This window comes from Gracilinanus agilis, chromosome 5, assembly GCF_016433145.1.
Source record: "Gracilinanus agilis isolate LMUSP501 chromosome 5, AgileGrace, whole genome shotgun sequence".
NCBI classification, from domain to species: domain Eukaryota; kingdom Metazoa; phylum Chordata; class Mammalia; order Didelphimorphia; family Didelphidae; genus Gracilinanus; species Gracilinanus agilis.
The window spans coordinates 164,980,505-165,124,683 of record NC_058134.1 but is presented as its reverse complement, the minus strand read 5'-3'; positions in this window follow the sequence as shown (position 1 = coordinate 165,124,683).

Genomic DNA, 144,179 nt, shown 5'->3' with positions numbered 1-144,179 from the left:
AAAAATACCTTCTTCCATGGTGGGCATCTGCAGAAATTTCTGTTCATTTTGTTGTCTTCATTTAGATTATTGAAATATGTCTATTGTGTGCATACCCACACAATGGCTAATCTTTTCTTCAACTGAACCTATGATTTCATCAGGATAGGGAATTTATAGTAAGGTTAAATGATTTGCCTAGGGTTTTAGTCAATATGTATTAGAGGCAAGGCTTGAGCCCAATCTTTGTTGAATTTGAGGGGAACTTTAAGTAGTAAGCCATGCAATTTTGGTAATACTTTATTGTTGATTTTAGTCATTTTAGCTGAATCTGATCCTTTGTGACCTCATTTGGGATTTCCTTGGCAAAGATACTGGAGTGATTTGACATTTCCTTCTCCATCCCATTTTACAGATGAGAAAACTCAGATAAACAGGGTAAAGTGACTTGTCCAGGGTCACACAGATAGCATGTTTCTAAGGCTAGCCTTGAACTCAGGTCTTCCTGTCTCCAGATATATTGCTTTATCTACCTTGCCACCTAGATGCCCATTTCTACCATATTTTTCTAAAATGACATTTATCCCAGGTATCCTTGATTAGCAAGAAGAGTTCTACCACATACCAACTGCCAGATAAACAGTGGCATGGTGGGTATGATTAAGCATGTAGATGTCCGAAATTCTTATTCATTTTTTGTGTTGGTACTGATGCTAGTAGTCAATAATGCTAATTCCATCTGGCTCAAACCTCATAAAGGACAATGCTAGACTTTGAAACCACCAGGCATAGGTCCCAGGAAAAATTCTGACCCTTTAAAGTTATGAATCCTTTCATGTGGAAGGTCTGCAATTTGGATCAAGGATTATTCATTGGTAGCTGTGGCAAATTTCAGCGTAATAGTTCCCTTTTCACAGAGAAGACAGGTGGATAGAGGACGGAGAGGGGAGATGGTAATTAATCATCCTCAGGCTGTGCTACTTAATTTCATCTCAATCCTTTTAAGCATACAATGCATGCTGCTTCTTTCTCATTCTCTTTGAAAATTCAGAAACATGGTGCAATGGAGTACATAAAACATAGAGTAATAAATGGTGGAGGGGATGTGACAAAATTGGGACACTAATGCACTGTTGGTGGAGTTATAAATTGATCCAACCATTCTGGAAGGCAATTTGGAACTATGTGCAAAGAGCCCTAAAAGTCTGCTTGCCCTTTGATCCAGCCATGCCTCTACTGGATTTATACCCCAAAGAGATCATAAGAAAAAATACTTGTACAAAAATATTTATAGCTGCGCTCTTTGTGGTGGCAAAAAATTGGAAAAGGAGGGGATGCCTTTCGGTTGGGGAATGGCTGAACAAATTGTGGTATCTGATGGTGAAGTAATACTATATTGTACTCAAAGGAATAATGAACTGGAGGAATTCCATGTGAACTGGAAAGACCTCCAGGAACTGATGCAGAGTGAAAGGAGCAGAACCAGGAGAACATTGTACACAGAGACTGATACACTGAGGTAAAATCAAACTTAATAGATTTTTCTACCAGCACTAATGCAATGACCCAGGACAATTCTGAGTGACATAAGAAAGAACACTATCCACAATGAGAGAGAGAACTATGGGAGCAGAAATGCAGAAGAAAAACTTTTCTTTGAACATATGGGTTTGATGAGGATATGATTCGGGATGTAGACTCTAAATGATCACTCTATTGCATATATTAATATGGAAATAGGTCTTAATCAATGATACATGTAAAACCCATTGGAATTGCTCATTGGCTATGGAGGGGGTTTCAAGGAGAGGAGGGTAAGAACACGAATCATGTAACCATGGGAAAATATTCTTAATTAATTAAATATTTTAATAAAAAAAAGAAAAAACCCACAATGGATCTATAAAGGGGGAGACCTATCACACTTACACTCTCTATCACTCAGTACTCTCATCTGTCAAATAAGGACATTAGACTGGAACTCTCATTCCCTTCCAGGTCTAAATCTATGATCATTTTGCTAGATCTTGGGTAAAGGGCACTGTGCATTGGTGTGTTGGCATATTTAATGTTATTCTGAAGAAGCTTATTCATCATAAGTATAGGCACACCATTTGGCCTTAAGCCACCATTTTGTTTTTAATTACACGGCCAATGACCACTGATGTCTTTTCCGGATTACAGCTGAAGTTGGAATCTCTTTTCATACATATTTTCTTATATATTCCTCTAGCCTCCTTTCTGGGACTCTGACCAAAGTTGCTTACCACTTTGATTCTGGCAGCTAAGTGGCACCACAGATGGGGCACCAGGTCTGGAGTCAAGAAGACTCACTTTCTTGAGTTCTAATCTAGCCTCAGATACTTCCTAGTTGTGCAACTCTGGGAAAGTCATTGTTTACCTCAGTTTCCTCATCTGTTAAATGGGATGTGTTACTATAAAATCAGGTCTCTGTTCCTTAGATTTTAATAAAGTTTATTATAATTTCTTTGATAGGTAAAAAGAGAACTAGATAGAGATTTAGAGCCTAGTCTAGCTACCTGCAAGGCTTTTTTCAGCAGCATTACCCAGCACTCAGATTACTTAGGAGGATGCCAGAGAAAGACAGAGTAAACATTTCTGTCTTTCATGTCCAGGTCAAGTCCACACTCATGTATACAGATGATGTATGCAAACAGGTGTCACTGTCACCTGTGTGACCTAGAAAGGGTGAGGGGATAAACTTCCCTCATACAGATAGAAAAGGAAATGGAAAACCATTCCAGGATCCTTGCAAAAAAACAAAAAACTCATATGGGTTCATGAAGACATGACCAAAAGTTTGGTTTTAGGCAGAGATAAAGAGTACTCAGAGTTACACTCTGATAAGAGAGAGGCAAACACATTTAAATTGGATCTAATTTTCTCATTAATATTTACTAACGGTCCAGAGAAACATAGCAACAAGATTCTATTCTTCATATAAAGGTCTCATACAACCTGTAGGAAAGAACTGATTTTTCCCCCCCATTTCTAACCTCCTAGTCCCACCCATTAATGCATTTAATGACATTTCATTTAAAGTGATAGGAAATGGAACTGGGATGTAATTGGTTGTAGATAATTTACAAGTGAGGAAGTTTATGTAAAACTTTATGTAGCACACTCTATACAATTTATAATCAGAGAGTGACTTGACCAAGGGCATACAATAAATATTTGTTAGAAGTAGAACTTGAACTCATGTATTCTGGTTCCAAATTAGGATCCTATCTTCTATAATACATTGCATCTCTTCACTGAAAGATAATTAAATTATCCACACAAAATAAAGATCCAAAGAGAAACTTGCAAATTTCATATGCTATGATAGCAATCTGAGAAATCTCTGGTGAAATAAATAGCCAAATAAACCTGAATCTTCTACTTTGTTTTTTTGACTTTTACAAATTATTTTATTCCATATCTTCAGGTAGCATTATTTTTATTCTCATCTATTTCTACTTTGATGAATAAATTAAGTATCTAAAATTCAAAGCCTATCAAATTAGTTTATTGATAGCTAAAATTACATGCTTTATCCTTCACAAAATTTTATTAGTTTGTTTTTAATATTAGGAAAATCAACATATCAAAAGAAGACAAAAGCTTATACTCATTAACCAAAGACTAAATCTTTATTTTTCCTTAAATTTTTCAAATCTTGTTCAAGTGCTCCGGTGAGTAAATTAGATACACACACACACACACACACACACACACACACACACACACACGCATGCACCAAACTGATGATATTTTATTTCACTAGGAATGGTATTATAGTAAATGTTGAAACTATTTAAAGGTATGGGTATTATTTCTCTATGTGATTCCTCACCTAGATAAGGAAATGCACAAGAGACCAGGAAGCAAATATGATCTAATTTCACTATGTCCTCTCAACAATAAAATAGCAGGTCAATAACATAGGCTTACAATTACAAAATACTACAATTTCTAACAAGACCACATTTCCATAATCACAGACTAAATAAATTTTGTAATCTGATTATTTTAAATTCTTTATTGAAATATTCTTTAGCTGATCTAGCAGTTCTCAATGTTTAATCTATTCAAGGAAAGTTAAGACAGAGAACTGATTAAAGTCTCTACTAACTAATCAAGCATAGCCATAAAATGCATTGCAACATATATATGTATTAAACACAATTTTAGCAATAACTCATCACTTAAGTCATTTCCATTCATCTGAGATTCTAAAATTAGAACAAAATATATTTTTGCTGCTGTTTGTCTCTCTTTTTTCTGTTTCAGTGTCTGTGTGTACATTTCTGTCTATTTCCTCTTTGTCCCTCTCCTCTCAGTTTCTCTCTCTTTTAGATCTGTCAGTCTATGTTTGCATCACTCCATCTCTCTCTCCAACACATACACGTACTCATACTCATTCATTCTCTCTGACTGAACTATATCTGACAATTAAAAATCCTGATAGTCTGCCTTCAGGTTAAGAATATCAATTTATTGATTAGCCCAATATTAATCAATAAATGAATGGTTTATGAGCCTCTTGATAATCCAAAAATACTGAATACTCCTCATCTAAGTCCATAAATACAATTCAAAAGTTCATTATTTGATTGCTCCCCTGAACATTCCGGCACATCTCTAATCAATAAATAAACAATGGAGAAGTGGTTCATTGAAATTCTCAACCCTTCTCCACCCCTTAAAATATGATGGACAACCACCTATTCAATGTTATATCATTAGCAATAACTCCTAGTCTAAACCAGTTCTTATTTGCTGAGCAAGATGAGCTTAATTATCTTCCTTTCCATTTACCAGGCTCAGGCTTGAGGAGAAGGGGGGGGGGCACACAAGGGGAACATTCATTGGAGTTCCTAAGAACAAAGGAATGTGTACAAAGGTCAAAAAACTGATTTGAACCACTAATTCAAAATCCAGATATAGAAATAATTCAGTATATATTAAAAATAAATCCTCTTAATAACGAAAGCTAAAGTTCAAACTTGAAACATGCAGTGAATGAATGACATGGAACAATGGGAAAAAAGTACAAAAACAAAGATATAAAGAATAAGTCACTTATGTCTGAGACCTTACTTTCCTTCATTTTTAAATATTTGACCCTATGACATTTGTATATATATACGTATATACACACATATATTTATGAGTTTATATATTTCTATATATGTATACATATATGTATACACATACATACATATAGAAAAGATACACATATACCTTTACCTTCTTTCATTGAATTGATGTGTAGTACTGGTTAAAAGGCAGAACAGTAAGAGCTAGGCAATGGGGGTTAAGTGACTTGCCCAGGGACACAAAGCTAGGGAGTATCTGAAGTCAAATTTTAATCTAGGACCTTCTGTCTCTAGCCTGACTCTCAATCTACTGAGCCACCTAGATGCCCCTTATAATTATGTTTTAATAAAAAGATGGTGAATAAAATGTTAAGAGATTGTCTTCTTACTTTTATTAATGTTGTTTATTTACTTGGTATCTTCTCTTCATTTTCTTCCTCCTGCTCTTCCTTTTCTTCTCCATCCTTTTTAACCCAATTTTCTCATCTTCAGTTGTAGGGAGAACAGGGGGGGAAAGATTTTAAAATGTCCCTTTTCCAGGGCTTATTTGTTTCTTTGTTCTTAAATTTAGAATGAAGGGTACAAATTGCTTATCTTCTCTTCAGAGGCTTAATTTAGCTTTTGATACATCCTAAATTGCTTTCAAATGATTATTGATATTTTTTCATCATGAGAGTTTAGTGACATAACTAATTATTAGTCAATACTGCAATTAGTCAATATTGCTATTGCTAATATTAAACTTAAAGCTTTATTTTATTTATTTTTTATTTTTAAAGAATATTTTTCCATGGCAATATGATTCATATTCTCTCCTTCCCCTCTTTTTCTCCCCCCTCCTGAAGGTGAAAAGCATTTCCAATGGTTTATACATGTCTTATTACTCAAAACTTATTTCTGTATTATTCATATTTGTAATAATCTTTTAAAAATCACAGCCCTAAATCATATAAATATATAACCGAGTGATAAATCATATGTTTTGCTTTTGTGTTTCTACTCCCATACTTCTTTCTCTAGATGTGGATAGTATTATTTTTCATAAATTCCATGGGATTATTCTTGATCATTGCATTGCTATTAGTGGCAGAGTCTATTACATTTGATCATTCCACAATGTTTCACTTTCTGTGTACAATGTTCTCCTGGTTCTTCTCATTTCAATCCTCATCATTTCATGGAGATCTTTCCACTTCATATAGAAATTAAGCAGTTCATCATTTCTTATAGCACAATAGTATTCCATCAACACCATATACCACAATTTGTTGAGCCATTCCTCAATCAAGGGACACCTCATTTTCCAACATTTTTGCCACCGTAAAAAGCACAGCTATAAATATTTTTGTAAAAATGTTTTTTTTTAAATCTCTTTGGGGTACAAACCCAATAGTTATATAGCTGGATCAAAGGGCATGCAATCTTTTAAAGCTCTTTGGGCATAATTGCAAATTGTCTTCCAAAACAGTTGAATATATTCAAAACTCCACCAGCAATGCATTAATGTCCCAATTTTGCCACATCCCCTCCAACATTTATTTTTATTATTTTCCTTTACTGTCATATTGTTCAATCTGCTAAGTGTGAGGTGGTACCTCAGACATTAAACTTAAACCTTTAATAGTTTTTGTAAGAAAAAATACAATGTAATATCATATCATATGATAATAAGCTGTATACCATGTATTTGGGAGAAAAAGTATAAATCTATTATTCGTTAAAGCTCAATGATTTTTTTGTTTATTTGTTTGTTTGCAAATTTTTATATTTCAAATTTTAGTCATGACTTCTTCCCAACCCCCAATTCCAGTCTCCTGTTCTGCTGTTACCTACAAGGGAAAACATATATATATGTTTTCCCTTGTAGGTAACAACATAAAATTAAAAATATATATATATATTTTTTTTTCTTTCTACTGTCTCCCTCTGCTTGCCAATTTAAAAGCAATCAATACTTTCTATAATTTCATCCCCTGTGGGATAAATGTGCAAAGAAAAATAGCATTGTCAACTTTGAGTACTTTTTACTATCTTTTCTTTCCTAGACAAAGAAGAAAGTACTAACATGTTAACACTTAAAAAATGTGAGAAATATTACAATAATAAAATTTTCTAATCAATCTTATTCTGCGAAAGGGAAATATATTATTAGAATTCTTTAAACAGCTAATACTATAAAGGCATGTGTAATTAATTATTTCATGAAAAGCTATGATAGTCAATTAAAATTTTCAAGCATGTTCTTCTTCTGTTCTGAACTTTTAAAGGTTAATTATAAAGTCTGAAAATTGACCTTTCATTATTCTTATCTGAGAACAATGATACTGACTGTCAGAAGATCCTTGGTTCTTTGCCTCATTTATTTGTTGTGTTTTGGATGTAAAGCTCCTTTTTCAATTATTTATTATCTTCTTTATTAGTCTTCTTCACTAATCCCTTTCATACTTTTGTTGCCCTTTCTATCTCTTTTCTTCAAATTTTAAATGAGGTTATAAAAAGGCAGCAGTAGTCCAAGACAATTACTAATATTCCCAGTAGTGCAATTGAGAAACAACCAAAGCCAGCATTCCTTGGACAGCAACTGATGGGGGAAAATGTATTGGCATGAGTAGTTGCAATGTTTTGTTTTGTTTTGTTTTTTTTATTATCTTTTTTTTGGTGTGTGTAGTTTGTTTCTCCATTTGGTTCTGTCACCCTACTCAGTAATAGCTTCCCACTGTACTATGATGGGCTGATGTCCATTTTCAGCATTAAAATGAAAATGTCTATACCAATAATGACAGCAAGTAATTTTAAACTCCTTATGACTACTGTGTATCTGGGCAGCTATTGGGCTTATTATTATACTAAAGGTCAGTGTGACCAAATAATATTTTGACTTTCTTGACAGTTTGACTGCTGACTAAACTGTTTTTGTTTTTCAAAAATTATTATGTGTCTTTCAGAATGTTCAATCATTTTTTGAAAGTCTGATTTTTTATGAAGGGATATATGAATTTTTTAAAACCTCATCCCTCCTTTTGCCCTGCCTCTATTAATTTTATTTTATTTTAAGTCTTTATCTTCTGTCTTAGAATCAAAACTGTGTATTGGTTCTAAGACAGAAGTGTGGTAAGGGCTAGGCAGTGGGAGTTAAATGACTTGCCCAGGGTCACATAGTTAGGAAGTTTTTGAGGCTACATTGGACCCCAGGACTTCCCATCTCTGAGTCTGGTTTTCAATCCTCTGAGACACATAGGAGTCCCTGTTTCCACCTCCTTATTTTAAATACATTGATTCACAAATTGGCTTTTTGCTTAACACTGTCAAGTCTTTAGTAGTTTAAGGATATGAGCCAATGAAAACTAGGAGGAAGCCCCAGAATTCTGTTATCCAGTCTATTTTAAGATCTGAAATTGAATCACATTGTCTTTGTGGGTAAATAAAAATATAGAATGCTACAAGTTCATTCAGCCAAAATATATTTATTAAATGCTTTCTTTATTAGAACTTTAGAAATCAAAAATTTAGACAAATACGCATTTTATCATGAATTATGCTTATCTGCTTATCTGTCTATCTACAATCTCTCTATTTGTATAATAATAATAATAATATATGTTAGTTGAGGCTGTACTTTGGCCTATAAGTATAGGGAAATCTCAGTGGTGGAATAAGTCATATTGGCAAAATTGCTGTAATTTATAGGCTTAAGGAGATGTCTTGGGGAACTGAGAGTTTATGATTGCCCAGGATCACAATTCAGTATGTGTTAGAAGAATGATTTAAGGGTAGGCCTTCAGGAATTGGAGGGCAGTCTTCCATCAATTAATCCACACCTCCTCTCCTATTGAAAATAGATGACACTTAAATAACACCTTTGGATTTGCAAAGTACTTTACATGTTCTCTTTCCCTAACTGAGTATTTCCCAAAGGCTCTCTCTTAAGCTCTCCCCTCTTCACAATATTCTTTTTTTTTCTTGGCAACCTCTTCAGCTTCTGCAGATTTATGTATTACTTTTATGCAGATGACTAAGATCTTTTTATCTGAATCCCATCCATACTCTGAATGCATCATAATTTCCTATTAGACATTTTAAATTAGATATCTCAAAGATGTCTTGAATACAACATGTTTAAAATGGTATTTATCTTTTTCCTAAAGCCTTTATGCTTCCCTAGTTCATCAGATAACACCATTTGCCCCCATTTCCAAGAGACAATAAGATAAACATCATCTTCAATTCCTTACTCTCATTCATCCCACAATTCCTATCAGTTGTAAGATATGATTTTTCTATTTCTACAGAGTCTCTTGATGGCATTCCTCTATTTTCACACATTTATCACTTTAGTTCAGGTGCTTTTTGCCAGCCTTTCACCTAGATTATTTCAAAGACCCAATAAGGTGTCAAAAGTATTTTCCTTAAGTGTAAATATAATATCACTTTCTTAATAAACTCAACCCTCCGTATTACCCTCAGGATAACAGATAAACCCTTCTTTTTGACTTGAAAACAATTATGAGTTGGCTCTGCCCTATCATCTTGCCAGGCCCATGGCATATTACTTGCCATTTAGATATCACATTCTGAGATCTAAAAATACTGTCTTTTCTCTATTCCTTCTTTGTGGGACTCTATTTCTGTGCTTTTTACATTGACCCTATTTCATGCATAGAATGTACTTCTTCACTTGATTCATAGAATTTTCTTCCAAGACACAGTGAAGCACCATCTATTAAATATATTTATTTAAGTATATTTATTCTTTTTATATTTATTCTTATGTATATTTGTATATTTGCACATTCTCTCACTCATTAGGATATAATCTCTTTGAGAGAAAGGACTATTTCATCTTTGTGTTTTTATATCCTTCTCCTAGCACAGGTCCTAGAATTGATAAATTGGTAGAATACATGTAGGACTACACATAGATCACCAAAAGAACTACACTGGAGACCTGCTACCTAGAATATGAACCTTTGAGTCCAGATATCCAAATATTTCTAATTATATTACTGTCTATTTCATATCTTTCTGTTTTCCTCAAGAATACTATGAAATTAGAATATCAAGGGAAATAATGAAAAAAAATGTGAAGGAAGGGGGCCTAGCAGTACCAGATATTAAACTATACTATAAAGCAACAGTCATCAAAACAATATGGTACTGGCTAAGAGATAGAGAGGAGGATCAATGGAATAGACTGGGGATAAATGACATCAGCAAGACAGTGACCAAAGTCACATCTCCCCCTAATTCACCAATGAGTTTGAGGTTTCTTTGATTGTAGTCAATTGTTTATTCAGCAGTTAACAAAAGGAACACATAGACAGGATACTTAAGGATGAAGTATGGCAAGGAAAAAAGGTACTTCACACATATTTAAATTTGGTCTGAATTATTAGCATTTTCTTCACCACTTTCTTTTATATATATTTATTTAAAAATATTTCATTTTCCCCAATTACATGCAAAAGCAATTAAAATATTTTATTTTCCTAATTTTTTGTAATCACAATATTCAACATACATTTTCCAAAATTATAATTCAAATTACCTCCCTCCTTCCCTTCTCTCTCCTCTTTTAGTAAGCAATTTGATCTGCGTTAAAAATAAATAATCATGTAAATCATACTTCCATATTGGTCATAGTTGAAAAAGAATGTTCCTATAAAACCCAAACATCAAAATAAAATGGAAATAAACTAAAGTGAAAAATAGTTTGCTTTAATCTGCAATCCAATTCCAACAATTGGAAATTGAGCGGGTATTCATCTTGACAAACTTGAGTTTGTTGTCTATGATGACGATGTTGGAGTACTATTGTGCTATGAGAAAATATAAATAGGATTATTTTAGAAAAAGCTGGAAAGATCTACATGAACTGATGTGAAATAAGCAAAACTAAGAGATCATTTTACACAGGAACAACAATATTGTCTGATGATCAAGTGTGGGAGACTTAGCTTCTCTCAGCAATACAATGATCCAAGACAATTCCAAAGAACTTATGCTATCCACCTTCAGAGTAAAATAGTTGGAACTGGAATGTGTCAAATACTATGCTCAAAGGGCTATAAAACTATATATAGTTTATAGCCCTTTGGGTAGAGTTCCAAATTGTCCTCCAGAATGGTTGGATCAGTTCACAATTCCACTAACAATGCATTAGCATTCCTTTCTTTAGTGAGACAATCAACAAAACAATAAATCAAACCCTGTTTTGTAGTCTTGGGAAATTTCTGAGGTGAAAATACACTGAAAATTTCAAAATCAGCTTTGAGCCAATTCCAGTATACACCTGATACAGAAGCATTTTGCAGCAATAGATAAGTAGACAATTGTACACAGGTCTACTTGCCTCCTTATAGAAAAGGACATCATTAGTATAATAGTCCTATAACTCTTCAGGTCTTAAGATGTCTACCAAGGGACTATCTGAAGGGTCTTAACTTCAAGACAAAAAGAGTAACTGAGAAGGTACATTAACACGGTCAGAGGTAACCAGCAAATTGTATCAATCAGTGGGTGACTTGAGCCTTACCTGCATGGGGCCATCAAATTTCATTGAGAGTTTCATCATCTTTAAGGGGAAAAAAATTGACCTACTCTGAGTTTGGAGAAGAGGTACTCTGATGGACAGTAATCCCATAACAAACTGGTTTTGAATCTTGCTTATAAAGCTTACTACCTATGAGACCTTGGGGGGAAGTCTTAACTCTCTGTGTCTCAGTGTCCTCATAGGTGAGATTGGAATAGATGGTCTCTGATAAAGAAAGCCTCCTCACTATATCATCCTATGATGCTTTCACTGCCCACAGATATAGTTAATCTGTGGTAAGTGACTTTGATCCATTCAAGATAGCTATGAAACTTACTATCTTCTTCTTTAGAATCAATTCTCTCATAGTAGTTTTAGTTCAGACATTTTCAGGGGAAGGATCAATTTGGCAAAGAAAACAGAAGGATAGAAGAGCTGACTACCTATGCCTTCTACCTGTTTTTAATGATCATCATTCCATTAATTTTAAGCTATGTTCCTAATCCTTCTTTTTTCTCCAGTGTAAATTTAGGGAGGAAAAAATGTCTTCCTTTTCTCCCTGGCCACATTTACCTCATTTTAAGTTTTACCACTTCTGACTACATTCCTGTATTCATCTTCAGATCAGATTTGTCATGCAGCTGTGTAGCAGAGCAGATGAAGCATGATGCCTAGAACTAGGAAGTCCTGAGTTCAAATTTGACCTCAGACATTCACTAGTTGTATGACTATGAGCATGTCACTTAACATCTTTCTTTTTACTCAGTTTCTTCATCTGTAAAATGGGAATAATAATGGCACCTGCCTCCTAGGTTGTTGTGAGATAAATATTTGTAGACCATTTAGCACAGTGCTTGACACATTTATAAATGTTAGGTTATATTAACTATTATTCAATTACCTGGATGAATTTCTATATTTTGTAATCATCTTATTTAAATTCAACTAGATTGGTAAGTTCATTTTGTGGTGGCAAAGAATTGGAAACTAAAGGGATGCTCCTCATTTGGGAATGGCTGAAGAAATCGTGGTATATGATGGTTCTATAATGCTATTTTGTTGTGGGTAATGATGAACAGGATGATTTCAGAAAGATATGGAAAGATCTAAATGAACTGATGCAGAGTAAAGTTAATCAGAACCAGGAGATCATTATACATAGTAAGTGTTATATTGTGGAATGATCAAATGTGATGGACTTTGTAGCTAACAACAATGCAGTGATGCAGAACAGTTCTGTGGACTTATTAAAAGTAATGCTATCTACTTCCAAAGAAAGAACTATTGGAGTGGAAATCTATATGAAGACATATGATTTATTACTTGTTTATTTGGATATATGTTTTGGGCTTTTGGTCTTATAAGTTTAAAAATATGGAAAAGTTTTGCTTGATAATACATGTTTAAATGTGATCGAATTGCTTGTCGGTTCTGGAAGGGGAGAGGGAAGAAGGGAGGAAGACAATATGGATCATATGGCTTTGGAAATTTTATGTGGAAACTTTTTATTGAAATAATAACAATTAAAAAATAAAATTTAGTATTTAATAAAAAAAAGACAAAACTCCATTGCCCTCCTCATTGAAATTCTTTCCCTTTGTGTTTATAACTTTTTAGCATGTTAAACTCCTCTTGAACTGACTTCTTCTTTGCCATTTTAGTTCATGATATTCTGTCCATATTTCTTCTGGTTCTTTTGAAATATACTTTTCCTCAAATCTATGATACCTTCAGACTATACTAATATTTCCTCATCTTTATCACAAACTCTAGGTGGGAGTGGCAATAACAAACAAACAAATAAACAAACATCTAGTCTAGCTATCTTCAACCTGGAGGAAATACTGAATAATTGGCAGATAGGGTTGTTGAGTAACTTGCAAGCTCTGTGCCAGTGATTTTTTTTGGTTTTAATTTCCTTCAAAGAACATATTGTTATAAATATGACTCAAGAATGTTTAACAAGTGAAGCAGGGATCCCTTAGAGTCTGCATGGTTTCATCAATCACAAGTCATACAAGGCCATTTCCTTTTTTTGACAGGGTTACTAGACTGTTAAATTAGGAAAATGCCACAGCCATCATTTACCTAGATTCTATCAAAGCACAACAAAGTCTTAAATGTTATACTTGATAAGATGGACAGATGTGGGGTTGACAAAAATACAGTTGGATAGTTTTAGAACAAATTTAATAACCAGACCCAAGGAAACCAAAGTGTAGTCAATAATCAATCAGTATCTACTTGAATGAAATTCTTTAGTGTCCCATTGATTCATTCTTGGTCCTGTACTACTAAACACTTCAAAGAAGACTCAGATAAAAGATATATTTATCAAGTTTTTGGTGAAATATAGCTGGAAAAAACCCCAACCTAAAACACAGGACAATATTCAAAAATCCAAATATGCATCAAGAGCTTAAAAAGATGTGCCAAATGTAAAAGGATGAAGTGACTTGCCCAGGGTTACATAGCTAGTAAGTATCTGAAGCCATATTTGAACTTAGGAAGATGCATCTTCCTGACTCCAAACCTAGCCCTTTATCCACTGTGTCACTTTTGTTGTGCCACTGGCCCATTTATTATATATTATTATATAGGGAACACCACACCGTGCAGTGGAAAGAGTGTTGGATTTGGAGTAGGGGGGATGTGGATTAAAATTCTGCCTCTGATGCTAACTACCCATGTGACAAATAACTTAAAAACTTTGGATGAATAATTTAATTTCTCTAGCCTTTAGTATTCTCATCTATAAAATGAGAGGCTTGACACAAATGGGATCTGAAGTCTCTGCTAATGTTATGTCCATCACATGTAAAACCCAGTGGAATTGTGCATTGGCTATGAGAGGGGGTGGGAGGAGGGGAGAGAAAGAACTTGAATCATGTAACCATGTAAAAATTTTCTTAATTAATCAATTAAATAAAATTAAAAATAAAATAATAAAATAACAAAAATAAAATAATGTGATGTCCATGATCTATTTAAAATTTAAGAGTGGGGATGGAAATAGAATAAAAATTCAATGTGATTCAATATCTCAATAAAACAATGAAAGAAAAGAAAACAAAAACCTAATGAAATCCATTCTTTTTATTGTTTGTTTTCTGAAAAGGACCAATGACATCACAGCATAATATCTTGACTTATGTGTGAATTAGATTTAAATGAGGCAAAATTTCACAGTCATCAGCCTCACTCTCTCTTCTAGTCATCAAAGACCAGTGGCAAGACAAAAGTCAGGACATCTAGTAATCTGAATGACCTTGGCATCTTTAATGTCTAACTGAGCTCTGAGCACCTAGTGGCACTCACTTCTACCCTCTTCATGGCTGTTGGAACAAATTGTTCTCATCTGCCCATTCTTTCAAGGATGTCTTTACATGTTTTACATCCAACCCCATACCTCACCAATGAGTACCTTCAATCTGTTTTAGTCCGTTTACTGTGATGGACTACAACTAGAGTGTGACTACACTGGGATGTGGCTGCTTGTGCGTGTGGTAGAGCTTCTTGGAGCCATAATTACCCTAACAAAATAGTGTGCAAAATATGGAAGTTATTAGCCCTCTGTACTTCTCCCTTTTACAGACTATCTGGAATAATGAATTAAATTCTGGGTTTTACAGTTAGGAAGAATATGGGTAAGTTGGCAAGTGTCCAGAGAAAGTCAAAAGAATGAAAGCTTTGAATTTTATATTATCATCAATTGAAGAACTTGGGTATTTTCATCTAATTAAAGAGAAGATAGAATGGATATTAAAACTTTAAGTGTTTGAATGACTGCTTTGTAAAAGAGTAATTGTTCTCTCTGCTCAGTAAGCTCCAGTGGATCCCAATTCTCTAGAATAAAATGTAAACACTTATTTGGTATTTAAAGTCCTTCACAACCTTATCCCAGACTTCCCTTCTAGAATATATGTATATCTATGTATATGTATATGTATATATAATATACTCTTTGGTCCTTTTTCCTGTCAATCTTTCACCTCTGTGCCTCTGCAAAAATTATTCCTCATGCTTGCAATTCACTGCCTCCTGATATTTATTTCTTAGAATGTCTAGCATTCTCAACTTCCACTTCCTACATGAAACTTTTCCTGGTCCCATGTGCACGTACCTCATCAAAACTATCTTATATTTACCTTTTTATATTATATATATATATGTCTTGTCTTTCTTTATTTCTTTCTTTGTCCATATTCTGATTATTCAAGTTTTCCTCCCTCTTTGACATCATCCTGCCTTTCTTTGTCTCTTGGTTTAGGGGATTTGAGTTGTTAAATGTTTATTTATTTGTTTTTCTGACACAATTTCACCAGTCAGTAATATCTCTGGCATTGCCCTGCAGTAAAGGGTGGGGGGTAAGTGAGGAATGAAGAAAACTCGGATCTAGAAAAGATGGGTCAGTACTACCTCAGCTAATAACTAGCTTTACATTTGTGGACAAATTGCTTACCTAAGGTCTCAGGCTCTTGGTCTAATAGATATAATGATACTTCTACTAATTAACTTATATGTTGGGTGTATGGAAAACCTTTGTCAGCTTTAAAGTGCTTTATAAATGTGAGTTATTATCTTTAGACTAAATAGCAGCTGTCTACTAAGATAATTAATTTTAAAGTTGTTGAAAACTGTCACTGTGGTTAATAAATCATCTATAAAAATAATGTTGTACCCATAATGTACCCTAGATCATTTTAGAAAAAGTCAGGATATATCATAGAAAATAAATGAAGGGAATAGCTAAATAACTCAGTGGATAGAGAGCCAGACCTGGAGATGGGAGATTCTGGGTTTAAATTTGACTTCAAATACTTCCTAGCTGTGTGTCCCTGGGCAAGTCACTTAACATGAATTGTCTAGCTCTTACTGCTCTTCCACCTTAGAAGCTATATTAAATATAAATTCTAAGACAAAAAGTAAGGGTTGAAAAAGAAAATGAAAGAAAAAATATATAGGTCACATAATATTTCTGCAACCTACAATTAATTTAGCATGGTTTTATTACCTTTCTTCTTCCTTTTCTTCCCTTTGGTGTATATTACATACACACACACACACACACACACACACACACACACACACACACACACACACCCTAAATGTGTCTGTGTCAGGCAAATATTCTTATTCTCTTCATGTGAAGACAAGAGTAGAGAGTCTTTGAATAGAAACAGATCAAGGGAAAAAACAGGATTGAATTTTGAAAAACTCAAAGGGAAGATAAGTACTTTGATTGAAATCATAAATAGAATAATAAACCTAATGATGGAAAGAACCTAAGAGACATTCTAGCCCCAAACCTTCATTTTACAGGTGATGAAATTAAGTTCTAGAGAAATTATGTGACTTGTTGAAGGTCACAAGATAGTATTTGAGATGCAATTTAAGCCCGTATCATCTAGCTCTAAAACCAAGGCCGTCAGAATTCCACCAAATCTAATAGATTAAGGTACCTGTTTAGGAGAAATTAGGAGAAAATCTTTCTAAAAGTTTTTAGACGATAGGATTTACACACATATTCTTCCACTGAGGTGCACTCTGGTGCCACAACATAGATGGTCTAGAAATGAATCCTCGGCTCTTGACATCCATTCCAGCAGAGCACAACCTATGGAAGGAGGGAGCTAGGTTATACAGGGTTTTAACACCAAAGGATTTTATATTTAAACCTGGAGGTTTTAGGCAGCCACTGGAGTTTAATGAGTAGGAGAGTGACTGATTTGGAGGATAGAATTCAGTGAGGAGAGAGAGGCAGACACTTTGCAGACTATTGTATAGTTCAAGCATGAGGTGATAAGGACCTATATCAGAGTTCTGGCATGTCAAAGGTGAGAAGTGGGCATGTTCCAGATAAGTTGCAAAGATGAAATATGTTGCCTTGGCAACAAATTGGATATGGGAGTTGAGAAACATTGAGAAGATGAGGATGAATCTAGGCTGCAAGCCAGGGGGTCTAGGAAGATATTGATGGCCTTTATAAAAATAGAAAAGGTTGAGGAGGTGAAGAGGAGGAAAGATAATGAATTTGGTTTTGGATATGTGCAATTCATGTAATTTCTGATGTCTGGAACATGTCTGGAAAGGTGAAATTGAAAGTCAACACAAAAGTTAGGACAGAATGGATAGATTTGAGACTTGTCAACATAGAGATAGAAATTAAATCCACGGGAGCTAGGGTCCATCATGGGTATGACATTATTTTTATAATAGATGATTTATTAACCATAGTGACAGAACCAGGAAAGAGTGATGTCCCAAAAACCTACAGAGAAAAAAAAACATGAAGGAGAGGATGATCAGCGGTCTCAAAGGTTGCAAAGAAGTGGAGAAGAATCGATATTGATAAAGACCATTGAATTTGGCAGGTAAGATCACTGGTAACTTTAGAGAGAGCAGTTTCTATGGAATGATCATTTAAAAGCCAAATTCTAAAGAGTTAAGAAGAGAATGACAGGCAAGAAAGTAGAGATACCTATTACAGACAGCCTTTTCAAGGAGTTTCACCATAGGTCCTGCTCCCACCTAAATCTGACAGTCATTGTGAGAAAAAAATATTTCCTGTGTTGAAGGAGCCAGACATTCTCCATCAGCTGTCAAATATGGGATAGACAAGAGAGCCCACAAGAAGGAGCAACGCTCTGTGGGAGAGACAGAAGGCAGCATTTTCCAGGCAAGTCAAATTACCACCAGGGCTTTGACCATCGTTTTCCTTCAGAACCCTGAGGAAACAGTTTTGGATCCTAAAGTAACAACTCTTTTAGTCCAGTGCCCTCAGCTTTCATTCCAATGAAATGCGACCTAGTAACTGCTCCTACAGGTACTACAGTAACAACTACTAACTATAACAATAACTAAGTTAACAATAACTAAGACCTAGGAAAGAAAGTTATTTCCATGAAAGTTCTTGGCACTGTCAAATGGTTCAATATCATCAGTGGGAATAACTTTGCCATTCAACACTAACACATCTGACTTGTAGCTGAAAATTTCAATATATATGTTCTTTGTTAGCACGGGAGCTCTTTGCATTTACTTTTCTATTTGTATCACCAATGCTTGGCACAGTGCTTTGCACAAAGTAAGTATCTAACAAATGTTTCATTCACTTATTCATTCTTCAATAGAATAGACTGGGTCAAAACTATATATATCCAACACCTATCTTCTGAAAAATAAGGTGGTTTTGGTTTTCCAAGTATACCCTTTACAGAATGGAAACATTCAAGAAAGAAGTGGCAATGGTAATTCTAGAATCATTGAATTTAATGTTGGGGGGTGACATGGTGTAACAGAATGCTTATTGTTTCTGGAGTCAGAGGGCCTGAATTCAAATCCTGCCCCTGAAGCTCACTACTTTGGACAAGTTACTTTCCTTACCCTTGAACTTTTTCTCTGTAAAATAATGGATTTGGATTAGAAGACCTCAGAAGTTCCTTCAGGCCCTTAATCCTCTTTCCTCAGAAATCTTCTATTCCAAAACTCTTATTTTACTAAAGAGGAAACTAAAGCCCAGAGAGATTAAATAAAAAAGGCAAGCATTTATTAAGTAGTAAGTAGGTGCCAGGCACTGTGCTAAGCATTGTACCTGAACCAAGGTTACATAGATAGTAAACAGCAAACCTGTCACTAAAACAAAGTTCTTTAATGCCCAATCCAAAGTTATTTCTATTAGGCTAAACATAAGAGGAGGAAATAATTACAGAGAATAAGTGATAAGGACTAAACCTACAATTTTATTGGTATATAGCAGCAGTTCTCAAACATTTCCATCTCAATATATTTCTTTTCTTATTGTTTCAATCATGTTTGATTCTTCATGTCCCCATATGGAATTTTTTTTGACAAAGATACAGGAATGGTTTGCCATTTCCTTTTCCAGCTTATTTTCAATAAGGGGAAACAGAGACAACTAGGGTGAAGTGTTTTGCATAGGGTTACATAGCTACTAAGTGTCTGAAATCAGATTTGAACTGAATGCAGGCCAGGAACTCTACCCATTGTACCAGCTAGTTGCTCCCAACATTCCTTTATACTCTTAAAGTTGAGGATCACCCCCAACACATTTTTGCTTATATGAGTTATTTCTCTCAATTAAAGTTAAAACTATCTTAGTAAGATTATAAAAGGAGTTTTGACCGTATCAACCCCTTGAATGGTCTCAGAGAACCCCAGGGGTGACTAAAACACACTTTGAAAAATGCTGGTAGGGAAAGTATAATTGAAATAGCAACTTTTACCAATGCAAGTTAATACTTTCGCTGCAAATTTATATACAAGAGCTGGGTCCAGTGCATTGAGAGGTGAAGCAATTTGCCTGGGGAAGCACAGCCACTATGCATCATAGTAGAGAAGAGAGCCAAGCCTGTCTGATTTTGAGATCAGCTTTCTAATTTCTATATTATGCTGCCTCTAGATAGGTACAGATTTAGGTCAGATGCATTTTGGCCTTCTTATTTAGTCATTTTAAAAAGTATTTTTAAAATAATGAAAAAAACCACATTGTTAAATGGTATATCAAAATACCAGAAAATCTTCATTGACAAATAATGAATTGCATTTTATGGCATTTATAGCTTGCAGAGTACTTTCCTATCAATAACACTAAAAGTAAAGCCAATTAAAGTTTCCTTTTAAGAACTTTGTGTTCTTATAATCTCTTTGTTTTTTATTCTTCGTAAATAGGTTTTAGTATAAAAATAACTTCTTAGGTACACAGAAGAATTCTTTTTTAGCCAAGTACTTCCCCTGCCCCCCACATTAAGTAGAACCCATTCACAACCTAAAATAATAGAAAATTTCAATCTGTCTCAGCTGCTGTCATTGGTTAAGAATACGTTTGGACTCCAGGATCTGGACTATAACCTCGGGATAAGTCTCTTCGAATATCTGACTCTGCTGAGAACTTCAAATTGTACAGTAGTAACTACATCACCAAGCATGGATTATTACAAAATGAATATATGATGAGAGAAGGGGTGCAGAATATATGAGGGGAAGATGCAGAAAATCCACACTGGAGAAGAGGATTTCTTTTTTGACCCCAAGAAATGAAACACACTCACATGGACAAAAGGATGTGGATGTCTGTTTGTTTACGCATTGACCCAAGACGACAAATTCAGCCAGGAGAATCTCTGTGCTCTGTATTCCTGATGGTGCCCATGAAGTGTCCCCTACAATTTCAAAGAATTTGGCTTAATTCATTTAACCAAATTGCAAGAGAGTTACAGCATCTGGTTTGAACTCATCTATCATGCATAGTAACACGAATAAATGAAGACATTCATCACTATGCACGCAACAGAAATTGTGTTCTCCTATTGATATAATTAAATACTCATAGAAGGCTAAATACATAATAACTTCCAGACCTTTTGTTTAATGCCAAAACTCAATGGCTCCACGTCCAATGAGCTCCGTAGTCATATGTTCCTAGTCAGAGCCATTGTGAACCCTCTCCAGTTTCTAAACATTTATTGCTGGTGCTGTAATAATAAACATCTTGCATTTATAAAATGTAATGTTGCCTAGAATTTTTCATTTTTCAAGAATGCAGAGTGCACTGTCTAATGGCTCTCATATGTCCGGTGTGCCCACGAACAATTTGTCTTCTGAGTGGAGTGTTAATCTGACACCCCAAGGACAGACCTGTTTTCAGGAGGACTCAAAGAAAAGCTCGAAACTTTCATAGGCTTCAATAACTACTGAAAATCCCAGAGAACTGGTGCTGGGATTACTCAGGGCTCTGGATTGCATTACCTCTTCATGCTATATTTTGCCTAAATGAGAGTTATTAAAGATGCTAGGAGATTCTTTTTTTGGGTCTTTGGGGGCAGTTGCCAAATGCATATGTATTAAGTATATTCATTTAATATATGTGCATATATGAAAAATTTAAGGTAATGATGACATTTATAGTCCCACTGTTTTATTTCTTAACTAGGCTTAAAGATGGGTGAATATGAGGAATATACTTTCCATTTGCAAGTGATAACCCTAGAGCAGCGATGGAGGAAGTAAAGGTATCCATTGGTCATAAACACTGAACAAAACTACCTCGGCCCCTGACCCCTTCCACAAATCCAGGAGTCCTGCTCTTGGGCCAAAAGGCTTGTGGCTTATAAAACTAATCCATCCCACAAATTCAGGAATGTGTTAATTGTGAGGAGAATAGGATGTGACGGGCATGCTATCTTCCATGGGAGAAAAAAAAAAGGAAAAAGAAAAATCTTGCAACATTCAAACCACCAGCTGAATGACAGAATGAACCCTACTGTAAATATCATTTTACTGAAAACAGTTAAGGCTAGAAACAAAGACCAAACTTTCACACCTGCATAGGCTGCCTGCTTTTGTTGTCTGACATGAATGATTAATCTTGACCATTCCCAGGTGACTCTAGGGGAAGGTAAGCACTCACACCAATCTCTGGACCGGGAGCAATGCCTTCTACAGGTGGGATTCTCAAACAATGAGATTCATTTCTCTCAGCCAGGCACAGATCAATCTTATTATTTCCCGAATGTCACCTTAGTGGCATTTCGTGATATATGCCAGTTGCAGATGATGACTGTCCATCAGAATTTTCAGGATTTTTTTTCCCTTTATCAGTTCCACATCCCATATCAAAGGAAGGTGTTCACTCTGGAGTGCTCACAGCTTCTTTGAACAGTCTTTGTCTCTTTCTAAAAGTTAATAGATCAGTCTTGTTTTTGTTTCCTTAAGAGAAATATAAATAATAGTTTATAACATGGGCTAAAGACGCACACAGTCGAAAAAGATTTTTAAAGCAAGAAGTATCTGGGTGTGTGAGAGGCTGTGAAAAAGCAGTGAGGTGTAGCTATAAAAACAGCAGAATTGATTGAGGTCAAGAAAGTTATTTGTTTGAACTTAGCAAAGTAATAAGTGGAAGTTCCAGAACTCAGGTCAGGTACCACAGATCTCACCACTGTGCAAGTAGTGCATTTACAAAACAATACCCATTGCCTTTTTAAGACAAATTCAGCTGGTGGTGATCAGGAGAAAAAAGAGGAGAGAATATGGGAGGAAACTTTAGACCTTGGGAGATGAGGGTTTTTTTTAATTTTTTATTTTTTTTAACATTTAATAATATTTATTTTTTAGAAAAGTTAACATGGTTACAAGGTTCATGCTCTTACTTTCCCCTTCACCCCCTGGCTTCCCCCCACCCACCCATAGCCGATGCGCATTTCCCCTGGTTTTAACATGTGTCAGTGATCAAGACTGACTTCCAAATTGTTAGTTGCATTGGTGTGGTAGTTTCGGGTCTACATCCCCAATTATGTCTGCCTCAACCCATGTGTTCAAACAGTTGCTTTTCTTCTATGTTTCCACTCCTGAAGTTCTTCCTCTGAATGTGGGTAGGGTTCTTTTCCATAAATCCCTCAGAACTGTCCTGGGTCATTGCATTGCTGCTAGTACAGAGTCCATTACATTCAATTTTACCACAGTATATCAGTCTCTGTGTACAGTGTTCTTCTGGCTCTGCTCCTTTCGCTCTGCATCAGTTCCTGGAGGTCTTTCCAGTTCACATGGAATTCCTCCAGTTTATTATTCCTTTGAGCACAATAGTATTGCATCACCAGCATATACCACAGTTTATTCAGCCATTCCCCAAATGAAGGACATACCCTCATTTTCCAGTTTTTTTGCTACCACAAAAAGCGTAGCTATAAATATTTTCATACAAGTCTGTTTATCTATGATCTCTTTGGGGTACAAACCCAACAATGGTATGGCTGGATCAAAGGGCAGGCAGTCTTTTATAGCCCTTTGAGCATAGTTCCAAATTGCCTTCCAGAATGGTTGGATCAGTTCACAACTCCACCAGCAATGCATTAATGTCCCAATTTAGGAGATGAGGTTTTGAAGAAAGAAAAATCCTCCAATTCTAGACCCTATGAAAAGATGGAGACTCCCTTGCACCTCAGGTCTCCTGTGAAAGAGAGAAGGGAAGACAAGGAGAGCAAAGTGCCATGGAGAAGGCCAGCAACATAGCATACACTATTTTGTTAGTATCACTTACTCCATTCTTTCAATATTTTTATTTCTTTTGTGTTGCATCCTAACTCACAGCGATGAGAGTCTTTATGTTTCCTCCTTTCTCCTCCCCTCACACCATTTCTTGGCAAGAAATAGCCAAAAATTCTCATCTTCATTTCACAAATGATGAAGCAGAAGAATCCTAGAGGTTAAAATGTCCTTTAATCACACAGCCTCAAGTCACATAGCCTTTAAGTGATAAGCCAGGATTTAAAACTATCTTTTGAATCCAAAACCACTATTCTTGCCAATGCTGCCTCACTCAGTACTTCAAACAAGTTTTATCATCATAGAATCAGACAGATACAGAGCTGGAAAGAGCCCCAGAGGCTATCTTGTCTAGTCTCCTCATTTTATAAGAGGAAATGAAGGTCTCTAGACAGGAAGTGACTTATCCAAGATCATACAGGCAATGAATAGCAGAGCCAGAGTTTGAACCCAGATTTAAATCTCACTGTCTTTACACAGTATCACAATGCCTCACTACCATGCTGAAAGAGAATCTATCCTTCATTGCCTTTCAGTTAGCAGCATTTTTAATGAATAAGAATCAAGTCTCTGTATATATGATATATAGATATTAAAAGTTCATCAGTTCAAGCTAGAGCAATACTCATAATTCACTATTTGCATACCCCAGACTGGAAATGTACTCTCATCTCCACTTTTCCCCACACCGGAAAAAAGCATGTGGAACCTTGGCATATGTGTTTCAGTCCAAAGTAATGAGAACACTTAACGTGTATGAAGGAGAAAAATTTGAATGGGTTCATTACAATTTTTGACCCATAAAAGAATCTTTTTTTTTTCCAAAGCTCGATTTGAGTTTTGTGCCAAAATTGAAGGCAGACCCAAGCATAACTGCCCCCTTGTCCCCTCTTTCCTGGGCTTAATATGGAAGCTATTGTTAATGTTGTGAAACCATGACAGAAGTGTGGAATTTTTTGGTTATGTTCAGCTATTACATTCCTCATATCCATCTTTTGCAGACTTGGGAAATGCAATCTTTTCCCTAACCGAATCAACAAATCCAGGGAGAGGTGCAACAGTATATATAACTGGATGTTTATTCTGAAGGAAAAAAAAATCCCTACATAGTCTTTTCCCTGGCTCTATCATCTTATTTGTTGTTCTCTCCTTGCCAAGAAGCGCAGAGCTGAAGACAGCATTTATCTACACTGCTTGTGTTGGCGTCAGGCAGTCTTTTCCTTTAGTAAAGTGATAAAGGCTGCAACCGATGAACGAGTAGCAATGTTTTGCAAAGAATTTCTTCATTGTCAATCCTTGGCATGCCTAAATACAAACTGAAGTTCTCTGCCTTTAACCAGCTAGTATTTCCCAACCACATGCACTCACAAAGGGTGCAGAGAGCACATGCAGCTGTGACTGATATTTCACAAAGGAGGTGTTACCTATATGATTAGATAATTATAGTAGCCAGCACTCAGGAAGACTTCAAGTAGTAGCTGCAAACCATACTTAGCTACAGTCTGTGTTCAGAAACATTCCGTAGGATCTCTTGTCTTTGGCAGGGACCTGACACGTTGGTCAAGGATCTAGTCAGTCACACAGGGAGTTTTCTGAATTTTAAATGGAGTAGGGAGGATGATTTGGAATCCTGTCTACCAAAACAAAGTGCCACTTTTATTTGTGTTTATTTCCAGCTGAACTAACAATTAAATTAATTAGATCCCTTTGAACTTCAGGGCCAACTCTCCAAAATCTAGAGCTAAGAGTCTCTGATTCCAGTTTTAACACTTATTTTTGGTGTGACCTTGGGTAAGTTGGTTCTCTTTGGTTAAGTCATTTCTCCTCCCTTGGTTTCATTATTCTTCATCTGTAAAATGAAAAGATTTGAGCATATAAACTCTGAGATTCCTCTCACTTCTACACTGGTAATTTTATACATTTCTTTTCCTGTTCAATTTCTTTTTTCCAAGTATTCTATTTTCTCTTAATTATGTTTATAATAAAGTTGAATTGTTTTTCATATTTACCAAAGAATTGAAAAATTCTGTCACATAGGAACTTTCTTAAATTTGGAGACTAAGTCCATGGTGGACTTTAGTTACTATTCACTTTTCTGCTAAAAAAATAGACAAATACTGCAGTGACTTTTAGGGAATTATTTTGGGAGAGGGGGGACTTGGACAGCTGGCCCCTTTTCAAGAACATCCTCTAGCATGTGAGGCCTCTGCAAATCGAGTCAAGTCACTTAACTTCTTTTTTCTCCAAGACAACTAATAATGATGATGATGATGATGATGATGATGATGATGATATACAATAGCTAACATTTATACAGTGCTTAGCATATGTCAGGTACAGGGCTAAGCCATTTATAATTATGGATCTCATTTGTCCTCAAAAAAACCTTGGGACATAAGTGCTACTGTTGTCTATTTTTGTGATTGATGAGGAAAATGAGGCAAATGGAAATAGGTAACTTGTCCAAAGTGCCATATAACTAATAAGCGCCTGAGACCACATTTGAATTCAGATGTCTTGGACTCCAGGTTTAGCACTCTAACCACTGAGCTACCAAGTACCTCATTTAAAACTTTCCATTTCAGAGTAATTGCTGACCTGTATTGAAATGTTATGAATTCCATCTATTAAAGAATTCACAGGTCAATTTTTTAAAATGTAAAAGTACCTTTAAACTCCTATTGGGGAAGAGATCATAAGGAAAAAGATGTGTACAAAAATATTTATAGCCATGTTCTTTGTAGTGGCAAAAAACTGGAAAACAAGGGTATGCCCTTCAATTGGGCAATGGCTGAACAAATTGTGGTATATGCTAGTGATGGAATACTGTTGTGCTCAAAGGAATAAAGAACTGGAGGAATTCCATGTGAACTGGAATGACCTCCAGAAACTGATGCTGAGTGAAAGGAGCAGATCCAGAAGAACCTTGTACACAGAGACTGATACACTGTGGTATAATCGAACATAATGAACTTCTTTACTAGCAACAATGCAAGGATCCAGGACAACTATGAGGGTCCTATGAGAAAGGATGCTATTCACACCCAGAGAAAGAACTGTGGGAGTAGAAACACATTAGGAAAACAACTGCCTGATCACATGGAAGGATGGGGATAAAATTAGGGATATTGACTCAAAATGAGCACAAATATCAATAATATGGAAATAGGTCTTGATCAACGACATGTAAAACCCAGTGGAATTGTGCGTCAGCTTTCAGAGAGGGTGGGAGGAGGGAAGGGATAGAACATGAATCTTGTAACCATGGAAAAATATTCTAAATTAATTAATTAAATAAAAGATAGTATTTTTAAAACAAATCCTATTGTGGACAGGGGAAGCTAAGTGGCTCAGTGGATTGCGAGCCAAAACTAGAGATGGGAAGTCCTTGATTCAAATCTGTTCTCATGCACTTCCTAGCTATGTGACCCTACAAATCACTTAACTCCCATTACCTACCTATTCCTTACTGTTCTGTCTTGGAAACAATATACGGTATTGATCCTAAGATGGAAGGTAAAGGTTTGGGGTGGTTTATTTATTTTTATCCTTTCAGGACCACCTGGATTTATGGGTTATTCTTACGTGTTTAAAAGTTTCCTATCTGAAATCATCATTTCAAACATTTTTTGGGGAAAATTTTTGCTCTGCCCAGTTGATTTATAATATAATTAACTAAGGGGAAAAATGTTTCCTGTGCAAGGGAATAGCTACAAACAATGTGGCACAAGCCTTACTACATTTATAAGATCTCCCACTCCCCCTAAAAAGGTTATCAAGTCACTCTAAGTTCTCTTTTATTCCACTGTGGCAAAAGTTAAAAAGAAAATCAAATTTAGGATGAAAATTTGCAACACTGAAAAAAATAAACCTAAGTCATGTGAATTGCACTGACAATGCTGGGTAAGTAATATTTTATCCCCCTTCCTTAATAGGTAAAATTTACAAAGGCATGTGCAAAGCTGCCACAGAGTACAGTGATACTATCCAATCAGCTATGCCATTTCCTTGTTCCTCAGCTAGCCATCTAGACATAGAAAATGTCTGAGGACTTAACAATTCAGTGAACCATGTCCTTGTTACATGCAGTATCACTATGCACAATGCACCACATTTTTAGAGGCAGAGTGAAAAGAAGAGGTAAGAGAAGTGATGAAAACCTCCTCATTCCTGGTTCACTAGTAAGGCAGGCATTGCTTTGCCTTACTTGACTGCAAATGAGAAATTATACCCCAGAGTATAGCATTGACTGGCATTCTTAGAGAGTACCTTATTTTAGCTTGCCCTCTTTATTTTTCAATTATATGGCAAAACTGCTTAATGTAAGAGCAAAATGTTCTGAACAGTGCCGAGGGAGGGAAGCAGAATTTCCTTTAATTTGTAACAAAAGTTTTATATATACATATATATATATGTATATATATATATGTATGTATGTACGTATGTATGTATATATTACTTGAGGCACTAAAGATGTGGCCTTCAGAATACATCACAAGGTTATGTGAATGTCCCTCCTACTGGAGATTATGTCTGGGGGAAAGGAGGGAGATGGATCACCATGCAAGGAATTCTTGGCATCAGGGATTTTGGCAAATATTCTAGTTAGTTCTTTCTTGCTGCTTCAGTTTAAATTTCTGTTAATTCGATTTTACGACAACACTAGGTCTGTACTACCATTTGACTCAATAGTTTTTGTTACAAGTGAAATATTGCCAAACCCTAACACAGAAAATGACACAGCATTTTTCCATGACTTATAATACTCCTAGGGGTAATTAATTTAGCTACTACCACAGCACAGTGTGTTGACATAAAGAGAGACTACCCAAGAATCATTGTTCTTTACATATTGTTAACAAGCAGCTAAGCAGTAGTTTACAATATAAGTATGGTTCTCATTGTAATTTTTAAAACAAGTACAAAACAGATGAGGTAAGCCACTAATGAAATCAGCACTTCAGGGACAAATATACAGTATTTTTGTTTATTTTTCCAAATGTGTTGATTTGATTAGTGGTTGATGGCATTCTGGGAAAAAAAGCAACCCTGCTTCTTACATTTTCCAGGTGATGACTATTGGCATTTATTAACAGTAGGGTGGGATTACTCTTTCACTCTCTTAAAAATGGAGACAATGGAGTTAATGTGTAACTTTTGTAGGTTTAATTTTCAATAACAAAAAAATCCATAATGATGGAAGTACAAAGACAAGAGTTGCAGAGTATGGAAAGGCAAGAAGGGGTAGTGAATCTTTGTTGGGAGAGGTACCCACAGTGATGAGAAGAAGTGTATCTGATAGTCAAAAGATATAAACAAGCAGTTTTCAGATAAAGAAATCAAAGCTATCTATAGTCATAGGGAAAGATGATCTTTGATTCTAAATCACTTTTGATTAGAGAAATAAAAATTAAAACAACTCTGAGGTAACTCTTCATACCTATAAGATTGGCAAATATGACAGAAAAGGCAAATGAACAATGTTGAAAGGAAGGATGGGAAAATGTAATATTAATGCACTTTTGGTAGAGTTGTGATATGATCCAACCATTCTGGAAAGTATTTTGGAATTATAACCGAAGGGCTCTATAACTGTGCATATCCCTTTGATCCAGCAATACTCCAAAAGAGATGTTTTTAAAAGAGAAAAGGATCTATTTCTACAAAAATTATTTGCTGCATTTCACTTTGTGGTAGCAAAGATTTGGAAATTTAGGCATCATCCATAACCTGCAGAATGGCTAAACAAACCCTACTATATGATTGTGATGGAATATTATTGTGCTATAAGAAATGACAAGCAGGATGATTTTGCGAAAAATCTGGAAAGCCTTAGATAAGCTGATGCAAAGTGAAGTGAGCAGAACCAGAAGAACAGCATACACAGCGATTGCAATATTTTTTGATGAACTGTGAAAGGCTTATTTATTCTGTTGATGCAGTAATTCAGGACAATCCCAAAGACTCATAATGAAAAATGTCATCTTATGGCTGAGAAAGAACTGATGGAGACTGAAACATTTTCTGTCACTTTCTTTTTTTTTATTTGAGATCTCTTCCACAAAATGACTAATATAGAAATTATTTATATGATTGCACTTATAAAATCTCTATCAGATTCTATCTCAGGAAACAGAAAAGAAAATGAAGAAGGGGGGGTAGAAAGAAGGGAGAAAAACTGAAATTCAAAACTTAAAAAAATGGTTAAAATTGTTTTACATGTAACTAGGAAAAATAAATATTGTTTTTAAAAAGGAGTATATCCTTTACATTTGTGTATGACTTTATACATCATAAAGAATGTTCACAGGCATCATTTCATTTTATCTTCCCTACAACGTAAGTTGTAATAGAATAGTTATCTGCACTTGTTGATGAGGAAATACTTAGAATTTAAGTGATGATTTGCTCAAAGGTTATATAAATAGTGGCAAAGCCTATCCTAGAACCCACATTTTATGATACCTAATCCAATACAACCAGAATGCCTCAAAATTTTTTAAGGTAGGGCTTGAAAATAGGGACTTGTGTGATTTCACTCATATGGGAAATTCCTAGAAGGAGTAACTCTGCCCATGTAGCTCATCACCTTCTCTTCTAATTATTTTTTGAGAGAGTCGTTTAGAGCACTTAGAGCTAAGTGACTTGTCCATTATCACATAGCCAGAAGTGAGACATAAAACAAGGCATATTGGTTTTAAAACAGATTCCCTATCCAGTATTGCCATAAAACCCCTTTTCTCTCTCTCTAAAAGTATAAAAAGTTTATTTATCTTAATACACACACACACATATATGTATATATAAGTTCTCTAAAGAATTGATATCTCATTGTAGTGCATAAATAAGTATAACTCAAGCCCATCAATGAGTTCGGGGATGCCTACTCAAAGCATGAGAAGACTTCCCCAACAGTTTGTTCCAACAGCCATAAAGGTGGCTAAAGCGGCCACTGTAGAGCTTAGAGTTTGGTCAGATATCAAAGATGCCAAAGTCATTGGCTGCAGGCTGATACATCACCAGTTGTCTTGACTTTTGTCCTGCTAGTTTCAGAGACTAGAAGAGAAAATGAGGCCAAATAACTCTGTCTCACTTAAATCCAACTCACATGCAAGTCAAGATGTTATTCATGATGATTTTGCCTTCAAAAATGAAAGACAAATAACAACAGATAATTCTGGCTTCTTGATATTATGCCAACAAATCACAAGCCCTCCTACCCAATTTGAAAGGCTTTAAAAAGGTGTGGGCTTGGCGACAGATAGCATCTGTATCAGCGGTCAGGCCTATGGTTCCTAAAAAGATTCAGAGAAGACAATCACCAGATGATAAAAATATCGATAATTTGATTCCTAATTCAGCACATGAAGAACTCTCTACTAGGTTATAGAAGGATTTCCATTTGAATCACAAATGAGTATGTCCAATGAAATGAAATGACAATGAAGAAACAATATTATAACTTAAAAAGCTATGAAGGTAAATTGTCACCACCAAAAAGAAGCATTTGGTTTCTATTCAACTAATTGATAATTTACACCCTCCCCAAAGGAATTGCTCAACAATTACTCAGAAAAAACAAATATGAAATGATTTGTTTATCAAGAGTAATGTCATGGTCACCCAGATTATTAAGGTGAATTATATATAACCAAGTGAATCCAAAGGATACACAACATCAGAATTAGTTTTCATTGCTAATAATTTCCCTGCTTTCCCTTCATCTAACAGTCTACTTACTCCTCAAAGAACAATACTTTCTTGAGATTATTTGGGATGGGTGTAGTCAAGGCAAAGAATGGCTAACTTCCTATTTCCCTAAATTAATGGTGCCAGACTCAGATAGAACTAAAAGAAATGAGGCTAGAGGGACTCTGAAATACATACAAGCCTCACAGAAGACTATATATTGACTTAGCAAATCACACATTAACCTTCTATTCTCATTGTATTTTTATTGATTTTCTTAAATATTTTTAAATACATTTTATTCAGGTTTGGTTGCCCTCGGGAGTGTTACTGGCCTGAGAAAACTGGGTCAGCCACCTTTGCCCTAAACCCACAAGAGTTTCTTCAGTGTTTTCTGCTCAAGCTCCACATGGTCCTATCTGTGTAAAGCGCTTTAGGTGAGTGTGCAAGATAAATTAGTTCAATTTACATTTACTTAATCTCTTCATTATTATTTCATACTATAAGTGTGCTGTGCTATAAAAGGGGTTCCTTTTACCTCTCCTTTAATCTTTTAAGAATCTTTCTCACTAAGTGCTTTCTCTTTAGGTGTTTAATGAGAAATGACATTCTCTAGGGAATTCACTATCAAGTGATTATTGTTCTGTTTCAAGCTCAGGGCGAGAGACTAAGAAAATTATGGGAATTGTGTGTGGTATCATTTGCAGTTGCTTCCTTGTTATTCCCTTTTTGTCGAGTTGGCAGTGAAAATATCAGAGGCAGAAAGCTTTTTAATGGTGGCTGCAGTTGACATAATACACATTGCTCAGTGTCTCAGATTTATTTTTTTTGTCCTCTTCTCTGCCATAACTCTAGGCTAATCAGTCAGGAAGCATACAGTCCTGTGCAATAAAGGAAAAAGCAAAATTGTGATTTACTGTATGCAAGAATTCCCACCCTGATGGAAGAAAACACACAACAAAATCCTGATTTAATATATTTGGTGCACAGGTCTGGAGAATCAGGTGGGCTGCAGACTTAGCACACATATGCCTTTTCTCTGAGAGTCACTTTGACCTAACTATGAAAAACTTCCTACAGACAATACTCTGGTTCTGAAAATACCATATGTCAGGCCGGGGTTGTAAAATCAGTGGACACCTCTCTGTGCTTGGGCCAAAAACCTCCTGAAATAGATCCAGGAGGAAAGCAGCTTGCTGAGACACTAGTTCCAATGGGAGATTACAATGTGTTTGGACATTTTATACCGCTTGGTATGCTTGAGATGCATTTGGGTCAACACAAATCTGAACACATGTTTTAAAAAAAAACCTGTATGGTCATAGCATAAAAAGGAAGACTCTATACTTATCCAGATAAAGTGAAAACAAATGGAAAATAGAAGATAGTCCAAGGTTTCTTGGACAACTTAACATGAACTATCAGTGAAAATAAAACAAACATTCCTTTGCAATGATCAAAGATCAAGATTGTATATATTGTATATTCACAAATACTATCTATATACATGGCGACTTGGGTACATGTGTATGGTGCAGATAAAGGACTATTGAAATAGCATGCAAATAGAAAAATGTGGGCTTTTGGCTGTGCTCAGACTCTATTATCAGTGCAATGAGAAAAGTGTGTGTTGGCAGCATTATTGGATTCACATCCCAAGGGTTGAATTAAAACAACACTTGTACCATATGTAGACATACAAAACCTTATTCGTTGGATACTGCCATAAACAGTGTACTATAGACCATCCCATCTTCTTGCTTATTTTTTTTTCCTGCCACTCCCCAGGGTAGAAAACTATTTCTTAGCAAACAGATTTTCTTCTTTAAATGGGAGGGAGTACAAAAGATATACATAGAGCTGTAACAGAAGCAGATACCAGACATTGGCTATCAGAAGCAATAAAAATGTTGATGCACCGTCACCACTGAGAGGATCTTTTTAGAGAAAACCTAGGCAGTGTAGATATTTTGAAGCCGAGTACTACGATTAAAATAAATTCTGACATTCAAACAAAACAAATAAATTTGTATTTGTTCTCTACAAGGATAAACAATGTATATCCTATTTTTTTCATTGCCATTATGGAAAGGAAAAAAAATCTTTAATATGAAATTTGTGCTTTTTCAGCTTTAGATGGGATTTAAGGATATGTGGAATCATGGCAGTTCAGCTTAGCATTATGTTAACTCTGTAGATATGCATCATCTACATGATAGCATTTGGGTCATTACTAAGTCACTCCTGATACAATGATTGTTTTGGTGTTACATATGTATAGTAAATGGTTAGGCATCTTTTTTGAGGGGGAGTGAATATATTGTAATCATTATGTACTTTAGATTTTGAACTCTGAAGATGAGTAAAAGGGAATGTTGCAGGAAATTACAAAGAATTTCTTGAGTGCTCTAGATGATCTCATTGATAATATTGGCTGCTTATTTGAAATCCAGAAAATCTAGAAAATAGGTATTTTTTTTAGGCTGCATTTTTTTCATTATGGTGTTTGGAGCCAAATGGCCTCTAGCATTTCCTTAATTTCAATTATTTTTTTTAATGTAGCTTAAAGAGTCTGAAATAGAAAATGCTTATTAACACATTTCCTTTTAAAAATAATAATTATACATATTTTGATATTCATTTAAACTTTTTTGAAGTACCAATTTTCTCCCTCCTTTTCCCTCCCATTGAAAAGGAAAGCAATATGACATCAATTATACATATGAAGTCAGGCAAAAACATTTCCACAGTAAGTATGTAGCAAAAAAAAAAGTTAAATTAAGTGAAAAAAGTATCCTTCAATCTGAATTCAGAGTTCCTTTTTTTTCATATAGACAATATTTTTCTTTTAGAGTCCTTTAGAAATGTCTTAGATAGTTGTAATGATTAGAGTAGGTAACTCTTTCACAGTTGATCATCATTACAATGTTGCTGTTGTTGTAAGCAGTGTTCTGGTTCTTCTCACTTTACTTTGTGCCAATTCGTATATGTTTTCTCAGGATTTTTCTGAAACCATCCCTATCTAATACAATCAGTACTACCACGTTTTCAGCCAACTGATAGATGTTGCTTCAATTTTCAATGCTTTATCACACACAAAAAAGATATTCTATAAGTATTTTTGTATATGTAGGTCTCTATTTTCCTTTGATCTCTTTGAAATATAGATCCAGTAGTGATATTTCTGGATGAAAGGATACATACATTTTGATAACACTTTGGCTATAGTTCCCAATTGTTATCCTGAATGGGAGGACCAGTTCACTACTCAACCAACAGTACATTAGTGTATCTATTTTTCTCCATTCTCTCCAGCATTTGTCATTTTCCTTTTCTGTCATGTTAGCCAGTCTGGTAGTTATGAGGTGATATACCACAGAAAGTTAGTGTAATTTGCATGTCCCCAATCAATAGTGATTTGGAAGATTTTTTTCATGTGACCCTTCACACCTCTGATTTCTTTTTTTTAACTGCTTGTTCATATCCTTTGACCATTCACCAGTTGGGGAATGGTTCTTCTATTTATAAATTTGTCTCAACTCCCTACATAATTGAGAAATGTGGCTTTTATCAGAGAAATTTCCTATAAAAATTCCCCAATTTACTGCTTTACTTCTAATTTCCGTTCCTAAAACTTTTCTACTGTTCTCAAAATTTTCTTTCCTTCCATTTTTCTTGACTGCTTTTATACACACACTTTTTCATACAATCTGTGGTAATTAATCTAAATGGTACTTACACGGTTATCTTCTATCAAATGTTTGCTGCCTTTCATGACACTTCACAGGCAATGATAAAAAAAATATTTCAATTAAATCAAGTGTTTACCTTCCCTACCTTCTAAGATCACAAGCCCAGTGCCAGTCATTGCCTAATCCCTGGACACAGTTTTAGTCTTATGCTATTTTTATATGAATGCACTTTATCCTAAAGCCAGAATTTCAAATGTAAACATTTTTATGAACTCTTAGACAAATAGATGCAGTCCAGTTTGCAATGATGTGTCACTTTCATGATGGATAAGGGCAAAATTTGGGGCTAGGATTTTCCTGACCTTTGGCAATATACACCAATGATTTTTCTCTCAATGGGACAGATAGAGCAGTGATATATTATGCAATGCAACTGCACTTTTGGAGACTTTAAAACAGCTTGTATACATTTACATATGGAAAGTTGCAGCTACAGGGTAGTAAAATGTTACAGCAGATCACTTGAGATTTAGCAAGAGCCTTTTATAATATTAGGTAACCTCCTGGAAATGTGATTCTCCTCCACCTTCCCAGAATCTGGGATACACTGTAAAGATTCAATCTCTAGGGCTTTGATTGCTGTCATAAACAAAATGCACATAAGCTTTGTGGAACTCAGTTCTATCATCTCTCAAGGACGAGAAGAATCTACTTCATGATTGAAAAAGTCTCTTGTGCTCATGTGCAACCTGTGTCAAGAAGTAACACTTCTTTTCATTTTATTATGAATTACCTTCTTCTGGTATGGCTTGCCAGATGCATACATTAGATTACAAAGCGTTCCACCAAAATATCCTTTGTATTTGAAATTGAAGCTGTGAATTTATGAGTTTCAGCTTTAAAACAACACCTGAATCAAACAAAGATATCACATTACTACCTGAATATTATGTGGGAAAAATATCTTTTTTTTTCTACTGAAAGTTGCTGACCCTCAGAGGCAAAGTGATTGAATTGTACACATAGAAGAAAAAGGAAACTCAAGGTAAAGTATGAATTCAAAAACATATAAAAAACTAAAATGCAATGTTTTAATTTCAACATTAAAAAGTCTGGCCAAACCTAGTTGCTTATTCTAATGCCTTTTTATTTTTCTGGAATAGGATCTTTTTCTTTACTAGAAAGTTATCTTCATGTTCCCTAGAGAAAGGAGTGTGGAGGTGGTACAGAAACATAATGATGTAGAGAAAGCAAAACACATTCAGATGTAAAAATAAAATTAAGATAAAGGAGTTAGAATCTGGAGGAAGAGACTTAAAGAGGAAGAATGTAGTAGCCCGTAGTGCTCACAAAGGAATATAGAAGGAGATAGGATCTGATTTTGTCTTTAACATACACTAACTATAGAGTGACACCTTTGAGTGATTAATGGTATAGAAAGTACCTAAAATTAAAAAAAATATATATGCAAATATCAGTTAATATTATGAGAGAGAAAAAGAGGGAAGAAAAGCAGGGAAAAATTTTTAAAGGAAAAAAGAGAAGACAATCTTGCACGTACCTAAACCCATGTCAGAGTTCTGTGATATAACTACTATCCTTTCTACCCAAGACTCATCTATATTAATCCATTTATGAACTCAAGAGCTGCCATAATCCTTCCTTCCCAACAACCAGTCAATGTTTCTACCATTCACTCAACTACTATGCAATAGGACTCCCATTTTCTAGTTCTCATGATATCTCTGAACTACATCATTGCTACTTATAACCTCTTCCCCTTATCCTATTGCTCAATTATTTATACCTCTATCCTGAAGATTATCAAGTCAGGAACAAGAAAGACTATTCAAGAATGGAATGAGTTTGGGGAGCCTCCTCTTTTATAAACACTCTCGTTGAAATATAATATATTGTAAATATGAGCAATGAAATATGAGCTATATTATTAGAAACATTATCTTTGAGCAATACAGACATAAATGTTTATCAATATCAAGGATAAAGGTGAGAAAGCAAATAAACATTTCATCAAGAATATTAATAATATCTAGTACTTATATCATGTCTTTAAAAGCATGCATGTATATATGCACAAATATAAATGTATACATATAATTGTTTTCAGGTAAGCCTCACATCAACCTTGTGGGAAAGGTGCTGGAAGTGCTATTATTTTCCTTTTATAGATGAAGAAACTTAGAGAGTTTAAATTATTTGCTAGTGGTTACAAAGCTGATAAACAGGAGAAATAATATGTGAATTCAATTTTTGGAAAATTTGCCAAGGATCATATGAAATTCAAACACAGGGTAAATAAGGGCCATAGACTAGAGATTGCCTGTCACACTGATGAACCACCCTAGATAAGCACATTACTTTTAAAATTACTTAATAACCTTATCTTAATATTTAATGGTGCTCAGTGCAAGAAAGTTTAACTTATGCAAATAGTTGACATTCATAGAGTACTTTATTGTTTCCAATTAGGATGTAAATAGGTGGGTAGGAAGGTATGTGTGTGTATATATTTATTTATAAAACAGGATATACACATACATATTTTATATATTTCTACATCTCTAGCTTGTAATAGCTCATTGAATCCTCACAATCAGTCCATAACATAAGTTTTTTTCCCTCCCATTTTAGAGATAAGGAAACTAAGGGTAAGTGACATTAACCAATTTCTTCAAGGTCATTATAGTAATGATTTATGAAACTAGAACTTGAACCCAGATCTTCCAGTTTCACAAGTCATGCTCCTCCCATTACAACATGATTCATCATATTGGGCTCTAAATTAGCATTTTTCTTCGTGAGATTTAAAGTGTATATCTTGTATGAGAACTTTCATAAACAAATTATATAGCCTGTTGTTTAATCGGTCTTTGTTCTTTTCTATCTCCATATTCCTACTCTTTGAATAATTACTAACAGATTCTATATCCTTGCTTCCTTAAACGACTCAATAATCTATATAGTAAATTTCTCAACTAGGTTGAATATAATACCTGCTAGTCTGGCAGCCCCATTAGTCATCATGCCATCTAAGAAAGCCCTCAAAAGGTGTGCTAGAATATGATATGTAGTTTTCTCTAGCATTCTGCTGTGGAGCGCATCTGCTAACTTCCTTGTCTCCCTCCATAGCCTGGGATTTTGCAGTATTTTCTATTCGGCATGAAACAGAATGCAGAAAGTTCAGTACTTTCTTCCCCAAATATTTTTAGCCTGTATTTGAAGTTTTTGTTTTGCTCTGCATCTCCACCTATCATCAGCCTTTTCTTTGAATTTGTTCCTATTGAATATCTACCTTCATTTTTATTTCAAATGTCTCAGATTCATCTTGAATAAGAATCTATCTTCTGTGGGTTGCCCCCTTTTCTTGCCCCTCAGGAGACTGATTCCATCTCAGAACTTGACAAGCCTATTCTCCATTCCATTTTCCAGGTCACTGAGGAAACACTTAAGCAGTAAGGAACCAGTAGTGACCTCTTCAGAACACCACTCGTTATGTCTTCCCAGATTGACACTGAATAATAGGTAACCACACTGTAGGTATGACCTTTTAGTCAACCAAATAGCTGATGAAAATTCACAGATTAGCTTAAGATGTTCTCTTAAAATTTTTCAAGACAATATAATGTTTTATGATTCTTATTAAGTAATACTGCCAATGATGGAAATAATAATAGTATGGAAATAAGCAAAGTAAATGATTACAGTTTTCTAAAGGAACCTCTGTTTACTAAGATTAATGCTTGTCTTGTGAAATTTTCTTGAGGGAAGGAAGAACAAACGACACAACATTGTTGCTAGAAGGCATTATATAATTCAGGAGATCCCTTCACACTCATTCTTTGTTATCAGAGATCCTATCCATCTTTTTCTCCAAAACATTTTATCTCTGCCCTTATCTCCAATGTCTCAACCATCACTAAACCTTCCTCATTCTTCTACAGACACTTCTTAGCTTTCCTTCTTTATTCTTCTAGTGAAAAGCCATGAATAGACCATTACTGCCTTGAGTTAATATGCCAGAAAAAGACCCAGTTATGACTTATGTTTTCTCTTGGTACTTTCAATAGGAATCATCTTCACTCATAATTGTGGTCTTATTATTACCTTCAGCAATTTATAAACATTCATCATTCAAATAAAATAGTATCTCTTGATATTAATGTTTAACATTTTCAACCAATTAACTTTGATTTGTCAGCTCAACCTTCAACAATCTATACAGTTTATTTTTGTACATTTCCCTGGACTTTTTATTATCATATAACTTTTGTAAGTGTTTTTCTTCTCATTCAATGAAAAATTCTTTTAAATCTTATAGGTGATTTATACTCAGAAATTGCTCAATAAACATAGGTAATCAATTATAAAAGAACAGATTGAGTTAATAGAACAAGCACCTCCATTACAGTGAACCATTGATAATACATTCAAATTCATCTCTTGAGCTCTTCATGGGGCACTAAATTAAGCTGTTATTTTCTTGCCAGATCTCTTCCATCTTCTTCAACATCTCATTTTTGAACTCTTCAATAGCTTGTGACCAGCTTTCATTTTTTGGGGAAGGTTTGGATATGATTACTTGTTTGTCCTCCTCTGTTGTCCTCTGTGTAAAAGTTGTCAAATGTTCCAGAGTTTTTCTTGATAATCTTTTTCTTCCTCTGGAGTTCTTGGCTTGCCATCTTAGCCCTGCCCCTTTTCCACTTTGTCTTCACACTCAGGGTCTGCCTGCCTTTTCTAAGCTCCAGGGGCTCCGGTCTCCTTGTCCTCAGGGTCAGGCCTCCTGGTAGACCCCGTCTGCCCCTCTGCCCGAGGCTCCTTCAGCAGTCTTTGGGGCTGCTTCCACATCCGGGCTCTGGTCCAAACCGGGTCCTCACTGGAGGTCCAAGCCTGGGCTGGAGATCTTTATTCAAGCCTAGGGCACTGCCTTTGCTGGTGCAGAAGCTCTCAGGGCACTGCCTTCACCCATGTAGAAGCTAGGGAAAGTCTGTGGGCTGGAGATCTTTATTCGCACCTGAGGCGATGCCTTCAGGCACTTGGGAAAGTCAGTGTGTTAGAGATCTTTGTCCCGGCTAGAGGCGGTGCCTTCACCCTCCTGGACACTTGGGTAAAGTCCTTGTGCACCCCCCAGCCACTTGGGGTCCCTCCTCTTGCAGCACACAGGTACAAGCCCCGGGGGTGCCAGTGATTATCTGGTTGCCCCAGTCGTGTTTTCACTCTAGTGTGTTGTCCTTTTGCAAGGTGTGCAGTGGGGGGGTGGGGAAGGGACTTCTTCCTCTCGCGTTTTAGTGAGAGCTGTTTCACCCCTTTATAGGATGGAAATGCCCCGATTCTGCGTACCTTCAATGCTGCGCCCTGTTGTGGGGTCCCTTCGTTCCTCTGGACTCGTTTTTATGTCCCCTTGAGGGGTCCTGTATGCTTTGGTCAGGAGAGATTGAGCAGCTGCTCCTTACTCTGCTGCCATCTTAACCGGAAGTTATATAGATTTATTTTTAATTAAATTGTTTTCTTACATTAAATGTTGTTAATCTCACACTTAGTTTTGCATTTCCAATTTGGCATTTGTTTGGGATTTTTTAATTCATACTTTTTCTAATTTTAAAATTGTATTATTTATTCGTTATGTTCTTTCTTTGTTTTATTGATATAAGCATTGCATTTAGAGATATAAAATTTTCTCTAATTACTGCTTTTGCTGCATCCCATATATTCCGGTATATTTTCTCATTAGTATCATTTTATTTTAAAATATTGTTTTTTTCTTTGACTTGTTTCTTAACAATTCTTAAGATTAAGGTATTTAGTTTACGATTGATTTTATACTATGTTTCTATGGTACCTTATTAAATATAATTTTATTAAATTGTGATCTGAAAAGGATGCATGTACTATTTCTGCTTTTTTTTTCTGTATTTAATTATAAAGTTTTTGTGCCCTAATACATGGTCAATTTTTGTAAAGGTATCATGAAAGACTGAGAAATAGGTATTTTCTTTTCTATTCGCATATATTTTTCTCCAGATATATATCATATCTTGATTATCTGCTTTTTTAATATCTCATTGATTTATCTAGTTCTGAGAGGAGAAAATTTACCCCCCATTATTATAGTATTTTTAGCTATTTCCAGTTCTAATTCTTTCAGCCTTTTATTTAAAAAATGTGGATGCTATACTATTTGGTGCATATAGGTTTAGTATTGATAATTCTTCATAATCTTTTAATAATGTAATTTCCCTGTTTATCTCTTTTAATTAGACTTGTTTTAGCTTTAACTTTGTCAGAGATCGTTTTTGTTACCCCAGTTTTTTTTTTGTCAGCTGAAACATATTTTGTTCCATCTCTTTATATTTACTCTATGTATATCTCTCATTTTTAAGTGTCTTTCTTATAAGCATCATATTGTCTGGTTTTAGGTTTTATTCCATTTTTCTGTTTCTGTTTTACAGGTGAAATCATCCAATTCCACTGGAATTTTGATAGTTGGGAGATTAAATGCAGAAAGGAGCTGGTGATGAATGCTCAGTCAAACAATCCACCCATTATAGGTGTTATCCCAGGAAGGTTTTCCATTAAAATTTTTGAAGACACTAGGTATTGATTGGGGTCCTGTTATAATCAATCATGAGTTGCCTTACTGACATTTGTTCTCTATTTATGTCACTGGGGTACCTATTTAGTAAATCTAGATTTTAGTGTGACTAACAAAGGAACACATTCTATAAGTATAGTCAAACTTTTTGTCTTCTCTTTCCACTGTTACTATTCATGACCATTTCAAATTTCTGAGAGAGAAGACGATTTATCTCTATTATTCTTTTTTATTATAATTTTTTATTTTTTCTAAATGACATAAATACAAATTTTCTATATTAATTTTCTGATATTTTGCAATTCATGTTCTCTCTCCCTACCATCTCTTCCTCCTTCCTGAGATGGCAGGTAATATGAATTAGGTTGTACATATGTTATCATAATACATATATTTCCATGTTCATCATGTTGTGAAAGAATACAGATATCACTTACACTAGAAAATATTTAGGTAGGAAATAAAGTAAAGAATGGCATGTGTCAAGGTACATTCGGACTGTCAGTTTATTCTGTGACAGTGGATAGTCTTTTTCCTCATGAATCTCTCAAGAGTTGTTCCAGATCTTTGCATTGTGCTAGGAGTTTAAAATCTAATGGGGATATTTTGGAAAACACAACTGGAGAAAAGTAAAAGACACACAGAAATCTACAAAGATTCATTTGATGTATAGGCAGAATGATGTGTTTTAAAAGAATTTATCTTGAAGTCAAAACCATACCAAGTAAAAAAGAAAATGTCAGCTCCCACAGATGAGACATCAATAAAAACCTCAGAGGTGACTAATTTATGAATGGCAAAGAGATGTATGCTGCAATAAAGAACTTGTTCCTTTGTTATGGTCACACCAAAATCTGGATTTACTAAATAGGTTATACCTCCTTGTACTCTTCAGTGACATAAATAAAGTGACACATGTAATATGCCACTGTGAAATGTCAGATTATTGTTGAATGAGAATTTGAACAATGAAAACCAGCTTTGGTTCCTCTGAAACTTCCTGTCTGAAAGGTTTTTCATCATTTGCCTTATCTTTCCAATTGCCTTCAGCCTTCCTTAGAAAATGTCAAAATGCTTGTGGTCCAAGTGTGCTCTTCTAAACTTCCAAAAAATCATAATGACAACTTTTAAATCTTGGGGGTCAGAAAATACATAGCTTCTTTTAAAATTGAATTAGAAAAATAGTCCCAATGTCTGGCACTACTTTAACTAATCTTTGGCCATGCTTACATGGCATAAATAAAGTGAAGAGTTGATAATCTTCTAGTTAGTAAGATCACTAGAGACAAGCAACTTCTATGATTCAGGCTCCAGAGTGGATTTTATTTTGTCTACCTAAAATGTACAAACTAACTGTGACATCCACATTTCTACTTTTCTTTGAGCAGTATAAATGAACATATGCTATTTGTGATAGGACCACAATTTCCCTGACCTCGATTCTTTCTTTCCACCTACATTATGGGGAGGCTTTAACTAAATGAAGAAAAAGTACCCCCAAATCTGATTGGTCTTGGCTTTTGTGATGTACCTTCCTGGTCATATAAAGGTATAAAAAGGTCTTACCCAGTAGAGTCCAAATCTTCTATGATATTGTTGTCATAAGAAGAACCCACAAGTTTCTGTATCCTTATCTGGCCCTGATGACCAAATAAATTTCCTAAGGAGAATAGGAGAGGAGAAAGAAGTGCTATTGTATCCATGTTGCATATTTGTATTCTCTCAGGGCAAAAGTAAATGTTATTTTAACTCTTCATTGACTTGATATTGTCTCCTTTCATCCAAATTTCATCCCTGAAGAAAATGTTAGTGTTAGAGCTATACGTACAGCACCACTAGACACATAGCAGTTTCACACTGGTTGGTGAATAATCATTTTACACACAATGGTCTTTTGGATTTGATGTCTTTAATAAGCAAAATAAGAGCTACTTGATAATTATTATTGAGTTATTTTTATGGGCAGTAAAACATTAAAAAATTCAGTTTAGTGAAGCTATATAGAGACTAATGGACTTTGTGCATACAGTTATGCATATATATATATATAAATTTTCATAGTATGTATCAAAGCATATGATGTGCACATCATAGTGATTCACAAAAAATATATAGCATGTTCTCTGTAAGGATTTTTGGAATAGTAGTTCCAAGTTTCAAATTGCGAACCCACAAATTCAATTAAACATAATTGAAAAGTTTTCTCAAATAATGGATAATTCAGCAGATATGCAGTTTTACTATTTTTTACATTTTTTAAAATGAACTGCTTCAACCAATTTCTTTGCAGTCATGTACAGGTAACCTTAGATGTGGCTTATGTCTAGGATCTCTCAAAAGTCAGTAGAAAGTTATTCCATAAAAATTGTAGTATTTGGCTCTTTCTTACACCCAAATGAAATCTTAAAAATATAAGCCTGGAAAGTAGGCATTAACAAGGATTAGCAAAGGATTAGCTAGGAAGTGTCTGAGGTAAGATTTGAACCCAGGACCTCCCATCTCTAGGCCTGACTCTCATTCCATGGAGCCACCCAGCTGCCCCCAAACCATAGCTCTTACTATATATTTACTTAAAGGTCGGCATTATAAACAGTGAAACATAAAGTATTTGGGGGGACTATTGAATAGACATATGTTCCAAGTCCAAAACTGTCTAAATTGGGTCACAAGCCCCAACACCTCAAGCACCCTACAAATGAGTGCAACCTGAATCAGATTAAAACATATTTGGGAAATGTCATAAATAAAATAAATAGAAATACAACAAAATATAGATAATATTAATTTGTAGTTTTCTAAGTCAATATTAAGCTAGTAGATTCATTTCTATGTGAGTTTGACAATACTGCTCCAGGAAACTTTCTAAATTATGTTTCAGATTGAGTAAATGATCTGCTTTGGTGGAGAGAACTTCACTGCAAAAATTCTCTAAATTAATGAAATGACAAGTCTGAACAATAGATTTCTTCATATCTTTCCCCACTCTTCTTGTGGTTCATTCTTTTTGTTATCTATTCTTTAGTTTATTCAGTCAGGAAAAAATAAAATGAAAGAATTACAGCATCAGAGAAGGTCAGAGTTAGAAGGAATATTGGATGCTATAGAGCTCCACAACTTTTTTTCCCAAAGAGGAATCCTCTCTGCAACATTGATTACAAGTGGTGAATTAGCCCTTGCCTATATATTTTCAGTGAAGGGCAACTCACTACCTCTAAAAACAGACTATTCCACTTTTAAGCAGTTCTAATAAACTTTTTTTGTCTCCTTACATTGAGTTGAAATTTGCCTCTCAGTACATTCCAAACATTTCTTCTGGTTCTGCCCTCAGGACCAAACATATTTCTAATTCGCCTTCCACATGGAACTCATGAAAGTATTTGAAAAAACTACTACACTTCTCTAGAATAAACATTTATAGTACAGTTCATATAAAGTATTCTCATATCATCTTGCTATCTCCTCTCTTATCAATCTCCTCTCCTCTCACCTTTACATATCCTAATTTGTTCCCGTCTTTCCTAAAATTTGGTACCCAGAAATGAACACAATGTTAATATATGATAAAGTCAACATTTATTAATCCAATTCAATGAGTATTTTAAGCATCTCTTATGTAAATTTTAACAGATGAAGGGATTAGAAAAAAATCCTCATTTGTTTAGAAATTTAGAGTCACCTGAGGGTGACAATTGAGGAAAAGAAAACAATATATGCAATCACATGTGAATTACAAAGGATAAGTAATAATTTTATTGCTTCTATTGAAAGTAGGTTGACAGTCTTTTTGAGTCTGACCAAATAAAATCAGATCGAACTGGTCAACCACCATAATTAATTCTTTGGGAATTGAGTGCTTTATTTCATGACATTCAAATTTGATGATTATCTTCTTAATTTTGTGGATTTGAAGAACATATATTATTCCACAGAACTGTGTAAAAAGCCAGAACTCTTAGAAAGCACACTTAAAGAATTTTTAGACATTTCAGTGACTACTGGTGTCAGCCACCACAGATTTAATTATCATCTTTATGGCAATGATTCTCAGATCAACCTATCCTCCCCAATCTCGATGCTGATCTCCAGTCTTAAAATTCCTATTGCCTTTAAATCATCTCTGTTTGTCCAGTAAACATATTATATGTACGTCCAAAAAGGAATTCTATCATTAGCCTGAAACCCACTCTTACCTTCTTTATTACTATAGAGGAGAACACCATCTTCCCAGGACCTCAGTTCCATGAACGAGTATGCCTCATTATCTCTCAATCCACCCTCCCCCAAACCCTCTTCAATCTATTGTCATAGGTTATATATGTTGCCTTTGTAAGATCTTTCACCTATGTTTGCTTCTCTACTCTGACACTGTCACCATTTTAGTTCAGGCACACATTATGTTACTCTTGGAAAGATGTAACAGCATGTTGATGGGTCGGCTTGCCTTCATTCTCTTCCCACATCAACCTATCTGTTCTTCAGCTAATGAAGTGATTTTCCCAAAGCACAGGTCCAACCACTTGGTTTAAAACACAGCTCTAATCTACTCAATAATCTCCAGTGGATCTCTGTTACCTTAAAAATCAAATACAGATTTTGCTTTTTGGGATTGTCTTCCATAACCTATCCTGTTCCTACCTTTCCATTCTTCCAATATACCATACATGTACTCTTTGATCCAGAAATACTAGCTTCCTGAATGTTTTGAAAACATGACACTCCCTTTATTGGCTCTGGAAATTTCCTTTAGCTGCTCCTTTGGCCAGAAATACACTACTTTCTCCATTCATTTTAAATTATTAACCTCCCTAGAGTTCTCCAAGTTTCAACTAAAATCCTTTCTTTTACTGGAGACCTTTCTCAACCAGTTTGAATTCTAAGGCTTTCCCTCTCTCTATTACTGTATAGAAATTGCTCTCTTCAATTTCTTTGAGAGCAGGGACTGACTTTTGCCTCTTTTTGTACCTCCACAGAGTACCTGAAATATAGTAAGTCCTTAATCAATGTTTTTTCTTTGATAATGAACAATCAGGATATATACTGAGTACTTGATCTTTATATTCGATAAACTTGAGATTGTTCTAGCTCTTTATGGAAATTTTGCTCACAAATTCTTAGAATCTCAGAAATCAAAATGATCTCTGTGGTCCTTTAGTCAATTCCATATTTGAACAGCCATTCCTTTCCTTGACAGGTGGTTTAGCTAACCCCGATGTTACTACCTTAGAAAGGAAAATTCTTAGGAAAGAGGGAAGGAAATAAGCATTTATATAGCATGAATTTTTGTTCAGTCATGTGACTGACTCTTTGTAACCCATTATGGATTTTCTTGACAAAGATTCTGGAATGGTTTGCCATGTCCTTCTCTAACTCATTCTATAGATGAGGAAAGTAAGGCAAAAGGAGTTAAATGGCTTCCCCAGATTCACACAGCTAGTAAGAATCTGAGGCCAGATTTGAACTCAGGAATGAATCTTTCTGATTCCAGGTCCAGCACTCCATCTAATAATGTACCAGTTAGCTCCCTGGACCATGTGTGAGGCTATGGGCTAATTCATCTTATAAACTTCATATTATTTATTCCTCATGATACCCCTACAAGATATATGCTATTATTATCCTCATTTTACAACATAGGAAACAGGCAAATGGTAACAAGTAACTTGCCTATGGTCATGCAGTTATTAGATATCTAAGGTTGGATTTAAACTCATGTCTTCCTCACTCCAGATCCAGAGCTCTCTATAATTCCATTAGTTGCCTGGGCTACTACTCCCTAAAGCAATATGTTCAATTTTTTGGTCATCTCTGATGGTTAATGTATTATATTTTATATAGGCCCCAAACTGGCTTCTTTCTGACTTCTATCCCCTGTTCTCCATTATGCATTCTTGGGTTAGGTAGGACAAATCCATTTTCTTTTCTATATGATAGGCCTTCAAGTATTTGAAGATAAGAATCATGTCTATCCTGATGTGTCTCTTCTCAAATTCCTTCAAAACTTATCCTTATATGGCATGATCGTCAATCCCAATCCCTTCCAAAATTTTGGCACCTACATCTGAAAACAGTAGTCTGAATATAATTTGAGAACAACCAAGTGAAGATTCTTATCTCCTCTCTTCCAAATGTTCAATCCTTTAATGCGAGTATTAATTTGCCATGATGAAACTGCGGCTGGATTGAACTGCATCTTTCTCTCATAATCGTTAAAGTGTTCTTTAATCATCCTTCAATAAAAATAGAACTATGAATGACAAGAGGTGGCTCTGAAGGAGAGATGGCTCTGAAGTCAAGTAAGTCTATGTCCAAATCTCAATTGGCAGAGGGAGTTTCCTCATCCAGAGTTCCTAACATCATTATAATCACAGATGCAGACTCCTTCATACTAATCTCCTTTGTCCCATGCAAGTAACATTAGCATTCTTTAAGAAATGTAATCATGCTAGTATTTGAGCCATATTTTCCACTTATATTTTTACTTGCTTACTGCATGATTTCTTTTCAAACTGGTCAACATACCAAAGAGGAATGACATATCCAGTCATATTTTCCTATTGTATAATATTACAATCCACCCAGGATTCAGTAGGAAGAAAAGAATTTATTTTTAGAAGGCAGAGAAAGATTCTTCCATCTACTCAGAAATCTTTGGGAAATCTCCCTTCCTAGGCTTATAAAAGTTCAACTTTCAAATAATGGTGTAAAGAATCAGATGGATATTTAATTTTCTTATGAAATTAGAAATTAGAGGGCAAGAGAGCCCCATGGGTTTCCTTTAACCTCTTCCTCCTGATTAGTTTATCAGATTATCTAATTGTCACTCAGAAGACATAGAAAGCCTGCCTGCCCCTAAGGGGATAAGATATAGGACAGGTAAGTTGCAATAAAATGTTATTAAAAAAGTTCTCTTGTACTATATTTAAATTTAAAGTTTTGTTCAAGTATTAATTCTAGAAAGGTTTTTCAGTTGTATTTCCATACATGAGCAATTTTGATACTTTTGTGTCATATATAAAGCTCACAAATCATGAGTATGAAACCAATTTGAGTTATTAGGCACTTATTTTCAAAAGATATGGTAGCATTCATTCATTAAACATTTATTAAATATCTTCTGTGTTAACCAAAATTTAAAGGCTATACATTGATGAACAAATGACTCTTGTACTCTAGGTGTTTACAATCCAGTAGGAGTGATGGCATATAGTATAAGTTCAAGAAATTGTATTAAATGTCTTATTTTTGCAAAGTATTATCCTAGGGGTAAAAGATCGCATTCACTTTTCTCCTCTTACCCAGATAACACCCAATTTAAAGACCTCATTACCCACTGCCTGGACAATTTCAATAGCCTCTTATTTAGTTTTCCTTCCATGAATCTCTTCCTATTCCAATCTATCCTCTATATATACACTAAATAATTTTTCTAATGCACCTCATTGGATTATATCATTCCTACCTCCCAACTTAAATACCAGTGACCTTTTACCACCTAATGAATTTAACATAAACTCTTCTATCTGCTATTTGAAATACTTCATAATCAGTCTTTTCCACCAGCCCACTCCTGAGTATGCAGTTTTCTTCTAAATGACACAGTATTACTTTCTCCTGTTTCTTACCAAGCTGCCACTCTTTTTCATAGCTTTGCTACCTTAACAGTCATATCTCACTCCTCTCTTTTTAAAAAATTTCCATATTGGTCATGGTTGTAAGAGAACACTCATATAAAACCAAACCTCCAAAATAAAAATCCAAAGAAACTAAAGTGAAAAAAAGTTTGCTTTTTTCTGTATTTCAATGCCTATAGTTTTTTATTTAGAAGGCAGATAGTATTCTTTCTCATAACACCTTCAGAACTGTCCTGGATCACTGTATCGCTGTGAGTAGCTAATTTTTTCATGGTTGATCATGGTACAATATTACTGTTACTGTGTTGTTCTTGTTTTACTTATTTCACTCTATATCAGTCCATGTAGATATTTTCATTTTTTATGAAATTATCCTGTTCACTTTTTATAGCACAATAATATTGGATCTCTATCATATACCACATTTTGTTCATCCCCAACTGATGGACATCCCCTCAATTTCCAATTATTTGTCATCACAAAAAGAAGTTCTATAATTATTTTTGTACGTTTGGTCTTTCCTACCCTCAATGCATTTTTTTTTATCTCTTTGGGATCCAGACTAGTAATAGTTATACAGAATCAAAGAGTATGCATAGTTTTATAGCCCTTTGGACATAATTCCAAATTGCCCTTCAGAATTGTTGGATCAGTTCACAACTCCACCAATAATGAATTTGTGCCTCAATTTTCCCACATCTCCTCTAACATTTATCACTTTCCTTTACTGATATATTGGCAAATCTTATAAAGATGAGGTGTTATCTCAGAGTTGTTTTAATTTGCGTTTCTCTAAACAAAAAATGATTTATAACATTTTTTCATATGGTTATTGATAGCTTTGATATCTCCATCTGAAAAATTGCTAAATCATATCATTGACCATTTATCAATTGGGAAGTGAATTCGTTTCTTATAAATGTGACTTAGTTCTCTATATATTTGAGAAATGATTTCTTTATTAGAGAAATTTTCTGTAAAATATTTTTCTCATTTTGTTGTTTCCCTTCACATCACGGTTACATGGGTTTTATTTGTACAAAACCTTATTAATTTAATATAATCAAATTGCTTTTTTAATCTAGTAATATTCTCTATCTGTTATTGGGTCATAAAGTCTTTCCTTCTCCATAATTTACTTATAGTATCATCCTTTATGTCTAAATCATATACCTATTTTGACTTTATCTTAGTGTAGATTATGAGATATGATTCTATGACTAGTTTCTGCCATACTATTTCAGTTTTCCTAGCAGTTTTTTGTCAAATAGTGAGTTTTTATACCAAAAGCTGGGATCTTTTTAAATTTTTAGGTTGTCTAGAGTTATTTTAAATGCAATGCCTCTTTCTATCTCTTCCTGCTAGACTTTTTTGGTAAGATATAGAAATGCTGATGATTTATGTGGGTTTATCTTGTACCCTCTAACTAAACTGAAGTTGTTATTTCAATTAGTTTTTTAGCTAGTTTTCTAGGATTCTCTAAGTATACCATCATAACATCTGCAAAAGTGATGGACTATATAATTTTTAATTAATTTCTAATTTATCTTTCCATGGAACCTTATTGATGATTATTTTTGTTTCATTATGATATGAAAAGGGACTATTTACTATTTCTGCTTTTCTGTAATTGGATGTGAAGGTTTTATGCCCTTGTACATGGCAAATTTTTCTTTAAGTGTCATATACTGCTGAAAAAAGATATATATACCATTCTATCTCCATTCCATTTTCTCCAAAGATATATTAAACCTGATATTTCTAAAATTTCACTCACTTCTTTTACTTTTTTCTTGTTTATTTTTTCTCTTGATTTATCTAGTTATGATAGAGGATGGTTGGAGTCTCCCACTAGTTTAGTTTTACTGTCTATTTTCTCCTGAAGTTTAATTTTTCCTTTAAAAATGCAGAGGCTGTAAAATTTGGTACATATATGTTTAATATTGTTATTCATTTATTGTCTACGATATATTTTATCAAGATATAATTTCCTCCCTTTTCTCTTTTAAGTGTATTTTTGTTTTATCTTTTTTTGAGATCCTATTGCTACTTCTGTTTTTTTTTTTAATATATCAGCTGAAACATAATAGATTCTGCTCTAGTTCTTTATGTTTACTCTATGTAAGACTCCCTGCCTCAAATGTGTTTCTTTTAAACAACATATCATAGGATTCTGTTTTTTAATTGATTCTGCTATCTACTTCCATTTTATGGTTGAGTTCATCCCATTCACATTCACCTCTATGAATACCAACCATGTATTCCCCTCCATCTTATTTTTACCTTCTGATCATTCCCTTTCTTTCTTCTTTCATTCTGTCCCTCCTCACAAGTGTTTTGCTTTTAATAACAAACCCCTATTTCATCCTACCTCCTATCACTTTTCCCTTGTCTTATTCCATTCCTTCTTTCTATAGAGTAAGATAGAATTCTATACCCAAATGAATATATTTGTTATTCCCTCTCAGAGCCAATTCCAGTGAGAGGAAGTTTTAAGTATTGGGTGTCACCACCATCATCCTCTCCAATGTAATAATTTTTTGTGCCTAATTAGTTGAGATAATTAACTCTTTCTATCTCTCTCTTCCCTTTTTCTCAGTGCAATAAATCTTTTTTTCATAGCTTGATTTTTCTTTTGAATATCATGTCATTTTAATAAACTTATTCTTCCACCTTTTGTCTTTGTTCACTCTTTCTAACTGCTGTGATAATGACAAAAATTTCAAGAATTATAAATATCTTCTTCTAAATAAAGGAAAATAAACAGTTTGATCTTATTTATTTCTCTTTAAATTTTTTTTTTGCTTATTTTTTATGCTTCTCTTAAGTCTTGTATTTGAACACCAAAATTTCTGTTTAAATCTGGCCTTTTCATCAGTAATGCTTGGAAACCTTCTCTTTTATTATATGACCATTTTCCCCTGAAAAATATACTCAGTTTTTCTGTGTATGTGATTCTGGATTGTAAACTGAGTGGTTTTTCTTCTAGAATACAATATTCCACTCCTCCCAATCCTTTACTATGGAAGTTTTCAAGTCCTATTAAATCCTGACTTTCATTCCATGATATTCGAATTATTTATATCTGGCTATTTACAGTACTTTCTCCTTAGCCTCAGAACTATTGATTATACATATGACATTTCTGGGAGTTATCATTTGTGGATTTATTTCAGGAGGTAATTGTTATATTCTTTCAATTTCTATTTTACCTTGTTATTCAAGAATATCATGACAGTTCTTTGCTATTTTCCTACAATATGATTCTAGGGTTGGTTTTTTAAATGACTTTCAGGTAATCCATTAATTCTTGAATTAAATTAAGTTAAATTTCCTGAATCTATTTTCAAGGTTAGCTGCTTTTTTCTATGAGATATTTTATATTTTTCTTCTATTTTATAATTATTTTGATTTTGTTTTATTTTTTCTTGATATCTCATTAAGTTATTAGCTTCTACTTGGCCAATTCTAACTTTTAAAGATTTATTTTCTTCCATGATCTTCTGAATCCCTTTTTCCATTTGGCTAATCTTTCTTTTTAATGTTATTTTCTTCCTGAATCACTTTCATTTCTCTTTCTCATTCTTCTTTGCTCTTTTCTTTGATTTTTTTCAATTCTTTTTTGAGCTCTTTGAGCACCTGAGACCAATTTACATTTTTCTTTTAAGTTTTGTTTGTAGCTGCTTTCATCTCATTGTACCCTTATGAGTCTCTGCCTTGCTTTTCTTTGTCTCCATAATAAGTTTTTATGTATTTTTCTTGTTGGTATTGTTTTGCTGTTTGCTCATTTTCCTAGGCTTTTTCTTAACTTTTTCTTTTTTTCTTTTATAGGTTATCTTTGTTCTTGGGGTATAGAGGGCACTTTCTTAAACTCCAGTTTTTCCTTGTGGCTATCCTCAGCTCTAATTCTGGCTTTCTATAAGTTTCAGTTTTTCCAAAGCTACCTCCCATTGTTAATTCTGTCTCCCACAGGGACTATTGATGGCTTGAAGGACTCAGAGCACTATGGGCTATTTTTTTGAGCTGGGGCTCAGGGCCTCACCTCTGGACTGAGTAGGACTTTGGGCCTTTCTCTGAGTTTACACTAACCAAGCATGCCTCAAACTGCTTTGTGCTGTGGTGAAAGTCCTCACACTGGACCTTCCCTTGGGCTTGCACCTACTAGGTTTACAGAAGACAGCTTTGTGCTAGGTTTGGGACCTCATTGCAGGCTTAGGCAGGGACTCTAAGCATCACTTTGTGCTTATATAAGCCAGGTATACTGTGGACAGCTATGCAGTGGGTCTTGGGGTCTTGCTGTAGGTTTGTAGAGTGGTGCTTGGCCTCCCTGTAGGCATATAGATGCCAGCCACATCTCATACAGAGCTCGTGGTAGGGCTTGGAACTTGAATGGGAGGGCATGGGGTGCTGCTGCTGCCTTAGGTGCTGTCTTGGTGTCTTAAATTTAGTTCGGCCCAAATGCAGAATTTGGAACAATAGCCATGAGGTAGGGGGGCTTGTTGCTGGTTTGCACTGGTACTCCTTGCTGGCACCTTGCTCTGGGCTGTGTGGCCTTGTTGAGCATTGTGTTCCCATCTCACCCCAATGAACTCTCTGCCTATCTTCCAAGTTGTTTTCTGCAGGAAGATGCTTCACTATCTACCTTGTAGGTTCTGTCTCTCCGGTATTCATTTTGAAGTGTTATTTTAACGTTAGTTGGAGAGGATTCTCAAAGATGTTTGAGCTTTCTATGGCTCTCACTTCCATCTCTCTGTCCAGGCTCTTTATAACTTCTCTTTGTACATTCTATTCCTTTATAACTTCTCTCCATACATTCTATTCCTTAGTATTCTCATTAGCTCTCGTACTTCACTTATATTTTCAGTGGTTTCACTCATATCTGTCTCTTCATCACCCCATTTGGAGTTTACCCAGCAATTGTAACAAGCAAGCACTCAGATGTTGGCAATGTAAGGGAAAGAGGGATTTAATACTTTTCAAGTCTACATAGAGCAGCTCCAATCAGCAGTAGCAACAGCAGCAGCAGCAGCAGAAGCAGGAGGCTGGGACCACCCAGGGATTTAGCTGGAGGCAGGATCACCAGCAACAGTTGGAAGCTTGGAAGAAAGTTCCCCTGAAGTGGGGGCACCAAAAGCTGTGGCAGGAGAAACGTGGTTTCTTTTCAAACTAATCTACTCAGAGAGAATTAAGGGTATCTGAACTCCACTTCTAGTCGCCACAGATGTAAGAGTTAAATTAAAGTTGAATACTTCAAGTATTATATTTTATAAAGTTAATTATCTGACAAAATAGAACCATGTGACTAAGTTCTCTACCTGTTCAAAAATGCCATGCCCTCTCCACCAAAGCTGCCAAAATGAAGGAAAAGAGGCCTAGACATGAAACTCTGTCCAGTTTATCTCCTGTTTATGTCAGCACATGCTGAGAGGAAGTGAGTGGGGTCTTGGGAATGGTAGTTTTGCTGGGAATTATAGTTTTGCTGGGAATCATAGTTTTTAGGGTAACAGATTCCAACTACACACTATTGGTGAAGTTTGCCACTTCCTTTTCCAGCTCATTTTGCAGATGAAGAAACTGAAGCAAATAGGCTTAAGTGACTTGACCAGTCATAGAGCTAGTAAGTATCTGAGACTAGATTTCAACTCAGGGAAGATGAGTTTTCCTGACTCCAGGCCTGACACTGTCCTCTGTGCCCACCTAGCTGCCCCATATAGTCTTTTGCTTAAAATTAAATTTGACACAAATCATCACATTGGTTTTTTCGTTTTTATTTTATTTTTAAAATTTTATTAATGGAATTTATTTGCAGGTCTCTCAGCTTCTTCTACCCCTCTCCATATGATAGAAGACATCATTAGGCAAAAATACGGATGTATAGACTATATCTTTCTGATTACCATTTTTCAATTCATTCTCTTGAGTGTGAAGATTCAGTTATTTTTCAAATATTAAATCTGTAGCTATAGAATATATTCTTCTAGGTTCTACTTATTTCACTCTTCATTATCTCATGTAATAATTTCCAAGTTTTGTTTTGTTTTCAATTAACCTGCTCATTATTTCTCACAGTGGAGTAGAATTCTATCACAACCATAAGTCACAATTTGGAAGCCATTCCCCATTTGATGGATACTCCTACATTTCCAGTTTTTACAGCCACAAAGAGAGCTGCTATAAATATCTTGGAGCATATATTCTTTTCCTTTTTCCTTGATCTCAGGAAATTGCTGGATCTGAGATTAGAATATTGTTGAATGAACAAAAGGATTGCAATGTACTGCTTCTTTAAAGGATCACAATCATAAGAGTTTAGATAGATCTCAGTGGTCATCAAAACCAATCCTTATAAAAATAATCTCCAGGATAATATATTCAACTAGTAGTCATCTGGTTTTTGCTTCACAATTTTTATGGAGGGACATGCCACCCTTCCCCTCCTCAAGACAACTCATTCCCCTTTTGTAATCTCTGAGTACTAGAAACTTGAGGTTTTTGCCTTGATATCATTTCTCTGGGCTGCCTCTGGAGCCAAATAAATCTAATTCATCCTCTACATAACAGATTTTCCAATCTTTTTTTTTTTCAAGTATCATTTCTGCTTCCTTTTGTAGCTTTTAATCTTTTTTAAAACAGTAGAATGCAGTTATGAACACACCTCTACTATCCCCCCCCCTTTTCTCAAGGCTCAATTTAGCCCTTTTAGCCCATTCTTTTTTTTGTCATGGATTCAAAGCCCTACACCACCTTGACTACCCTGCTTTTGGACAATTTCCAGCATATCAGTGTCCTTCTTACACTGCAGTGCTCAGAACTGAACACAATACTCCAGATGTAGGCTGATGAAGGCAGAATACTGTGAAACTTTTCCTGATGCAATGCAGGATCATATTTGCTTTTTTGGGTGCCACATTACACTGCTGACTCCTGTGAAACTTATGGTTCACCAAAGCAGAGATGTTACACACTAGGCCAAGAGTGCCATACTATAAAGTACAGCTTAACCAGAGTAAAATGTAACTGAGAAAAATTAGCAGAGAGGATCGCATGTCTTTTGAACAACTGTTATTTACCCATTCCTCCCCTGCCTTATGCTGTTAAAGTAGGTATGTTGTAGTTAAGTGTAAAATCCTGTATTGACTCCTGACATACATTTTATTAGATTCAGGCCAGTGTTAAGAACTAGGTAACTGGGGTGAAGCTTCTTGCCCAGGCTCACACACCTAGGAAGTATCTGAGATCACATTTGAATCCAGGACCTCCTTTCTCCAACCCTGGAATTCTATTCACTGAGATGCCATCCCCCGCCCCCATATCTTTAGGAATACATTCTAAAATTCTTCTATGAATTGAAATTAAGTTCACTGACCTACATTTTATAGACTTTGTTCTCTTTAATGTTTAGAAAAATAGATCAACGCTTGCTTTCCTTCAGTTTTGGAGTTATTCTCTTGTTTTCTATAACCTTACACATATCACTGATGATAATTTAGCATTCATGTCTGTGGGTTCTTTAAGCCTCTGGCCAGCTGACATGAATTCATCGAAGTGTTCTCTAACTATTTAAATACTCTCCATCATCTCTCTCAGTTATTTATTCTATAATTCTCACTAGTATGGACAATTTCCCTTTAGACAAAAAAGAGAAACTACATAAAACTTGAACTGCTCTGCTTTCTCTGTTGTCAGTTATCATCATCCCTTCTACTAAAAGCAAATTTCCTATTCCTTTTTCTGATCCACTTTTTAAATCTACTTTTTCTTAAAAAACTTAAACAGATGTATTTTGCCCTTAATCTTTCTCAGCAGCCTCAGCACAATTCTTACCTTTCACAATTATGGCACTATTTTTTTTAACATGGCCTTGCCACACAATTAATTTTTCAACTTCTTTTATCTGGCCTTCATTCTATATTATATATATTTCTTCTTTTTTTAAAACTTAAGTTAATTGATTAGTTATCTTCTGAAGGAGAGATCATTACTACCAGGGGAAAATTATGGAAATTCTAAGGAAGAAATTGTATTTAGGTTGAGCCCTGTAGAATAGTTAAGATCTTAATAGTTTAATAGGTTGCAAGATTGGGGAAGAGGAAGAAAAAATTCTAGAAATAGAATGTTGAGATGGGAAACTCAAAGATGTACTCTAGGGCTGGCAAATAGTCTACTCTGGAGAGAAGGCAGAGTAACACAACAAAGAATAGTGTGAGAAAAAAAACCAGGAAAGTAGATGATTTAGATACTACTTTTGAAGAAAACAAATCCTAAACCACATTAAAAAAAATGTTTTCTCCCCCCTTTCATATCAGGTAACTCTATAATACATTCTGCTGACTTAAAACTAATGCAGTCAGAAAAATGTGGATTTTCTTTTCCTTAAAGTAAAATAAAATTTAATGAGGATTATACAAAACTTTTGTAGTCCATAGAAGTAGATATTTTTAATTGCCTGATAATGTCACAGCAAGTAAAATCAATAACATCTTTGCCCATTGCTAAAATAAAAGAGTCTTTGAGGGATTTGATGATAACGTTTTGCATTATTCTATTTAAGAGGAAAAAGTCTACAGTGTAGCATGGGTCCATAAATTAGATAACTTTTATCCTGAAATACTCTCTTGAGTGTATGCCTGCATGATGAGTTGTGAATAAACCTAGAAATAAATCAAAATAAAGTCTGTGTGTTTCTCCAAATCTTATACAAACTTTAGTCTCAAAGTTAGACTAGACAACTCCCAAAGACATTATTTGTTGGGAGTTTTCCAGGATGTCCCATTTTACGTCAGGATAGAAATATCACCCACTCAAAAATGTCTTTATATCATTTTGGATGAAACTATACAATTCAAAAGTATGAATTTTTTTTTTGTCATCAACATTCTAAAATCTCAAAATGTCCTTTTTGGTTTAAGTTACCAGCAGATTTCAGGTGATAACAAGGCAAACTTTAAGGGATCTACTTAATCTATATTCTTTTTAAGTGAATTAAGAGGAACTATTCTTATGTATTTTACTTCCCCTGCAGCTATGTGTTCCTGCTACAGCAAGATTTTCTTTTAGAGGATTCCCACAGCTTTCTTGTACCTTCTTTGATAGATATATATGCACTACAGATCTAAGATAACCAGAAGTTGTTTAACAAGCTTTTTCCTCATATTGCAGTTATACAAAGACAGTAGTTGGAGACTATTTAGGCCTTCTCAAGTTGCATTGGTCCCTTGGGCCAAATTTAAATCTTCATCTTTCTTTTTTCTTGTATTATTATTGTCTCCCTCTTTTGCTTTGTTTTCCTACCTGGTTGTTAATTCCCACTTTTCCCATACTCTCTCTTCCCCCACCCCCATCATCTTTTTCATACCTGTCTCATTATAATGCTTTCTATTTTAAACTTACACTTTCACACCTGATGTTTTTCAGTTGGTTGAAATGTCCAAGATGCCCTTTTATTCTCTATCCTTTTCACATATTTATAATAATCATTAGCAAAAGGGCCCAAACATATATGAGACAATGCAATCAGATAGATAGATATATACTATGAAGTTTGAGGCTTTCTAATTATTTGAGAATATTAGAATTAAATTTTTGTCCCATTGCAATTGGTAATTAATTCCTCTCACTGTGAGTTTTAATTTTGTTGTAATTTTGAAGATTATATTTTCTAAATCTATGTTTCCCTCCTGTCAATCAATATTTATTAAGCACCTTCTTTGTTCCAGGCACTATCCTAAGTGCTGGAGATACCAAAAGAAGCTTTACTCTCCTAAGTGAAGTTGTTTTGTCATCACTTTCATTTACAGGATATTACAATTTTTCTGCTGAGTTAAACTTGGGTAGAAGAAAAGAAAAATCCATTCACAATGAAATTTCAAAATAGCTAAGGGAACATAAAATGTTATGGACCAAGACATGAACTTTGTTCTAACAGATGTATATGAGGTTGTGAATCAAGATTCCCAGTTTCTATACCTTTGTTCTTCCGATGACTAATGTTGTGACCAATGGACTTTATTATAGGATTCAGTGACTTGTTGGTTTGATCAGAATTATTTTTTAAGTGTTGGGCATTTTCTTCAACTGCTTGTAAATTAGCTATGATTTATGACAAACTTTTACTTGCCTTCTTTTTTCCTTAGTTTCTATAAACTGAAAGGATTAGGCTAGCACATTGCTTTGAATCATAGAACTAAGGAACTGGAAGGGACTTTGGTCTTTAGAATATCTTTTCCAATCCCCTTGTTTGACAGATAAGAACAACTAGAACCAGAGAATTAATACGATTTCCCAATGCCTCAACAAGTGAATGTCAGAGCTGAACTCAAATCTCTCCATTGTATCAGTACAAATTTATTTCCAGTACATTACCATTTTGCTTTTTTTTTGGGGGGGGGCAGGGCTTCTTGTTCTAAAAACCTATGATTCCAACTACCTCTAACAGAGTGGTATTCCTACTACTATTTCTACCACTGAGGGTGTTGTTGCTATTGCTAACTCTACAAAAATTATTAGTTTAGATTTAATTAGTGCTTTAACATTTGCACAGCACTTGTCATTTGAGCCTCAATCTCATACCACCTCTTCACCAAATTAGTTAACCATTTCAGTGCTGCTTAATGTGATTATTAAAAAGAAATGATAAATATTTTCTTTCCTGCTTTATGAAGGACCATTTTAAGTTCTAGTGCACTATTTTTGTAAGACCAGATCCCCTACACTCCCTCATGATTGAAAGATATCAAAGAAAACAATAGCAAGTACTGACTACTGAAATCAAATCTGCCCATATTCAGAATGTTTAGAAGCTCCCTACTCTAAGTCTCAATAGAGACTTAAACCTAGTTAAGTGCTATAGAAAATGTTGTCATAGAGATTCTTAGGGTTCCAAAAGGTTAGGCCACTTCAGAGAAGATTCCAATGATAGAAAAACAAACAAAAAAAGCCCCCTAAACCCAGATTGCTTTCTGGTAAATTTGCTTCCACCCCCTCCAAAAAAAAAATACATGTCAACTTGAGTCTCTCCTTTGAAACTGAAAAGTCAAACCCGACAGTGTAAATCTCCTTAAAGCAATTTATTTCAGATTTAAAAAGATAACCCTGACTTATAGGCAGAATAAGGGGAATCTGTTTCAAATCCATCACAGTAGCACTATCAATAACTCAAGAAGACTAGTGATTGAGGAGATTTAATTAAGTTCACTAGTATGCACAAAAAAGGCTAGGGGGGTTGGGCTGGGGGGGCAACTATTTTTATCTATCATTCATTAATGGCTAAAGTATATTACAACAATCTCTACAACTCGTTCAGTTGGACCATTCATTTTTTAAAATTGATTTTATTGTTTTGCTTGCTACAGAGAAATGCCATTTGGGGAGCTTTGGGTCCCGAGAGCTTTTAATGGTACCCCACTTCCAGCGCTATAAAACAGAGGCCTGCTGTTTTAATCACGCCTCTCTCTCTCAATGTTGTTTGCGCCCTGGTACAACCCATCTGCCTTGAATCTAGTGCTCCGCTGGGGCTACGCACATCTGCCAGCCAGACTACCTTCGTACACAATTACTCAATCCACCGTAAGGCTCTTTAATAGGAAACAAGTGTGACAACGGCAAGCTCTTTTTTTTTTTTTTTCTTCCCCTCTTAAACCACAGAGTCAAATCTCTCTAATAGAGATGAAGCTTGATAGATCCGCCCAGGTGTAGGTGAAATGGTAGAGCCTCAGGGGTAATAGATGCTGCGCTCTTATGCTGAAGTTTAGCATTTTGTCCTGAAGGGTTGTCTAGCAGCAGCAAGATGGGTTGCTCATTGTACAGTTACAAAGTCAATAAGCTCCTCACAGCTTACATTGATGACTAATTCACAAAGCAACCTGGAGCCAGGTGAGAACGGCAAAGCTGTCTCCCCTCCTTTTTTTGCTTCTCCAGCGCATGGACAAAGCCCGGCACACAGTAAGTGGAAAATTCGTCTTTACTTATTTTACTTGGGAATTAATTAAGGGTGTTTACTTTGAGGCAACTCTCTAAAGGCTGCACAGAAATGAACCAGAATCCAGCCTGTGTTCATGACCCTGTGGAGTTCCCTGGGTTTCGTTTTGCACAGTGCCCTGGCACTGCCACTCAAGCTTAAATAGTCGTACTGAGCGACTTCCTTATTCAGAGGAGCTCCCGCAACTAAAATGTGGTGCTAATAATAATGCTAATTCGAGCCTGTAGCCAATCATATTAACCACGATTTCTGGGGGAAATGCAGTTTATTGCTGTCAAAAATGATGATCGCAAGTGCTTTGCCACAGTTCTGGGAGGGGGGAAAACGACACCACAAGCTTGGAAAAAGGAAGAAGGCAAAGCCCTTTTTTCTTAAGCAGTTTCAGCTTAAATGGAATAGAAGGGTATATCACAGCCTGCGCAGGAAAGCTAGGTTTTTTGTCCGATTATTTGTTTAACAAAACCATCCCTGATCTTCCCCCATTCCAAAAGGAACTAGAGATCGGAATAACCCCCCAAACAGTGAATTTATTGTATTGCTGCAGCTCCGTTGATAATGAATTTTCAAAACAAAAAGAAGGTCACTTGTCTAATAGTAAGGGAGAGAGAGAGATATTAAAACCAGATGTATGGAATCTCAACTTTGACTTTTGGTCTTTCATGCTTGGTTTAAAGCAGCCTTAAAATTGCATTTACTTTCCATTTACAACTTTGAATTCACTGTTAAACTATGTTTGAACTTAAAACTAAGATTTGATCTAAGCAAACACATATTCCTTGAGCCCCCTACCCCGATTTTTACTTGGCTATGGGGAATCTTTTTACTACCTCACCATATATCCTGAAGTGTGTTAACAAGCTCACGGCAGTGGACTTTCAGGTGGAATGTCAGCCAATGTGCAAGAATGTGTTTGTCATGAGATGTATGATGTTCTATGTAAGAAATAAACATGAGGAACATGCGCCCTGACCAAGGTCCCACCTCAATCTCCCAAAGATGATTGCATTAAGGAAGAATGCAGTAAAAACTGTCAGCACATTTATGTCCATCTTTGGGAAAACAGTTGAGCTGATTCTTTTCATTTCGGGATTTGTTTATCTTGATTGAGCAGTTACTCCAGAGTATATTGTCATCCCCAAAATCACATGCCTGAAGAACAAGTAGAAAAGCATAATTACATGAGAATGTTGTTTAGAGTTTCCCTTCGTAATGCTTTACCACCGGCTTAAATATATGTATTACGTACATATACAATGTATGATATATAAAATGAAGAATATTTATAATACTGTGCTTATCTAAAATTGTGTCTCCAGACCTCAGAGGAAGCATTTTGGAGTGACCACAATCTACCTTGAATGATGTTCCTGCAAGGGGAGCTATAATTAATTACTACGTCTTAAACTTATTTTTGCGAGAAGTGGACTTGACATTTCTGATGGTAGAACCACTCAAAAAAAAAACCCCTGTTCTTCATAAAATATCTTAAACTACAATTGTTGGCATCAAATAGCGGTCAATGCCTACCCCCTACAGGGAAAGAATCTAATTTCACTAGGCCTGTCCCAGTGCATGAATACTTTGCAGTACAGTTCACACGTATGAATGTTGTAATGATGTCTCTGGCTCCAACAAGTGCCCCTTAATGAAAAGGTCAGACTGTGATTAATAGGAAGCCATTTTCAAAGGCAGGACCCCATTTTGGCACTCTTGTTGCCAAAAATAAATAAATAAATAAAAACTGTGGGTTTTCATTTCCCTCAGGTTATTATTATTTTTTTAAATTTGATTTTCAGTATTACACAAATGAAAGTAGTCAGGGGTTTCTTTTAAGCCTGAGCTTGAGTTTGCATGGTGCCAACACATCTGGTCAATTCAATCAGGCCTGTCAAAAAAAATAATGTAATTAGGTGAAAAAAATCAGTTGAACCTGCCTGTGGGAGTGGAGGGATGATTGATTAGAACATTCACTGCTACTCAGGGAAGTTGTATCCATAATTTTGGTTTAGATTTCAGGTAATTAAATCAAACTTTAAGATGGAAAATTAAAATTTTAAATTGCACTGTGCCTAGGTATATATAGGTCTATCCAAAATATCAGGTAGATTATAGGGACAAGGAATATTTCCTAGTATAGACTGCGATTCAGTGAAGAATGTAGCAAATCAGTGCAACAAGAGGAAAAAATAAATCACAAAATCACATTTGCATACCTAATTTTGTCTATTTAAATGAGTTGAACTTTCCAAAATACTCAGTTTGGATATTTAATAGCAAAGATATTCATGGTCATCATAGTATTGACTTGAGAGTCACAAGAAATGTTCAAGTGTAGGTTGGGATCTGATTTTAGTTAGTCATTCAAACAACAAGTAATTATTAAGCTCTTACTATGTGCCAGACTATATGCTAAGCACTATTAATACAAAAAGAGGCAGAAACATCCCTGTCTTCAAGGAGCTCGCATTCAAGTGAATAACCTGTAAATTCATAAAAATATATGTATAGGCATACATATATTTATACATACATGCAGACTAAAAATGGAAGGTATATCAAAGAGATTAGAAAGAAGGCAGGGAAAAGTCTATAGAGGGTGGGATGTAAGCTGAATCTTGAAACAAACAAGGAAAGCTCAAAGATAGGTCAAGAGAGAAGGTATTATAAGCAAAGTGGGGGGCATCCATTGTAAAGGGCAATAGTTTCATGTTGGAGAATAACAGGAGCCATTGAAGTTTATTGAGTGGGTGATATGGTCAAACCTGGAATTTATCGATATCATTTTGCTACTAGAATGGATGTTGGATTGGAGTAGGGAGCCCAATTAAGAGGTTATTACAGGGGGCAGCTGGGTAGCTCAGTGGATTGAGAGCCAGGCTTAGAGACGGGAGGTCCTAGGTTCAAATCTGGCCTCAGCCACTTCCCAGCTGTGTGATCCTTGGCAAGTCACTTGACCCCCATTGCCTACCCTTACCATTCTTCTGCCTTGGAGCCAATACTCAGTATTGACTCCAAGACAGAAGGTAAGGGTTTAAAAAAAAAAGAGGTTATTACAGTAGTGAGAAGTGATAAAGAATGTTATGAGGGTACTGTCTATGTGAGTGGAGAAATAGGGATGTATCTGAGGGTTGTAAAGTTGTAGAATACCCTCTGTATGGGGTAAGTATGAGTGAAGAATCCAGGAAGCCACCAAAGCTGTTAGTCTATTTAACTGGTATGGTACTATTACCCTCAACAGTAATAGGGATGTTTTAAATAGTGAAGATATGGGAGGAAAGATGTATTCCCTTTTAGATATCCTAGTTTGAAGCTCTGCCTAAGTAATACCAAATGCCAAGATGAAAAGTTATAGAATTTATCTGCTCACATAAGCCAAAGATATCATATGAAGGAAATTGGAATGGCAGCTCTAGGGTTGAACCTAGGTAAAGTTTGCCATTCTTTGCCACCCTTCTGCTTCCTTAAACTATGCTCTTTTCCTTATTTCTCCTCCCCTCCCTCACATCTCTATCAAGAATTCTCCCCAATTCTCTTGTTTTTGACCTGTCTCTGCTTGATAATCTTCACAAGTCATATCATATCACTTAAAATGCTCCCATAATTAATTTTAAATTGCCAATGATGTGCATGATTCCTTAGCAGTACTATCTACATATTTTTAGAGGACTTATTCTGAAGGATTGGAAAGCCTGGAAGACCCCAAGAATGTTGCTTAAACAGGGAATTAAGGCAGTAAAGTTGATGTATCAGGACAGGGAGCAAAGTACTATGCCTATTTATGAGGCTGGCCGCAGGCATTTGTATGTTAGGACTGAAATGTGTAAATGTGGCAAAGGAAATACTTGTTTGCTACTTTTTCCTAACCCCTACACTTATGGCAGCCCAAGGTTCAAAGGATCAGTCCCAGGGGATTTCCCTGAGAACACCACATCAGGTGATTAGCTGGACCACCACATATTACTATGCTTCTCTGAATAGGGTTGGCTAGTCAGCAGGCAATATAGCATCTCCATTCAAGGAATGTTCCAATAACACTTTCTGCCCTCAAAAGGAGTCAATAAATGAATGACTTGCAAACTCTCAAGTTATTAACACCCATTCGGTATGGTTATAAGCATCTAGATATTTAGTCTATTTGAAGGAATTTTGATCAGGAATTTTTCTTTTTCCACATACATGATAATGACTACATTGATATGCTACCTCGAGATTACAAAGCTCTTTCTCCAATCCAAACCTGTGATTAATTGCTGTAAATATCATTCCAGCTTTTGTGGATGAAGAAACTGAATCTTAGGGAGATTACATGATTTATGCTGTAACTAAACAGAACACACCAGGAAATCAGGTATCCTGAATCCAGGCCTAGTTGTATTCCACCACACCACAATGTCTCTGGATGTTCATTGCCATGTGGAAATGACTTTAGAGTCCCATTGTTGGAGAAGGAAAGACTTGATTTCAAACAGAATTTTCAAGGACTCACTTTGTACCTTTACTATTATCAATTGGCTTTATCTACCCAAACCTTTAACCCTACCAGAAACTGACCTTCATCTAACAAGGTTGGAAGCTTCCTAATGAAGAGATTGAAAATTACATTTTTTTTTGTTGTCATTTTTTTTCAGTTGTGTCTGATTCTTTGTGACCCCATTTTGGGGTTTCCTGGCAAAGATACTGGTTTTCCATTTCGTTGTTCAGCTAATTTTACAAATGAGGGTTAATAATTTCTTCAGAGTCACACAGCTAGTAAGTGTCTGAGGCCAAATCTGAATATACAAAAATGATTCTTCTTGATTCCATGCCCAGCATTTTATCCACTTTATCACATAGTTGCCCAGAAAATTAAATTACTAAGCATAAAAAGGGTAAAGAAAGGCTGTTTGACAATTCCCTTGAACTACATGATATACCTCTAGATTTAAAAATTGTAATATTAAATTGCCCTTCAGTAATACCACTCCAAATTTTCTACCCAAGTTATCAGTTAACTTTTGGGTTATAACTAAGCTATTCATCTGAAGTGAACTTGAGCAAGTTTCTTAATTTGCTTTGAAGAGGTTCTAGGTAGATTTGATTGTGAACTTGAGAAAATTACCTATTACTTTTTTAGGAGGCTGCATAGTTTTATGAGAAGCAATCTATGAAATCAGATTATCTGTGTCCAAATCCCTGTTCCTTTGGGAAAAAGGAACATAACATAATCTTTCTAGTGTCAATTTTCTTATATGCAAAATGAGAGAAAATAGCATCTAAGTTCTTTGCTAGTCCTGTACACTTATAACATCATATCAGCAAAATGTTCAGTTTGATAATTCAAAAAACCTTTTGCTGATATAGCCAGGTGATAGAGGAAAAAGATAATTGCCTTCTGTTGCACTTTGTCTGAACTTAGAGACAGATGTATTTAATGGAAAAGCTGTTGAAAGGAAGGAGGTACTTCTACAGACTTTTAATTTAGGTAGTTCATGGGATTAGAGATGGAAAAAAATTAGAGTTGACAGGGTCCTTAGAGGTCATCTAGTTCAAAACCCTCATTTTACAGGTGAAGAAACTGAGGCCCAGAGGCCACTGAACTCTGTTACTGCAGGTTACATATTGACTTAGAAAACCACATATTAACATTATGTTCTATTGTGCTGTTCACTTGTTATTATTGGTATTTCCCAATTACATTTTAATCTGAATCAGGCCCACCTTGGGGAGTGTTATAAGGTCTATAAATTTTCTTTTTGATTCCTGTGGACTGACATGCCCAGGAGTCACAAGTAGTGAGTTGCAGTTATAGGATTCATACTAGGGCATTTTAACTCCAAATCAAGTTTTCTTCATTTTACCTAATGGCCTGTTATGAAAGAAAGGAAAATAAACATTAACATGTATGCATAAATAGTAAAAATGTATTGAATTTTACTATTGGAAATTTAAAACTAAATTCATTGTAGCTGCTATAGTCTTTTCACTCTGAATACCTCCATTATTGATGATTCAGTGGTTATGCTATACACAAAATTTCCAGGTCATCACCATTACTCCACAGAACAACAGGTTAATTCCTCAAAGTTGATTCTATATCCCTAGGTCCTTCTGGAATTACACAGGAAAGGTCAATATTTATTCTAGAAAGTAATGTTGGATGTATGTTTTCCAGGAGAATAGCTATCATTAATTAAATATCTCTTCTCAACCAAGATAATAAATCTTTTATAAAATTCCTGCTTTAATATTTGGGAAAATGTAACTTTTCTTTATATTGTTTAAAAATATCTTGTATTATTTACTTTTATATAATAATTGTTTGCACACAAAAGTTAAAAAAAATTTTATCTTCCCTCAGTCAACTGAGTGTGGTCTCAAACAATTCACTTAAACTCTCTTCTTTTCAGTTCAATTGAAAAAGTTTAACAAGCTGATTTTTCATGTCTTTTATAATTCTAAAATTGTGTATCTCCCTTGTCAGCTACCAATATCAAGAAATCATAAAATGAACTTGTCACTGTGGTGTTTAAATGCCAAATCACAATAAAAATAAGTCATTATTATCCTTATTATTTCATGAGTATCAATCACAAGTAGGCCTTTCAGTGTTAAGAAAACATCTGAAGAATCTCCAACAAGTCTACCCAACACAGGAAGTTGAGATATCTCTGTAGAGCTAGTAGAAGGGAAAGATCAAGAATATATATGTATGTATGTATGTTTATATATATATATATGTCATTTTTGTCTGGTGATACAAAGAAAGATATGACATAGATCCTAGTCTTGAAAGAGCTCAGAGTGGAATAAGGTATTGGACAAATATATTTGATATGATACAAAACAAGGACACTATGATATAAGAGAGAATTAAACAAGAACAAAGAGCTTGAGGCAAACTACAATGAAAAATATAGACAATCTGTCAAATATTTATTTTTACCTACCTCACATTAAATAACAGGCTTGACTGGATTTTTCATTAAGTTGTTTTTCTTTAGGTTATTATCTTGCTGTTGTAAACAAAGAACCATAGTGAAATGGGAAGGTAGCCAGATAATTCAGAGGAAAGAATGTCCCTTCCTCCTCTCCCCTCAGATACCTTTGAAATTTCAATTGAAAAATAATGGTTCTGAATACATTGCTTAATTTGCTCAATTCAGGGATGGGAATGTAGCTTTTTTTAAAATTCTAGTCTTGCTTAGGAATTAGAATGGCCAGAAGTATCCCATTAGAAACTATTTTTCTGTGATGAGTTTTAGGTTTGGAAGATTTGAAAGTCACCTACACTATATCAAAAAGAAACTAAGCCAAAGAATCTTTAGCCTGTTCTACTATTCACCTGATCATTGTAATAGAAAGCTGCTGAGAGTACTCTTGATGTCTTCAGTAAATATAAATCTTAGTTGAGTTCTTAGAAACTGATATTGGATTTGGAAATTAAAACTATACAGACCACAAAAAAGTAGCATCTCCAATATTCTCTCATTTTGTTGAGCTATATCAAAATTAACATGTCTGTTTCTGTAACCATTTTTAGGGGAGTGGGAAAACTCCTGTAAAATTAGCAGTATAGGCCAACCATCTTACAAGTATTGGTTAAGCTAAAAGAAAAATTCATTTGTTAAAGCTCTGGCTATGTGGTAGGATGTTTGAAAACACAAATGTTTACATTTGATCTGAAGTAGTCTTTGAAACATAAGAACAGAAAATATACAATGTAATATGATAGATGAGTTATTTCTAAGCAATTATATTAATATTCTTACCATATTTATCTTTGAGAAAATAAGAGACATATACACAGTACAAAACAATAGCACCTCATTGGAAAATACTTCCTATCTTCTTGGCTTTCATAGGACAGAAAGGCTTTAGATGTTTCTACCATGTGGAGGAATGATTTATTGTATTTTTTTAACCTCATCATTGGACCATACATTTCAAGGTGTAACCATTCATTTTAGTGTTATAGTGATATGAAAAATAGCTTGTCAACAGTAGTTTTTAGGCACCATTTAGTACTATATAGAGAGTTAATTCATAGACAACCAATTTATTGAAAGATAGGGCTTACATTTTGTATGCAGAATTGTATATTCTTCACTAATCATTAAAAAAAAAGCACTTAAATAATGCTTGCTAGAAGGCACTGTTTTATCTCTGGGAGTACAAAGATACACACAACACTGATCTTTCAGATCTTAGAGAGGCAGTAAGTACAAAGGAGACACCCAGACAACATGTTGTAAGACTTTTGAAGCAAGATGAGATTTCATAGAGTAGGTGTCACCTGAGTTGTTCCTGGAAGAGAGCACAAGGGCAGGGATCTATCCTAGGTCTGGGAGACAATACCACCAAGAAATGGTGTTGGGACAGGACAGGTTGAAAATGGAAACTTAAGAGTATTTAATTTCATTTGGAACATAGAGTATTTAAAGTTATGTATGAAATAAGCCTGGGAAGAAAGGCTGGATTTATCTTTTGGGAGATTCTGAACACTGAGATAATAAATCTTATTTTGTAGACAATGGAAACACATCAAAGGATTTAAATCATAGAACAGATATGGTCAGACTTTTCATGTAGAGTATTTTGTACCTTGTGAAAGATGAATTAAAGAAATAGGTCAAGGGTAGAGTTAACAATTAGGAAACTATTCAAACATTCATGGTGTGAGATGATACTGACTGTACCAAAAAGGAAGCAGTGGGAATAGAGAAAAATGTACAAATGAGAAGCATTTTAGAAGAAGAATAATGACTGATGTCTCCTCTCCCTTTCTCACTCTCCCTCTTTTTCTCATCATTCTTCTTCCTCTCTACATTCCTTCTCCTGTTCTCCCCTCCCCTCATTTTTCCCATTTCTTCCTCTCTCTCTCTCTCTCTCTTTCTCTTTCTCTCTCTCTCTCTCTCTCTCTCTCTCTCTCTCTCTCTCTCTTTCCCTTATACTGTCTGTCTTTAAAACAAGTTTTTTATTGATGTAATTTTGAATTTTATAATGCCATAGTCTTCTCCCAGTATCTCTTACTCTCTCCCAGAGAACCACCCCCCTAAAAATAAATAAAATTTTTATGAAAAAAGAAAAGAAAGAAAATTATCAGCACATAACCTATCAATACAATAAAAATAATGTGAAAATATGTACAATGTGCAACACTTGTTGAATTCCAACCTATATAAACAGATGGATCAGTAGCATTTTCTTATATCTCCTTTTGGTCCATGCTTATTCTTTATAATTTTGTGACACTCACTTTTGTGTGTGTGTTCTTTCCATTTACATTGTTGTCATTATATGTAGTTTTCCTGACTGCTTATCAGATCCGTCCATGTCTCTCTGCATTCCTCAGGGCTGTGAGGAAGATTATGTAGGATTAGTTACATATAGTTTATATGGACCTAGCAGGAAGGACTGGAGCATTCCAAGATGGAATGAAGGAGCAGGGAGTTGCTTGTGCTCTGAGAGAGACTCCATTAGTGGTTGGCACAAACTTTTGCTAGCCCTGGGAGATCTCAGACCTGCATCCTGATTCCCTGGGATCCTGAGTGGTGGTGGTTTCTAGCAAGTGGGCAAGACCTGCAGAGCTGCACCAAGGGGAGGAGGAGTTTGGGATCTGGTGGACAGCATCTCAAGCTCACTCTCTCTACTTGGGTACCTTGGACCACCTTGGCTTTTGGCATCCTGTGATCATCTGTGGATTACTGTGAGAACCCCAAAACTACCCTCAGACCCATTAGCTGTGCTGGTCAAACCTGGCTGGAACCAGGTTTGAAGCCTTCCCAGTGACTCCTGCACTGCTCCTTTGGGCCTTGCCTGCTTAGGTCACTAAGATTAGAGAAGTCCAGTCCTCCCCTCAACCTGTGGTTTTGCCCTTTAGGTTTTAAGTATAGAATTCCCTATCTCACCTTTGTTTAGCTGAACATAATTAAAAAAACCTTTACCTTGCCTGTTGGTTTCAAAGACTCTGGCCTAGTGGTGAGCTGGGTGACAGTTGGCCAACAGCCATTCTTGTCAGTTAGCAGCAGCTTAGCTGTGTACTCTGGTCTCCCTATCCTGGTCCTGTCTCTCCTTCAACCCAGTGTGTGTGTGTACCCACAACCATTTCGATTATTTTTTTTTAATTTTTTTTAAACCCTTAACTTCTGTGTATTGACTTATAGGTGGAAGAGTGGTAAGGGTAGGCAATGGGGGTCAAGTGACTTGCCCAGGGTCACACAGCTGGGAAGTGTCTGAGGCCGGATTTGAACCTAGGACCTCCGGTCTCTAGGCCTGGCTCTCAATCCACTGAACTACCCAGCTGCCCCCTAGATTATATTTTAACATCCCTGGTGCCCCATATCTTACATCAGGCAACTAAGTGGTACAGTGGGTAAAGTGCTGGGCTGAAGACAGGAAGGTTCATCTTTCAAGGTTCAAATCTGGCTTCAGACAGTTCCTAACTGTGTGACTGCAAGTCAGTAAAATGAGCTGGAAAAAGAAATGGCAAACCACTTCAGTATCTTTGCCAAGAAAACCCCAAATGGGTTCATGAAGAGTAGGACAAATTGAAACAACTGAGCAACAATGGTCAGATTCTTCTCCTTTTATCACATCTAATAGCATAGTAGTATTCTGCTACATTGATATACCACAATTTATTTATCCATTTCTTAACTGATGGACATTTACTTTGTCTAATTCTTTGCTATTGCCAAAAGTATTGCTATAAATATTTTGTTTTATGTGGTGATTTCTTTTTCAGTGGCCTTTTAGAAATTAAATCCCTGGTTCAAAAGTTATGGACACTTTGATAACTTTTTTTTTTGTATAGTTCCAAACTGGTGTGAGAATGGTTGTTCTGATTCATAGCTCCCCCAATATTGTACTAGTTTGCCACCACAACCTCTTTGATATTGACTCCACATCTTTCGTTACTTTTGTCAGTATGTAGGGTTTCAGGTAAAACTGTAGGGTTACTTTAAATATATCTTATTTTTAGAGGTTTGGAATGTCGTAGTGTCTTTTAACAGCTCTATGTAGAATCTTTAATCTGTTTTAAATAATTATCCAATTTTTCCTAAGTTCCCAATACCAACCCAGGTAGTTTTATGCTCTCTCTCCCTCTGCCTCTTTCCTTCTCTTTTTTTCTCTTCTCTCCTTCTCTCTTTTCTGCTATCTGCGTGACTTCTCAACTTCTTTTTCCATAATTAAAAATATGAGGTGTAGAGGGAGCCTAAGAAACAAATGAGACTCTCTGCAAGTTCCAAGATCAATATATAACTCTCTAGGGAATCAAAGAATATTGTAAGAATTCCATTCAAAACCAATGACCATCCATCTTCAACATGATGATTTCAGTGGAAATACTAAGACATCACTATTTCAGAGTAAAGAATTTAATTTTATCCAACAAGCAATGGGAAGACATTAAAGATTCCCCACCCCTTACTCTGAGGAGTGATGTGACTAGAACTATGAATTATGAATAATATTGTTGCAGCAGTGTGAAGGACTGATTAGAGAGGAGAGACATCTGATTATGGGAAACCTCTTTGGTGGCTATTCTAGTAGTTTAAATGAGAAATACTCGAATCTGCACTGAGGAGTATAGAGAAAATGGAAAGGAGGGAATAGATTTAACATTTGCAGTAGAAGGGCCACAGTTTGGCAATACATTAGGTACAGGAGTTGAATGAAAAAGTAAATTTAACAAAGATCACTCTATGATATTGCACCTTTGTGAAAGAGAAGATGGTAATGCTACAAACAATAATAAGAGAGTTAGGAATAGAAGCATGGTTTGGGGAGAAAAGATGTGAAAGAGAAGATGGTAATGCTACAAACAAGAATAAGAGAGTTAGGAATAGAGGCATGGTTTGGGGAGAAAAGATGGCGAGTTCTCTTTAAGGCATATTGAATTTGATATGTTAGCAGTATATGTGTGTGTTATCAAATAGGCACTCTGCTGGGTCTACTAGCTCAATGAGCCAGGCCTGTCTAGCTGGCCCTAGATCCTCAGGTAGTAGGAGGATCTAAGACTGAGTGATGGATAGGATTGCCTGAGTGATCACCAAGATGTACCAGGTTTTATGGGTTTTCAGTTTAGCCAAGCCGTTGCCTCTTAATCGTGCCCACGCTAAGAATCCATTGAGGGGCTCATCTAGCTCCCTGGCTTGGGGTTGGGTTTGATGATAAGGTTGGTTATGGGCTGATTGTTGGTGTGCTAAATGGACAATGCTATTCTGACTGTGATTTGATGAATCCCATCCCTGTGACTATAGATATTTACTAGCCTAGGAAGGAATGCCAATCTCCACTTGGATTAAGTTGTAACAGGGTTTATTGCTTTAACTCAAAAGGGTAAAACAGGACAATGAAAGAGGTGCTGGGAAAATGCTATACTGAGTTTATGGAACTAAGGTAGTTTGTATCTAAGAGAAGTAGGTTGATATTGGCTAGAGACTATTCTCTTCTCACAGTCCCTGGTCCGGTCCAGCTGTGACCTGAACCAAAGAAAGGGAGGGACAGTGATATTCTTCTTAGCAACTGTGTTGTTCTTGTCTCTCAGCTCAATATAGTAGCAAGGTGAATCAAGCTTCTTGTGATATTGAGATATGGATGCTGGATTAGCAGGTCTATAGCCTACCCACCCTTTTTTCACCCTCTTCCAAGGTCCCCTGCCTCAAAATGGAGTTCCTGGGTGGCTCAGACCATGTGCTTTTATAGAGGTGGTCCCAACTGTCTTTTGCCCTTGGCTTATGCCACACTAGTTAAATTCCACATTCTGTAACCGACAATCCTGTCACTCAAGCTGTTCTCCATCTTGTCCAGAAGTTTCTTAAATTTATCTGTGGGTTCACAATGGGGTGAAGGAGATAGGAATGGCAGATGGATAGGACCAAACATGGTTGGGAGACCAGGGTTTACTGCCAAGGAGGTGACTGCTGCTGAAGTGGCAGTTGGGCCCAACTGCCTCTCTACAGTATCTAGTCTAGGCCTATGGAAACCAGCAAGTAAAAGCAGGAGTTTTATAACACTTTTAATCAGGGACAGCTAAGAATAAGGGTGGGAATGGGGATTACTACACTCTACAGCCTAGGGGCAAACCCCAGGGTCAGGGAAGGGACTTATCTACACTAACTGAGACCTAATCAAGACAGGGCCCAGGGAAAAGCAGGATTGAAGTGGGTGTCCTCACAGTAGTGTCCAGCTCCACTCCAGTGGTGTTTCTGCTCCTCCCGGACCACCTGCTGTACTCTTCCAGGTGGGTAGATTCTGGGAGCTGACCCAGCCCAAGTTGGCCTGAAACTCAGGTTGGGATTAGCAGTCTCTACCATAATCTCCCACAAGTAGATGTCGGTCTTTCCACGGGATCTCTGGCAATCTGGTGTCTCCTAAAGTCAGTTGCAACTTGCCCCAACCACCATGGAGTCTCTCTCAGAGAGCAAGTGCCACTTCCTGCTTCCCCATTCCATCTTGGAATTCTCTAAGCCCTTCCTGCTAGATCTAATACTAATATTAACCTATTAACTAAATAATCTTCCTCACAACAGTATATGTATATGTGTATGTATATATACATACATACACATACATACTGAAACTGCTTTCATAACTTCCTGGAGGATCTTGCTACACTGAGGAATAGGATTCAGCTTTTTAAATATGGATGAAATTCATCCTAATGCCTCCCTCTCTTGAACTAGTGGCCTCCTTGAGGGTTTTTAATCTCTCTGTATGTGTGATAGATCCCATTAGCAATCACTGAAGGCTATGAATCCCCTTTTAGAATAATATTTTTTAATACAACTAAAATAAAAATTAACATTTTCCCCTATCCAAGTTCATAGAATTCTTTTCTCCCCCTCACCACATTCATCACGGAATACTGTAACCTTCCTGGAGGGGAAGCAGAACCAGAAGCTTGGTCACTCTTACTCTCCTCAAATAGAGGATGTACATGGCTAGAATGGAACTACTTCCTTTTGAATTGTCTTAGGAATATTATCACGATTACTTGGCATGATAAGGTATGAACATTGATGTCCTCTCTAGGTGAACTGGCAAATACTCACACTCAACTATAGAAAGTGCAACTCTGATGTACAAAATGTACAATTTCGTATGTTATTTTACAGAGAACTCAAACAAGGCAAGGTCACCCAGAAATCATAAGATGAGATTGAAGGACACTCTCAAAGTCTCTCTGAAGCATTTTAGTATTGATTGTGAGACATGGGAGACACTGGAACAGGACCACCCAGCTTTGTGTCCCTGTATCAAAGAGGTGCTGTTCTCCATGGGCAACATGGAATTGTAATAGCACAAAGAAAACATGAGATGTGTAAATCTAGATACATAACCATCTGAAATGTTTTTATGGGCTATTATGCCCTACCTGTTATAGAGCTTCCCAATCATTCTCAAATGAATCATTGATCAACTGCAGTCAGTCAAATATATTATACTCTGATATCAGTATCATGATGTCATTTTTCCTCTTCAAACATGAAGGATGAACAACAATAATCTGTCTGCTCCTTTTAGTATTATTGGCGTAGGGGATATAGTTTTCAGATTCAGTCTAAATTATTGATCACTATTCTGAAATGGGGAAAGGAAGAACTCAAACTCACCATGTAAAGCTTGACTTCCTTCCTACCAAGTACTAGTTCCACAATGAATATACACATAGCAAAACACTCATTTATCTAAATCAGTAGCAAAACACAAATTAGAAAGTTCATGTGGAGAGACACACACAGAGAGAGAAACATATATCAGACAATACAGAACAAATTATTTCTCTCAAAAAGAATGAGATAACTCAGTTCAAACAAAAGAATCTCAGATTTCATTGAAAAGGGAAATTATCCAAAGAATGTTTTAAACTGGGAATAGGGACATGTTGGAGCCTAGCACCTCTTATCATGTCATTTTCTACTCAGAGGCTTATTCTTCCATCAGCAACCCAAAGAAAGACTGATAACATCCATCTTCTCTCTTAAAGTCAGAAGTGACTAGAACCAATAATTCCAATAGACTCAAAAGTTAGCCGATAGAGAATATGCAGGTAAAAAAGAGTGAAAAGTCTATATCTCTCCTCTCCAACTCTCAGCAATTCTTCCCCTGTCCCTCATGCAGCCATGGAACTTTGATCTCCACCAATGAAGAGAAAGTCCTATTATACCAATGGGCTTTGTGGTTTGGATTACATTTATATATTTTGTTTAGACTTTGTCATCACATTTTCTCCTTCATTAGCTTGTATGCTCCTCGAGAGCAGTTACTTTGTTGTGCTTTTTTGTTCATTTGTTTTTGCCTCCTGTTGTACTCAGGGGGCTTATAGTACAGTGATTGACACATAGTAGTTATTTAAGTCACTGTTATGTTGAGTTGTCCTTAATCTCTCAATACTCTAGGCTAACCTCTAAGATTATAAATTGCAGAGAATATGTCCACCTGTATTACTAGAAAAAATTTCCTCACCCGGATTCCCTGTACCAATGAAATCAGATTGAGCACCTCTGACAAGAGGTAGGTTTAACTCGTATAAACAGAATCATGAATCTCAACAGACTTTTTAAAAAGTTTAAAATATAATTGAAATAAAATGAGCTAATATGACATAATTTAAATGAAGCATGTTGCCATTATTTCATATTTCTTCTTTTCTCCACAACTAGATTTATAGGATTTAAAACTGTGAGGGAATTTGGCAACCATTCATTGAAACTATTATAATAAAGATGAGGAAAATAAGAATTTAGAGATTACATGATCTGCTCAAAGTCCTCTGCCTGCAAATTAAATGATCTTTTGACTATAACATGTTGCTTCATTAATCATAAAACCCTTGATGGTTGGGGACTATGTTTACATGTTATATCTGTATAATGAAGTGAATGTTTTTATGTGGTTTCAGAAGTTATTCCCATCATTTTGTAGTTATGTATGCCTGTGTTCATCTTTCATTTCTGGTAAAGACCTGAATGCTTGGGAGATTTAATAAAATAATTATTAATTGCTTTTTTAACCAATTTTATATCCCTTTGCAACAATTTCAATTGACCTAGTTCTTTATGAAAAATGGAGGTTGGCATTTCAGCTGAGAATCATCCTATATATTAATTAGTTACTATTAAAAACAACTTTCTCAGGGAAAAGTTTTACTATAATATATGTTTTCCTGAGGACTGGTCTGTTGCTGGGCCCTAGAGGTCAAAAGTAACTCTACATTTGATTGCTGGTTTATCAGCCTTAATAATAAGAAATTGTTATGCATCCAGCAACAGATAGTCACCTTCATTTACATTCATAAATGGTGATCTTAGCAAACTTCATCTAATCTACATATTATTTTAGTGAATGCTATTATCCACAATTTCTGTAGCTGAAAGGGTAAGGGAAGATACAAATTACAATTTAGACCCTCCATTTACTGGCTGACTCCAGGTGAATCTGTATAGTGATAAGAATCAGATATATGAGTAGTGTTATGTATGCTTTCCATCTCTACATAACAGTAGGGATTTAGGAGATACAGGCTGTAGATAGAGGTACACAGTCCTCTGTCTATTTGATTGTTCTTGATGAATTCCCACCAGGTCTAAAAGGATAAGGGAACCACACAGGTATATTTGCATGCCTGTGAGTAATAGGCTGCTAGGCTCTCAGTACTTTGAATTCTTTTATTCCTTCTCAAATTTTCCTCACCTATGATTGTCTCCCAGTCTTGGACTACTTTCATTTAATAAATTTCAGTAAATTGATACTTACTTCTAAAGTGTTAAAGGTCATATCCACTATCATTCCCTATGAAAATCAATATTTACATTTTATTGATGGATATGACACACTCCTTTTTAAACTCCTTGAGGTCTTTTCAAACCTTGCTTTTATAATCAAGACTAGAATTGAAACACGAATATTGAGTTTGATAAAGACAGAGAAGCATGAAAAGATTTATGTGAACTGATGCATAGTGAAGAAAAATTAAATGAAGAGTATAATATACTATGACTAAAGCAATATATCAAAAAGAACTACAAAATTAATAAAGTAAATAAAGGTTGCAAAAATCCCAAAGAAGCATGGCTATAAAGAGGCAATATAGGTGGGAGTTACACTGGCATGGAACATTGTGCATATTTTGAATTTTTTCCAAGGTATTGAATGGTTTGCTAATTTTTTCTCTTTTTTTAATTTAAAATATTATTCAATAAAATGACTCCAGAGGAATAAGGAAAAAGGGAAGACACGAGTAAATTTAAACAATATCAAAACCAATGATATCAATTTTTAAAAGTACAATTATTATTAGCTTTGTTGCAAAAGTATAAATAAAAGCAATGTCATGACATATGGTTATTCTGAAACTCTTTTATGGAAATGTTACAAACTTAAATCATGATATCTCTATGGATTTTAACCCAGGAAACAGACACTTGTTTAACAAGGAATAAAAACATAATGCAGAATGTACTGAAATATCTTTCTTAACATATATAATATTTGATGCATGAAATGGATTGTTGCAAAGCTGATGAATACTCAAAAGAGTGTTAAAGGGCCTAAAGACAGCTTTCAAATCATTGTGTGAGTGGTTTGTGGTGATTTTGTAGAGTACATGGACAAAGTTTTCACAGAAGACCTCGAATGTATTGATAATTTCATATTGTGGAAAATATTCATATCAATAAGATAATTGATCAACTGGTATGTTAATCATTTTTCAGCTCTTCACTGGAGACTGTTAAGATATCAGAAGAATTTTATTGATTTTAAGAAAATTTTACTCTGTTCTTCTATTTATCCTCCCTCCCCCCCACAAGGCTAGATACTGAATTTAAAACAAAAGCTTTCTGATGCACTAACTCACTCTAGTGAGGATCACTAAATTTAGAAATTCAGCATGCATCAATGATGGCACAACCCTCTAGTTTGCTGAATAATTATACTTTGGGTAATGATGTAATTAAGTTATTATATTTCTTATATAAAGAATATTGGTCTGTGAAATAAGTAAACCTGCACTTTAAGCCTCTACCTTTCCATCTCTCTAGGTATATACATATATGTATTTATATCTATCTATTTGTGTAGGTTTAGCTAGATCAATATACACACATATAAGGGGGATATAGAGGCAGAAGTAGACAGACACAGATACAGGCAAAAATATTTTTAAGAGGCAGTTTGGGAATTAGATAGAGGGTTGGCTTTGAAATCAAGAAGACTTTAGATCTTAATTTCAGCCTTGGCTTTGAACTGGCCTGGTAGCATTGTGAGATCTTTACATACATAGAATCATTTTTTCTGATTCTTAAGCTTTTGTCTTTACCTGTCTGTATGTAATTTCATACAAGTTAAGAGATAAATATTTAACATACATGGATAATATCAACATTTATTCCCAACTTCAATGAGTTGGAAAAATTATAAATATAATGTTAAAAATTTTATAACAGATTAAATGACTTAAAGATACTAAAAATTCTGCCAGAAACAAAGTAATAAACTACTAAGCATTTAATTAAAGAGCTACAAGTTACTGGTCTTTTGAAAACTGGAGGCATTGATTCTATCAGTTAATTTGGATTGCTTTTGTTAAGTGCTTATCAAATGTTGAGAAATTAAAATGCAATGCTAGCACTTTAAATAGAAAATAATTTGCCTTTTTTGATTAAAGGTAATTTTTTATTCTGTCATACTGTAGACCCCATAATAAAATGGAGGAGCAATGTAATTAGCTGAAATGGGTGAATTTAATTTACCTTTCATTAGGTATAATAGGAGAAAGAGATAGAAAGCATTAAGAATTTCTTAAAGAATTTGGAAAAGTGTAACATGGTTATAATATATTCTCCTTGTGTAATCAAAGCTCTGAATCTTGAACATTTGTCAGAGATATATGGATACTTTTCATTAAACTTTATCTATTGTATGAAGTACTTCTTGTTTTTGATATCCCATCCTGAATTTCAAAATCAGCTTTTGTTTGCATATAAGTTCCAAAGTATTAACCTTTAAGCATTTTGGAGACATTTTCTTTCTCAGTACATTTTGCCATTAGCTTAGGAGTACCTTAAAATATAAATTGGCACTTATTTAAATTAAATATTAATGGAAAATTGATGCAAATAACAAATAACAAAAATAATTGATGATAACATTAGCAAAAACAATTACTATTTATATGCACCTGTTATGTACCAGGCACCGGAGTGTTGTGCCTTCGTTGTTCCATTTTTGTTATTATACAGTAATTTCAGTCATGTCTAAGTCTCTGTGACCTCATTTTAGAGTTTTCTTGGTGAAGATATTAGAGTGATTTGCCATTTCCTTCTTTAACTCATTTTAGAAATGAGGAACTAAGACAAAGTTGGTTAAGTGACCTGTCCAGCATCACACAGCTAGTAAATGTCTGATATCTGAGTTGAACTTGTATCCTTCTGATTCTAAGGCCTATATTTCATCCATTGTACCAGCTAGCTGCTCCCATTGATCCATAACGAATTATTAATTGGTTTGTTTAGTTATTATCTCTAGGGTGGATTTATTCATCACAAAGTAGGTCTTTACAGTAAAATGCTATTCACCTCACAGAAATATAGATACCATTAACTGTAAATTATTTGAACAAAGAACATGAATTACATTTTCTCAGACATGAATTTTTCCCTTTAGTGATACATGGTCCTTGAAAAACTAAATTCAGATCTTGGACAAAGAAAGATTTTGAAAGTGATAAGTGTTTTTACATCCTTATGCATATCTCCATGTTCTCTCTCTTCTTCACTCCCTTAATATTTGTTTCTCTTGCCACACAATTTGTCATAATAACCTTTACAGATCTTGAATTTCTTTTTTTATCTGTTTATTGGCCTTCTTCAAGGTTTGTATTGAAATGCTCTTGGGATGAACAGGCTTTATTTGGTTACCAGCTAAGGTTTTTGTAATTCGATATTTTTCTTCACTGTTTCTCACTTTTTTAAGAAACTGTTGCTAAATACATTCTATCATTCTCCTCCATAAAATTTTAGAAACAAGTTTATCTTCTAAAGTACTGTTTCTATTGCCACTTACATTTCATTCTGAGGCAAGAGGGGAAAAAAAAGAAATTATGGATTTAAAGGAAGGGTTTTAAACATTTTCCTCTGATTGTATAGAAAGATGAATTGATTTGCATACTTTCACATGGCTAATAATATAATTAGCAGGATTCTAACCCAAATCCTCTGACTCCAATTCCAGTATTATTTCTACTAAACCATGTGTTTTACATGTTTGGTAGCTGAAACATTTTCTGAGTTTGTTTTTTTTTGTTTGTTTGTTTGGAAAGAAAGTTAGATGTCATCCAGTCCCAGCCACAATTGAATAAGAATCTCATCTTTATATACATAACAAATAGTCATCTTGTTTATATATATATATATATATATATATATATATATATATAGGCCTAAAAATGAATGAGAGAGAATATTCTATATCCTAAGACAGCTAGGCCATCTCTGGATGTTTTTTTGGCAGGAAATATTATCTTTGGTCAATCCTAATATGCCTCTATAACTCATGCCCACTGTTGTTAGTTTGGCTTTCTGGGAAAATAGAACAAGTCCTATTTTACATTAAATTACCAATGAAAGACTTGGCAAGCACCATCCCTCTTTTAGACTTAACAAAGTTTCCAGAAACTTAGTAGCTACTGAACAAATCATAACTGGCTTGATTCTCCAGTTTGCAAATTTTTTCCTAAAAAGAGAGCTCCAGAAGTGATGGAAATAGCCCAGATATAAGTCAGACAAAGGGAAAACAGAGTTCTACTTTCACTCTATAACCTCCCTCAACCTCAACTGGTCAGGAGCACTTTCTCTGTTGGTTTGCTTCTGGTAGTAGTAATCAAAGATTTCTCTTTCAACCAAGGATATTTTGAACTATAATCAAGACTCTTCCAATACCCCTAAGACTGTTGAGAAATTCTAATGGCCATATTCCTGATTCCAGAACTAATAAGAATTATCAAGTTTTGCTCTATCACTTCCCAAGGAATGGTGGAAGCTTGGCCATTGGAGATATCCTTATAGCTAAATGTTGCTTGGACATATTTTCCTGACTTTATCCCTATGGTATCTGACAGCAATAAAAAAGGATTCTCCACAAGGATTTCATTAATACCTAACAAGGAATGCCCCAACATATAAAATGTGAAATTTAAAAAAAGGAAATATTGGAAGGATAATAAGTAGCTTACAAGAGAAAGTGACAAACCTTAAGCGAAAAAACAGGCTCCCCTCAAACTAGAATAGTTCAAACAGAAATTAATGACTCCAAGAAATAGTAAAATATTTTGGAAAAAAATTAAAAAGTTTGTTTTAAAAAATAATTCGGGAGATGTAAAATTTCTGATATCTAGAACAATAGGACCTGAAAAATATTTCTATGACAGAAAAAAAAAGGTCTTGTATGAGGTGAAGGAGGTGGTGGTGGTGGTGGTGATGAGGATGAGGATGAAGAGAAATACATGTGATTTGCTTTTGCTCTGAAGGTTTTAAGAGGAAAAAAGGAATATTGAAAGAATATTGGAATGTCATAGAACTTGCTGTTTCTTAAAGCTGAGGTATGTAAGAAGAGTAAACAAATATTAAGGAAGGAATAAAGGAGAGTGGGTAGCAGATGAAACTTACTTAAAATGGACAGAGGGAGATCAAAAACACAATTTTGTATAGGAATATAACTCAAATTCAATAGGGAAAAAACATAGATAAAAGGGAGGAAGAAAGGTATTAAAAGACAGAATGACACTGTAGAGAGAATAAAAGCAAGCAAAATGGAATTTCTCATCCAGAATATTAAAAGGATTAAAATTTTTAAAAAGTGCTAGAACCTAAGGGACTTAGCTATCAATTATGTAATGTAATGGCTGAGTAAATGTGATTTACAAATGAAATGGAATATTATAGCACTATGAGAAGTGACAGATGAGATTTCAAAGAACTGTAGGTACTATGAAGTTATGTGGAATGAAGTTGGTAGAATCAAGAAACTATATAAAGTTACACAATAAAATATATTTAAAAAAAATTAAAGACTGAAGAACTCTATCTCTCCAAAAATAATCTGACAGAGATGTGACAGACTCAGAGGAACAAAATTTGGGATATGATTACTGTATGGATTTTTTTCTACCTTAAATATACAGCTGTGTTACAAAGTTGTTTTATTTTTTCATTTTGAGGCTTTTTTTAGGTTTTTAATTGACTAGACTGGAGTTAGGAAATGTGTATATAGCCGAGAGAGAGAGAGAAGAGAGAGAGAGCTTTTTTAATACACAGAAAGGAAAAAAGGAAAGTCCAGAAAGAAGCAAATACAAGTAATAGAGAAATTAATTGTGTCATTACTATATACTTGAAATTAATATATACTTAGAAAAATTAAGTTCAGCAAAATGGAGAATCATAATTTTATATACAATTTTCTTTTGCTTTTCTCTGTATAAGAAAAGCTTACAAAACTTGCATCGCAATAGAAAATTTTCTGGTTTATAAACTTTAGCTTATAAATTATAAATGCTCAAAATTTACATTTTTAAATGATTAACCAAATTCATTACTGGCAATTTAACCTCATTCTTATTCACTCATTCTCTCTCTTTTTTCCTCCTCTTCTTCTACCACTCCCTGATCTTATGGCATTACAATAAACTCAAATGATATGAAGGAAAAAAATATGTTTCCAATTCAGTTAGAAGTACAACTGCTAGATATAACTACATGGTAACTTCTCCAGAATGACATAATCTTATTTTACTAAATTCCATTTGTTTAACTGTACTTAATCATATTACCTGACTGGTTTAATGATAGAATTTACCTCATGTCCTATAATTTAGACTCCTAAATTTTCCAATCCTTTAAGTGAACCTGAGCAAGGAAATTTTGAGTTGAAATTTTTAGATTACTTATTGCCCACTTACTCTTTCGATAAGTTTTTTTCGAAATTAATTTATTGTTTGGTATTAGGTAACTCCTAAATGTACAGAAGTGGTTATTACTGTTATTTTATAATGTAAAACCTATGAAAGTTTAAAACAATGATAGTACCACTTTTCAAATAATAATCTCTTACTTCTATGTAGAGTATTAATAAATATGAATAGGCAAGTACCATTAGATTTGCCATATGTAACCAAATGTGGCTTACTTTCTGATATAACCTATAAAATAATTTTGTTACAAGAATGGAATATAAAGATAAAAGATGGGCAACATCTACATGAATTCAGACAACAATATGATAGTACTGAAGTGGAAGTTTGGTCACTCACCAGATTGTTAGAATAAAACATTTTCCTTTAATGCCCAGAAAACAAAAATAAAGACGCTTGGTTGAGAACACATGTTAATTTGAAACATTTTAAAATAAATTAATAGAAATCCATAGCTTATTATATAGTCCTCTTTTATTCTTTGTATGTTGGAATTTTTGTCGATGATTGTTAAATTTACAATAGCAAAGATAGATTTAGGTTAGTTAAAAATGAGTATCAGAATCAGAATATTTTGAATAAATTATATTAAATTACACAATAGATCCATAGAGTCAAAATAAGAAAGATAAGACTCAGAATCCAAGAAATATGTTTACTGAAATTCAAAATCTAAAACTCTAAACCGAATGTATGTTACAGGGGAAAAACATAAGCAGCATAGGTAGTCGAATTAATAACCCTAAATGACCCAGATTGTTGTTGAACCAATGAACTGCTAGTACCTGCTACCTCCATGAACACTTCTAACAGTCTTGCATTTCTGGGTATAATTAATCTAGCTCCTCTTCTCAGTCTAATGTTCAAGTTCCAGCTTTATTCTACTTTCCTTTGTGAAAACTCTCTTATCTATTTCTCTCTCCTATGAATTTAACTAACATTTATTCTCTATACAACTCATTTGTTACTTGCCCCATAACATTTGATGTGGTTAATTATCTTTTTTTACCTTTTTGTCTTATCTCTCAAACTAGATTGCAAACCACTTGAGACAAGGACCTTATATTGTCTCTAATATCCTTTATGGCTGTCCCTCACATGATAGACATGAAGTAGTTAGCACATAAGTTCAAAAGAACTCACAGTATAGTAGATGAAATGCTAGTAATATACAGAAATCCTCAGCACTCTGGGAGTTTACAAATGTAGTGGGGAATACTAGATGAAATGTAAAAGTATGGCCAACAGCAAATATTCAAATTACTATAGGACATTAGAGGAAGGAGAGATTATTAAACTTCATATTCCCAACAACACATCATAGGTGCTCAATTAAATTGATGGAAATAATGACATTCTGTGCTGACACAGCCAATTTGCCAAACTGTTCTGTTTTTTGAGTTTTTTCCCTTCTACTTTAGATATCATTTGACACGTGATTGACTAGTGGCTAAAAATGATTGATAAGCGGGGAATCTCTTTATAAATGGAATTGATGGCTATGTAAATATAGCACTTGAGGTTAATAGCTCAGTTCTTTAGGTTAAGTACAAGACATTAACCTTCAGCCCACCAGATTTCTTCCTCTTTATTCTGAGCCCAGAGATGTTAACTAATTTTCAGTTTGAGGGTAGGCCCAGCCATAAAAATAAGTTTTTCCTGTTAAGGTGGGCCCAAGATATGTCTTTGATGAAACTCATCCCTGCAGAGACAATGACAGAATTACAGCCATTTCCAGGCTACTAAAAAAAGGAGAATCTGAATACATGTGTATAAGACATATCATGATATATTCAGAGAAATATGCTTAACTTTAGTCTTTTGATAAAAATTAGTATTTTAAAACGGCTTGAGATAATTTTAACTATCTTTTATAAGGTTGAAAGTTAGATAACCATACATTTATGGGATCGAAATGAATATCTCTTTTTCTCAGAGCTGTTGTCTATGAAACCACAAAATGGAAAGAATGGATATTACATTAGTGATAAAAATGATTACTTAAATAACTTCTAATTAAAGGAGAGGGGATTAAAGTTGAAATTAAATACAATTCATTAGAAGCCCATACTATTTTATTTATTCCAATTCTCTTTGGCATTGTCTTTCTTATTAGAATGTGAGCTCCTTGAGGACAGTGACTGCTTAATTTCCATATTTTATCCCCTGAGTGTGTCAGTCCTTAGCACAGAATAAGCAGATAATAAATACTTTTCATTTATGTAGCCTAATTACACATTGATACTGGCACAGATCCATGACCTCCTGATGAGGGTAATTCCCATGCCTTCTCCTCAGTGATTCTTCTACAGATAAACTATTTGAAATAACTCTTTAAGGAGCATTGGCGTAGTGCAGTTGAAATACCTGAGTCAGGGAGACATCTAGTTTCAGTGGAAACAAAGCCACTTATCTCAGATCTACCAATCAATTATGAAATTAAGTTTCAGGGAAGTCTCTGATTTTACATTTATGTAGGGATTTTCCACAGCAGAAGGACCTTCACTGATGCAATCATAGGTCTAGGCCAATTATTTTGCAAAAACAAAAAACAAAAAACAAAAAACCCAAACCCTCTATTTTCATGTAATCCATTTTTTGCTCAATCTTTGGTAGCAGAACAACCAGTCAGCAATGCTTTATGTGTATTCTGAACTTAATACAGCTTCAAAGGAGGGTGAAAAGCACCTTGCTACAATCAGGAAAGCAACCTGATACTAATGGATTGATATATGTAAATTTGCCAAAGTGCTCAGCCCCATTCCTGCTCCCAGAGGGAGCCCAACACAACAAAGTGTAAGTCAGTAAGGGCTGGGAAGTTCTCCATTACAACAACGGCATTTCAAGGTATAGATTCATGAATGTGAAATTTCATAAGGCAAAGCAATATAGCAGGATGGTGAAATACTTGATCTGCCAAGAAGGACTGGTGAGTTATTAACTTAATGAAGAAAATTAGTTATTTATTTAGAAGGCTTCGGTGTAAAATGAAAATGCTAATGGCAGGATGACTTTGATTAACTGAGTCCTGTTAACACGAAGAGGCTGATCAAATGTTATTGACTTATTGTCAGAACTGGTCAAGGAGACATTAATTCTCTGACCAATGTGTTCTTTTATACCTGCAAAAGACATCAGACAATGACAAGGCTAGCTCCCTTTCCCCAGTTTCATTGCTATCTATAAATTTGCTCCAACGATCCCTGTGCATCAATGACTCTAGAGATTTTAATGTCCTTTAGATGGCACAAATTTACTATTTTTTTTAATAGAAAAGTCACCATAAGTATTTAGCTTGGAAAACAATTGTTTTCTGCTCAAACTTGGCAATACATAACATGAATAAAGTTTAAACAGAAATTATTAAAGAATGAAAATGAATTTGTATCACTTTTGTAGCTCGGCAGACTTCCTTGTTCACACTGAGAAAATTTGTGCAAAATGCTAATTGTTTTTGATGTGAAACTAGAATGAAATTATTTATATTGAAAAATGCTATTAATTTAGTAAGTCCCTGAAATGCAAATGACAGATGAATAAACTTAATGATAATAAAATGGAAATGGAGGTGGAATTTGATTGAATCTGGGGCAAGTTCAAAGTAGACCTTGATATCCTAATCTGCAAAATTAGTTCACTAGACTAAATGATAAATGAGATTTCTTTCTACTCTACAATTCTCCTCTCCCCTCTTGTGTCTTCCCTTTCTCTTCTCTTTTTTCTCCTCCTCTCCACTCTCTTCTTTTTCCCCTCCATCATTTTTGGTTTAATTTTACTGACAAATGGCTTTTTTCTTTAGATTCCTAATAAAATAATGTTGAACCATATTTTTGTCTTTGATATTATTGAAAGCTTGCATTCTTTTTTGAGCCCCAGAAACTTGTCCAGGTGTCAGAACTTAACCTAGCCACAAAGAAACAGATAAATTTATGCCATGTGCATGTTCTTGTTTAAGCAATACCTGAAGATGACTACTACAATTCTCAGATTTCATGGAATATGATTTCAAGATCACTGACCTGGAGAATAATGCCTGCATTGGCCCTTTTCCTCACTTTTAGTCATATAAAGTGCTAACCAGAAAGAACCCATTGAAGGGTTCACTCTCTGGAATCTTTGGGACATTTGAGAATAGAAACATTCTCTTTCTCCGTGGCCTTTAATTAGTGGAATATAACATTAGGTTAAATGTGCATATACCTATAGAGAATCCTTAAAGAGGCTGATAGGAGCTGCCTCCTTCATTCCCTTCTCATTCCTCTCCCCCCCATCCGCAAGTCCTCTGTTCTCTGGAGACTTACCTGCTACTACCAGTGTGTGTCAGGGTGAGAACTTCTCTGGCGCCGGCAGTCCACCAGAGGCCTTCCTGGAAGGAGAATGATGTCACTGATGCATTTCTTCTTTTAGCCACCCCTCTTCTACCCCTCCTTTAAGCTCAGAGAAATATTTTCCTTTGTCTTTCTCACTTCTTTTGTTTGTTCTCTTTTTGTTTTTCCTCTGTGACTTTCTGGTCCCCTAAAATGAAGGGAAGAAAAATCTACTGATGCATTACAAGTATCCTTTCTATTGGAAAAGATAGTATCCTCTTAATTTTTAATGGAGCTAGGCCTCCCGTTTTCCCAGGGTAGGAGTGAGGGTGGCAATATTATCAATGATGCATTTACCCACCTCTTGGGATGTGTGGAAGAATACTGCCTATTAATTAAGGTTTTATAATGTGCCTTGCACTCTTTAGAGGAAAGACACTATAATAAATGCCAAATAGTAATAATTCAGCTCTATTCTCTCCTTTGGGCCCAGGAGACACAAGCTATTCAACCTCCTGAGGAAGAAAATGAGCCATTCTCCCCATAGCACCTACCTAGAAGAAAGCATGCCAAGAACACAGGGCAAAATAGTCACACACATTTCAAAGGGCTAGTAATTGTTCCCCTACAGAAGCACAGTCTCTAACATAGTTGGAAAGGAAAAAAAAAGATATTCTTTGAAGACTATAAATCTGGTTAGGAAACTACAGTTTCTTACCAATTTTTCCCATTTTCTGTAAGTGCAAAAACCCCACTATCAGAGAAGTTAATGGAAAACTTGGCACATATTTTTCTCAAAGCTTCTTCATATTTACTGTAGGGGATATGTCCTACCTGGAGATGAGGACATTAGTTCAATGTCATGCTGAGTTTCTTCCATGTGAAATAATTATACTTACATATATAATTATCATTATAATGCTTTGTGCATTAACTTGGTTCAGTCTCGTATTTAATTTTCCTCTGATCTTAGTAGACACTATCATATCCTTTTCTGACCCAAAATTTTGTCTTTGTTGAAGCAATTAGCTACGATGTGCATCAGCTCTTTGCCTGAGAAGAGCAGAGCAGATAGTTGTGTTCATTGTTTTTTTTTTTTTTAATATACTGGTATACCAAGGTGTCATGGAGGAATGCTCTGACCCTATAATACACACAGCTCTTTATTATTGTTCAGAACAGAATTTGTGCTTCTGGCTCCTGGAACTTGTATTTTAGGGCGAAATGCAGTAGGCCATGAAGCTAATGTTGGTGTCTTTCACAGTGGAAATCTTTTAATTATATTTATTTTCTATTTCTCAGTTTGATGTTTAAGGGAACTCTTGCCACTGCTAGTTGTGATTTAAGGTATTTTTCTTTCTTGCTTACACTCTATAGGATCAAATCTATATTTCTAAATGGTTTCTCCCATACAAACTCAAGGTATTAACTAACAAGGTTTGGTTCGAGCATATGAGCTAGAGTATTAGAAGAAACTTATTCTCTCAGTGTATAACATTTACAAATTTTAAAGTTATCTTTTCTAAATCAATAGATGTCTTTTTAAAAGTTTTATTCATTTTTTCTTTTTTTATACTTAATTCTTTTCTGATATACTCCCTCTCTCAATTAAACCCTTCAATTTATAGCACATACTCTTTCAGCCCTGATTCAAAGGGCTGGGTAGGTCCTCAAAGGGTAGCTGTCACTTTCCCCCTGATTTTAGGGGACCCTTAAAGGTTTGGGCATGGATTCTTTAATATTATATCTCATGAACCCCAAGGGGCATGCTCCTCCCTCTTTCCCAACTATTAGCAATGGATATCTATTATCCAATAAGACAGTTTTTAGTTAAGGGTATAGAGTAAAATGATATAATAAAAATAAATTATATACAACATTCTCCTAAAAGTCTGCTACTAACCTTTTCTAAGGTGCACACAGAATCCAGGGGAAAATAGGCTTAGAGAACAAGTGGCTATTTAAATGTGAATGAGTCTCCACAACCAATGCCAGCTAATTTCCTGTGTAGCGTTATTTCATTTCATCCAGTGGCTAGAAGTTTTATTCCTCTTCCCAGCTTGATTAACTAGCTTAATCACTTTTAATTTAATGCCTTTGATTAATTTATTCAGTTGTTATCTAAGCCTTGTTCTCAGCTAGTAAATATTCCTAGATGATTCATTTTATCAGTTTGAAAGAAAAAAAAGATAGTCAATGATTTTTTTAAAGCTTACAAACTAAAGAATGTAATGTGCCAGGATATTGATGTGAGGACACATTTCTGACTCACTTCTTTCTTAAATGAATGCAAAAATAAAGTTTGTTTCAAGATTTTCCTTGTAGGCAAAGGCACAGCAGGAAATGATAAATCTTCAAGATTCATTGAGAGAACTGATAAGATAACAGACAAATCTGGGGGGTTATTAGTGTAAAGATGAGGCAAATTTACAGTGTAAGAAGAGGAAAAAAATTGTTTCTTGATGATTAAAAGTAGAAAAAACATTTTGGAGTTTAGCCCCTCTAGAGTTGAAGATAGATAAAATATCCAGCACTAAAGTGAATAAAAGTGGTGTGATATTACACTCTGTTTCTGAAAAAGTGAAATATGAGGAAAATTGGTGGTTGAGTTTCATCCAGAAACAAAACCAGAGTTACCTTTATTACTCTTCCAAGTGGAACATTATGCATGATGTGATTTAAAAGGACAAACAGATCTTATCTCTGCTCTGTGGTCACCCACTCATCTCCTTTTTCATCTACTTTTTTTTCTCCAAAGGATCCAAGATAGTTTATAAGGAAGAAAATTTTTTAATGAGCTGAAGAATTTTAATGCATGAAATACTACTTTGGGATATGCTATTGAATGACAGTGAAGGGTCATGGGCAATTATAAAACTTGAAATTTTGGGGCACTGGGGAAGCAGCTACTGAGTGGAATAGAGATAAGTCAAATGTGCATTACTACATTGCCTGAAACTTTTCCCCTTTCCAGATATTTCCTCTTTTGCCAGTATGACCTAATGCTTGGTTACATCTTGCCTTGAAAGACTTATTTTTAATGAGACACTTCTTTGGACTATCTAAATTGTCAGAATATGATTGTGTTTTTAGTAACTTGTGAAACTGGATGATGAAAAGTGATGAAAACAGAGATAATCACAATAATTCCTATCATCATTTTGTACTAGAGACATATTATTAATGATGGAGAGATGTTAATTAGAATGGCCAGACTTGGCCACTCCTTTTGATTTTAAATATTCCCTTTCTTTCCTAAACCATTCTTTCAACCATGTGATATCTACTTTTCCCAACTTCCCTGAATGTTTGAAATGAATTAAACCTCCAGAGTTACCTCCTACTGTTGATTAGTTTAGGAACTTAAATATCCTTTAAATTTAGTTAGCAATCACCATCCATGCAATTACTGGCAACTCAGGCCTTTAACCTGAGCTTCTGAGGGGAAAATCAAGTCCCAGGTTCTATGAAGAGTTGAAGGTCCACTGGTGCTCATGTGTTGATCATAATTATAGTAAGTTTTTATTGAGGACAAAGGAGCTAAAAAAAGGATTTCCCACTCCGACTAAAGTATAAAAGCTTGTTTCCCTAGAAACCACCAAAACACACATCATGATATGGATGGCTCAGAGTACCTCTTTTCAGCAGAGGGAGTTAGGGATTTTGATGCACTCTAGCAATTTCAGGTCCAGGTTTCGTAACACTCTCCCTTCTTTCCCTCTTGAGGAAATCAAACCCACTGGGATGTGTTGCTAACACACTTTCTATTTTTATCACTCAAAAGAGTGGAATTATAGAAGAAAAAATCCTTGTTTTGCTTTCCTCCTCATTATAGGTCTCCAGACCTCGTGATGCCTAGCATGTAGCTTTGTTCATTTGCGCTAACAGAAAGTGAATGGGACTGGCTACCCACAACCCAACCCTTAGCAAGGATACCAGAGGGGCTTCTTGGGGTTTTTTTATGTGCTCTTTTAAAGTTTTGTAAATCTTCCTAACAGAGGGGGTAGAAAGATTGAGTCAAAATAAAATTAAATTTTTAAAGATATTGTGTCATGCCCTATAGACACTGCAAACAATTATAAACTGATATTAAAAAACACCCACAGAATGTAAAATGGCCATACATTTGTAAGAATCTTTTGTAGACTATCCACCGCCATAGAAGGAACTGATGGAATCTAAGTGAATATTGAAGTGTACCATTCTTCCCTTTATTTCCTCCATTAATTTTTCTCTAGTGTAACATGAAAAAACATGGAAATATGTTATATGATAACACAAGTATTACTTGCCCTCTGGGAAGGGAGGGAAAAGACATGGATCCCTAATATTAGAAAATTATTATTTAAAATAGTGTTGACATATAATCTGGAAAAAATTAAAAATTAATAAAAATAATTTATACTGCTTTGGCCAAGAAAGTGACATCAAAAGAACAAGACAAAATATTTTAAATACAGAGCATGAAATGCTTGAGGCAGGTCCTTTTTTGTTGTCAGAATGGTTTGGAATGACTTAGTTTGTGTTTAGCATTCAATTTACCAAATAGTTACTAAGTGGCTACTATTTTTACAACACAGGACTAGAGGAGACACGTGCTATAATATTTGATCCTTGTAACACGAGATAGAATATGGGAAACATTTAAGAAAGGGTAAACAGGGAGACCCCAAATAAGGGCTTATTTGTGACTCAGAGGAGTGTAGAAGACTGCCTGAAAGAAGGGATACTTGAAATGGGCCTTGAAAGAGAAGTAGTATTTTAGTATAGGGGTATTTGGAAGGAGTCTTCAAGTTATAATGGATGTGCTGTGAGAAAAAACACCAATATCAGATAATAAAGGATGAAATCTGAAAATTGCTGGGAATCCTGGTAAGTTGGAAACAGGGACCTGGGTAGTTCATTTACTACCTTTATAAGCTTGTGCCAATCAGTAAATCTCCTTAGGACTTAGCTTCATCATCTGTAAAATGCAGGATTTAGATTATATGGCCTCTGAGGTCCCTTTCAAGTCTAGATGTCTGAACTCTGATACTGTAGTGTGTATAATGGGAGTAGTGTTTTATGAAGGCTGAAAAGGAAGCCCGAAGCTAGACTATGGAAGTTATTGAATGTATGAGTAAGGAGTCTATATTTCATCTTATCTTCAATAAGGAAACATTGGAAGTATTTTTGTAAAGAGGAAAGAAATGATCAGAATGGAGCTTTAGAATAGGGAAAGTCTGAAGACAGGGAGGTAAGTTAGGAAGCCATAACTAGTCTATATGAAAAGCAATAAGGGATTGAACTCTGGTGCTTGCAGTGGCAATAAAAAGAAATGAACACATATGAAAAATTTGGTAGGCAGAAAAGACCAGACTCGTAAACTAATGTATGTTGAGGACGTCAGGAAGAGGAAAGTCTGAAGGATCAAACCAGAGATTTAGAAAGTAACCTGTAGAGTATAATGAAAAGAACTGGATTTTGGAATCAAAGAATGTAGATTCAAATTTCACCTCTTCTATCTCTAGCAGTGTGACCCTGGAAAATGCCTAACTTCTCTAGGTCTTGCTTTCCTTGTTTGTAACAATAAAAGTGTTAGATCCACTAAGGTCCCTTTCACCTTTCTATATATGTGCATCTAGGAGAATAATAACATTAACAAGAGTAGAAAAGTTGGAGGGATGGGATTGATTTTAGAAAAAATGATGTGTTCAGTTTTGGACATCCTAAATATCGAATCCTTCAGTGAAACCAATTCACTCCCCCAGTGCCCATTTGGAGTCTTCAGACACCTTTTGGTAGTTGGAAATGTGGTGTTCTGGTTTGGGGAAAAGAAGTTATGGTTAGATATAGCTATCTGGGAGTCATCTCCATTCCTATGAAGAGATTTGTAAGGAGTCATGAAAAAGGATGATATTGGCAAGGGCTAGTTTAGAACAAAGAAAAGACAGCAGAGGGGGAAAGGAAAAGAGGAGAATGAGAAAATAGAAAGGGAACAGGTATGTGTGTGTGTGTGTGTGTGTGTGTGTGTGTGTGTGTGTGTGTGTGTGTGTTTGAGAGAGAGAATTCATCATTTTTGAGTTGAATTTGGGAGAAGTGATATCTGCTGTTAATAAGGCTAGAAGGAAAGTTAAGGCTTAAAATCAGTATTTCCCCTAACTTTCAAATTCTGTTTCATAGCAAGAGTAGAAGCTCCTGAAGATTTGAGATCATAATGGATACTTTAGCCTGGAGCATGGTCTATACAGTCTTGAGTCCAGAATTTCCTGGGAATCCTTGGAACAAAGTCTTAGGGATTCTTTTTGGTTTTACCTGTTCCTTGCTTATCCTTGTCTTTTCCACTTAGAGCCTTAGTGGTGATCTAACTTATTCTCTTTGTATTGTTACTACTTGTAGCTTCCAACAAGGATTTATTTCCATGGCCACTATGGAATAGATTAGTCATTTAATAATAAGGTTATCTAAAGAATTTTTCCATTAGTAACAAAGGAGAAAGCATTTAAAAAAACAAAAAAAAAACCCCACCTCCCTTCTATATTCTCTAACTCTTAATACCATCCTTATTTTTTCTTGTTTCAATCTTATGGGGAAAGATAAATAATTGATAATGATGGGTCTCTATACACAAAGTATTGAGAAATGATTTGTTTTCATTTTTGGAGAAAACCAAACACCAGAATTTTGGCACAAAAACTTGTCCAGGGTAAATTTAAGTCACTGAGAACAGGATAAAATCTCTGCATAGAGGCTGAAGAACTGAGATATTGGGTGGGGGTAGAATTTACACTTTTATTGATGCCTTTTTTGTTTATAGCAGCAGTTTTTCAAATATATATCTTTTATTTTATTCTACTTCACAGGGCATACTTTGTAACAAAGAATACAAAAAGAAAAAAGAATAGTAAAAGAAATTCATTGAAATTAACCAACCCATTAACTGAATGTAAAACTACGGCATATGGCCTAGGATTTCTCAACTTAGGGTCTATGATTTTTAAAAAATTTATAATTGTACTTCAATATCATTCATTTTTTGAAAAGCATTGTGAAAGGAACTCAGGCTTCATCAGACTGCCAAAGGAATCCATAATTGTCATTCCTTATAGAACACATGGATTTTTTTACTCATAATTTGTATATTCACACAATAGTATTATTTTATCATCACTATCATGATCATAAAGCATTTACTGAGTGTGTACCTTGTGCAAAACATTGTGTTAAGCTCTGGGAATAAAAAAAAAACATAAAAAACCTACTTTGAAGGGGCAGACAGAGAATTCAACATTGTAGGGAATAAGGTCAAGCAGACTAGGTATGAGGGAGAAACTATTGGAAATGGAATATAAACTTTTTATATCAACACTTGGGTGCTCATTGTCTTTGTTGGGTTGGATATGGGCAAATTGACATATAGGAACTACTGAGAAATAATTGCAAGTAGAGTCTCAATGGTTGGGGAGAGGTTTACTAAAGGAAGAAGTTGACTAGACTGTCCAGTGTAGCAGGTGGTGATATTGTATGCAGTAACAAGGGATCATGTATTGGTCACAATGGGATGGACCAGATGGAATATGGCTTGAGAAAGAGTAATCAGATACAGAAGATGTTAATATAAAAGTGAAGGAGATGGAAGGGAGTCTGTTCTAGGAGATGGTGTCCAGTGTGCTAGAGAAGAGCCTTGGAATAAAACAGATACCCATCTGACAGAGGACACTCTAGAGAACCCTGAAGTGAAGATTTTGAATGTGGTGCTGGTTCAGGGTCCTCATGAAGTCTCAGAATAAAGACTAGACATACAGAGAGATATAGAAAGTTGATGGAAGAATGAATGTTTATTCTCTCTTGCCTTCCCAAAATCAGGTAAAAAAATTCTGGTGTTGTATTTGTGCAGTAATACACAAAGGATTTGTAATCAAACCGTAGACTAATTCTAGACCTAATTTAGGCTAATATGTATTTCAATTGTTAGCATTAAATGAGCTGAATTTAAAGCAAAACCTAAAAGACTGAATATTTATCAGAATATTTGGTCACTAGGTATTTGTTATTATCTTGAGCTATATTTGGATCTGATGACAAAGGAAATAATAGATAAATGATGGTCTTTTAGGAACTGTAAATTTCATATAGACAGAGGCATCCCAAGTACTTGGGGAATCTGTTATTATTTGATGATCTCTTCTTGCTGCTCATCCAATTATCTAGTACAGAAAATACTTGAGTTTAGTGATCACTATATTCATCTCAGGAGAAATGAAAGTTTGTTCATATCTATACCTTGAGAAAAAAGTCAATAGATTTTTTTATTTTACAGGTACACTGTAACCTTTTACTCTTGAGACTATGGATTGCTTTTCCTTTTAAGAGATAAACATAATGCTGTGATTTTATTAAAATGCAATTTTCTTAATACTTACATGCTGGATAAAAAAATTTCAATGTGGGTGGGAAAGAATAAATCACAAAATATGATTTGTGAAAGGTTTCTATGCTTCTTTGATTTTACCTTCGAAACATCACCGAGAGGTCTCTCTTTACACAAGCAATTGGCTGTTTTATTTGAGAAAATGAACTATGCCCAGGAGAAATAAGAGATGCTGACCAAAGCTATATCAGTACTAATTTGAGGAACATTCTTTCTTCTTAAAATGTACACGTTTTATAGGCTGCACTTGGCACATCTGGGCAATGATTAATGTTCGCATAAAGTAAAAAGTTCTTAATGACCATAAGTTGCCATGTAAAGCATCAAAACTTGCCTTATGGTTGGGGACACAGAAGGAGGAAGTCACACAACCTGTACTTTATTACTTTGAATCAGATGCAAAGAGTTTTCAAAACTTTGAGTCCAACTGAAAGCAGCTGTTGTGAAAATATCATTACATTATACCTTAAGCTACAAAAACCAATTTAATGGTGACATTTTATTTTATTCAGATGGTCCACTCTTTTCTTCTGTCTAAACCAGTAAAGCCCATGGAAATTGTATCTGGATGAAATCATTGCAAGGTGAAGGCCCATGACTAAAAACATTCTTTAAAGATTATACAGGGTTACAGTCAAATGGAATTGCAGTACTAACAAGAGCAAAGGTCTCCATAGCTACAGGAAGTAATATTACATCATTTAGCCACGTATATGTGAAAACACTGCCTCCTTCCTAGTACTATTTGCAGTATTTATTATATGAAAATGTCACTTGATGAAATAAACATGGGTATTACTTTTGAAATACATATATTATGCTTTCCAAATCTTCCAATTATATTGTTTTTAAATGGAATTAACACTTCTCCATTCTTTCCTAGCTGGATCTATAGTATGAGCTTTCCTTGGTTATTCATAATTTTAGCTACTTTTTATTTAAGTAATTATACAAACTCTTATTGGCATGAAATGCATGCAATAAACTTGGTGACCTTACATTTTGGCAAAAGAGACCCTTATATCTTTGCATCTGCTTTCACTGAATAGTGATGTGAACAGAAATGAAATATGAACACTGAGCAAAATCCAACCTTAAAGACTGACACAGATTTTCTTGAGTTGGGGTATTATCTTAAAATAATTTTTTCCATTTTTTCTTTTTTCTGTCTTTTTATCATTCTTTTTTTTTGGTTTATCATTTTATTAACCATTCCTTTGATTTGGGGTTTGTACATTTTCATAGTTTTGATTTTTGATTTGGCATCTTTGTCATTATCTATTAGTTAAATTAATCTAAGTTGTAATTGTTAATTTAATAGCAAGAGATAGTCTCAGTTATAAGTTAATTGAACTAATGAATATGACATCTATAATATATAGTCTATGGAAATAGTAGTAAGTAGTAAGGTAGTCATTTATAATTGTATAGACCCCTATAGTCATACAGAAGAAAGACTAACTGATATCAATCCTTACTTTGTTGTGCAAAGAATTGCTCTCCCTGCTTTTGTAAATGATTTATCTGATGTAGAAACTTTTTTTTGAGATGATTGCAAAATTATTGTGAAGACTCAGTTGTTCACAGATCATTATCATATTTTTCACTGAGGATATATACATTTCACCACCATCAGCCTGAATTCTCACCCCTCCCACTTCAAACTCTCAAAATAAAACAAAAACAGGGTCTTAGCCCTCAAAAAGCACAGGACCCCTGTTCTTGAAGAGGACAGTAAACAAATTCTGTAAATTACTTTTTTAGTCTATAAAGATCTGCCATATTTGATGCTCAGTCTGAGACTGAGTGTATGTTCAGATCATTGACTTGTGATATTTGCTTACTATTATGTTAAAGTCAATTTGCTCACAAACTTGTTCCCAGACTTTTTTTTTACATTTTTTTCAGAGAAAATCAGATATATGGATGCTCTGCCCAGTTCTTCCAATAGAATCCAATAGACCACTAATACCAAATTTCATTGGATTTATTTTTAAATTTTTTTTCTTTATTTTATTCCAGTAACAAATTTGCACATAAATTTCTATGGTTAAATAATTTACATTGTTTTCCTCCCTTCCTCCACCCAGAGTTGACAAGCAATTCCACTAGGTTATACATGTATTATCACTCAAAACCTATTTCTATATTATTAATAACCCTCACCTTGACCTTTCTAGCATTTTTTTCAGTTTATCGTTATTAATCTACCAGAAATGCTTTTGGTAGACCACATCAAAATATGAAAAGCTAACTCTTACTACAGATGAGGGTGATTACTATTTTAAAATATATTTTTAAAATCAAAAAATGTTTATTAATTATTTAGTATATACTAGACACTGTACTGATGATGAGAAAATTTAATAGCTTTTATTTTCTAGATTTCTCCTATAGCTATCCTCCTTTCTCTTCTGAGATTCACCCAATTATAATATTTTTAAAAAGAAAGAGAAAATTCAGATTTGAACCCATATACTCCTAAATCTAGTCTTAGTGCTCTACACACTGTGATATCTAGATGGCCCCATTGTTATATTTCTTTATGTCCATATCATGTAACCAATTTGAGATTACCTTGTTATATGGTATGAAATGTCTGTTTGTGCCTGATTTCTGCCAGATTGCTTTCTGAATTTCCCAGCAGTTATTACTAAGTAATGAATTCTTGCTTAATAATTTTGTTTTGGGGTTAATTAAACACTAGACTACTGTGCTCATATTCTCTGAAATTTTACAATTTTTTTCAAATTCTTTCACAGTTCTTATTTCCATTTGCATTATTGTAGTCATTGTATATGTTTTCCCTGCACTGTTTACTTCTCTTTGCATCACTTATTGTAAGTTTTTCATGCTTCTCTATCACATTTATTATTTTACAGCACACAGTAATATTCCATTGTATCCATGTACCAGAATTATTTTAACCATTTCAGTGATGATGGATATTTATTTTTTAGTTATTTAATAAAGATTATTCACTATGTATGGCAGGGTGTAAACCACTCAATTACAGCCCAGTAATATCCCTAGTATTCCCTAGTTATTCCTCTTTATGCCAGGACTAAGCATGAGCAGAGGGTTGCTTCTTGCTCTTACATTTAAATTAATAACTCCTGGTTCTTAGTTTCCATAGAGTTTATTAATAATCACTTGAAATAAAGAAAGCAGATAGGTAGAGGTTTAAAGCCTATTTTTCTATTCTAAGCCTTACCACATGTTTCTCCACATGGCTGTCTCTCTCAGTCGTGGTCCTCCACTTTCACAGTCCAAGGGAACAGAGAGCCCTCTGCGCACCACGCCTTTATCCTCTCTCTTGACCTGGACCTGTACTTCAGTTCTGGGTCATGTTCCTGAGACTCTTCACCTCTGTTTGGAGTGTTCATGCGACATCTAGCCACGCAGTGAGGTCAGACAAGCTGAGGCAGGGAGGGGTTCCTTTTGCACATTGCCCACCACTGGATCAAGTGTCTTTGCTGGACACTGGATTCAAAAGGATTCCTAAGTTGTTCTGTGGTCAAAAATAATTGGATGCAATGATAATCATCACTTACCTTCATCTCCGTTTCCAACCAGCTAGACATCATTATTTCCATGCTTTTCAGTAAAGAGGAAACTATTTTTCCTTTTTTTTTTCATCAAAGATGCACTGTATACATACTTATATATACATATATATATACACACACTATATAAAACTAAACTACAAATATCTCATTACTACATCAAAGGAAGAAACCAGCTGAATGTAATCTTAAAGATATTAATTGTGAAGACCATCAAATCATCAACAGAAGAGATTTCAGTTAGTTATAGAAGGAGAAATGTGTATGGGGATATATAGCACCCCTTTTATTTTTAGCACAGTACCTGGCACTGTATAATACATTGCCATTACTACATATTGTCACATAATACATAACCATTCTTCCATATCATAGTTATTTGCATTCATTTTTTCCATCATGAGATGATAAGCTTTCTGAGAACAATTTTGCATTTTCTGTCTTTATTACCAGAGTCTTATTTCATTGTGTTTCACAGACCCTTAGTATATGTTGGATTGAAATGATATGGTAATGATATGAGCTAGGCCATATTTCTTTCCTAAAGCCTGTTCAAAGTTTGCAGTGTGTTTTATTTCTTTAAAGTTTGAAATGGTGGAAATGACTTGCAAGGTGACCATCTTTCTTCATATAAACATATAATGGATAAATGCCATAGCCTAGATTCTACTCAGTCAAGAAAGGGAACTACTGATTTCTTTAAAGAATAAATAGTTATGTCATATTTCCATATCATGCTTTTATTGGGTCCTATCAGCAGTAAATATCTTAAAAAGTAAATATCTTTAAAAAGCAAATATCTTACTATTTTGGATCTGAGAAATTAGAAAAAGCCATTGTACTGGAAGAGGACCATGATATAAATGTCTATTTAGAATAATGTCAGCTTGTAAGAAGCACAAATAGTAAGAATAGCTAATCAAAGATAAAATAATATTCCGTTAGTCTTTTGATATCATCCACTGAATAAAAGTTTGATCCAATGAAAGAAATGTTGGATGTAGAGTAAGGAAATCTGTGTTCTTCTCTTGGTTTTGCCTTTTCTTAGCTTTATCTTTGTTGGACACAACATTTAATTTTACAGGCTGCAATTTTTAATCCAAAAAGTAGAAACAATATTATATGCATGCTCTACCCAAAATGGTTGCATGATACATGTAAAACCCAGTGGAATTGTGTGTTGGCTAATGGGGGTTAGATGGGCTTGGGGGAGAGGGAAAGAACATGAAATATGTAACTAGGGGAAAATATTCAAGATAAAAACAAACAAACAAACAAATAAATAGAATGATTGAAGAAAGGAAAGAACCTTTTAAACTACCAAAGGCAAAATAAAACTATTATTATTTTTTTATGAATTATTGTTTCTCCCAGACCTCTTATGTCACAGTTAGCCCTGACAACCAACTTTTCCCTTCATATTATATGAATATGAATTCCATATTTCTAACAGTATCCATAAGGGCATTGGAATCAACATTTTCTGAAAAAGAATTGGCGATTTTGTCATTAAATATGTGAAAGCTTAATATATTATAAAATATGATAGACATTTTAAACAGAAAGAAGTCCATTGGTCTTTGATCAATTTCCTCCTACAACAGATGTTAACATCTTTTCCTAAACCTAAAAATTATTAAAATTATTATCAGTGTTTAAAGTAACATGTTTTCCAGAGGAATGTAAATAATTAAATATGTATGTGAGCATGCATACATATATGCAAAAACCTTCATATATAAATAAAATATCAGCAGATTCCTGCACCATTCCTATAATATGTACGTATGTACAGATAACATTCCCATGTTGTAGACACCAATTTAGTAAGTATCAAAGCCAATGTTCAAGCTTGGGTCCTTTAACACTTAATTTAATATTCCTTTATCTAGTTTCCACATTGCTTATAAGCACTCATTTTTGAGAAATGTTTTATGCCTAAAATATATAAAATTATAGAATTTTGTAACCTGCTTTTTTTTCTTATGAGAAAATTCTGAGAGAAAAAACACAGCATAAACTTTAAATAGAAAAATTGCTGAGGCAAAAGAATCCTCCTAGACACCTCCAAATCATGTTAATTCAGTGTTGGTCTCTGTGACCAAGAGCACAACGCATTGCTGTTGGAATGGTTTGAGACAAACTGGAAACATCCCAGGTATCAGAATTGGAAAAACATAGGCTGACTGTGAAATGTTTTTATATACATATTACAAAATTAATTCATTCCTTCTTAGTATTCTCTATACCTTAGTAGCATTTTCATTGGCTGGATATTAATAGATGAGGGTCTATAAGTAGACCTTAACCTATTTTTTAAAGTAATTGTTTATTTTGGTCCCAAAGGATCTTTTCAATATTTACAGGAAATTGTAGAAGGCACCTTTCCCTATTGTTTGTGCATATCCTATGCTTGTTTGTATTCACAAAATACTATTTCTTCATGCATAAATGGATGAATTATGCATCCAAAGGGTGCCTTAATCTAAAAGAAGTGAAGACAGCTGGAAAAAGAGCTTTCCAAGTATGTGTGCAACAAAAATACATATTCATGATGGAAAATCGCCCACCCCAAAATGTGCTTTCTGCAATGGGTGACAGTTTAGTTTGCATAAGTTATAACCTCTCACCCAAGTACCCAAGTAGGTGTTTAACTCCTTCTGGATCTTTCTGGGTATTCAGGTGGTGATACTCTATTTGTTTTTTGGGTTTTTTTTTTGTTTGTTTGTTTTTTGCTCAGGGTTGCATATTCAGATATATTGACTGAGGGGAAAATTTTTAAAAGGTAAATGACTGAAGCCCCCAGGCAGCTGCAGCTTGTGCACAGAGCACATTTATCAACATATTTAATCTGAGATTCATTTCACATCTTGTGGTTACCAGAGTATTGAACCTATTGCATGGAATGCAGGCTTAAGTATGTTTGAAATACACAGCACCTTCTTGAATACGTAAAATGCCATATATCATATAAATTTTAGTGTTCTGTTTGGAGGCCTTAAAATATTTTAAAGGGAAACACATGGTGTCAGAATAAATAAGGCTATTTTTCAACTGCATATTTATCACAGAGCTTCTCATCTTTCTTCCTCCATTTTTATCCCTATTGTGTGTGTGGAATTTTCCATGCAACCCATGCAACATCCGATGTATTGCGTACTTTGGCAGAAGAGGAAGACAACTGGGTTAGGTTATTCCAACTGACTGCAGATACTGTCATTTAGTAGACTAGGAGCTAGGATAAGGGTGAGGGATCTGGATTACACATCTGCATCCATCAAAAACAGGGCTTGTTCCCATTTAACGAGTAAGAAAATGTCATTTTGCATATTGGTCACTCTTTCATTTAGTGGATTTGTATCTTCAGTGCCTAGCACCATTTCTGTACATGGTAGAAACTTAATAAATGTTTGTTGGTTAATTTTATTGGCTTCTCATCCAGATAAGAAGAAAACTTTTCAAAGTTCCTGGGCCTGTGTTATGCCACCTTCAATTAACAAAATCACTATGGTGAACATAATGACTATTCCTTATCACCTTTCTTTCATATCTTCCCTTGAGATGAGTAGTAAATCACAATAAAACCTTATTGTTGTATATTTTTATAAAAAATTAATTGATCTCTAAGATGTCTTCCAGTTTTAAATCTTATGATCTAGTTTATAATTATGACAAATGAAAGAAAACAGAACCTATTCTAATTCCTGTTAATAGGGAAGTAATGAAATAGATAATTGCAAATCATTAAACTGCTTTATCCCTTCATTTAGCATTGTTGTTTTTTCAGTAATCATCAAATCTTTGTGACACCGTTTGTGATTTTCTTGGTTATGACACTCGAGTTTGCCATTCCATATCCAGCTTAATTTGCAGATGAGGAAACTGAGGCAAACAATGTTAAGTAACATGTCATGGATCACACAACATCTAAGTATCTGAGGTTAGGCTTGAACTCAGGAAGATGAGTCTGACTTTAGCTCTAATACTCTGTAGGTGTAAGTGATGCCAAATTTGGATAGCAATAGATTCTGAAAGATCAAACTTTTTTTTTGTGGGGAATGCTTTAAACTTATCCTAAGGAAAGTTTCAGTAACAATGTTTTTTGGAGTTGTGGGAAATATACAGTTTATTAGGGTCAGGTCAGTTTCATGAGCAAACTGTCTTTCTTCTTTTCTCCCTGCTATCTATTCCCCACACCACAATCACCTTGCCATCTCTCCTTAAGAAATACTGGGTAAGAAAGTTTATTTTTTCAATTAAGTGAATTAAATTTAATAGGGGGGGGGGAAAGGATTTTGAGATACTCCAGGTAATTGAAGCCAGCTGGGTTGTCACAAAAGCAATATTGAGAAACACTCTTAGATGTTTTAGAAACTATTGAGTAACACACAAGAGGATTTAGGCTTCCCTAAGAACCCTTTTGTTCTCTACTCCTTTAGAATTCTTCATAACATTTTGACACGTTTCCCTAAAGTAAAATGTTGACAACTACCGTATATCTACTTTAAGGGTAAGTAAGGCTTAATTGGATGTTTACAAAGTATTTTGAGTTCATCAGGCAAAGGGGAGAAAAATATAATCATTCAGCTTGCGTCATGACTATTATTTGCCTACTTTGGTTCATAGTAGGACTCAAAAGAGAAGAGCACTTTGAATTAGGAACATCTTGATGTCATTGCTTAGCTTCTTAGTAATAGTATACACAGAAGACAAATTTTGTCTTATTATTTTTATTATTTGAAACACCATTGGGGAAAATAGGATTGTTTGTTTTCTTAATAAAATATGGTCTCCTCACTATGCCTTTTCCAACTATAATGTTCGACTTTCTGCAGTATTCCAAAGAGCCACAACCTGGACCATTAGTGAATTCACATAGAACTTTTATAGGAAACAAAAAAAGATAAAATTTTAAAAGAAAGCCATTGCTAAGAAAATAATAATTCCTGTAGGGACAAAGACAAGGAGCCATTTAACAAATTTGGGATGGTGTAACCACATGGAAAGGTGAAAGGAGTGAGCTAGAAATGACAGGAAAGGGCAGGGCAGTGGGTAAATGAGGTAGGGTTAGCTGGAAGGATTTCTATAGGGAGCAAAGAGGAAAGTTTAGAATGAGTTAAGACTTCTAGCAGAGTGAAAGGAAGAAGCTAGAGGGCAGCTTTCAGATGGGGAAAGACAGCCTACAAATTATCATGTAAATATAACATGATGTCAAAATAATATCTGAATCACAGGTTACATTCATATGATGCTACAAAAAACCTGTTAAGTAATAAAGCTTTCAGTTGTCATTTTTGGCTAAAATTGTACTAAAATGCTTTGACTGATTTCTTTTTCTGTTGATTTGATGGAATCAGCTAATTGTGTCTCATATATTCACCCTGTTTTGTATCCAGTCCTCTATGTAACTAATTTTTTAAAAAATGAACTTAAATTTTATTTCATAAATTGAAAAGACACACTTATACACATACCACCAAAAATGCAGAGACCATAGAGACAGTATTATATAATGAGTAAAGAACTGGAGATAGAGTTAAGATCTGGGTTAAAATCTTGAATCTGAATACCTATCAGCTCTGTGATCATGAGTAAGTCTCTTAACTTCTGTTTTGAATGCAACTTTCTAAAACTATAAAATGCAGTTCTAGAGAAATGCTCACTCATAAATTTCCTGAATTAATAAAATCATGTCTATTCCTTTTCCTCTATCTTATATTCACATAATGTACATATAGAGAGTTTGATAAAGAAATGTGTTCCACACTAAATGGATAGAAAAATGAATATTTGTTCTAAAGAATTGAAAAAGATGGATTATATATATGCATTTATACAGTGATCCCTCACCTATTGCAAGACTTACATTCGAGAGACCTTCACAATAAGTGAAAATCTTCAAAGTAGCCACTCTCCTATAAAATTTTTCCACACTTTTATTAGCCTACATCACAGAGTCAATCAGTGCCCAGGATATAGAACACAGTGCTGTGGTTGGTTGCCATTCATTTCATCAGCCAATAGTCTGTTGTGATAAGTGTAACTCTGTGATATAGAACTAGAGATATATATATATATGTATGTATGTATATATATATATATATTTCCTAAAAACCCACAATAAAGTGAAGCTGTGATAAGTGAACAGAGATACAGTGAGGGATTACTGAGTATGTATATGTTAAATGTATACATGTAATATATATATATATATATTATACATTTTTTATCAGCATGCCTCTTTGTGACTTCTAAATGTGGTTTTTATGTTACTGGAAAGCTGGGAAGGTTTTTCCCCCCTCTAAACTGTAATTCCTATTGTGTGCAAAAATGGATAGCCTTTTCAAAGATGAAAATCATCTTAGAGGTTAGTTAGTCCAGCTTCCTGATTTGACAGAAAAAAGAGGCACAGAGAAGTTATTTTTTGCCATTAGATATTTTTCTCTCAATTACATGTTGATAACAATTTTTAATAATCACTTTCTGGTACATCACAATCTCATATGTGTTATCATATAATACATAATTCTATGTTGTGAAAAAAGCACATATTACTTTCACAAGTTAAAAATTAATGGAGGAAATGAAGTGAAGAATAATGTGCTTCAATCTGCATTCAGACTCCATCAGTTCCTACAATTGCCACGGATACCCAGAGAACTTAAATGACCTTCCCAAACAAAAATAGTTAAAAAGTGATAGAATAAAGACTAACTAGTTAATGCCTAGTATTGGGAAATGAAAAAGCATAAAAGTATGCAGAGTCAATACATGAGCTAGAATCATGGGGACATTATTCTGAATGATTTAATAAAACTAAAACAAATAAAATAAGGAAATAAAAGAGTCTAGGCCTCATAATTATATGCAAGCTATATCTTTTTTACAGTATCTAGAAGGACACAGTTCATCAAAGTTTCCTTCTCTGCAAGACAATTATACTATGGTCCTTGAAAATATACATGTTGTCCTTATAATAGTGCTTTATTCACAGAGCTAATCTTATGTAGAAAAGAAAGTACAGTACCTTACAGTAACTCAGACTCAAATGAATTAACAATTTCAAAAAATATAATTAAGGTCACTTGTGAACATTACAAATTTTGGGGATATTTTATAAACTGATTATGGCTAGGAAGAAAAAAATATACAAGGTCAGAGGAATAAGGAAAACAGAAAAAATAGACAAAATTAATTAATACACATTCCTATAAATAGGAAGCAAAAGTATAAGCTTGTCATATAATTACTAAGTGAACAACAATTTTATTAAGTTTAAGCAGAACTCTGATTTTATCTGTGAGGTATATTTTCAGAGCCAAATTTCCATTGTCTATGCAGATTGTACTTTTTCTATACTTTATTGTCTTAGAGATTTTTCAGGGACAGGAAGAAATTAAGCCATTGCCTCAGGTCATATCATTAGGAGGATGCAGTAGAACCTATATCATACCCAAGTCCTTCTGGTAATGAATTCAGTTTTCAATTTTCTACTCAGTGATGTCTCTCTTGCTATATTAGAAGAGGTATATAAGTAATTTGTTCTTTTTGAATTTGGGTTACTAGTCAACAGCAATAAGTAGATGTATCTGCCAAAAAAGCTTTTGGCTAAAATTTTCTTAGTATCTAAAAGAATGCTAGAGCTGGAAGAGACCTCTTAGATGTTCATCCCTCGGGAAATCATAATTGAGAATTTTTGTACCGGGAAAAATGGCATGAAAGATGTTTTAGTTGGTAGAAGTAGATATCATGTTATGAGAAAAAGAGACCCTCAGGCACCGAACTGCTTCTGCAGTAACCTGACAAGAAACACTTTTGTGGAGGCACTATCTAGTAATTTCTTAACTTATATAGTCATTATAACTAGGTGCTGATATCAGTTATTTCTTCATAGTAAGAATCCCCAAAGTCCAATTTTAGAATTAGAGGTTGAGATAGAATCTTAGTCCCTATGGCAAATATGTTTTAGGGAAAATAGTTGAAAAAAGGCTGAAAGTCACACCACTTACCTCCACCTAAAATCCTAAAAGTATCACATCTGAATTTTAGAATTAGAAACAACTGTCATGATTATCTATTCAACTCTATCATGAATCTCAGAAAGAGAATGAGACTTATACAAAATCACAGAAGAAGAGATTAAATTCTCAGGGAAATTTTGACTGAGTTTAGATGGAATCTAGTGGAGACTAAATCTCCTGATTGTTAGAAAAGGAAGAAAACATAGAGATGATCTTGTATGACTCTTTAATTTTACAAAGGCAGACAGAACAGACCTAGAATTAGTAGGAATAGAAAATAGAATTCAATAATTTTTCTTATTCTTATTTCTTATTCTTATTCAAAATACAATCTTTGAGTCAAGTTGATGGAATTTTGTCCCTAGAAGTAAGGATTACTCAGAGGCGTCAGAATAAACATAAGTAGTGTTTTGGGGAATTGAATATTTGGATTTTCTCCAGTATATCTTCTCTTCTCAGTCACAGCAGAAAACTTAGCTCACCAACATTTTTCAAGTGGTAGAGGGATGTGTATTAGCCCCAAGAAGGCTTCCAAATGGGTCACTGATAATTCACACAACCATCAATTCAATGGAGACTTTTTTGCTGACTGTCCACACTAAGGTAGAGTTAAACTATTAGAGGTAGAATCAGCTTGTTAAAGTAGAGACTACAGGCCTTTCTCTCCCCTAGTTTGACTCTGCCTCTTTCACACCACACTCTGGGTTTCCAGTAGACAGAGCCAACAAGAAAAGAACCTGAAATGCTTTTATATTGACCAGTTCTTGTCATCCTGTATCCAGGCTTTGATACTTCCTCCTTCTTTAAAGAAGTATAAATTACAAGGAGCTAAATCAATTGTACAAAAAAATCAAGCCATCCCCCAGTTGATAAATGGGCAAGGGATATGAATAGGCAATTTTTAGATAAAGAAATCAAAACTATCAATAAGCACATGAGAAAGTGTTCTATACCTCTAATAATTAGAGAAATGCAAATCAAAACAACTCTGAGGAATCACCTCACACCTAGCAGATTGGCTAAAATGACAATAGGGGAGGGTACTGAATGTTGGAGGGGATGTGGCAAAATTGGTACATTAATGCATTGCTATTGGAGTTGTGAACTGATCCAACCATTCTGGATGGCAATTTGGAACTATACCCAAAGGGCTTTAAAAAAAAACTGTCTGCTTTTTGATCCAACCATACCATTGCTGGGTTTATATCTCAAAGAGATAATAAGTAAAAAGATTTGTACAGAAATATTTATAGCTGTGCTCTTTGTGGTGGCAAAAAATTGAAAAATGAGAAAATGTCCTTCGATTGGGGAATGGCTGAACAAATTGTGGTATCTGTTGGTGATGGAATACTATTGCGCTCAAAGGTATAAAGAACTGGAGGAATTCCATGTGAACTGGAATGACCTCCAATAATTGATGTAGAGTGAAAGGAGCAGATCCAGGAGAACATTGTACACAGAGATTGATACACTGTGGTATAATCGAACATAACTGACTTCTCTACTAGCAGCAATGTAAGGATCCAGAGCAAAGCTGAGGGACTTATGAGAAAGAAAACTAGCCACTTCCAGAGGAAGAACTGTGGGAGGAGAAACACAGAAGAAAAACAACTGCTTGAACACATGGGCTGATGGGGCTATTTTGGGGGATGTAGACACTAAATGACAACTCTAGTCCAACTATCAATAAAATAGAATTAGGTCTTGATCAGTGATACATGTAAAATCCAGTGGAATTGTGCGTTGGCTAAGGGGGGTTAGGCAGGTTTGGGGGAAAGGGAAAGAACATGTAATGTGTAACTAGGGGAAATATTCAAAATAAAAATTAAAAAATTAAATTAAATCAAAAATAAAGAAAAAAAGAAGTACAAATTTACTTCATTGGGTAAAATCCCAGAAAACAAATAATCTTGAATTTATCTCTATCAAAGATAACTACCTCTGGTGTCATAAAGAGGTGGAATGGGAGAAAATGTGGCAATAGAGTTTCTTAAAAATGATCAGGATTTATTGATATATAAAGCAAGAGAGATGATGCTGAGCTAGTAGGAAAAGGACCACTGTTTATGGTTGTCATTTTTCAAAGGGCTCATTTGTCCACTCTGTCTTTGAGGGAATAAATTAACTAGAAGAAATGACTTTCTAGAGAGCTGCTTCTTCCCTTTTTTCACACAGTTCAAGATTTTAGTTTCCTATTATTGGTATTACCTTTACTCTGAACTTGAGGAGTAGCATCTGGGGAATCCTAACACCTCCTATACTTTTTCATTCAACCAAAAGGACAAATGATTTCAAGACATAGGGTTTATATTATGGCAAGCAGCCTTTTGGAATCATTGAAATTAGAGTATTCTAAGGCAGCAAACTATTTTTAATTCACAAGATACTAAGAGAGTGCAATGAGTTTAAAATGTTGTCCTGATTAAAGGAGGTTTTATATCCTAGTCCAATATGGAGGTAGCAATAGGGTGAAAGATCCTGTCAAGAGACCTGGTATTTGGGTTAGAAATATCATCTGTTAGACTGATACAAAGAGCTCTAACCTTTACCTTATTTCCTAGGGAAGTAAAGAAATGAATATGAATTATACAATTCTAAGACATCTTACTACATAATTATCCCAATAAAAATTTCAAAATGTAGGTCAGTTTCTGTGGATATTTCATTATTAAAATTATGTCAAACTTCTCCCTGACACAAAAGCCTGTCTTTTTAATGCCAATTTTCTTGAAGTGATATTAGATGGTTCTAAGGTTCCAAAGAGTAAAAAATAAGGATCACTCAAAGGGCAATTGAGAGGTGCATGGTTGGTGTGAGCAGGTTACACATTATATATAAGGAATTAGGAATGAAAGATTATGAAAAAGATCAAAGAAATGTGTGATTGGAAATGATGAGCTGGTTTCATATTGAGGACAATGAATTAGTGATAGATTTCATAGGTGATCCCATGGTATCATCAGATTGTTAGGAGACTGAAGTCCTAATGCATGATGGGTGAACCACCATGATGAACTTCCTAACTAGGTTTCAAGCATTTTGAAAGCAATGATATCTGATACTTCTGTTTCTGCATGTTACCTACCAGTTTCCAGAATAAGTTGAGACTGGTGAGGAAAAGTAAAAGCAGCAATAACAGTTTTAAAAAATTCACTGGGGAAAAGATAGGAACCACACAAAGGGTAGGATTGGTCCTCTTTTTTGGATGGGCCAATGATAACAGATGATACAGAAAAAAATGTTGAGAAATGCTATTCCATTCCATTTTTCTCTTCCAAAAAGAATATCTTTAGACTTCAAAGGCAGTTTTTTTGAAAAGGCTAATAAGGAATTGGATCTCATGGTAAGACAAATAGGGAGACTATAAGGGAGTTTTTAGTTATCTTTAGTTAACTCAAGTTCCCTGACTTAGAGCAAATACATTACAAGATACTTTAAGAATTGTCAGGCATGATTGCTGATCCATTGTGAAGTGTTATTTAATAAATCATGAAGAAGAGGACAAGTACTAAAGAACTAGAGAAGGGAAGATGTACCAGTTTTCAGAAAAAAAGTTAGAAAGTGAACTTTTCAACTTATATGATAATTATGTTGCGTCACCATATTCTAGAATGTACTATATAAGAATATTTTCTAATATCTCATTAAGCAAACAGGAAACTGAGGCTTTATGAAAAACTTTGTCATGTCTGTCTAACCCAATTTTCTTGTCAGGGATGTCTGACTTGTTGATAAGCGGATTGTCTTAGATATCATGTACATAGATTTTATCAGTATATTTGTCAACATCCTTATGCTTTTTTTGTGTACAATATGGAGAAATGTATATTAGAAAATAATATAATTTTGTGTATTCAGATGTAACTTAGTGAGTGGACTCAAATAAGTAATCACTAGTAGTTTGATGTAACCATGGAGGTAATAATAATATTTAAATAGCATAGTGGGTAGAATGCTGAGGCTAGACTCAGGAAGACCTGTGTTTAAACATGGCCTCAGATACTTGCCAGCTGTGTGACCCTGGGCAAATCTCTTTAACATATTTACATCAGTTTCCTCATTTATAGAATAAGTTGGAAAAGAAACTGGCAAACTATTCCAGTACTTTTGCTGAGAAAACCTCAAATGAAGTCTTAAAGAGTTAGACTCGACTCAAAGAACTGAATAACATTTATATAGTGACAACTGTGTGCCAGGCAATATGCTAAGTGCTTTATTTATTATCTAATCTGAGCCTTACAACAACCCTGGGATAACTGATCTTGTTATTCCCATTTTGTAAATGCAGAAATTGAGGCAAATAGAAGTTATATGATTGTTGTACAGTGTTGTACAGCTAATATTTATTTGGGGCCAGATTTTAACTCAGTTCTTCCTGACATCAGGCTAGGCACATTATCCACTTCATCACCTAGTTTTCTCTACCATGCAGAATTCAGGTATACGTGAATAGCCCCCAACTTTTCTCATTGTTTCTCATTGTTTTCTCAGGCTTTTATTGGCTTTTCAGTTTGTCATTCAATTTTGTTAAATATCTCTCTTGACTTTGTTACCTACAAATTATATAAAGACACTATCTATTCCTCCATCCAAGTCTTTGATAAGGATAATTTTTTATAAATTATGCTTATTTTCTTGTCCCTTTTTAAAGCAAGGACTTTTACAAAACATTTAATATCTGTCTCAGTTCTCTCATCTGCAAAATGGGGTTAATACTAGCATCTACCTCCCAGAGTGTTTTTGGGAATCAAATTAAATAAAACTTATAAAGTGATTTTAAAATATCTTTAAAGATATTTGTGGATATCCTATGCAAATAATAGCAATGATTTTACAAGTATGACTAGACAAGAGTGTACTTAAAGAAGATCTGGAGGTTTTAGTGGACTGTAATCTCAATGTGTATGACTACATTGTGATAGAACAATGAAAAAACATAGAAACGTATTAAGGAAAACCTGGACTTGGGTATATTATAGTATTATTAATTCCTGTAAGACTATTTGGAAAATAATTTGTTCAGTCCTAGCCAATATTTGATAAAGTTCATTTATAAGATGAATGGGAAACAGGGATCTAATCCAGAACAAATGGGGGTAAGGTGAGGGGTCAACTGGAACCAAATCTAACCAAGTCCATTATTAAATTTTCAATGTGAGCATTTACACCTCAAAATCACCAACTGCTACAAAAAAGGATTATTTTATTGTGTTATTGATGGCCTAGACTCAAGAAAATGTAAATAATGCAGATGAAACTTATACACATGCATACATACATATGTGTATATATTATATCTATCTCTATGGTCATCCATCCATCTATCCATTTATCTTTTGAACTGTCTCTTTCTCAGAGAGCTTGGTTGTTAAACATTTGCCAACACAGCCCTGTTTTGCTCTGTAAACACTGTTTGACCTCGGTAGGAGTGAAATAGAAGATTCATGGGGTGGTCATTCCCAGACTAGAGGCCTAGTGACTAGATGCTATTTATAATAATGATAACTGGCATTTATATGGTGCTTTAAGGTTTGCAAAATATTTTATGTCCATTTTCTTATTTCAACCTCACAATACCTCTGGTTGAAGGATGTCACATTTATATCAGGATCAGTTGTAGGAACTATGCATGTTTATTATGGAGAATAGAAGTCATAGGTATGACATGATTGCTGTCAAATATCTGAATGGCTGTGATATGGAAGAAACTAGTATTTTTTAAATTTAACAACAGATAGACATCAAAGAGATAGAAAATTAGAACTGATATAAGGAAGAACTTCAGTTAAAATTATGCAAAAGTGAGTTCCCATTTACTAATTGACTTCAACCCATCGTATGACTTCTTGAAAGTCATTGTGCAATGTGGCAGAGATACAAAGATGAAATGAGTTGAAGTCCATTGAATTCTTCATATAAATATTATTTATTTATTATCTAACAGGCACTAGGTCAAAAATTAGAATACAGTGATAAAAAGGAAACAGTCCTTTTCATCTAGTAGCTTACAATTTGCTGAAAGGAAATGATGTAAAAATTACTATAATAAGAAATAGAATACTAATGTAAATTAGTGTTCAAAAATGAAGTAATATGAGAGATTCTAAGGTTATAAACCATTCTTATTTAAATAAAATGGACCTAAAAAGAATTTGGACTTTATTAGAGGAAATGAATGAAATATTCTTTTTTTCTATGTTTGGGAGATTATTCTTCTGAAGGAAAGATTATATGAAGTCACTTGGCTTGATATGACTAATAGTTGCCATCATACTGGCTTAATTTCTTAAATAAAAATCATGTGTAAAACAAGATAACAATTTACATTTTTCCTTTTTAAATAAGTTATTGGGGGAGGAGATAACAGGTTTTGTATATAGTCATCTACAGAGCAAATTACCAAAAACATATAAAAAGAATTTAATAATAATAATATTTTCAAGTAAATATTCATGAATCTTATCTGAAAAGGTTATATAAAATATTTAACATACATAATATCTTAAGAAAAATATTTTAATCTTATCCAGCTTGTTTTCATTTCTTAACATCTTTAACATTTTTTCTCCCTTAAAATCATTAAATAGTTAAGATAAACACATTTTAATTTCCTATAATTTCCATTTTTCTGTTACTCATTTTCTTTAAAATTATCTCAAGTATTTTAATTAGATTCAACAATTTGATTAAGGAGAAATAGTGAATGTGGTATTTCTCTATCCATAGAAAATGCAGTGGACAGAAACAAACTCAACTTTTTAGATGCAAAAATAAGAAATATTCAATGGCAAATGTGGTATTGGATATCAGATTATTCAAATGAAAAGAAGTGTTTTTTCAATTGATTAAATATGCTTTTTGAAACTGCATATTCTATATAAAACATATTTTATATGTAGCTATTTGAAATTCTAATTGTAAGCCACTGCTTGATTAGGAAATATGAAATTAATGGCAAGGCCTTTCCTAATATAGCTTGATGTTGGTAGCAACATCTTACTATATATTAAGAAGTAAGGGTATTTGTATATATGATACATGAAATATGATGTCTGAATTTTCATCCTGCCACCAGATGGCAGGAACAATCAATCAATCAACTTCTGTTGAATAGAATTGCAATCTTGTTTTAAAAATCCTTACTAAGAATATTGTACTGTTTAACTAATAGAACATTATTTAGAACATTATACCTTATAAGTATTGTATGGACATTAATATGCTACTTGTAAAGGCACTTACATTTATTTGGCTAAGTTTTTACAAATAATTTTCTAATATGCTCTTTCTATCCTCACATATTTTTGATGAATTGGAGAAACAATATAATGTTTAATGACAAGTTGTTTTTCCCACACAATCCTGTAAGCTATCAAAATGATTTAGTGACCTATACAAAACAGTCCTAGACACTATTCTATTCTGGGCCAAAAGACCTTGGTGACTTCATTCTTCTCTTTAGGAGACATTCACTTAAAAAGAATGACACAACAATAAGGCACATAACCAGTCAGCATTACCCACAGAGATGACAGAGAATGAATGAGAAAGGAAATTGAGCCAATCTTTCACCTTAAAGTTAATACCTTTAACTCAGCGTCAAGTTAGGAATTAGTTGTTACTAATGCATATCCTACAATTTCATTTTAAAAAGTTATAAAGGCTTATAGGGCAATTGGTACTACCCAATGACAATTCACATTCAATTGACAAAACAAGAGTGTAAACCAGTAATTTCAAAATCTCTCTCAAAATTCTGCTTGCTATTTAAAAGAAAAAAAATGTTAAGACTTTCATCTGTAAACCTGAAGGGAATTATGTTGGGTCCATCAGCCTATGTGGAAAACTGAGGCTATTATTTTGGAAATTCAAGACAAAATTACTTTCAGCTATATTCTCCAAATAATTGAGGTAAATGTCATTTAACATTTTTTGCAGGTAGATAAGGAGGATATGTTTGAATTATCCATATACTTATTTTAATTCTCCAAACAGCTTTCTCTGTTATGGGCATAGTTTCATTTTTCCTTAAATAGCACTGTTTAAATAAGGAGGTGATGGAATTCATGTGCTTCTTTTCTTGCTATAGATACCATGCTTAATCAAATTTCTGTTAGTAATAAATTTATGGGAAACATCCAACTTCATTCCACTGAAATTCTTAACTACTAATTGAAAATCAGTTTATTTAAATGAGGAAATTAAATGAATTGTTGTCGGCAGAGAGAGGAAGACCATTTCCTTTTGAGGAATGAAGCCCTTTAACAAATATTTCCCTTGAGAATATTCTGGCATTTTAAAATTTTACACACAAGCACACTGTAGCAAATTTTGAAGACTGGCAAGTAGAGATTTGGGAATCTCTGTAAGAAAACAGATATTCACTTCCACTGACCTCTGCAAAGTAAAATTTGTATCAGAGTTGATTTCATGTAAGTATGTGATCTTATGTGAAAGGTGAAGTGACTTCCAAAATATTACATAGCAATTCATGTCAGAAGTGGACTTGAATCCAGGGCTTCTTAATTCAAGATTAGTTTCTTATCCTTTGGTATGCTCTTTCTCAGAGCTGATGCTGAACTGCTTTGATAGAGGCATTTTTCTCAAAGGGATTTCACTCTATCAATGAAATGAAAAGTTTGGAACGAAAAACAAACAAACTAGAATCCCCATTTTTAGAATGATTTTCTTCACTATGATGCCATTCACTATGTTAATAGCCCCATTCCCACAAAAATATAAATGTAAACAAAGCAAATAAATCAACGATAATTGCACATGCTTTCTTCTTTCCATTATAGATGGAATTTTATTCATTAGCAACAGGTGTTCGGTGCATATGAGGATTCTTTATGGATTTTCCTCAGTCTGATAGAAAACAAGCACAAAAATCTGGAAGGTTAAGTTAGACTAATATAAGAAATTATATCCTATAACGGGCCCATTCAGCCTGTCACAAAGCTCCAGCTGTGTGGTCATGTTAACTTATCTCAATAGAATGTCTATACTCATTCCTATGCTAACAACAACAGAAGGAGGAAAACTCCTGTCAGTATGTTAAGATTTACTTCCGAAATAAAGATCCCTGTTTGCTTGTGCAAATGTCCACAGTGAATGACAAGTGACCTAGTACAGCAAGTTCAGACATGTTACCAAAGCAAAAGAAAAATGGCATCTTTGGTCACTGATGGGCGAACTTTGCATTCATCAACTTACTATGGTGGAAACAGGTAGAAGAATTGTTTGCACCGCTTGTGAGTCATTTAATCATTGGCTTGCCACTGTGCCTTGTCTATGGAAAAATAGTTGCACTGGATGTGAGCAGTAGAGGTTCTATGGTGCACACTTTTGCTTTATCACAATCTCTTAAACTGGTTCACCACAAACACTTCAATCATATTATTATGCTTACGTACCTAGGGTTAGCAACAAAATACACTTTCATGTGTTTAGAACATGGCAAAGAAAGCCAAAGAGATCATTTCAAGCTTATCACTACCATTTACTCATAAGATCTCATGTGAATCAAATTTTCCATGTTACCTCTGGGGCTAAATGAATGTCTTTGGCCATCCCAGGACACTAATAATCCCAATCTTTCAAAGTTACAAAATTTCCTCATACTCATAGATTCAGTATATGGGGTATTAATACAAGCAAAAACATTTTGGTGACCAGCTCCAAACTCTCAACTCCATGAGAAAGAATGTTATAAAGAACTTAGCATGATATCTCCCAAATAATACTAAAAGATAAATATTAGGAGTGTGTAGCATGTGGAAGACTGAATCTTTTCAGCTGATGTGGGATCCAGCTACAGACTTAGCAAAATGATATCTTTCTCATCATACTCTTGGGAATTTGTCTCCTCATATATACTTCCATCTTTGTAACTTTTCTACTTTTTGCACATTAGGGTGAGTGAATGAGAAGTTAGGAAAACTAGGGATGGTTGGTATCTATTATAGACCTCAGAGGAAAGAATAAATCCATAATAGCTGGAATGGACAGCTGACTTCAATCACTACTCATCTGGTAAAGCTGAGAGTTCTCTAATTATGATGCTCTGGTTTCAGTTTTTGGTGCTCCATTACATTTCATAAAAATATAATTCATCAAATATTTATTCAGCAAATCTATATGTAGACCCTTGTAATAGGTACTGGGAGAGATTTAATACTCCCCTCCAATAAAAGCTTAGATAAGAAAGTCCCTGCCCTTATGGCACTTACACTGTAGAATACTGAATAAGGTACAAGCACAGATGACCATATTATTACATGATAATTGCATTAGAAAGTTGAAAACTAGTGTGCTTCATGAACTAGTCTAATTGGAGTTACCAATAGGGAAATAACTGAAGACTTCAAAGAAGAATTTGGATTTGATCTATCTATATTCCTATATTTACCTAGAATGAATTGGTATAAATATAAATAAAACATATTAGCTGGATATTTGAGACCACTTCTTAAAATGTTTATATTTTTAAATTGAATTAACTTAATGAATGTTTAAATTCATACAGAATTATAGAATACTGTATTTTGAGGGAACCTCATGTTCCATCTAGTCTACTATCTGAATCATGGTTTTCATCCATCCCTTGATGATTTTCAGTTGTAGATAATCCATTACCTCCCGAGGCAGCCCAGTCTACTTTTGTATAGCTCTAACTTTAGGGAAGTTTTCCATTATATTGGTTTAAATCTGCTTCTATGTAACTTTTATTCATTAGTCTTTGTTTTTTTTCCCTTTACAGCAATGTAGCACGAACCTAATTTATTTCTTTTATCATCATCATTTTCAAATATTTGGAAACTGTGGCTATATATTTTCTTAGTCTTTTTTTAGCATAAATATCTATATTCTTTCCACTCTTCCTATTGTAGTATTATTTAGTGTTAGCTGAATATTGTAATTTCCAAAGCCTTAGACAATAATCTGACTCAAATATAAATGCATTAGTTATCTTCTGGGTACATGTCTTGACCTCTGATATTTTGGGATGATACTACCAGCCTGACAACATGTATTGATATAAGCCATGTTTGAGATCAGATGTCCGGGAAACTTGCTAAGACTGTTAGTCTGAACTACTTGCTAACTCCATTTACTTGCTGCTTGAAGCATAGATACATACATTAATATTGCTTCCTATCATCACAAGAACATAGAACAGAGGGGCTATGATAATTTTATATTTTCACATCCCTTAAAGCTACCTAATTTGTACATCTTATGCCCTTGATTCCTGGAACATACTCATAATCTTTTCTCAGTATATTCACCCATATCTGGTTCAAATTAATTATCAACTGAATCCCTTTCCTACTCTTACCTCACTGTCCCTCTAGAGCAGTGATTCCCAAAGTGGGCGCCACTGCCCCCTGGTGGTTGCTGCAGCAATCCAGGGGAGCGGTGATGGCCACAGGGGCATTTGAGGGTGGTGAATAACTGTAAGGGGGTGGTGATAGTATGTGACAGGGGGCACTAAGTAATATTATTTCTGGAAAGGGAGCAGAAAGCCAAAAAAGTTTGGGAACCACTGCTCTAGAGTCTATTTCTTAAAAAGGAATCTATTTCTTCAAACAAACAAACAAAAACCTCAGAAGATTCTAGTTCTCTTTTTTTTTCACACCCATTTTATCTTGTGTTCATGGAAAACTTATGGTCTCCAAAAGACTCTCTGTCACCACCTATCTTCTTTATATATAGCATCCAGATGCTCCTTTCATATACTACATGGCACAATAACCAGGGAAAGGAGTTCCTATACACAGTGCTCTTTTCTGCCACTTCCAAAACCTCCCTTTGTCACCATCAGTCACAACTGATACTCCTTTGAAGTTCAGTCCTTCACCTGTATCACCCAGTTCAGATCTTTGTTTTTATCTTTCATTTATAAGAATCCAGTCCACTCTCTTTTCTCAGGGATGTCAACACTGAACACAGATTTTCTATCCCAGTCCTTGCCCTTATACTAGTAGTATCACTTCTATTGCTCCTCTTAAATAGTCTTCATCCTCACAGCTACTTCCAGGCTGTTTACACTTACATGATCTCCTAGTCTAATATCCCTTTGACCTCAGCTCATTTCCTTCAGTGCTAAACTATATCCTGCCTATAACCATTTACTCCTTTGCTTTCCTGGCCTTCTATTTACTATCATTTAACCCTTAATCACCTCCACCCCTTGCCCTGTCTGCCCATTCTCCTGTATGCCTGAAGGCTTCAGGTGGAAGTCATATAACTGTATTAGTTAGATCTTTAAAAAAATCACATTCTCTAATTCCATTTGATGTCTCACTGCTATATGGCAGTCCTTTTATTGTTCCCCAACTGACTCTACTACATTTCCTGTACCTTCTAGTAAACATTTCTGCCTTTTTTCATAAACCACATAAAACTCCTAGCTACAAGTACAAACTAACTTTTCCTCCTTGGCTCTCTTAAGGTATTTTAGGCAGTCAATAAGCATTTATTAAATGCAAGGAATAAAAAAAGTGACAAAAGAGAATTCTTACCCTCAAGCAGCTTACAATCTAATGGATTTGATTGTGTAAAACAGAAAATTACATAATTAGAAATATTTTAGTAAATAAAATACAGCATAATGTGAAGATGTGTATTTCTAGGGGGCAGCTGGGAGGCTCAGTGGATTGAGAACCAGATCAAGAGACAGGAGGGCCTCTGCTAAATCTGGTCTCAGACACTTCCTATCTGTGTGACCCTAGGCAAGTCACTTAACCTCCATTGCCTAGCCATTACCATTCTTCTGCCTTGGAACCAACACTCGGTATTGATTCTAAGATAGAAGGTAAGGGCTTTAAAAAAAGTGTATTTCTAAGAAAGTATGTGCCCCATGCAGATCTTTATGTATAATATAGAGATCCTATTTCTGTTTGAGTTTGACATCACTCTTGTCGACTCTCTAGATTCCTTGAAACTTTCTCCTTCTAAGGTTTTGTAATGATACTTTATCCTGGTTCTTCTTCAATATTTCTGACTGCTCTTTCTCAGTTTGTTTTGCTCAATCATTATTAATGACCATACTACCAATGCATCAGTATGCCCAAGTGTCCTGTTCTCTACCAATTTTTTCTAATTCTATACCTTCTCTAGATGAGATTATCAACTTCAATGAATTCAATCATCCTTTCTATTCAATTGAGGCCAAAATATCAACACTTTGCCTCTTTTCCTTTCCTTAGCAATAGTATATATCTCCAATAAAACTTCCCATATGTATCTCAGATATTCTGTCAAAAACTAACTTGTTTTCTTCTGTCTTCACACTCTGCAAATGATGCTCTGGTCTTAACTCCCTTATTTCTATTGAGAGTGCCATTGTTACACACCAATATATTTGAAACCTTGAAGTAAAGTTTTATTTTCTTGATCTTACTGATACTACCTCCTTAATATCTCCCCTAGCTATCCTATTCTTTTCATTTTCATAGCCATCTTCCTCCATGCTCCACCTTCCAAAATCAGTTCTTTATTACTCCTTAGTTAGATTATTGCAAGAGCCTCTTAGTTGACCCAAGAAGCTCCACATCTAATCCATCCCTTTCCTTTCTAATCCATCTTCCACATAGCTGCCCAATTTATACCATCAAAAAACTATTCCAATAATTTTATCCCCCTGTTCAGGAATCCAATTACTCTCTCTTGCCTTTAGGATAAAATATAAACTTGAAATTTAATAAAAACTTGTCCCATTCTACATTTCTATGATTATTAGACATGATTCTTTTTAGCACATTCTGTATTCTCCACATACTGGTTAAATTGGTGTCACTTCTTTATAATATTCCATCCTCCCTCTCTTTGCTTTTTCACAGGCTGCCCTTCTGCTCAACCTAGCATAAGCCTTTTCTCCTTTATGCCATAGAAAATTTCATTTCATTTAAGGCTCATATAAATTTCCACCTTATACTTGATGTCTATTCACAATCTCCAACTGCTACTGCTTCAGGATATAAACCTTATATCTACCTTATATGGGAAAAGGACATTTTGAGGTCTTACTTTCATCTAAGCATCAAATGAGAGAAGAATTTCTACTATCTCTAGTCAAACTTTTTGCTTTAGTTTCCTAATCAAACATTTCATGATTCAAAAAATTAGAGAGGAAGAGAGAGCAGCAGATGTTTTTCACACCATCCTCTTTCCAGTCATTAAAAATGTTTATTAATATCTACTCTATTTAAAACTGTGCTAGAAGGTAGGAGGAATAGAAAAAATGAATGACATAAATTTTATTCTCACAGTACTTTGAAATTAGAAAGAGTATCAAAATGATTACATTACAATACAGAATGGATATGACAATTATATAAATGATATAAATGAAGTACTACTTTTGCATATACTGTATCCACAAAAGAAGATCAACTAGGGATCCTAAAACAAGGACACAGATTTTACATCAAGGTAATTACTGAGATATGTTGGAATGATATTAGGTCATGGATTCAGAAGGACTTACCTGATTTAAGGAGAACAGGGTAAGCAAAGGAAGTATATTGTCATATATAATATCATATAAACTATAATATCTTATATATATTACATTTCATATAACATACTATGCCATAGTATATTAAATATATATATATATATACACATATATATATATTTGTGAGGCAATCCATTAACTAAAGGTAAACATTATGGTACTGTTCATTGGCAGTTCAAAGATAAATTATTGAAGTATGCTACAAACCACCTGGACAGAAGAAAGGACTAGAAAAGATGCTTGGAATACAAAGCACAAGCTTAGCACAGAGGTACAATAGAGTAACAAAGAGGAACTTAAATAATATGAATATCTGCAGCAATTTTTTTTTGCCAAAAGCTGAGTCACTAATAAATTATTGATTTGCTTTAGTTGTTTCATCATTTCAAAAATGGAGGAATAGAAGATTTGAAGGGAAACTGCTCTTTTGGGCCAGATCCCAAACAATAAGGATGATAAACAAGTTCTCAAAATAGGAAGAATAGGCACTTTATAGAGAAGTCACTACTCTCTGTTGGAATTTGTCAGAGAGCATGATACTTATAACCTTTATATAAGACTTGCTATGAGACAGGCACTCTTCAAAGAGATTTATAGTTATTATATCATAGGAAAAACCATGCATCATCTGACATACCGCTTAGATTTTGAAGAGCATGCTTTGAAGTGGTCAGAGAAAATGTTTAGGTAGGAAGATATGGACTAAATTTTTGAAGGGAGGTTAGCCCTAGAAGGATGGGGAGCTTTGAAGAATGAAATATAAAAGACAATTTCATGGACAAATAAAATGAGAACTCATCTAAAGGTGGTCATGGTTTGTGCCTGTAGAAATCAATGACCAACTTAGACTTTTAAGATGTGTGCCTCCTTAATGAAGAATAAATACAAATTTTTGGCATGGTTCTATAAGAAAGGTGTCAGGAACCTTAAGAAGTGAAGGTTAAGAGGAAAGATTAAGAAAAATGTTTTTCTTTAAACAATTTTTTAGGAAGGAAACAGGAAGCTCAAGATCAAAGAAAAGATTGGAGTCATGCTCATAGCAGTAGGAATATTAGATGACAAGACTCTACAAATGCCATAGCTTTTTTGGCAAGGTATAGTTTTTAGCAAAATAATCAGGAGAATGAGAGGCCTAGAAATTTTCAGATGATCACCAGTAGAAAGGACTGGGGATAGGGGATAACAAGGTGATTCAGTAGATAGAGAGCCAGGCCTATAGATGGGAGGTCAAGGATTCAAATCTATCCTCAGACATTTCCTGTGTGACCCTGGGTAAAACCTGTGTGACAAAGGGGATGACTTAACCCCTATTGCCTAGCCCCCACTACTCTTCTATCTTAGAACTAATGTGCAGTATTGATTCTAGGACAAAAGGTAAGAATTTAAAAAAAAGAATTAATGAACTGGGGTTATTTATCCTAAAGACTTGGGTAGAAGTGGAGTATGACTTAAGATAATTATCACCAAATGTGTGAAAGGTTTATGTGGAAATGAACATATATGTGTATATGTGTATGTTGTCATCAAAAGACAAACGTATGAACAATTGGATAAGGACAAGAAAATTAGAATTAGGCTTAATATGAGGAGAAAATCCTAATTAAAGTTATGCGAAAGCATTATGGGCTACCTTAAGAAATGATTATTAAATGGTTTATTCCTCCACCCTTGAAGTTTTCAATCAAAGCCATGCTGGACCTTCTCTAAATGGAATTCCTATTCAGATATCATTCCTGATACCTGATGATTTCTGATGTTCCATCCTCTACTGAGATTCAGTGAGAGATCAGAAGAAAAGCATCAGTTCTTCTTATGTAGAATCCAGGATTGGTAATTGGCATCTAAGGAAATCCCTGAAGAACTATAGAGACCATTTAGTTCACTACTTTCTACTGAAACTAGCATGGAAGGGGAAGTGGCTTCCTCGAGGATGTACGATGTGAACACAGTCACTTCTACTTGAAGTGGTCAGAGGATGTTTCATTGAAGAAGTGACATGCAACCTTGGTCTTTAAGGATATGTAGAATTCTAAAAGACAGAATCAGATTGAAGTAGGAGAAGAAAAAAGAACATGACATTTCAGGCAGACAGAATACATTAGCAAAGGTATTTACTGTGTAGTCTGAAACCTTCCCAGGACATCTCTATGGTTGCCAGAAGTCTGGCATTGCTTCAGATGCATAATTTGTCTTGAACCTTCCTTTCCAAAGTTATTTCCCAGTTCTTCAGTCATGTACCTTACACATCATCCAGACTAACACTTTGCCATTTCCTGAACACATCCCACACTTTTCTGGCTCTGTGCTTTTGCTCACATCATTCCATATGCCTGGAATGTCCATCCTTTTCACATCAGAATCCCTAACTCCATGATTCCTTTACTACTTTTATGGCACAAATCTTTTCTTGTCTTGTATATTTATTCTATTGTATACTATTTGAAATCAAGGGTTATGTCTTGGGAATTTTTTGAAACTCTACATAGTTTCATACTTAGAGTAATTCCTCACATGTTGACTTACTTAGATAAAGAAAGGGAAATTCTGAGTGAGTCTATGTTATAGCTCTAGGAAAACACCTCAGTCTCTAAGACTGTGAATGAGAACAAGTATAGACAAAATAATACTAATATACATATACATATGCATATATATATATATATACAGATGCTTATTTTATTTTTTACAGGTGTATTGCTGAAATTTTACTCCTTTCATATGAATTCCATTGTGAATGTTATTTTCCGGCATATAGTTGATTAATTCATGAGTTGCTTAAAATGATTATATTCCTTATAATGCTTCTTATCTGTGACTAAGGAAAATGAAATAAATATTGAATCATATTCTTGAATACAGTATCATTCTCTTGGTGTGGCAGTGACAATGATAATCAACATTTCCTAGCACTTTGTTTAATTATACAATTTTTGTCCTCCTAACAATCTGTGAGAAATTTGAGTATATGAGAAGAAGTTACTTTCCCAAGGTCACACAACCAGCAAGTGTCTGAATTTTAACCCAGGGCATCTTAATGTCAAGTCTAGTAATATAGCAACTGAACACCTGAATTATAGGCACATATTTCACAGGTAATACACCTGTCCAGCTAATTCAATCCTATTATAGTGCTGCAAATATAAGAAATATTTTTTGTTGTTTTATTTGTATTTTTATTTATTTATTTGTATTTTTATTTGGTTTTTATTCTATATATCTCTACCATCTAATATATAGTACCTTGTTTATAATAGACTTGTGGAACCAAATCAAGTACTGTTGTACAAGATTTGATGCCATGAACAAAGATGATTTATTAAAATTTAGAAATTGTTACTTTTGCAGTGAATATATTATATATCTCACATGGTCTCTCTTTTTCCCACTTTACTCTTAAAATAAAAGAGTATAAATGCAAGCTGAACATGAATTATTTATACCAATTGAAAATAATGGAAAAGATCTGATTTTTAATTTTTATTTGCAGAACTCACTTCTGAAGTATATTCTTTTTTTTAAGCCTTTATTATATAGCAAATTATCACATTTACCCTAGCATAGTTTGTCTTGCCAAGAAAAACTTTAAACTCTAAGTGCCCCAGTTTGGCAGACGAATACCTGTTTTCATAACAATGATCAAAAAGCAAAGCCTTTCTTGTTGGAATCTCATTTCTAAATTGCTAAAGAGAAAGGGATCTCAAATTTATAACTTGAATAAAAAAGGTCTAACATGCATCATCTTCCATTTTATCCTTACTTCCAGTTTTTACTGAGAAAGAAATACAATGAAGAAGGAAATGTTGATTTTTGTACCACATAGCAATTTCTCTTCAAAACTGCAGAGACCCCTTGATTGTCCTAGTAATGGAAATTAAAACATGTAATAAAATATTTTTTCTTAATGATACAGTCATAGTTGATATTAATGTAGCTCTGTGATTTCAGTAATGTGAATATTCATTAGCCATATCAATATAAAAGAAACAACTCTATCTCTTCTCATCTTGGCTGTTTTCATTTTTTAAACAAGTGCTTCAATGAATCTTCCATAAGTATAGCTCCAACTTGTTCTTCAAAATGGTAGGATCAATTCACAACTTTATTAACCATGAGTTAGTGTCCAAATTTTCCCACATCCCCTCCTACATTTATCATTGTCTGATTTTGTCATATTAGCCAATCTGATAGGTGTGAAATGATATTTCAGAATTGTTCTGATTTGCATTTGATCAATAGTTATTTGGAGATTTTTTCATATGACTAAAGATAGTTTTAATTTATTCATCTGAGAACTGCCTTTTCATATCATTTGACCATTTATCAACTGGGGAATGACTTGTATTCTTATAAATTTGATTTCATATTCTACATTTTTGAAAAATGAGGCCCTTATCAGTGATACTTGCTATAATTTCCTCCACTTTTTTCTTTCCTTTCTTATATTGGTTTCATTGGTTTTGTTTGTGCAAAAATTTTTTAATCTAGTCAAAGATATCTATTAGCATTGTTTTTGAGAAGGCAATTTAATGGGTATTTAAATATAATAGATATTCTGTTTTTAAAAATTTTTTTATGATCAGTATATGACACAATAATGAAAACTTTTGAATAACCAAAAATAATTACTTGGATGATTTTCTTTTATATATGAAGGTTTATAAATGGATGATTAGATATTTGTATCATGCTTTCCTAAAAATACTGAAATTTTCCAGTTGAGAAATACTGAAATTATACTGTCAAAATAATTTAAAATTATATGAGTACTTTATTTCAAATTATAAATACATTGGAGTTCTTTTAGGGGAGAGAGGTGGAGGACAATGATGCCCTAGTAACTGTTTAACAAATGTCTCTCTGAGGGAAAAGCAGCACCCACAACAAACTTTTATTTTATTATTATTATTCTCTTAATATTTTCCCTGTCAATTTCTTAAGCCTAAACAATGAATAAAATAATAAATTAAGGGATGGTTTAGAGTTTTCTGATTTCCCAGATGTAATTGATAAAATGGAAAATTTAACTCTAGGACACCTGTCCAAGGTATCTATGTGGCAGAGTGGAGTTTGAGAACACCAGGTCTAGAGTCAGAAAAATATAAGTTCAAATCCTGCCTCAGATACTTCCTAGCTGTGTGACCCTGGGCAAATCATTTAACTACCATTTGCCTCAATTTCCTCATTTGTAAAATGAACTGGAGAAGGAAATGGCAAACCAATCTAGTATCTTGGCCAAGAAAATCTGAAATAGCATCATGAAGAGTCAAGCATGACTGAAACAACTAATGAATATCCAACTAACCAACATTTCTTTTTGTATATGGAACAAAACAATTGGAAAATCTTTTTAAAACATCAGAATGCCATATATATTTTTTTTGTTTTACACATTTTACCATGAAAAGGAATATAGGATATTAGAGAGATTATGTTGGGATAAGAAAGCCTGCATTCAAAACCTGCATTTCCCACATCCTACTAATGTGATTGCTGACAAATCACTTGCCTCCTATTATTATAATAACAGTGTGAGGTATATTTTATTATTTAGTTTCCATGAAGACTCAGAGAAGTTGAATGACTTGCCTAAGGTCATATAACTCACAAGCATCAGAGTTAGGACTCAAGCTTTATTGTCTCCTCTCCTTAATCCAAGGTCAATGATTTTTCACTGTAACATTCTTTTCTATTAAAAATTGTTACATGTAGATACGATTTTAATAATTTTTATTGACATTGTGTGATCCATGTTCTTCTTTCCATTCCATCACTTAACCCTCCCCAAATAGCATGAAATATGATATAGGTTGTACAATTGCATTCATGCATTATCTATTCTAATGTTCATCATGTTGTGGAAGACATGTCACTTATACTAGAAAAAAACTGATGGAAGGAATAAAGTGAAGAATGGCATTCTTCAAATTTCAGTTGCATTCAGACTCCATCGGTTCCTTCTATGGTGGTGGATAACCTTTTTCAACATGAGTCTCTTGGAGTTGGCTTGTATCCTTGCACTGCTGATAATAGGTTATTTCCAAGAAGATATTTCCGTATGTATTGAATTCTCCTTTATGTCCAACATTCCTCGGGGCATTATTAGAGAGAGACTCATAGCAGATTCTCATTCATTCTTTCTTTGTCTGTCTCTCTCTCTGTCTGTCTCTGTCTCTCTTCCAAATGTTCTGTAAAGCCACAAGTAAGCCTTTTATAATCTTACTCTAAATCATCTTTGTGTGTGGCTAACCTCTGACAGGCTTCTCAGCCACTGTTTGAAAAGTCCCATCAGAATTATCTGCTTTTGCCATGACTCTATTTTAATATCAAGCTCAATCCAACAGATTTCAGAGTACACATATTCAGTCTGTCAAAATAAAATAGCTAGGGCTGCCGACTTGCTTATGCTTGATAGAAACATTAGTGTAAATAAAACCAGTCTCACAGCCAGTAATCTAAAATAAACAAAATAGTTTTACTTCTTTAATGTAACCAAGAATAAAAATCCTATGCCTAAGGCATGAGTGGAAATAAAATAAAAATTAGCCATTCATCTCTAAATACAACCACCTGCCTTTCCCTGTGACTAATCCATAAGTACTAGTCTCTAACCTTTTCCCTGCTTCTTTCCTCAGTCACCAAAACTGTTTTGCTTTGGTTTTTTGACACTGTGAAGTAGAAGAGAATATGGAGGATAAAGATGGACTACTTCTCTCGAAGTCACTACAGTCTGAGTGATTACGTTAAGTTTATGTCATCTCCATAGATCACAATTGGGGAACCCGATGATGTCTCTAACAGACACTTAGATTTCTGTCATCTAAGTGATTCCATTTCTGTGTCTTTAAGATGTCATGATAAAAGAATCAGAGAGTTTAATCAATCTGGTTCTGCTAGATCTAACCCCTCACAATGACTATTCAAAACCTGCATTTTCCTTTTTTTTCTTTTTGGAAATAATAAACATGTCTTGTTATCACTTTGGTAGAATAAAAGTTCTACACCAAAATTCACTTGACCCAATTTTTAAATAGGACATTTCCGTTGTAAACACATTTCTCAGCCCAGGTTTCTTTTCCCTTCTCCCTTGAGTGAATAAGTCAGTTCTAGTCCCTTATTCCTGTTACTCTCTAACTCTCTTGCCCCCAGCCCTGGCACCCCATGAGAAACTACTAACAAAAGCAGAAATCATCCTTTTGGGCTAGAGCATTTTCAACTCCACTTCCTAGTGAAGATTACAGTTACATTCAAGATTGAGTTCTCTTCATTTTCTCCTACCCCAAAGTTCCTGAGTCCAGTAGTTATAGTATCACTACACACAGGAGTAATGTCTACATCTCATCAGTCTGTTACTGTTGACCACAGCCTTGGAGTGCTCAAACTGGCTTTCATATAAATCTAGATCAAGATTCTAAGATCAAAATATGGCCTCAGAGTTGATCTTGTCTCTTGTTCCATTAAATCATGATTGATTTCAGGTAGGTAAGACCAGCTACTTGATAGGAAATCTTGCTGTATTTCTTAATATAACATTGGGCCTGACCAGTGCAGCATGATCCAGGAATGGCGGCCCATTGACTTAGCCCCACATTACACAAAATCCCCACTGGTCAACAAAGTCATAGAATATTTTGTGACCTTTGAAGGTTCTGAGTCCCCTACAAAATGAAATGGCCAAGCATGTCCTTTCATAGTCCTTACTCACCCCCATATTCTCCCAATTCTGTTCATCCTTTCTAAATGGACTTCAGATCAGTATAGGTACCTGAGGCAGGGATGTGAGTGGTTCATATCATGTTGGGCTAAGCAGTCTTTGTATCTTGAAGAACATTTTGACTGACTTAGAGAATTCAATTTGATTGTATCAGAGCAGCATTTCTCTGGAAATTTTGGTAACTCCTTGAGCTTCACATGGGATCTCACTAAGGCTGATCTGATATTGTTGTACCTCAAATTGCCTTCCTGTAGCTTTTTCACAGTTTACATAATCCCCACGATTCTCTGACCCTGCTTCATATGTCTGAAATTCACTGCTCTCACATTTCAGTGATTCCAAAGTTTAACTCAACTTTTTCCTTTCACATTTTTCTTCAAAAGCCCCATCTCCTTGCTTGCCCAACAATTTAAAAGGAGAAATGCTGGAGAATAGCAGAGGGGTAATTATAGAAAGAAAGTGAAAAAAAATTTACTCTAGACTGCTTTGAAAAATAAGAGAAAATGAGTCTTATGGGCCCAATACTGTCATTTTACTCAGCCAAAATGACTTAATAATAATCATATAAAATAATCAAAGGGCAAGCTGGAATTTTAACTGGAAAGAAACCATGCAAACAAGAAATGACCCAATGAGGGAAGTACTTTAAATGCCAGTAATAAAACTAATTGTTAGCTTAAATGACACTAAACCTCACTAACTGTTCCTGTCCTCAATTCATTTCATCTTATTATTCTTACTTCATTGTACTTAGTCTTCCAGGAAAGATTAACCACTGCAGCTTACCTTTCTTTGACTTACCATCTATCATCCTTTGTTTGGGCTCCCTTGGGAGTCACTGCACCCAGCTAGGAGGGCCTTTTCTCTTTATTGTGAGCAGCTTTGTGATCTCTCATTCTGAAGGATGCTATATAGAAGTAAATAGCACTGGGGAGCTGTTTTATATGACAGTCACTGTAATCCAGCTTTGTCTGTGTTCCTGTCATAGAAGTGAATTACTTGTACTTGACCCAACTTAAATGCCAGTTAAAGAGTAGTTTAGAGTGAGCCTAATGAAAAGAGTGTTTGAAATTAGATAAACCAGCTTGCTCCATTTTAGCTTGGAAATTATCTCTTTGTCCTGTTGAGAGAGACACATAATCTTAATAATTGCAGGTTCTTAGAATATAGGGTAAGTGGAGTATTAATGAAATTGAGGCTTACAGTCTTGTGTCTGCAGCCCATTGCTGACTCAATCAGTGCCATTTTGCATAAGAGGAACCTTCCAAGAAACACTTTACTATGTTAGAATATTTGTTTTCAGATTAACTTCTTCTGTTGAAAGAGAAATATATAAGTGAGTAGTGAACAACAAAAATCAAGATAAAATGAGTAATTTCTAAGATGAGAATCCTTATAGGCTAAGTGGTAGTATTTACATTTTACAAAGAAATAATACTAGCAGCTCATCTCTTAATATGCCAGGGACATAATGAAAACTCAAAAATACAAAATGATGGTAAAGAGGCAGAAAAAGTACTTAGCTAAATCAGCTAACACCCCAATGGTAATTCTGCTAGTAAATTTGGGTTCCACTTATTTTATCTGTGGAATCTGTGAATCTCTGGATGTTTTCTCAACTGTAAAAAGAGGAGATTGTATTAGAAGGTATCAAAGCTGCCTTCTAGTTTTTCATCTATAATTCTAATCTCTTGAATCTTATTAAAATGAAGTATAACATAGCCTAGGATTGATGAAGGAACACTCAAGGTAAAAGAGTTGGGTTTGAATCCTATCTCTTATGCTTCCTAACAGTGTGATTTGGGAAATCATTCAATCATTGGAAATCATTCAATCATTAACTCAATAAACATTTATTAAGCACATGCTAAGTACCAGAATCTCTGCTTAGTACTGAAGATTCAAAGAGAGATAAAAGACAGTTTCTACTCTCAAGGGGCAATGGAGGAAGACAACATGCAAATGCGATTTATTCAATAGGATAAATTGGAAGTAATGAAAAGAGGCCATTTTAGTGGTTCAGTGGAAAGAGCACTGGGCTTGGAATCAGGAAGACTCATTTTTGTGAGTTCAAATCTAGCCTCAGAAACGTACAAGCTATGTGATCATAGGCAAGTCACTTAATACTGCCCCAGTTTCCTCATCTTTAAAATGATCTGGAGAAAGAAATGGCAAACCACTCTACAATCTTTCCCAAGAAAACTCTAAAATGGGGTCATACATTTGGACATGACCAAGATGACCAAACAACAACAACAAATCAAAAATGGGAATGCACTAGCAATAATTGGGTCAGGAGAGGCTTCCTGTAGAAAGTGAGACTTAACTAAAACCAGGGAAATCTGGAGGGAGACATAAAAAGGGAGAACATTCCAGGCAGAGAGAACAGTCAGAAAATCCCTTAAGTTAGGAACTAGTGTCTTGTTCAAGGAATAGATAGATCATAGAGTTTAAGATGTAAGAAGACTAGAAAGGTAAGTTACAAAGGGCTATGAACACCAAACAGAATTATACATTCGATCCTACAGATGATAGGGAGTTACTGGAGTTTACTGAGTAGAAGGATGACATGGTCAGACTTGAACTTAAGGAAAATCACTGTGACTTCTGAGTGGAGGATGGACTATTTGTAAAATGGTTATTCTAATAGCACCTGGCATCCTAGTACATTGTGAGAATCAAATGAGACAACATATGTTAGTTAAGTGCTTTGCCAAACTTCAAAATATATGTATATATGCTAGTTTTTATTATCTACAAAGTAAGTTGTGTACCTATTAATATGCTAATTGTGACATGGTTCTTATGTATTCCTATCCTAATTATGCCAGTCTTCTAGAGTTGTTGTAAGGAGCATGCTTTATACTTGTTAAAGTGTTATGTAACCGTGAGCTATTCTTCTTTCATCATACTACATTTTCTATCGAATATTTTTTAAAACTTACTTTATGAAAAGTAATGTACACTTATCTAAAATCTTCTAGTGCCATTAAAGGTTTTATTTTTTTCCCTAAACCAAGTATCCATTTTGGGAGGTTACCCAAATGATGACATAATATGTATATAATTTGCTGCAATTTCCTTGTGTCATGTTTCACACATTCCCATTCTTCTTTATATAAGAGGGAGGGAGGGTTAAGATAAAAAATGAGGATGTGCACTTAGCCATGGTTCCATTTCAAAATTAGGGGGTTTTGACATCATAAATGAACACAAGCCCTTTTGAAATCTTGTTAGATTTTTAAGCTGACAAAGCAAAACTTCCTTGTTTAAAGAATAAAAGCTTTAAAAGACCATTTGAAACAGCTCAAAAGACTTCTTAAACTTCAAATAGCAGTCATAAAATAGAATTCAATGAATTAGATTTCAAGGAGTCACAATCATGAAGATTACATTCCCTGTCAGTACACATGAGCTGAACAAGAGAAGGAAAGTGCTTATTTAAAGGCATTTTTATTTTGCTAAATATACAAATATAAGATATATTTGAAATGTCTGTTTCTCAAATTCTAACAAATAAGATCAATCCTTTGTATAGGAAGCTAGATTATTAGTGGCATATGATTTTGTAAACAGCTGAATATATTATTCATTTTAAGTTTCATTTTGTCAGCTCCATCTTTGGCATCACAGACCATCTTCTATATAGATATGATTTTTAAAACTTTTCACTCAATCAAGTTCACTATTCAGAAAAAAGTTCTTTAACATGTTACATAGATAAGTTGATTTTTTTTAATCTAAAAATGTTGCCTTTTGAAAAAGAATGAAGTCACAGTGGAATATATAATTTATTCCAAGGATATACCAATTGCTTTTTTCTCTATTTCCACCATGGCCACAATTCCCCAGATATACCTTGGCTATGCACCATAGGGGTCCCTTTCCTTTTATGGACCCTCAGACAATTCAAAGACAGTACTATGTGTATGAATCAGGATAATCATTCAGTATTCACATCCTGCTGATTTGATTCTTATTAATCCACTTGTCTTGAAAGTAAAATGAATGAACTACTAAGTCCTTTAATTTAATTACCATTACAATGAGAACTGAGAGAGTTCATTCTATCCTATGTGAGTATGTTTTCCCCTTTTAACTACCAAGTCCCTCAGTTTGGGGCTGTGATTTACTCTCCAGATTTCTATTATTTGTAGTACTTTTATAACACTTCTTGATTATAAAATATTCTAAATGACTTGGAAACTGCAATAAAATATATGATAAATATGTAGTTGACATAGCTGCTAATATTCTTTTCTTTAAGTTTTCAGTCAGAAATCTTAATGAGGTACAGAAAATGACTTCATTAAATTGAATGTACCTTCAATTAAAAAATGTTCATCTGTTGAACCATAAAATGACAATGCTTATGTTTTACTACTCTTTGTTTATTGTATGCTGATCTCTTGTTGAATAGATGTTCCTTATAGATCCAATTATCATACATACTGATACTTGCTTTATTGAATATGTGTTCAATAAAGTTTTTTAAAAGCGCTTTTTTAGTGGTAAATATGATTCTCATGATTGAAAGTATTAATGATTGTATATCTTCATTTTGTCTTTGTATCATAATTTAAATTATTCTAGAACTTTAGAGGGGAAAAAAGAAACATTAATGGAATCAAGATAGTTGTCAATGAAATAGGCTTTATTTCATTAAGATTTACTTTAGTAGACATCAAGGTCCATTTCAGTTGGCATTATTATAAAACATTCATTCTTCAGTGCTTTGAATGCTATTTATCACATCTCAGCATCCTGAATCAGGTGAATTTTTAACTGGTAGCTATGAGACTAAAAAGTGAAATTTGAAAGAGAAATGAAATGTACTTTATAGTTCTTCATAGTTTATATTGGTAATAGTAAATGGTAAATAGTAGTAAGTTTTAGCCCAGGGAAGACTATAGCCTAATTGACATTTATTAGAGCTATCTTTGAGAAGATATGATGAGCAGGAGTCAATGTTTTTGTTTCTAGGCAGAATATGTAATTAGTGATCATTAAGACAGTGAAAATGCTTGATATTTCACTTGCACCTGACTATTGTGTGCATTGCCCAACTGGGCCCTACTTTGCTGATAATACTTATTTTAATCTGGTCCTGTACTTTTAGGGCTAATTAGGGCTAAGAAATTAACAAGTCAACAATGATTTGTTAACTATTTACCATGTGCCAGATACCTGCAGCAAGAGAGATAAATTGATTTATTTTTGGTTGGGAACAGGCAGGTATAAGGAATAGCGTGGCAAAGAAAGTATCAGAGATAAAAAAAACAAGGATATAAACATTCCATTTTGCCAACATCAGGTAATTGTTTCTGTGTTCTTCTATCCATATATAAACAACTTAAAATAAGCAATGAAAACTCAATTTAATATAGGAACCCAAGAAATATTATAAAACATATAGTATGTCAGAGTATCATATTTGGTTCTGAAACAAAAAAATGAAAGAAATAACATGAGCTGCCCACATAACACTTACATATGTTACAGAAACGTATATCTCAGTTCCCAATATACTATTCCGTATTCTTAGATAGATATAATAAGCTAATGAAAACAAACTAGTTAGATGACAAATGGCAATCATTCTGGTATTTTTTTCTAAGTGGGGGGAGAATATGTGCTTATGAGTGCTAATGACCCTCCACAGTTTTTAATCATATGCTGAGTCCCCTAAAAGGAGACAGAATGGCTTTTGGCACTTGCTGAATTGATATGACATGATATGACAACTGATATATACCTTTGTAACATCTTTTATGCACTCTCCTTTCTATCCTCCAGTGCTACCACCAAGCTGGTATAGGACCCCATCACCTTCATCACCTCCTCTCTGGACTAAGCCTGCTAACTGCTTTCTCTCCTCCACAGTTCCCCTCCAATTTAGTCAACCCTTCATTCAAATGTCAAATCGATATTCCTAAATCACAGGTATTGCCATTCTACTCTATTTCCTCGACATTCAACAAATTCCAGTGGTACTCTCTTACTGTCAGAAGTAAAAATCTAACTCTCTAGTTGGCTTTTAAAACCCCTCCAAACCTGGGCATTAATTGAGCTTGTTGACTAGACAGAAGTGCTCTGAGATGTATTTTTTCTTCTCAAAATGTCCTCAAATGTCTCCTCTCCACTCTCCAAATTTGAGCTGGTTACAAAATTAGATTGTGTACTGAGAGTGGAGTAACTTACTTAGTGAGTTGCTTCATTCCAAGAAATTATCATTGAAGAAAGGAAAGATAAGTGATTTTCCATTTTTAGTGGACCCCAAAAAAGTCACATGGGAAAAGGTGAAGAATGATTCCCTCTAAAAAGCTAGGTTCTTCTTCCATACCTGGCTTCGTTCTCATTCATCAGCTATGTCTGCTAAAGACAGAGAACCTTTCTGTATCACTTCCATTTTTGGCATTCTTGCTTTTTCAAGGTCATTTATGGTGGCTAGCCTCTCTATAATTCCACCATCAGAGGATTGAAAATCTTCCTAATTCTTAAAGTAGCAAACTGTAATTACTTTCATATACATCCTTTATATCTCCTTTACCTAAGACAAAGTATGCATCCTTAATTAGTAAGAGCATGAAATTTACATATCTACTAATTCAAAATATTCATTGAAGGATAGCAAGGACCATCTAGGTGAAATGGTATGCCCATAGAATATCAATAGCCAATGTAGCACAGTGTCTTTAGGCATTTCCCATATCAATGGGCATCTACTCTACATTGTTTCCAGTTCTTTGCTACACAAAAAGTATTTCTATGAATATTTTGGTATATATGTGAACTTTGTCTTTGACTTCTTTGGCAGAAAAACCTAGTAATGGGCTCAAAGATTATGAGCATTTTAATTCTTCACCCCCCCAATTTTTTACATAATTTAAAAATGCTTTCTATGCTAGTTTGATAAATTCATAGTTTTCCTCTGTGTGTGTGTTAGTGTTCCCCTCTTCCCACATACTAACATTGAATATTAAGTATAAGGTATTATGTTGAAGCAGATTATACAAAAACAAGGAAATAATCATTTCAAGGACTTCATATTCTAAAATATAGAATATGATATATGTCCTTGCCAATCAACAAGTATTTATTAGTTATAAGAGGATTTGTAACATTTTATTAATTAATAAAAATCACAGACTTCTGGGTTAAGATGGCTACAGAGTAGAAGCAGGGAGGTTAACTCTCCTAACTGATTGATACATGATACCTCAAAAGGACACAAAAACCAAATCCAGATGAACAAAGGGACCTCACAATAGGGTGCAGCATTGAAGGTACGTGGGATTTGGGCATTTCCATGCTACAAGGAGGTGAAATAGCTCCCATTAAAACGTGAGGTGATCAACCTTCCCCCACCCCACCTACATTCTCAGAGCCAACTCACAAGAGTTAGAGCAAGTGTAGGGCTTTCTTGGCAGCTAACTGGAACCACCAGGGGCTTGGTCCTGATAGCACCAAAACTTAAGACCCTAAGAGGCTAAAGAACTCAGATTTTGAGCAAGGACCTTGAGCATGGACCTTGATCATGAACCTTGGGCACAGACCTATAGGAGTGGGGTGAAAGAGAGTAGAAGTATTGTGGGTCGAGACCTGTAAAGGAGCCTTGGGCAGAGGAGCAAGTGTGGGGCAATATCTGGGGTCCTGGCAGCTGACTGGGACCATGAAGAGGCTTGACCCTGAGAACAGCTAGACTTGAGACCCCAGGAGCCTAAAGAGCACAGACCTTGGGCGTGAGGATGAAGCTGAGAGGGGTGGCACTGTTTTGTGACTTGAAAAGTAACCTGTGGCAAAAACTGCTCCACAGCTCTATACAAAGAGAACCTGCCTGTCTCACTCAGACTTCTGACTGAGAAGGAAAAACAAGCATAATAATGACAAGCAAGGCCCAAGAACTAACCAAGAGAAAGAACAAGAAAAAAGCATTAACACTCAATAACTTTTACCCAGAAAAAAATCCAGACAACAGAGCAGACAGCAGAGGAGGACAAACAAATAAACACATCTAAACCTTCCTCAAAAAATGAAAATTGGTCACAAGCTCTTGAAGAGTTCAAATCTGATATCATGAGAATGATGGAAGAGATTCGACAAGAAAAGTGGGAAACAGCTCAAAATGAAATTAACAGTTTAAAAGACAGAATCTCCCAATTAGAGAAAGATGCCCTAAAATAAAATGAAATGATAAGCAAATTGAAGACCCAAATTAAACAGCAGGAAAGCATGAAAAACAGGATAGACAAATTTGGAAAGGAAAAATCAAAAGATTATAGCTGAAAACCAGTCTCTAAAGACCAGAATTGGGCAAGTAGAAGCCAGATACTGCAAGATAGCATGAACTAATAAAGTCAAAAGAATGCCAAAATAGAAGGAAACATGAAATATCTCACAGAGAGAATGGCAGATCAAGAAAACAGGTAAAAAAGAGACAATTTGAGAATCATTAGTCTTCCTGAAAAATCAGAAAGTAATAGAAATTTGGACACCATACTACAAGAAATTATCCAAGAAAACTGCCCTGATATTCTTCAACAAGAGAGCAAAATAGATATTGAAAGGATCCATAGATCACCCGCTGCACTAAACCCTCTAAAGTCAAACCCTAGAATTATAATTGCCAAATTCAAGAGTTTCCAACTTAAGGAAAAATATTACAAAAAGCCAGAAAGAGACATTCAATTATCAAGGAACACTAATAAGGATCACAAAGAATCTGGCCACCTCCATGCTAAAAGACCACAAAGCTAGGAATATGATATTCAGAAAGGCAAGAGAATTGGGTCTACAACCAAGGATCACCTACTCATCAAAAGTGACTATATACTTCCAGGGGAAAGTATGGGCATTCAACAAGATAGAAGATTTTTAAGTATTTGCAAAGAAGAGACCAGAACTAAATGGAAAGTTTGATATCCAACCAAAAAAATACAGAGAAATATGGAAAGGTAAATAAGAAAGAGAGGAGAAAGAAAGAAAACTCTTAATTTTAAATTTTCTTCTTTAAGGGCTTCAATAAGATCAAATTATTTGTATCCCTATAAGGAGAAATGTTATGTGTAATTCGCAAAAATTGTATTCACATTATAATAATTAGAAGAATTATTTGTAGGAAGAGGTTAGAGTACTAAATGGTCTAAGATGATATGGGGAAAATGGAGGGGTGGGAATAGAGATGTCATCAAGAGAAAATTGAAGGAATAAGAAAAATAGGATAATCTGTACCACACAAAGAGGGTATGGGAAGGGAAGGGGATGAATACTATTATAAGAAGGAGAAGAAAGAATGTTATTAGGAAATACTTAAACCTTACTCTCAGTAGAGTTAATCCTGAGAGGGAAGAGTAGCTAGATCCATTGGGATATAGAATTCTATCTTGCCCTACAGAGAAAGTCAGGAGGGATAAATAAAGGGAGGCAGTGGGGTAGGGAGTTCAAAAAGGGAGGACAAGAGAAGGGGGAAGGAAGAAAACTAAGGGTGGGGATAAGGGGAACAGATTTAAAACAAACCACTGGTTTAAAAGTAAATATAATAAGTAGAAGGGGCAGAATGAGGAGAGGATACCAAAATGTTGGGGGATACACAGCTGATATTTGTAACTCGGAAAGTGAATGGGATGAACTCACCCATAACACAGAAGTAATAGCAGAGTAGATTAGAAAACAAAATCCTACCATATGTTGTCTACAAGAAATGCACAGGAGGCAGTTAGACATACATAGGGTTAAGGTTAAAGGCTGGAGCAAAATTTACGGGGCTTCAACTGAGAAAAAGAAGGCAGGAGTTGCAATAATGATATCTGACAAAGCCAAACTAAAAATAGATCTGATTAAAATAGATAGAGATGGTAATTACATCCCGATAAAAGGCAATATAGACAATGAGGAAATAACAGTACTTAACTTGTATGCACCAAATGGGATACCATCCAAATTTCTAAAAGAGAAACTGGCAGAGTTTAAGGAGGAAATAGATAGTAAAACTATGCTAGTGGGAGACCTAAATCTTCCTCTATCAAATCTAGATAAATAAAACCAAAAAATACAGAAGAAAGAGATAAGAGAGGTGAATGAAAACCTAAAAAAATTAGAGTTAATATATATGTGGAGAAAAATAAATAGGGATAAAGAAGAATACACTTTCTTTTCAGCTGCACATGGTACATTCACAAAGACTGACTATATAGTAGGGCATAGAAACATGGAAAACAAATGCAAAAGAGCAGAAATAATAAATGTAACCTTTTCAGATCATAATGCAATAAAAATAATAATTAGTAAGGGCACTTGGATAGGCAAATGAAAAATTAATTGAAAATTAAATAATATGATTCTCCAAAATCAGTTAAAGAACAAATCATAGAAACAATAATTTCATTGAAGAGAATGACAGTGATAAGACATCTTGCCAAAATCTGTGTGATGCAGCTAAAGCAGTACTCGGGGAAATTTATATCATTGAGTGCTTATATTAACAAATTAGATAGGGCAAAGATCAATGAACTGGGCATGCAAATCAAATAAACTAGAAAGTGAACAAATTAAAATCCCCAGTTAAAACTAAATTAGATATTATAAAAATTAAAAGAGAAATTAATAAAATTGAAAGCAAAAGAACTATCAAATTAATAAATAAGACTAGAAGCTGGTACTTTGAAAAAAACAAAATTGACAAAGTACTGGTCAATATAATTTAATAAAGGAAAGAAGAAAACCAAATTTTCAGTATCAAAGATGAAAAGGGAGACTTCACCTCTAATGAAGAGGAAATCAAAGCAATCATTAAAAACTATTTTGCCCAATTATATGGCAATAAAAATAGCAATCTAGGTGATATGAATGAATATTTTAAAAATATAAATTGTCTAGATTAACAGCAGAAGAAATAAAATACTTAAATAATCCCATATCAGAGAAATAAATTGAAAAAGCCATCAAAGAATTCCCTAAGAAAAAATCCCCAGGACCAGATGGATTCACAAGTGAAATCTTATCAAACCTTCAAAGAACAACTAATCCCAATACTATACAAACTATTTGACATAATAAGCAAAGAAGGAATTCTAACAAACTCCTTTTATGACACAAATATGATACTGATCTCAAAACAAGGTATATCAAAAACAGAGAAAGAAAACTACAGACCAATCTTCTTAATGAACATAGATGCAAAAATCTTAAGCAGAATACTAGCAAAAAGACTCCAGCAAGTGATCATGATGGTTATTCATTATGATCAGGTGGGATTTATACCATGAATGCAAGGATGGTTCAATATTAGGAAAACCATTCACATAATTGACCATATCAACAGGCAAACCAACAAAAAGACATGATTATCTCAATAGATGCTGAAAAAGCCTCTGACAAAATATAATACCCATTATTACTGGAAACACTAGAAAGTATAGGAATAGAAGGGCCTTTCCTAACAATAATAATATATATATCTAAAACCATTAACAAACATCATCTGCAATGGGAATAAATTAGAAGCATTCCCAATAAGGTCAGGAATGAAACAAGGATGCCCATTGTCACCTCTATTATTTAACATTGTACTAGAAACACTAGCTGTAGTAATTAGAGAAGAAAAAAATTGAAAGTATTAAAATAAGCGGCGAGGAGACCAAGCTATCACTCTTTGCAGATGATATGATGGTCTACTTGAAAAATCCTAGAGATTCAACTAAAAAGTTAGTGGGAATAATCAAAAATTTTAGCAAAGTTGCAGGATACAAAATAAATGCACCAAATCATCAGCATTTCTATATATTTCCAACACATCACAGCAGCAAGATTTAGAGAGAGAAATCCCATTTAAAATCATGCTAGACAATATAAAATACTTAGGAATCTATCTGTTGAAACAAACAGAGGAATTATACACACACAACTAGTGGAATTATGTGTTGGCTACAGGTACTAGGAGGTTTGGGGGAGAGGGAAAGAACATGAAACATGTAACTATGGGAAAATATTCAAAAATTTTTAAATTTAAAAAATCACAGTAGTGCCAAATTTGTAGGTTGCTGGGATCTAAAATAAAATCTCCATGTTTCTTTTGAATAAGATAAATTTATAATGGTTAGTGATCATATATTGAGTTGATAAGAATTTACTAATAAAGACATTCAAAATAGAATTATTTTTCTTTTAATGCCTTCATGACTAGTCCTATATAGGCACAAAAATATTATGATAATTAAATTCAAGATCATACTAAATTTGAAAGTGTTTGATATATAAATAATTATAGGAAAAGAAAAGAAACCAGCCTAGGTAGACTAGAAATAGAGGTTAGAAATTACATAATACTAATCCAATTTTAAAATATGTAAATAACCATTTGGATAGTAGTTGTTTTTAGTAGGTAGTTTATGAGAATCAGAATCATTGAAAATTGTTTGAACAAGAAAGTTGTGATATATAGTCAAGATGTGATTTAAGATCTCAGAAATCTGGCTAATTTCCCATATGATTAATATAAATGGGAATTTGTATTCATCTTACAGTGGAGATTATTTCATTGTATCACATATAATATAAAAGCCTACTTGCACATTTAAAATCAAATAATTTATAGTTGTAAGATTCATTTGACATTGTCAGTCTAGCTATGTATTTTATTTAAGAGGAAAATGAAATGGGTGTAGGGAGGTAGAGTAATTTGCCCAAGATCACACAGGCAATAAGTAGCAAAGTCAGGATTAAAATCCATATCATCAAACGCTAAATTCCATGCTTCCCCCATCATTCCATACTGTTTCTTTACAAATGAAATAATGCATCTGCCCTAGAATGCTCTTCCTCCTCATCTCTGCCTCCTGACTTCCTTGGCTTAGTTCAGTCTTGATATTCTCCAAGTCTTTCTACATCTAAATTTATGGTGATTTTAATTTTCTCTAAGGTCTCTTGCTATTTTTTGTTTGTTTTCTGAGGAGCCACTAGATGGTGCTGTAAGAGATCACACCATTGATGCTCTCTGGTATTTTCTTGGCAATAAGTAACCAGGTTGGTGGGTAGCATTCTAACTTACTTGCAGGGAATTTTTTCTTTTCCTGAGGGAGAGATATGTGCCAGAAAGATTTATTTTGTATTGCAACAGTGGGGAAGCAAGATATAACTTTTATCATTTTGGGTAGTTGTTGACTATGAAAGTGTTTGCAATTAAGAGAATCCATAATATACATAGAGTGCCAAAACAATTTTCTCATTATTTTAAAAATATGTACATTCTTGCCTAAAATACCATCATCACTTATAGCACTACAATATGAATAAGCTAGTATCTTTGTTTATATTATTTATCTATGTAGATTGACTAGGATATTACCAAGTACTCTACATTAGGCAGCAAAGTGATTTACTATGAGACATGCATGGCTTCATGAGTTTGAGTAATACATTT